The following is a 141153-nucleotide window of genomic DNA, read 5'->3' as shown; positions in this document are numbered from 1 at the left end:
ATTTAGGGCCGGCCCCGTGCTTGGGTGGGCGCGCGAGTGTATAGAGGTGGGCGAGAGCTCGTCGTGTGTGTGTGTGTCTGGCGAATATCGTTTGCTGCATGCAAGCCGCTCTACGAGGCGCGAAACGAGATTTACCGTGTGTACGTCGTACTGCACCTATGCACGTATATACCTAGCTAGGCGCGTGCATCCTCGTGAAATGGCATTACTGACACGTATACTCGCTCGCCCGCGCTCGAGCTTTGCGCCACAAGCACCTCGTACAGCTCACGCGACACTGTGCTCGTGTATAGTGTACAAAACCAGCCACTACTCTTACTATCCAGCTACTATGCTATAATACCTATTTACCCAAACCGACCTCGACTATCCACACTCTGGGCGCACTCGCTCTATCTCTCACTCTCTTTATATACGCTGCACATGGCCTATGTGTACCTGTCAAATTCTCCGCGTTTGTATAGACAACGTATGAGCTGGCACTGTTGCTTTGATTGCACGCCCATACGCGATTAACGCTCATAACTTCGTGATTTTACTCGCAGGCCCACTTGTGCCTTCTTGTTGCGAAGTAACGGCTTGCCGAATGAATAACAAACATCGGTTTGAACAGTAATTTCCGTAATTACGATTACAGTGCATGAGCAGCAAGCAAGAATTTTTTTCGTCGGGAAGCTTGCAGTACAATATCAAAAGTCTTTTTTTTTGTAACCAGCATTCATAATTTCTAAAAATTGGCATTTTAACCGTACAAATCGAATATTTTTGCTCTAGACATTTCGTAATGCAAAGAAACGTACATCTGCATCTGCACATGTGTCTCGAAAAAAAATTGTCCCAGTCGTTACTTTTACGCCGTACTTCAGACGCACTTGCTTCATTATTTTTTACTATTACTGATCGCAGATGGAGCTGGAGTTTTTAGAGCTCCTTTTTAATTATCGATCGCGATGGCTTAATTTTCCAAGCGAGCAAGCACAATAGCTTCGTCGTCTCCGGCCTTTCCCACGAACCCTTATCTTTTTATTAAGTACGAGGTAAGCCAGGCGCACTTTGCTCGATGACTAAACAAACTGCGCCGTCCTAAGTCCTATATAGGAAGCTAAGCCAAGGTGGAGGGTGAGAAAAAACCACAGTGTCGACCCGATGTGTCGACAATACACATAATATAGAACTACGTATGGCCTGTGTGTGTGTGTGCGTGTGTGTACATGCGACCTGTAGTCCCGCGAGACGCTCTACGCGTCTGGTCATCCATCAAACCCGCGCACAGCGCACACACAAACCCACACGCACACAGGCGCGCGCGCGCATATCTTATGGTTTCGAAGCTGTGGTGGCAGACTTCATGGCCCCGCGGGATGGTGATGCAGTGCGGGAGATTTTAGATTCGACGTGTGCACCAGACGATGATGGCTAATGCTGCGTAAGATATGCCTATAGAATTGAGCCTTGGGTTTAACGCGTCTGCGCGCTTTTCTCACCGCATTATGTGTACGTATATACATAGCGCCTGTACGGATCGTTATACACATACAACGACCTGTCAAATTTTTATGAGAAAATTTGATGCCGCTCTGAGCTTGACGAAAGCTTAATGCTTCGAAAAGAATATATGAGTTCCAATATTTACCTACCGTCACATCCTGATATTTTTTAATCAAAAGCCTAAATCAGATGGATGAACCTCGTGCTGGATGACACGTATAAGTGATATTTTAATACCATTTTAATTTATTGTTAAAATTAAAAATTCTTCGCTGATTTTTCAAGCCCTGTAAAACTTTTCCAATAATTAAATATCTTTTTTTTATTCAATACTTTCAACACGCATGATTAACATTGCTTATCTTTTTTTAGCTAGCCGTCAATAATTCAGAAATTATAATAATTTGAAAAGTTGAATAATAATTTATTATTCGATAACTATTAATCGAAAATACACTATAATAGTCGCGAGAAATAATAAAAACACGATTTACACGAATATATAGCCTACAACTAGCATATGCTGCGTGACTAACAAAATCAACTTCCATTTCAGCCGATAAGTCATTTGATTCGAGCTCTTTACGAAACCACCGCATACAACTATGTTTCCTTTATTTCATTAGCATCGGTAAACTCGTGTCGCAATGCCATTTGATGCACGATGCTAATCATATTTCAAAATACTGCAGAAATGTTGAAGCTTTCAGCTTCATAAATAACCGGACTGTTATTCATACTCCACGCTATCCCCGTTTTATCGCTGAGACTCTTTCGCGCTTCATATTCATAAGGTTACACTTTTAGCGTATCTTTTTTTCTTTTTTTAACCGAAATCAAAGCTTTGTTTCATATACTTTATTTTTTTTCTCAGGGTGTTCATCTATTCTTTCATAACAAAGAATAAACACGACGTGTGGTTCCATTCTTGATATGCTGTCGCATTTATTAATTATTTAAAAATCGTACAATTTGTATGGACTTGGAAACATATAATATGATCTCTCATCGCGTAATCAACATAATGGCTGCGCAATTTCTGTATCAGTTATATCGGGTACGTTATACTTTTTTCATGCACTCTAGGATATAAAATCAGCCGAGCAATTTTTCCATACATTAAAAATTCGTGTACACGTATATATTCATAAGACTGGTAAAACACTCGACACGCAACGTCGCGCCGGGCTCGCTTTTTTTTTTTTTAATATAATTCTCGCCGTAAATGAACATAATACCGGTTCGGTTTACTGCACTTTTTCCGCTAAAAAAGCTCGTGGAGAGAAAAAGAGAGAGAGAGTTGATGTTTACAAGCTTTGCGCAGCGCTTTTAATGTAATAAGCACTTGACTGTGATCGCTCGTATGTATCACCTAAAAGAGAAAAAAAGGAAAAAATGCATTCATATTAGTATAGCTTCTGTACTGTTGATTACCTTATAGAAATGTAGAAGCTTGTTTCTAAGTTGTCCGATGACTTACTTTTAATATCTGAGTTTTTTGATGGATTAACACACAAAACAATAAGGAAGATATACATTCGATGATATTTCATCCACGACATGCGTGATTTTTGAATGATTTATTCACTTCATAATTTTTTTGCAACTTTTGTCAAGGTGCATTTATATACAAAGTATATCTGTGGTGGAAAGGCCTAACGAGATAACTCTATTTTTCGTGTTTTCGAGAAAAACGCGTTTCAAGTTGCGCACGAGGGCCTAGCTAGACGCGGACGACTAAAGATCTGTACCTATGATATTTTTACCTATTATGAGGTATCTTTTGAACTATGTACTTGTGAAAGTGAAAGACGCATCATAGTGATGATACGGAGCAAAAAATATGGACTTATCTCGTTAGCCCTTTCGTTAGATTGATGTTTGAAAAAAAAAGTTAATGATAATAAAGGGGTATTAATAAAATGATGCTTGTTTATTAATATCAATAGTTTTTGCACACGATGTTTTTTTACACGAATTCAAATTATGCTTTCAATCTTTAGGGCATGCAAACTTTTTAATTAAAAATGAGAGCCTATGATTTCTGGATATCACAGGTATGCTTGAAAATTCTTCCCTTTTGTAATCTAAAATGTGCCTCAGAGTCCGATAACGAAATTATTTAAACTTAATCCAATATTTTACTGCAATAATTAATGACTGAGTTCAGTCCTCACTCTGATTCTTTCTACAGCAGTTTCTACCGCCTCTACGTTCATTAGAAGGGATCGAAATGATACTTTATGAAACGGATGTGAATATGCTTTTTCTGCAAAACCAGAGGTTACAGTAGGATCTCAAAGCGAGTGCTATAATGTGTTTTGAAGAATAAGCTTTCTACACGAGTTACATACTATATTTTTTAACACAAGAGTTTAAAGATAGTGTCAAAGTTGTGATTTTTGGATTAGAGTGCTATAGAAACAATTTTGCGTTGGATCGCCTTTTATAATAAAAAAATTAAACTTTATCGTCACTTCGGATAAATATTATACACTTCAGATTATAAATATTAATCGGCGCATGATACACGATACCTCTTTACAAATGTATACTTGCGCACAGATTGTACTTCCCTGGCTTAAATTGGAGCTTTTAATTTGCTGGTGTGAAAATTAAATTTTGCTTGGAGTACAGGCAAAAGTTTACGCGCTTCGAAGTTTTGAAATGTCCAGATGGCGTGTTATTTCCATTGTTAGCGGCCTGTACGCCGAGTTTCTGTGCTTCATTGCTTAAAAAAGAGACGCTATATATCGCGGTATGTGTTCTCGTGATTTATGTAATCCACGCAGCACAGGTACTTGAACAATTTTTCTCCAATTACTCAAAATTATTATTATTGTCTATGTATTCTCTTTGCCATAATTATTAAAAACTCTGATGTTCTCGTTGTGCGCGAGGCTACGGGAAAAGTTGCAAAAGCTAATCTTCGGCCGAGGCGTTGCATGAAATACTTAGTGTTACGATAACGCTTCTATTTAACTCCTGCTACTGCTACTGCCTTGGTTATGTACCCTATGTACCCTATTTGCTTTTTTCTCTTATTTTAGTTGATAAGCCGAGATTTCAAGCCGCAGCTTCGCGAATTTGCCGTATTAGCTGTATTAAAATTCCGTTTTTCCAATTTTCCCATCCCCTTGTGCGCTGAGCGAAATTCAAGCATCGCGTGCCTGTCGGCTTTTCTCTTGCTTTCTTTAGCTGATCTCGACTAACTATTACGCTTTATGTGTATACCTACATTCTGAGCGAACGTTAAACGATGCTTGAGGTTTGGAGATTCTCGATGCTGCAACACGTTCGCACGAAATTTTCACCTATATGCACTATCGCTGTGCATTTTAAAAAGTGCCGAGTCGAAGCAGAATATTGAAGAAAAAGTCTAATGAAAAAAAAAAAAAAAAGAAAAAATATATTATTTGAGAAGCCAATAATAAACTTTCGATGTTTCAAATTATGTAAAAAAGATGTATTGAAGTACATAAACATTTAAATGTTTATTTGAAAAATAGTAATTTTTTAACTGAAATGATCTGTTTATTGGCATTCTCATCATTTTGTGTAAATTTGATTAATAATATTAATTTCTTCCTACCTTGATTAACAATTAAAGATGTGAAATTGGAAGAGTACGCCACGAAAATGAACTTTACTAATAAACATCGAGTTTTCATTTTTTTACAATAGATTTACATCAATATTAGAAAAGCAAGTTCAATACTTATAGCTCACGTAACTTTCTTGAAAAACACATGCATAATTTGCCATGAATGAGCAAGAGCATCAAACTTGAAATTATAGTTACCAATATGTAAATTTGTGCAAAAGTTTTAGACACAATAACAAACTTTCACATATAGGTACATTAAAATTACCCAGTTAATATACTAAACTTCCCATTTTTTGGTAAAAATTCACCTGATTACAATAAGTATGGAGACATCCTACATAAAGAATCAAAGGGTCCGATGAAAAATCATACAGTTTAAATAATATTTTACAAATGAATTTAAATCGTTTACTTTATTTTATATACATCTTCTTCGTTAAGTGAGAGGATTTCTTTTATGCCCAACGACACATTAATGTATGATAGAAACTAGATGGTATAAAACATGTTTGCACTCTATAGCTGGAGAATATGTTCGATTTTTGCAAGAAAGCTAATAATGTCGTCTACAAGTTCGATGTAAGTATAAGTTTGCTGCCTTGAAAAATTTCCATAAACCCACTACAGCTAGCTTTGTGGCTTTCTATTTTATCCAAAGAATCCTATATGCATAGAAACACGAATTTGCCCGTAAAATACTTTTGCATTTTTTTAGTCATTTATTTACAGTTCATTTTTTGAAAAACAGTACTGAGAGTGAATAATCTACAATACTAACCATGAACACGTTTTAATGCAATAAAATAAACTAATAAATTTGAAGATCTCGTTTATGTTGTAATTTTCCATCTTGCGATGGTTTTTCGTGGGTCCATAGAAATTAAATTACCTAAAATTGTGAAATACATTACTGACGCACATTGGGGACAGCCTCAGTTCACAGGATTCATAAAATCCAGTATATTAATATATGATAGGCTGATAAGAATCTAAGATTAGGACGCTTTTATCAAAAAAACTATAAATATAATCTATCCTTTTATATAAATAATAGAAAACTATAAAAAAACTATAAATTTTATAAATAGTTGAATATCTTATCAATTTATATTATTTTTACTTAAAAACTAAGAATTTCCTTCGATAAAATAAAGAGGAAAAATCGTACGTTTTTCAAATTACACATTTTTAAATCGAATAAAGTAGTTGTTTATACGTGGAAGTTTAAGTCATAGCAGCAGTAGTAGTAGAATTCGTCTTAAGATCTTTGAAGCTAAAGCCTTATACGTCACGAGGGCAGTATGTTCGCGTACATATGACGAATATGAAATATACACTTAGGGCGCTATGTCAAGCTAATGCAGAACTACATATTTAATCCTAGTCAAAGTCTTGGGGTAAATAACAGAGAGTGTGAGTGAGAAAGAGAGAGAGAGAGAGAGAGAGAGAGATAGAGAGACAGAGAGAGGGGTAACGTTGGAGTTGACGCAGCAAACGAAAATGCAAATGCGACTCTAGTGATCGAGTCGAACATCGAGCAGTCTAGACTTGAAAGAGCGCTCAGTGGCAGTGGTTTTATGATTGGCATAAAGGAAAGTCGAGGGTTTAAATGGTCATAGAAACTTTTAGTTACTCATTCTTCGTCCTATTCAAGCTGCTTTTTTCGAGATTGTTCACAAAATCATAAAAGTGTATTTGAGTACTATTTTATTTTGAATTTTCAACAGTTCTGAATTGTATGTTCTGATGTTTCTAAATTTTTGAATGACGAAGATACGTAAATTTGATATAAACAGAAATCAGTGACAAAAAAAGAAATGTTTTGTTTTAACCACATTATAAAAAATTGAAGTAAACAAAAAAAATGTACACACTCGACTTCGTCAGACATTATTATTCTTTTTCGTTCTTTATATTATTGGAGTTAAATATTCTTATTAATTTTACAGGATTTGATTATAAATATAGTGATCTAAACCATGGGTATCTAATACTTCAAATTTAAATAACCCCGATGAAATTTTTTAAGCTATCGAATGGTTTTAAAGCTTTCAAAGAATATAATTAATATATATATATATATTAATCTACGTTGATTCAAAAATGTCCAGGTAAATTTGAAATAACTTTACTTCCTTGAATCATATTCATTTTGAATTATATAATTTCTAAATATAGAATAGATATTCATTCCAATAAAAATTATTTTCAATTCCTTTATGGAACTGGGAAAAACCTTCTCCATCGTATGAAAAAAAAAAATTTTATGACTTTTGTAAGACCTTTTTGAGATAAAAGTCAAATCTCTGAAAAGTTGTATATTTGTGTAACTTATGTGTTACATTAACAATAATTGGAGAAAATAGTACTCCCATACTTGCATGAAATCAAACATGTCAAACAAAACTTTGGAATGAGAATTAGTGATCATAGTGCATTAGACGAATACTTTTATCTGATTTTTACACATCAATTGTTTTCTAGATATTTTTACATTATTTTAAAAAAGCTATCAATAATCAGCTCTAACATGTATTACTAAAAGAAAAAAATGAAAGCTATTCACAAAGCAAGACGACAAAATAAAAATGTAACGTTATAATTGGGTTGCATAAATAAGCGCATTCAATAGTACAACACGACCTATGCATAGATAGAGTTGTGTAGGGTTGACTAAAGCTATTTGGTAGAAGATACAGCAGCAGGAGCTTGCTCAGGCATTAGAAATGGATGGCGAAGCCACGTCGATCCCTTCTGCGAAATTCTGCGTGAATTAAGTAGGATTACTGCAGGGATTAGAAAAGCGATCTAGCAATTCTGCGTGTCGATTGAGATTTAACGATAGAGATGTCTTACACGCACATGGCGACTCGGTCGCCCTCCCTGTGTATCATCTCTCTTGCTATACGTTTTACTACCTTTTACTCCAGTTCTTTAACATTACGTAAGTACACTTATTTCTTTATCATTTTTTAATTCAAAATTTTATTGCACTATAATCTTCATATTTTCATATCATTATACGCTGAAACCTCAAAAAAGTTACGAAATTTGACGAAGGGATGTTCGAAGATTAATAAAAAATGCTGACAACATAGAAAATATTGTTTTTTTTTTGTTTTATTGATTCGACGTTGATCGTTTGATTGAGAAGTGCCAAATTAACATTTTATTTTTATTTAAAATCATGGATAACTCCATAAATATCCTTTTTTCATAAAAACTTTTAAAAAGCATTGTTTTAAACTACAGTAACTCATTTTTCATTATTCGCAATAATTCTCAATGGATTCTTGCATAAATCGTATACTCTTGATTATTTGCATAATTTGCGAACTGTTTTTCTTTTCCATAAATTACTTGTTTATCTTTTAACTAATATTTATCAAAAAACAGGTGTAATCAGCGAAGATTTGAAATAAATAGCTGTTTTTAAGTATGGATTGTTATTCTACCGTCTACTCCTAATGGACTTCCAATCAAGTTCCCTTGAGCGTGATCAATGAAAAGTCTTTCAAGTTTTAGAATTGATAAGAAAGAAAAACTTTCAAGAAATCTTGAATGATTTATGATGTTATTATTGTGTATTGGGAAAACAATATTATAAAATGTAATGCTATGATGTCAAATGATGTTAATTTTATCATGGGAATATGTAAAAAGCACATGCAATAGATTTTAATTTTTGGTCACTGTCGAGTATATTTAAAAACGTGTATAATTATGAATACTATTTCAATATTTTTAATGCCTAGCTGCTGAAATTATTAAGGTGAACGATGGTTCAAGGTTCACCACGGTAACATCGATACAATAGCGCAGTACACGTTACCGTGCTGCTGCTCTACGGCAAATTTTATCCCTTATATGCCGTGCCACAATTACTCTGCGCAGATACATATAACCCCTACCCCTGGCCGTCGTTGGCATCGTCGCGCATTTTCAATCGACCCCCCGCGTCGACTTTGCCAGATGCGGCCGCGCCACGTGCCAAGGGATGAAAGATGACTTGGTCTTGTGCACGCTACGCTTCGCACTGTATTATACACGTTTAAGTTTACCCGTGAGTGTAAACGTACACGTGTGATACAGACATAATATAAGCAAGAAGAGAAAACGAGAGTGTAGCTTGCGGCGTCGGGGTCGAGGTTGCTGTTACAGGTTTGTTTTTTTTTTGTTTTGTTTTGTTCACTTGTTCCAAAGCCAGACGATTGTTTGGTCGCTCGACAAGTGCATCTTTTTTACTATTATAATTTTTTCATCATTATCGCAACATCTCCCTGTCTACTTTTTGGTGTTCATTCTCACGAGGGTATCTGTAACATGTGCATCGAGTAAGTACGCAGCTGTCATTATTTATAAACAACTGCAGCATTGGAAATCTTCTGAAAGACGAGTACTTTCTTCAAGTACTGCTTTAAAATTACAATCGTAAAACTTTAATACTTTAACTTGCGTTTCAAAACAATTCCATCCTAATATGACAGTAGATCGTACAAAATTTCATAAAAACAAAATCGAACTGTATAAACAGCTTCATATGAGTTAACGAGAGAGCACTAGGAGTAATCGAGAGAGCCCATCACGTAGATACGTTTACGAGGGTACGATAAGGCCGTATTTATTGGCTTGAGTCGAAGCCAAGTCACTGGGGATCGTTCGATCGACTATTCTTCGACTACATTTGATATTTTTCTTTTTCTCACTCAAAGAGAATGCACCAATAAGACGTTTCTCAAGGAATTACGACTCATAATATTAACGATTTTTCTGTTGGACACAGCTCTTTTTCGGTAAAACGATTTTTTAAAACAAGAATATTTACTAATAATATACTGACTTGCAATTTCGTCTCACTCCGTTTTATGAAATATTCATTTACGCAATGGTTAAATATTTAAGCTGCTCAAAGTGACCTAAAACATCACTAGTTCATAAAATTTCCCTGACTTCTTTTTCTATTGATTGAAAATAAGTCATATTGTTTGAAGTTGCTTTTTGCACCGTCGAAAGGTTGGAAATCAGTACTGAATCAGTGTAAATATTTGCTAACAGAACACACAATGAATATTCAGTTGCACCAATAGCCATACGTCTTGAATATGCAGAAGAAGGTGATCAGAGTTCGAATACAAGTAAGCCGACCCAGCGTTAGACTAGATACGCGCAAAGGATTTGCTTAGATTACGAGGATGCACGAATAGCATTTTAATGCTATAATTTTCGTTGATTACTGAATATAATATTGGGAATAATTTAACGAAATAATAAACGCGTTCGTCGAAAAAAGTTCGAATTTTAAGCTTATCGATAATTTTGATAAAAAAAATTGAAGCATTGCATTCGGTTTCTTGTGGCACGAGTACGGATCACAATTTGCTTAGAAATCAAATTGAAACGATTAGACATTATAATTTATGCATCCGCTAAAACGTCTAGGCGTGCGCAATCTGCGCGCCACACCGTGTTAGAGAGAAGCGTTGTATATATAAATCTAGGGCCGCGCGCTGTCTAATAAGCGTTCGAGCGTGAAGTGCTAGACTCACCAGAGAATGATCTCTCCCTCCTCTATCCCTCACTATCTCTCTCTCACTCTCACGGCCATTTGCCTGTACATTTTCTCCTCGGTGTTCCGCGCGAATCTTCTGCCGAATAATTGACGAAAGCTATTGGAGTGGCAACAGATGCCAGCGAGCTTTCACTAGCCATATTATATGTCGATGGTAACTGTTACTCGCTGTCTCGCTTTCTCGCTTCTCTTTTAGGTGGTAAAGTTACGTGGGGGAAATATTTGGTGTCGTTCCTATACGTCAATGAGTTAAAAGAAGCGAAGACAAGAGGAAGAGACAGACATTCTCGAGACAGCCGATAAAGCGCCGAAATCAAAGAGCCGATCGATGAGCTTTTTGACGTACTGTATTTCGTATATCCGTTTGTTCAAAATCCTGCAGCGTTATTTTGATTTATCAACTATCTTATAAGACGAGGGTATCTCGTCAATATCTCCAACAAATCTAGAATCATAATTGATGTACTTAATTTTATTGTTTCAGGTGTAAAGTTGCGACCACAAGCCATCAGCGAGCGCGAGATGGAAATTCGCGCGTTAAAGACAGTAACAGGACGCCGCACCCAACACGATCAACGCAGCTGTTCATTGAACCTTGCAATCCATCCTATCACACTTTGTTAAAGTGTAATTTTTGCACTATTAACTCAATAATAAAAAAAAAGATAAAAAAAGTATCCTAAATTTTAAAATGATGATGGATTGTAGTTTTACTTATTGATAAGTGTGAAACGACTCATGTTTTGATCTACTTATTATGAATGATTTGAAAAAGAAATCAAAATGCTTGATTCAATAAATCGATGCTTAATTACCTTATTAATGTCTCAAATGATAAGTCTTACTCCATAGTAAACGATTCGTTATTTTCGTAGACATGTATCATCATCGACAAATATTCGCATTTCACATCATCAATCACGTGTTGTAGCAGATTTATGACAGAATATTAAAAGACTATCGTGATTGTAAGTGATATTAGTAAACCAAAAAAAAATTGATTAATGGTTATCAAATAAATTTAAATATTAGAATTTCTTCATGTTAATACCCTGTTCAACGTTCCCTTTAGAGTCAATCTGTACTTAATGAATAACAAACGATGTTAATAAGCCCCATTAGCAACTTTTGTTTGTTAACAATTTTGTTTATTGGTCTTCAAAACAACTCCAAGGAAACCAAGATTTTAACTCCTCATCAGCAGATAACCTCAATCAACTGCTGAGGATAAGCCGATTGATACGTCTAAAAAAATAATTTAGATAAATTTATCTTTTTATCAAAATAAAAGTAATTTCAGTTCGTCACATAGGCCTTGTCAAATTATTTCAAATCAATAGCATGCATTATCTAAGTACTTTATACAATATGTTAAATACGCCTCGTCAGCTTTCTCGAATTCACGCAAACGTATAACATTATCAATGCGTAAGAGCTTAGTTCGCACCAGTGATCTGTTCGCAAAGCCTTTAGGTATTGAGAGAAGGAGATCGTGGGTATCCTTTCTCACCCGTCAGCCCTCCCCCTTCTACCATTTCTATCGCTATAGTCAGATAAAACATACAGATGTTGCGCTCTAGATCTCTCTACCTATGTCTATACCTTCGTGAGACAGAAACCAGAGCATGGCGTTACGAATTCACTATGCTAAGTATCTAAAGTGCTCGAACGAGCAAATCATCAGCTCGCAGATCATGTACATTCTAAAATAGGCTCAGATGCCATTGACACACTCAGCATTTAAAAAACGAATCCATACCTTACTTTAACTATGTCATACTAGTGAGGTAAAAACATTTTTTAATGTGTTATAAATATTAGTGACATACTCGCCAAGTAGAAATATCATTAACCGGTAATTCTATAAAGTACATTCATTAATTACATCAAATTTACTTTCAAAATGTTCACCAAATATATTAATATTATTTAACTCTGATATTCATGGAGTCAAACATAATCTTTCAAGAACTTAAAGAATCATCGCTTGAATAGACATGACAAAACATTGCATAACTTTATTGCCCATTTATGTTATATTTGCGGAAAATCTTTTACTCAAAGAAGTGGTCCCCAAATTCACATCGATTCGGTGCATAATGGGGAAACATGCTAAGTCGGTAAATATTGTTTGACAGAATAATCTTGAGAAAAATGAAGAAATGATATTAATTTGAATCAAAACAGTCTCGATAAACAGATTTCTCTAAAACAATTTTAGTTTTGATATCAATTTTTCTTTTATATTACTCTGTATGATGCATTTTTGACAATATATTTGATTTTTATGAACGTAACTGTCAATTTCCATAATCCCGGTTTTGATATTCGCGACACTATTCAGTAACGTAACCCCCGTATCAAGAGATTCCGTTTTACATTCGTAATTAATTCAGAATTTCTCCAGCGTTATCCAATTACGTAAAAACAGTTATTTTCAAAAAATAAATGAATTTTTGGAGGAAAATGCAGCACATGTGTCAAAGTCTACCAAAAATATATCATAATTTGTCTGTGACAGGTTATTTACACATCTTTCCTTGGCAATCCTACTGTTCTTTTCTTTGAAATTCTTTTTTGAATATTGCACAAGGCATTTAGACGCATAAGAGGATGGAAGAAATTAGCAACTATATTATCGTAGTAAAAGAAAATTATTTATCATTTTAATGCTCTTAAAACATTTTGTGAAGCAAATTTATACTGCTTTTATTTTTCTTTTGTGCCGCATGATGAAACAATTTTTAGTTTACAAGTTATTTTCATAATTAAAAAACTGTCATTAAGTACAAGAAAATACATAACATCTTCGTCGCTTATATTAATCATTATATTGTCAAAAGATGTACTTTTTCTGCCTAAAAATTTATTCTATCAAGCTCCTGCATTTTTTCTGTCTAATAAAATATGCACACGTCATGAAGTTGATATTTCAATACAGTATTTTAACACCATAGTTGCGCCGACTTTATCATACTTACAACTACCCTCTTTCTCCCTGAACTTACATTTGGGAGAGTCATTATATTCAGTTAAAGGGGTTGCTATAATTGTCGAGTAAATAGAGAAATTGAGATGAGGCACAAACATTTTCCTTGACATTGCCTTTTATCGCTTCTTGCAAGCTTAGCCATTTATCAGTCAGGCGACTCTCTTTCTCTCTCTTTCCAACACTTTAATTTGAGCTAAATAGATATCCATATTTTCATGAAGGTAGAACGCGCTATGGCAGCAATTCATAATGTGCAGGCTGTTCTGCCGAAGCTTGCTATCGCTATATGTCTTTTGTTATTATATATCTAGCAGAGTTTTAATTTAAAACGTGTCAGAAGATAAAATAAAAGTTCGAATTTGTTAAATAATTCAAACAATAGAGTTGCATGAGATTCTTTGTCATCTGATTAGAAATGGAAGCAATAAAAATTATTTGAGTAAGAACTAGAAATTATAATACAGTTAAATTAACTGAAAGCTTTACATCATAGTGAAGAATATAGCACTATTTTTTCAACGGGGCTCAATGAATTTTTTTACAAAAATCAGATTGGATTATTTTTAACTACTCTACTCACGTTTTCTAATTTTGACGTTTCTACGTAACAAAAGAGAGCTTTGTTAAGAAGAGATCAAAGCCTGTAGAGGAAGAGTTTAAGGGGACCTCCCTCCTCCAAATTAAAAAGAAAAAATGTTTCTTTTTAAGATTTATTTGTAATAGAATAAATCGACATATCTTAATGAAACTTTTTATACATACTTTATTGACCTTATACTATACAAAATTTTTTTGATAAGTTACGTCGTTTTATTATATTAAAAAAAAATCTTTGAAAAAACATGGGAGGTCCCCGTAAATGAAGAAAATGAAAATGACGTGATACATATTGAAAATAAAGTTTTAGAAAACTTGACAAAAAGAAAATATCAGAGAGCTTTAATAGACAATCAAAAAACAACTGAAATAAAAAAGTATAATAAGTTTGAATAATTCTATTGTTGTATTTTTTAATGTCATCATTCCTAAAATTATGAAAATCAAATTTGAAAATCGATAAACAACTATTTAAAAGCAGTAGTTAGAATAAACTCCAAAATTATTAGTCAAGCATGTCAATAATTAAATTGAAAAATTTATATGCAAGTACTAAATATTGCCCGTGGCTTTTTTCTCACCATGGTCTATCGTCGCCCAAGAGTATCATATTTCTTCACTTTTTTCGACATTATATCTTATTCTTGATAACTTTTACATCAACATTCAAAATTCTACGCATTAAGAAAATAAATAATTCTGAATATTTATCATTCCAAAATGTGAACATGGTTCGAAAGACTAATGTCCTTTCGAAACACTTTCACTATGCATACATACGTAGACATTACACACCCTGTCTCACTCTCCTGTTTGTTTGTGCCCATGGTCGCACTCGAGAAGTTATTGCTTCTCAAAATTGAATGCAAATATAAGCACACATACTATTATAAGCGTTGTACTTGCACATAATGCCATGAGGCAGGAGCATCGCAGTATGAGTCTATTCGTACATACATTTGCTATGTTGGGACATCGAGGAAATTCGCCTTGTTTATCTTACTTCGCGAAGTCAAATCTCTTCATCCTTTGTGTTGATACACTCGCTTGCAGCCATCGTGCCCACAGCAAATTAACGGATGATTTCTTGGCGAGAAAAAATTGATTGCCTTACATGTTGAATGCGTGTAAGCAGTCCTATTAAATTATTCCTCATATACAAACTTTCATTGTGAAAAAAAATTCTTACGTAGATGTTGCAATTGATATTTCATGGAAATTGCAATAAAAATGCATTGAAAAAACATTAATAAAAGATTTCAGAGTAAAATTAGAGGATCATTTATAAAAATGAAGTTGGTATTATCGAATACACAAATTGGGATTATTTTGTACCCAAATTACTAAAAAAATAAGTGCGTTGAAGTATTGAAATTCGAGGGAAAGGGAAGTTTATAAATAGCCTTCAAGATATTCGAGGCATCGATGCATGAGCTTTTTATGTAACTACCAACGCGTATATGATACCTCCTCTAAATCATGCGAATCAATCGTCAAGAATCCACGATGTATCGCAAGTGTCATTTATTATTAACGGCTTGCAAGTCCCTTTGAGCCGTTCAATTTAACAGTACGTACGCAGTCTGTATAGCGAACATTACGCAGACAAATACGACGAACAGGAGCGAGGAGAGCGAGAAACACACGCAACGAGGGCCTCGAACAAGACGTTGAATGTGACCTTATAAATCGTACAGAGAGAGAGAGAGAGAGAGAGAGAGAGAGAGTCCCGTAGGCGTCATCGTTCGTCCGCGCGAGGCTTACACTCGGCATGTATATGTTCATATTATGAGTTCACCCGGCGAAGGAGCTAGCGCGCGGGTGCTTACAAACGCATTGGAATCGCGCGCGGGGTTGCGCGCAAGACAAGGAACGTTCGCACACATATAGCACCAAGGGTCGTGCGCACCGCTGACTGTGCTCGAGTTCTCGCACACATTTCTGTATATGCCAACCCCTCTTGCTTATATACATTTGGTTTATATATCTATGTATCGACGCACACGTGGTGTAGGCACACTCCTCTATATGTATACATAGCGCCGAGTTTGTGACTCCTTATACTTGGCAGTGGCTGCCGCCGACGTGAGCAACGGATGTGGCCTCGCGCCATTTGTTTTGCACTCGCGTATACATAATACTCGCTCGTCTTAACTTTTTCCCATTTATATTTGCTTATATTGTTTACTCTTTCCATATATCTCTTTCTCTCTTTCATCGTTACCGCACCAGCTACAGGGTATGCGGACGCGCGCGCGCGCATGATAACTTATATATATTCCCCTTTGCCTGCGGCGATTGCACAGCAGCAGCAAAAAAAACCGCCCTTTCCGAGTAACCTACACCCTGGCTGAGTTTGAACAAGAGCGTGTGCGTGGCTTTGCTTTTGAGACTTGCGAGTGTGAATTCTCTCTTCCGAAGACATTGTCAGTTGATTATTTATAAGCTTGCAGCTTTTCTTTTATTCTTCTTGACTGGACCTACTATAAAGTTGGACCGACGTGAAATGCAATAATAATTCGTACAAACTTACAGAATCAAATAAGAGGCATTGAAATTGATAATGGATTGATGTCTTACATCCATACAGTTTAAAATACTCAGTATTAACTCTTAAACCACCAAGTCGTAAGCTCGTCTTTGAAACTTTGATAATTGACCGCAGAAATAGCGCCGGAGTACAAATCGGACCCACAAACTTGCCGATCGATTCACGGATGTATTAATAGAGAAGTCACTTGGTAGGAATATTATTCCCCGGTACAACTGCAAATCGTTCATAACCAGTACCCGACGTACCCCCGAAGAATACGAATCAGAACTACATCGATTCAAACGACAGTTGTGAATTTTGTCAAATGCAAAATCTCCTTGAAACAAGTTCAAAGAAACAAGAAAAATTCATTTAGTACTCGAACTCCAAAAATCACCCTCTGCGATGGCATCGAGCTCTTGAGCGAGCGTGTACAACTGGCCTAGAATAGGGTGGCGATTTCCCTGGTCCAGGCTCTTCAGAAATAACGACCTACGCGAGAGCTTTTTGCTACTCTCTCTCTCTCTCTATCTCTCTCGTATACACCCACTCACATATACACTTATACACATACATATACACAGTACTCGTTGCGCAGAGTACGTAGTGCACAGTACGAGCTAGCTGATGCGCAAAGGGACTCCTTCGTTGTGTGCTGCTTGGCTCAGATATGAGTCGAAAATATCGAGAGCGAGCGAGAGAGAGAGAAAGAGATAGAGAAGTGTGATGGTCCACGTACAGCAGCATCAAAAGCATCAGGGTAAAAATCTGGCGAAAAAAAAAAGAAATAAACGTAACGTGCAAAAAACGTGCAACATCCTAAATATATACGTACACACCCGCACATGAATACGCATATCCATCAGAGCAAAGAGTGAGGGAGAGGCCAAATATGGGAAAAGAAAGAGAGAGAGAGAGAGAAAGAGAAAAAGCTTCGAACACTTTGGACGAGCGCACTTTTGCGCCACTCTGTTTCTAGCGGCGGCTTTTCAATGAAAATTTTCAGTATATTCACTTGTTCCGGTAGCGGCCCAGCAGCCGGGATATATTCTCTTTTTTTGGCTACTCGCGTTTTATGTTTGGACGATTCGAAATGTATATATCAGCTAGCTCCTGTGTAAGCTAACCTTGCCGAGAGAGAGAGAGAGAGAGAGAGAGAGAGATAGAAAGAGGGAAAGATTTTCCCGTTCGTTACTTTTTCTCTTCGAGCTATCGTGTACGAGCTTCGAAAATGCACACTAGCAGCCGTGTAATGCTTTGAAATACTTGTTTATTGTTTATACCGTGAGGCCAAGTACTTAGCAATCGGTAATTCGTGAATGCAAGCTCGCAAGTGCAACTGCCTCTGTGAAGATAATCCTGAAAGGGCAATAACACGCGTTATCGTGCGTGCCGAAGACAAATTTGTGGGCTTCGGCGATTTCAATATAGGAATTCGCAGCTGCAAGTAAGAGCCAAGCATCGCTGCTACCTCGTCTCGTCCTCGCTCTCCCTCACTCTCTCTCTCTCTCTCTCTCTCTCCCACTGGCAGATGTATTAAACGATATCGAAATAAAGTATCGCTTCGGACAAATGGAATGGAATATGAGCTCTGTACGGGCAAAGGCATAGTCAGAAATCCATAGGCTGCTGCTACTGCATGGAGATGAACTATATCCGCTCATTGGGAGCAGATAAGCTTTGCGCGGGGTAGGTATATAGGAGGCGCCCCCTACCCCTTTCGTCCTTCGCTATACCCCCCTCAGTTGACCGCACATAGTGTCGTCGGCAGACTAATTGAAATCCAATCAAGACGATTAATCGCGACCGCATCGGCGAAAGCACGCCAGCTGCCGCTGCAACATCGAGCGTTGCTGCTTGCCATGCATATATACTGCATACATACATATAGCAGTGGCGCGCGAGCTCGCATCTACATATACGAATATATGCACTCACCTTCGCTGGCCCTGCACTGAGAGAGAATACAATGCCAACGCCGCCGACGCCGCATCATATTATATGTGCAGTGCGGGGCCACTCGAATAAAGGGCTACAAGCGAGAGAGCGAGCGAGTGCGCGCAAGAGAGAGAGAGAGAGAGACTCGCTATTTGGCTATTTGACTGCGAAGGGGTGTGTTCTCTGCCAGTCGTATTTTACGCTTATAGCCCTATATATACAATCTACTGCCGGCCGCAGACGACGACGACGACGACGACGACGACGACGGCTGCGAGACTACGATGACTACGGAGCAGCGCAGCCACTCGCTCGCGCACCAGCGAGTATATATTGCTATCGGCGCCGATATTGTTCTTCCCTTTGTCGAGTGCTATTGCTGCTACCGCTGCTGCTGCTCTACTAGCTGCGGCACAAAGTATTGCGAGGAGCCGCTTCTGCTGCTGTTGCGCATCCGGTTGGGCTCGTCTGCGAGAAAAAGTAGACAAAACATCGGAAAAGATGTTATTCGCCATTCCGCGTAGGGCCGCGCGCACCGCTCCTCGAGCGCATGTACATAGTCGCGTATAAATTTCCCATTCTTCACTCCGCTTGAATTCGCACGCGTCCCGTCGTCCCTTTGCCTCGTTCCCGTACAGGAGCGGCAGCATAGATATATTCGTGTGCGTTTGTGGAGGCGAAAAATCCACGCCAGCCAGAGATTTTGGCATTTTTAGGAAAATTTCGCCTTGCTTCCGAATAATTTAGTACAGTAGTAATACACACACATGCGGACACGCGATCGACTTCCGTGGCAGTCGCAGCGACGAACTCGACCGATTTTTCATCTCTCCCTGTTTTAAAGGATAATTCAGCTTTAGCTATGGTGCTGCACCGTCGAGGGAGCGCTGCAGATGCGACTGCTTATATTACACTTATCGTTAAAAGTCTCCAGGACGAGCTACGCGATAGAATACAAATCATTTGGACCTTACGTAAACTCGGCGCAGGCTGTGAGTCGAGTATGTAGTCAGGTCCAGAAAGTAACCTAATGGTTTTTTATGTTTTTTGGCGCGTTAAATCGATTGTTTTCTCATTATGTCGTGTTTAAATGAGGGCGAAGGAAGTTACGTGCACGTTTAAATGGCAATAATGCTTCAAACGGTCACAACTTGCCGTGAATCAAAATTTATGATTAAATTAATTCAAAAAAGTTGTTCTCGATGAAAAGGAGAAAAAATTCTATGTATATTTATCTTTTTACGAGCATTAATTCAAAATATAAAATTCTTACTAACCAATAGTACGCGAAGTACCACGACAGATCGCTAGATGGCCTTATTCTAGTTCCCGAAAGAGAATCAACAGATTTAAGTACCTTAAGCCACATTCAACGGTTTTACAATTAAAAAAAATAATTTCAAACTTATTTCAACCAGCAAATACATGATTATTTATGGGTTGAAACTCTAAATATAACGATGATTATTTATGGGTTAAAACTTTAAATATAACGATGATTATTTATGGGTTAAGACTCTAAATATAAAGTTGATTATTCATGGGTTAAAACTCTAAATATAAAGATGACTATTTATGGGTTAAAACTTTAAAAATTAATTTTGAGTCCGGGGAAATGGTTTTGCATGCGCTCCGCACTGGCCACATTTTCAGGCCATGCGATTTTTGATGAGGATAGAAGACGAGCAATGCGATGCAGATTCGGTCGTCTTCTTCGAGGACGTACCTGACGTTGGGGAAGTATTCAACAAGCGAGAGGTAGAGGAGGAAGGCTTCGAGATCATCGACTTAGACGACGCAGAAGATTCAGATGTTATATATCTCGCTTGCCAAATTTAACTTCGAAATATCGTAAACTCAAAATTTGACTTACTTATGTACCGGAACTAGCCTTACTTGTTTATGGGTACTTGTTTTTCGGGTTTGCGCCGCCTAGTGGCGAATCTCAGAATTTTACATCAATATCGTAAACTTCGTAATTTTTTGGAAAATGAAAATGAATAAAGAAATTCGACTAAAAGCTGTATTTCCTCTTTTCTTTTTAGTACTCAATCTCCTAAAAATTTTTCTTATCGCAATAATACAATTGTGCCGAATGATTCAAGTAAATGTCTTACAGATACGATTTTGATATTATTCAATACTCAAGTAAAATTGATTATCGATGCATATACTGTAGCTGTGAAGAATTGCAAAGATCAAAAATTTCGATAACCAAGCCTCGAACCGTTCGCACGTTAATTCATTCTTGTATTAAGTTTTAAAAGTAAATTCAATACCCATAACAATATTCGTATTATTCAAATTCTGTTGCAATTTTATGCCGTACGCAATGGTGCAGGTTGACTCGATTTGTTATTGTATTAATTTATATAAACTTTTCCTTGAGTTATTTTATTCAATATCGTACGTTTACGTGCAGTTTCACTGTAATTATTTTTCAAACGTTGGAGCAAAATTATCGAACAATTATTAATTCTATTATCTTGCAGCGATATTTTAAAGGTTTGATAAATGTTTCTGGTATTCTTTCTTTAAATTAAACATAAAGTCGAAATGAAATGCCCAGTCGGATATAATGGCAGGCTGAATCTTCCATTAAGAAAAGAGAAATCTAAAAAAAATATCTCGTGGACGATATTCGAGACCGCGAGATCTCGTTAGATTTTCGCGCGTTAAATATTAGCGCGCGGCCCGAAGTTCCCGAGAATAAGATCGCTGGGAAACGGATGATCTTCGAGAAGCTGAGGTAGGAGGAGAAGTCAAAGAGGATGTATCTGCATATAACCCGTTTTCTCACTCAGTTTTCAAATGGCGCGGGGGGTGCCGCACAGCCGAGCTATCGAGTGAACAGGGCAGATAAGAGGTCGGAGCCGATCCACTAAGCACTCCCGCGAGAGAGCGAGCAAGAGAGAGAGAGAGAGAGAGACGAGACCAGAGCTTTATAGTGCTTCTCAAACATCGAGAAGTGCGCGCGCCTGGCAGGCAAGCAGGCAGGCAGGCAGCACCGAGCCCTTTCTATACTTCATTATCCCGCAGCCCACGAGGTAGTGCATATATAGCACCGACTCTACTACCACCACTATACATACCAAAATGTTACTTATATACACGCACAGGTTGATAAATACACTATATCACGTCACTGTATGCGCTGCATAGGTACAGCATGCGCGCATGTGTGTATCGAAGAGCATCAATTCAGCCCTTTGTCAAGTGCGCTTCCTATACGCTCGAACTAACCTGCCACTGCGCGTATAGCATGCACATACAGAGAGAGAGAGAGCAACGAAATAGATGCCGGGTTCCGATTATTTTAATACATTTGCCGCGTATGCTAATGCATCTCGGGCGCATAGATAAGGCCCTAGACACAAGCCAGCGGCAGCGGCTGAAATTGCTTTTCAATGATCGCGCGTGCCTAGCAATATCGCTTTTTTGCACGCGTGCCCCCCTCGACGGTCCTTTCACCCGCACCCTTTTTGCGCCTTACGTTATACCTATACCTAGATATATTTACTTTGTGCGCGCTACCGGTTGTCGAGTGCTTTTTTTTCTCGGATAAATGGCATTGTTACCGAGGCTCGAGACCGCGATCGATCACATGTTTTATTTAAATTTATCTACTATTTATATACCAGAAGTATCGAATACAATAAATGTTTTATCGAGCTCTTCGTTGCAAATAATCCATGCATCGATAAAAGAATGCACTACAATAAGCTTTGTCGCGCGTTCTGCATACCGGTGCTCCTCCGACGCGTCCTTCAGCGAGAAATCGAAACAATTTTTCCACTCGTACCCGCAGCGCGCGCCTTTTATTTTCGTTACACGAGCTTGATTAAGAGTCGCGCGAAACGTTGCGTCGTTCGAAAGCTGAGCTGTGTGCAGCTGCGAACAAAAAAATTGAAGCGGCAGCAGCTCCTCGACGAGCGAGAGAGTCTGTCGTGTGCGAATTCCCGAGTAAATCTCGTGAATCTCACAAAGCGCCTCGAGAACGGAAAAACTCGATAAAATTGAGGAGTGAAAGATAGATAAATATATACATAGGTTGTAAGTGCAACGTCTGCCACAGGATATTCTAGACAGCGATAGATTGAAAATTCAGAGTGAGAGAGAGAGAGAAAAGTCGATCTCTCTCTCGGTCTCTTTCGTTGTCGTCGTCGTCGTCGTAGTCGTAGTCGCGTGTCTACAACATTCGAACAACTCACACGCGGCACACTGACGTACCAACGCACACACACGCAGAGCTTCGCGCGTCGATGAAGAGTTGATGCACACGCAACCCTGCGACGATTTCGTTTTTCTCTCTCGGGACATCAAATATACCATACTGCCGATGTCGTTTCACTTTCTCTCTATTTTTCCTCCTTTTTTTTTCATCGGGAATATAGGCAAATGCGAGTCTCGGTATCAACGAGCTCTTGTAAAATAGCCTCGTCGTTGTCGCGCTCGCGCGCGCATATTCGCACCAAATATCTATACGCGCAAAGCAAACATTCAAAGAAAAAACTCAAAAATAACTAAAAAAAAAGGATCTAACAACATTTTCACTCAAAGTATCGCAAAAGATCTGTGTCATATCGAACGACACACTATTCAAATCGAAATTTTTATATTCGATATTTACTCCGAAAATATTTTTTTATTTACTCTTTTCGTAAATGTTTTCTACCATTGACACTATCTCCATCGCGAGAGCATTTGCCCGAAAGAATCGTCAACAGGTCGCGTTTTGTGTACTCCCCGAATTTTACGTTCGCTCATATAATACTTTATTGTTTCGAAAAATTAACGTGACACTGATTACGCCTCTATCGGCTTAGCGAGATCGTAATACGAGAGCATGTGCACAAACACATAATATCTCGTCTGTAAAACATCAAAGATAAAATCCTAATTGAATGAACGCAGCCAAGTAAATGAAATGCGCATCATGGCTGCGTACAAGGACGAAACTCGATGACGACGAGGATCTGATTTCTGATACGGTGATGCGGTCATGCTCGATGCTGAGCTTACATCACGCGTATTCGTGGGTACGAGCATAAAAAAAAAACAGCAGCATCGGCGCAGAAAACATATCGAAAATATATATAGTGGTCTTTGGGCGCATGGACGCCGGGGAGTGTTATTGAAAGTGACTCTAGACGCGTGTAGGGCGCACTGGTATACATGTTATGTCTGTGTGCACATGAACGAGCTTGGACGATGAGCAGTGCACGCGCCAATGATGCTCTATTATAGACGCGCATCGCCCATAATGTATGCTGTAGCTATTTCGCACAAGCTTTTGTGCGAGTACGATGCAGGAAGCAATATCGAAATGAGTTATTATTTTTCCAAAATTGCGTTCTATACCTTATCCAAAAATAACGTAAGAAACAATTGATTTTCGAAAAATTGCTCGTTTGAATTACTTGAATATTTATGTTAGACCGATGCAACTAAAGGCAATGATACCTTTAAATTTTTTCTACTTCTTTTTTAAATTTATAGTACAGCCACGAGCTTAATGAAGCAGCTCACGTTCGGCTGCAATAAGATTCGTTTTAAATGGCGATCGTCTTCGGAATTATAGGTAGACCGACGTTCGTGCAACTCGCACGCAAACTCCCGGCGTCTAGTGCATCGGGGAGTACTACACTCCTGCAGCGCGCGGTGCATTAATGCACGCCGATGCGGTGCACATAAGGAGGATTTGCGGAAAAGAAAACGCAGCAGAGTATACACGCACACGTGTGTGTACATTATACACTCACACACGTATAAACGAGTGAAACTTGCTCAAGGGAGACGGACGTGGGAAATAGTCCCACTCGCTCCCACAACCAAAAGCAGCCAAGCGTGTACAGGTACTACTTGCACCGATATCGCCTTCTTGGCCGATTCAAAGATTACACGTAACAGGGCGATCGTACTATTCGCTCCTCCTCCTCCTTCGCTGTCTCGAATTATTTTTCCTCCCGACGCGAGAGTTTCTTTGCACGAGCGATGCTAACCGATGCCAAATTACTATTTACACCGTGTACGACGACGGATTTTTGCGCTGCATCTCGCCTAAAATATAAAAAGCTCGTTTAACTGTGATTAACGAGCTCGTCGATTTTTTTTCTTTCGATCCATGCATAAGCTCTGTACACTGTATCGACGATGAAAGGGACTCACTTCCTTTTGTTCCATCATTGGTCGTATACGCACGGATAAACCTCGCGAGGGGACTGATTTGATTTTTGATGAACTTGTACAAAAGCCTCGAGGAGTCAGAGACGCCGCTGAATCATGTTAATTATAACACTATACAGCTGATATCGCAGAAATTCTCTCGTTTTATTCCATTTCTTTTCTTTTGTTCTCGTCGTTCTCCTTAACTCTCTGTATTTATAACCAACCATTGTTTGACGTGCTGTCGTTGGCTGCACTACGAGTTCGCGACAAAAACCTTTTTTTGTTTAGGCATTCATTTTGTTTCGTGATATAAAGGATCATTATTTAGAATTAGCCCGCGTAGTTATTGTTCGATTAATTTTTTACCCTTTGAAATCCGAAAAGTATTTAATAGTGGTTACTCTAAAAAATTATGCATGAAGTTCTCTTAATAAATTATCTCTTTTTCCCATACCCTTTTCCTTTAGTTTTTATGGGACGTTTACATTGAGTAATGAGAGGCACTGTGTTACAGTATTATTCCCAATAACTAATGCTGAACTAATTAACTCCATTCTATGATTGATAATGCTTGCGCACATCATGTTTCTATGAAGGTATTACGATCAATTACAGGGCAATCAAAAAGATTTTACATCATTTTTTAAAGAAAGGAGCATTGAAAAAATCATGCATAGTTCAGAATATTGAAATAGAAAATTCGAATGAAAAAATATTACAGTAACCCTTGCTAGCTACTGCATGTCCTGGGTGCAAGTGAATAGAAAATAATTATCTCACGTGTTCGCGTTGAAGGTAAAAATGAAAGAAAATATCGTATGATTAGCGAGCCCATGAATGCAGTTGCGATAATTATGCGACGCAATGCGGATGTAATGACAATGACGATGTAGACGCGACGAAAAAAAAAAACATTATTCTCAGAAAATGTCGCTCGAAACCCATGACGTACACATTGTGAAGCGTGAAAGGATCACTCCTCCGCAAGCTGCGTTTCGATCCAATCTGCGATATATACATCGCCGAGGCGGACAAGAGACGGAAGTACACGAGCTTTCGCGCGCAGGAAGAGCCGATCGTTGCTTTATTCCCCGTTTCTCTGGCACCGCGATATGCTCTCTCTTTTTTTATCTCTTTCTCTCTTTGTGTGCGTGCGTGCCGGCAGTGATGAAGATGGCGGAAAAAAAGGGAAAGGACGTGACTTTTATGGAGATTCGGAGCTAACGAAAAAGTAATTGCAAATTTATACGCACGCGTCGTTGTAATTTTGTAATTTTTCAATATTTGCTGCGCCCCTGTAGTTTGACAAGTCCGCGCACTACGAAACTAAGTTATCGGAGCAAACTTGGACAGCTCGTTCGTTTTGAGATGAAATCCTTGCTTTTTCGTGCGGATTTTTGCAAAAGTGTATAAAACTGAACAAAAAAGATACATATTCTTTCCAAGACATTTGTTTGGTTAAAAATTGAATATCCATTCCACGATCAAATATCAGATTAAAAGTAACGAAAAAAAAAAAAGAAACGAAAAAAAAATTGTCATGCAGCTGTAGCTCGATAACTCTAACCGTTCAATTGATTCTTGGCATGAAACGTATTCTACGTGGCTCTATCAATAAATCCCCGGTGTATCGAGAGTAGCGAGGAGAAACAGTAAAATTGATATATTAAAGAGATGTCGCGAGAGGCATACATTACGACTTATCGCACGCGCTCACCTTATCTGGCAGTGCACATTCTGCGCGAAAAAGAAACATTTAAGAGGTACGCAAGTACGCAGGAAAATGATAATCCAGCCGAGTTCAGCAGAAAATTTGCTTACTGCTCTTGATCCTGTGAATATATCTATGTAATATGTATTGCAGATACAGGTCGTCTCTCGCGGAGCAATGCAGAAAAATGCGTGTACATCATGATTTTTCGGAGAGAGAATTTAAATCAAAGCGTTAATCGGATGGCTCGGGGATTTGGGATTTATTTATACGCCGCTAGCCGCATTTTAGAGGTTTACGTGTTTTGTGGGAAGCTTTTCGTCTACAACTACAGTCGTAATATTTACACAAACATGTAATAAGTATATCTGAACTCACTGCTACGCCAAAAACCCGCGAATATATATTTTCCAAAAGTTACGTGTATGTACGTAAGTATAATATATCCACGAATACATAGACGTTATAAAACTATGCGAAAATTGAACAAAAATTTTATTAGCATTCCTTCTGTTGCATAGTGGCAAAGAGGACAGTCGCGACAACTGCGCTCGAGCATCGCGTATAGTATTGTACATGCGGGCTGGCGCAGATCTCAGCTCTCGCTGTATATTTGCTTAATTTAACATAAAAGCATCATTAATCGTATCAAAACCTGCACGTATAGCGCAGAGAAATTCTCGACGTATATATATATATACACGCGACGATGTGATTCTCTAATTACAAAAGAGCAAATAGCACGAAATCGCAGCCCAAGCAGAAGAAGAAGGGTCCAAAGATGAAAAGTTTTTCGCCCTGAGTTCTTGGCTGCGTTATACTGTGTGTGTGTGTGTGTGCTTTGTACATGTGCGGGGGTGTACTTCTAAAAGGCACAAGTGCGCACGCGTAGCCGTCTGTGTAAAACCTCCGCATGGACCGATCGCGCGATAATGATCAAACAACAACTATAAACGTGAAAATTCGAGAGCCGACTAGGGGGACAGAAAGAGCTAGAGATGAGAGACAGAGTGAGAGAGTAGCTCTCGATACACAAAGCATCGAGTACCATTGCGTATTATAAATCGCTCCCCCTTTTATTTTACCCATATAAATAAACTTCAGGAGTCAGGACTTTAGTGTCTATTTGCAAATGGGTCTCTTTTGGTTGTTTGTCGTGCTCTCGAGGTACCTTCATTTAAATATTACTGCACGCGTGCGCGAGAGAGGACTTTTGGCCCATCATCTTTCGTCGCAATCCGCTGGGGCCGCGGCACGTTTGCCGATCTTCCGAATGCCGAAGTCTTCTTCCTCTCTGTTACACAAACACAAATTTATCAAGCGACCGCAACGTGTGGTCAACTCACTCGCTCTCTCGTATTATAGATACGGTTTATAAGGTAACGGCAATTGGGCAAAAGTTGGCAGTTTTCTTGTTCTTTATTTTTTAGTAGGCACCGATAATAAGATTCGCCCTGGAGACCGACGAACTTTTCGGGCGAATCAAAGTATTGAAAAAGTATATAGCGGAGAGAGGGAAGAAGAAAATTCAGTCAATATCGAGGACCATAGCGCGGCAATAGGGATAAAGTTATAATATTGAGGGTCGCGTGCGCGGCACAGCACGCAGTTACCAACTCTCTCTCAATCTCTCTCTCTCTCTCTCTCTCTCTCTCTCTCTCTCTCTCTCTCTATCTATGGTGGGTCCACGCTCGAGACTTTTCAATATACACACAGAAGGTTTTTGTTTTTCTTTCGATCCTAAATATTGCGTCGGATTAATGCCTTTCCAAAGAAAAGTATATAAAAATGTTAATATCCAAACATGTTTGCAACTTATTTCAACTAAATATTTAGTGGAAAACTTATTTATAAATTATATACTTTTTCAAACGTTTTCGAATGCAGAATTTCAATATGTAAACATTTCGTAAAATAATATTTAATAATAATTAAATCAATTTGAAATTAATATCTCTCGGATCCGAGAAAAATATTGACGCTCGGAGCCACGGCACTCTTGCTTGCATCAAACTGAATCTTCCTTTATATCCGTTTGTCGTGTTGCCTCGGCATTACTTCGGGATAAGTCTTGTGTATTTAAGTGAGGAGCAAAAGCTGAGCGGAGATAAAAAAGAGACCACACGTAAATTCGAAATGCAAGGAGCAGACTCCGCAGAGAAAGAAGGATGAAAAAAAAAATAAAGACCAAGACCGAAATGACCATAGTGGACGAGATGAAGCATCGCATGTGTGCGGCGCTGCTTCGCGGCACGAGCGCGTCTTGTACATTTAAGAAAGAGAAAAACACATCGTCGTTTGTGTGTATATGCAGTAGTGTATGCTGTGTATTGGAGCTGCTGATGCATGCGGAGACGGAGCCGCAGCGCAGGTGCAGGCTCTGCGCTTCTTTTTTCGCGGCAGCTGCAATCTCGACGAGCCCATCGACACGCGCCTTACATTTGCCGATGCAGCTGGCCACCAATTAACCGCTGCCAAAAACACGTGCCTCTACACGGATTCGAGGATGTTCCTTGATAAGTATAAGCTTACCCTTACACACACACACGCACGTATACAGCAGGTATGCCTCGAGCTCGTACGTCATTTTGATCTTGGTTTTTTTTTTATTTCTATTCGTCGGAAGGCGTTCGATTCCACGCACAAGCGAGTTTTGGACCCGGGCGAACCGATACTCCCGAGTACTCCGAGGAATGCGCGACTGGGCTATACGTACGCATTTTTTGTGTACAACATCTTGCTGTGGTCTTTGAGGTAATACGCAGGCTGTGTAATTTTCGTCAGCTTTCAAATCAAACTCGCGATCGATCTGGTAAGAAAAAGTATTCGAGGTATTTTTAACCAAAACGAAGTATTCGAGACGATGTTTGATCTTGTTTTGAAAATTATTCATATTTACGATTTCAAATAAATAATAATATTATTATTATGATAGATTACGCTCTGATTTAATGAAATTTAAAAAAATGTTTTATGATTCTATCAAATTTTTTCATGCGCTTGATATTTAACGTCTAGTAACAGAAAAAATATGTTGAAAAGATTATCCAAGTCATTTCGACACTTTTTTTTATGTTTGAAATGAAGTAATTAAAGATAATATATGTTAATGGAGGGTTGAAGAACTTCGGCTTTGGAATGATGGGCAAAATATTATTGAGTAGATAATATATGTATGGACTTTTATTTTTACATGCAAGGAAAATATATTTAACAATTGAATATAAAATAAAAACAATCATTAATTTGTTTTTCATTTTTTATATTAAATTTATACGAGCATTTTACTGGTAACCTTGTGGACAGGGGTTATAGCTTATTTTGTGACCTCACAACCAACTGAGCGAAGTGCGAAGATTTGTTTATTTCAAATTGTACAAAAGTTGATTCAAGTCTAAAGGTAGCCTTGATCGTAAATATACAATGGTACGTTCATCTCTCTTCTTTTTAATCGAAGAATATTCAAGAAATCAAATGTAAATTTAATACTAATCAGCTTGTTCAACATAACTAATTAAGAAATTCGAGCAACTTTTTGAGACTTAAATTAAAATAATAAAAATGATTTTAAAATTTAAATTTAAATGATAAATTTACATCAATGAACCATATGGAATTCTAAAAAAAGTACAAAATTTAATCATTTAAACGTATAAACTTCTAAAATTATTTAGTTTTGAATACGCCTATACAGTCTAATTTACTCACAGATTCCGAATACAAAAATCAGGTTCGAAACTTTTTACTTTGAATGAAAGCGTAGCAACGCCAAAAACTCACTAACGGCGGTTTCGTATACTGTTGTAGTATCGTATATGGTTCGCTGGTAACACAGAGTCCAGTTCTCGCTCAAAACTGATGGTCGGTAAATAGTTCTGTTGGAATTTTTTTCCGCGTATCATGCAATAGTAACAAAGTATTTGTTGTACTATAGTATAAATAATTCCTGTTTCAAAGTCAAAATATATAAAAATTTTCGTCAACTCGGGATTTTTTTTAATTTTTTTTATCACTAGTTGTATTATTTGATAGAATGAACACGAAAACATGTTTGATGAGCACGATACACACGAAACTTGTAAACGGGCATTTCTGTACACCAGCAAAATGTGTCCAATATTTGTACACATGATCGAGTGTTTTTTTAAATTTAAAAACTTACAATTACGATTATTTTTTAAAATTTTTTAAATTTTGATTACGTATAATAAACGCCCGTGAACAAGTTTCATGTGTACAATGTTCTCTTGCCCAATTATTTGACGAAAATGAAAAGAAAACAAATACATATATTTTCCGAACTCTAATTAAAACCCTAGTGCATGTAGAGTCCTCTAAATAATTCGTTCACAATTACAAGGTATTTCACTTCCACATGGAGATTGTATTCAAAAGATAAATACGTAAAAAATTACGGGTGACATTTTACAGTTGTAGTATGAATAACTGTATGAAAAAGTTATCTAGCAGTAATAATTATTTTTTGTGGAAAATGTTCGCATACCTGCAAACGTTGTCTTTATTATAGTTCTTGTTCATTTTACATCATCCTATTTTTACATTATTATCCTAAATTTCATTTTATAATTGGATTTTACACAAATACAATGATTCAAATTGTTAAATTCATTTATACTTCAGACTTTACTTGTATCTAATATCGTCCAGATCGACTGTCTCTACCCTTACGCCGATCCTTGGATCGAGATCGACGGTCACGAGAGCGCGATCGTCGTTTGCGATCCCGTTTGGGAGATCTTGAGCGGGAACGTGATCTGCCTCCTCCGCGACCACCACCACCACCACCCTTCTTACGACTGTAAAGATAACGCCGGAGATCTCGAGATATTGGTTTCAAGTGCATGAAGTTGCAAAATCCTGATCTTGTGCATTCACTGAAACAAACATTAAACCATTACATTAGCAATGAATGAAAATTACAGCTTCAAGTGTGTAATGCAAAGAATGAGAAATACAAAAGTTACCTATTCACAGTTAAACCCTTCAAAGCGCTAAGATATAAAAAATTTGAACACAATTATTATGATTTTCAAATGTGCATTTCAATAGAATTGCTACAAATATTTCTCTTACAGATACTTTTAAACCCTCATTTATGCACTTGTTATTAAATGCCAAAAATTGGAAACTTGTATTAAAATGCATAAAAATTATTGTGAAATATCTACAAAAAGCTTAATTGTTTCATGTTGTAAAATAGAGAGAGTCATAAAGTGAACGTATTTTGAAGGTTTAAAATGTGAACTCAAAAATTAAAGAAGGAATTGTTCATAAGCATAAATTAAAAAACAAATGGATCGTATTCTACTCTTGAATAGTAATAATAATATTTAGTAATAAATTGAAGAATAAATTATTCAAATAACTATTCAAGTATAGAACGTATGTTTCCATAGATTTTTCATTCTTTCATGTCTGTATGAAAAATATTGCAAATTAATAATATAGTTCTTACCCCATTTCATATTGACGACAGCAAGCTTCTCTAAAGTCTGTGACAGGTGAAAGCTCAGCATATACTGGTCTTCCACCAAACCATCTGTTGTTCAAATCATTTACAGCTTTTTCTGCATCTTCCTCTCGTCTAAATTTTATGTAAACATTTCCAACCAAATGATCTCCCAAGTTATCACAAACATTCATTTCTTCAATTTCACCATATTTATCTTCACATTCAACAAACACATCTTCAAAGAAGTTATCATAATGCTCTTGCATTTCTTCATCAGATACATTTGCAACCACTAAAACAAACAAGATCAGATAAAACAAAATAATTAAGTAGATATTTTAATTAGAAGCGTGGTTAAAGAACATTCACAAAATGAATACTTACAATGCGAGCCATCAGCACTTTTGGCTGAATTCTGTGGGTTTACGTATAAGTTCTGAAGTAAACATGTCTGAAAAAATAATAACATGATTATAGATTAGAAGTTTTTATCCCAAAAGTAAAAGCATATTCATAACTATAACAAAATTCAAAACCAAGTTTTTTCATTTATATCATGAAGATCTTACCTGGCTGAAAGTGGGTTTGTTGTGAATTCTAGAACATCTATCACCATGTCGGCATGCTCCAATTTTAAAGTAAAAAGAGCAATTTACTCTGAAAAAAAAACAAAAAAAACAATCGTTATATTCTCAGATCAGATGTGTATATTAAGAAAGTGTCTATTCGGCGGCCGTAGCGTACGCAAAAGGCGTGTTTGCGCACCACAAGACAATAATATTATGGGTTATTTCGTACGATGCAATACACGTTTTCGAGTATGCTACCGCCGCCAAAAAGACACACACGTATATCAAAGCACAATATATAATTTCACAACTTGAATAATTTAAAGTGCAATGCACGCTCTCGGCAAAAAAATCAATACCGAACCTCCAAGAAGCCGATGGACGCCTAAATCAAAAAACTTACTTGTCTTTTTCTGTGCCGAAGATGGACGCCAAGTACTCAGCCATCCTGTCAGATGAGCTTGGCTCTTAGCAATACGACTTTTTGAGTTGTAAAAGCAGAACTAAACAATGGATTGCAAAGCTGTCTAATCAAGGGTACAATGGCGGTGGCTTCACGCCTCGTCTACGAAAGCGTTAGTTGTTGGGATATTATTCAGTCAGATGCAGCGAGGCTCGAGCGCTGGTTATGTATCAAGCGGTAGATTTACCCGCAACACAAAGTAATTCGTTAATGCTCCGAGAGCGTCGAAATCAACGACAGCGCTGCATGCTAATCGCGGCAATTTTAAATACTACAGTAGAGGAAGATATTTTATGATGATTTTATACATCATTAATATAAACAATTGGTAATGGATTTTCTGTAATTTATATTTAATTATTTTTATTATTTATAAATTTAAATTATGCATTCTGCTAATTTGAATAAATTATATTGTTACCTATTTTCTGGTTTACAGAGTTCTAGTTCGACTATAAATTCTTAATTTTATATTTTTAAATAAAATGTATCAGTCAATTATTTAAATTTTATGCACGAAAATTACGCAATTTCATAAAATCAAACATTAATTATTAATTATGGAATATTAAAATTTGTCGAACTTCAATCTTGTTGAGTACTCAGCGATAAATAATATGAAGAAATGTAAAAGTTGAGAATGCAAATTATTGTTCACCCTACTTTAAAACAAGAATCCATTTGTATTTTCGTCTCTTTCTGGATTATCGAACGCACGTGAGAAATGTTTTTTGCGTGCAAAGAGGATGGCGGAGTATGTTTCAAGTCTGACAGCTGGTAAAAGCTCGCAGCTAGATTGAATTGTGAGCTTTTTTTATAAAAAAAGAATTGACGCGCAAGAAAATACTCGTGCGTGCCCAGGTTGAGCTTGACACAGATTCTATTCGGTTCGCACGTATACTTCACTAGTTCGCGTTTTTTTTTTAAGCGCCCTTAAATTTTTTTCTACATAGACCCGTGCATACGTATGCGTCATTGTCGCGCTATACTACAATACGACGATATAACCAATATTTAACGAAGTGACGCGCGCGAAAAAAGCTCCGTTGATTACATTGTGCATCTTTTTATTCTGCATCAGTGAACTTTGTCAATATAGATAAAAAAATTGTGTAGAATGCAACAAATATTCAAAATACGAAGCGCCATACTCGAGCTGCAAATCAACACGGACTATTCATAAAATATGTAAAACCGAGAGGGAAGGCGAATAAATATAAATAAAATAATTCTGGGCTACAAGCTGGTATTTTGATCACCCGCTGCCATGCACTCGAGTTTAATATTTTTCGACTATGCGCTCAAGACGTTTTTACTCGACTATACTCTCTGTACGCGCTGTAATTAGGTCAGGGTGAAACTGCAGTTTCCAGCCGAAAAAGTAAGCATCACCTTTTGCAGAGAGCTTAAAATTCTAACATGAGTAATTTTCTCACAAAAATCGCGCCCTACAAGTTGTATTCAAGTCGTGGCAATTCTAAAGTTTGTGTGCCTCAGTGTCTTCATTTACACGAGCCGCAAAATATCAATTATGAAACTGCTGTCAAATTTATACTCGGGGGAAAAGAAATTAATTCAGGCCAAACTTTAAACGACTGTAACTGTTTCAATGAATTTTCATTGACTCAGCAAATGGAGGAATGCAAAAATTTTGGTTTATTAATTTTAAAATCATGATCTAATAATAAATTAATTTAATAATTATATGCAATATAAATACTTACGGTAACGATCAATGTTGGAAGCGCGTGAAAAAGTTAATTATGACGCAATGCTGCATTTATAGTAGACACCACGAATCGTGTAAAAGTCAAAGGAGTATGACGCCAAGCTCGGGAAAGAAGAAATAAAAAATAAAATGCTCTTTAGAGCAAGAAGATAAATTGGAGACGGGACGCGTATGTGCGCGAGTGAGTATATCGTCATGACTGGCGCTCGTCGTCCTGCGCGCGCGATAAAAGCAGGCCACGACGACACGTCGCGCGAATTTTTTCCTGTTATTTATTTATTTTTTATTTTCTTTTTTTGTATATTAAGAGCCCGAGAACCCTCGAGGGACTCGAGACTTTTTTCTGTTTATATAAAGCGCGACGCAGCAGCAGCGGCAGCGGCGGCTCATCCCTCACATTTTTACGAGGCGTCGATATAGGAAGTTGGATCACGTCGCTCATGTGCAGTGGCTGCATTATACGAGAGACGGTTTATGTAGCGACAGACTCGCGTCGCAGTCTCCTCGGCTTCTATCCATCCTTATTCTTTCTCTCTTTTACTCACTGATGTAATATGTATAATGTAATTCTATATTATATTTGTGGTAGGAAGTCAAGAAGATATCACTCAATTTTTTCGAAATCGAGTTAACGATGGAAATCACCTACATTTAATGTTTACCTTGAGGTATAAGTGTCAAAATAAGCACATCTAACGTCTAGTACATAACTTCATTTTGCGAGAAACGCAGAAAGGCAAAACTGCACAAGTCCAACATGTGAGAGTTCCACAATACGATAGCTCAAGTCTACTCTGATTTGAAAATGAAAAAAAATATATTTAAACTACACGTGACTGACACACTCTTTGGATGTCATGAATTTGACTTTGACGTTTGGTACACTAATACTTAGGGTCCATGACTTTTAATTTTGTCTTTTCTCGTTGCAAGATTTGAGATCTGATATCATTGTAACGTTAAAAATTTCCTGTATAATTTTTTGTTTAAAATTTAAATTGCAGCTTTTCTTATCCCAATGATTTCAATCGTACATGCAAAAATTTATCATAAAACACTTCTTCTAAAATTTTTAACAAAACCTCCGAACGACCGAGCGCGAGGTATATAGTATAAAGTTTTGAGTAGTCCCGGTCGGCGTATACTCGAGACGCGTGGGAGTAAGGCGAAGCCCGATTGCCGGCGCACTTATATGTGCGTGTGCCTCGCAGCTGCATACACACAGCATCGTAATACACATATACATACGGACGTGCGAACCTCGAGGCCCGTACACAAGCCGTGATTTCCGTACTCTACTCGATGCAGTGCTCTCGGCCGCGTAAACTATCCAGAATATTTTTTGCATCTTGCGCGTCCGAGCGATGACACTTTGCAGATCAATCGACGATGGAATTCATGAAATATTTTTTTTTCTTCGAGGAATAAATTTTGAACGCGTTCGTGCAGGACTGTAATCTGTATATAATTCATGATGAGAATCGTATACAAGGCGAAGGAGTGACTCGGCGCAAGCACACGCGGCTGCAAGCATCGCGGTTAAAAGATAATCCGCATATTGGCCGAAAGACCCTCTGAAAAATGTAGCACATTGCTCTCGGTCGTTGTAGTCGGCCGATCGGAATTCGCACAGGAAGCAGCACGCCTGGCCGCAAAGCTTCTTTTTTGGACGCGCGATCGCATTTATAAGGCCCACGAGCGTAATTTAGCGGCGCCTCTCGCATGTTTGCTCCGTATTATATTCTATACCTGCTATATAGGCACGCTCCTCGGACACAGGTATATACCTACTTTGACTCTCGAGGCTCGCAGCGCAGCTTTTGTTCCGTGCATAATGATGTCGGGAATCGCGGTATCCTTTTTAGTTGCGCTCTTAGAGTCTCTTCGGTCTCGCACCTCTGCCTATGGACCCGCATAGCTTTGTATATTACGATGCATATCGTTGTATATATAGTCGCGTCCGCATTGACGTAGTCGCACATCGCCCGAGAGAGAGATGCCATGTATCCTATTCCGAGAAAAAACGTCCTGTGTAAGCGAAAGGGTATGCGCGTAGTGCTCGAGTGAGAGCTCGTCGACGAGCCATCTCTATATATATATAAATGTTTCGCTACACAACGCACTGCTCAAAGGCTGCCTCCTCCTCGCAAAGACGTGTTGGAGCTGCTGCCTTCACACTTTTGGCATGCTTAATAAATGGGCCCCCGCGCCTCGGCCCGTCCCAGAGAGCTTCTTTCATTTTATATATATATTCGCTGGCTTCATTCATGCGCGCATAAAACGCCATATCGCGAGCATGTATATCATTCATTCGCTCGCTCATTCATTCATTCGTTCTTTCATTATAATATTATACTCTTCTCTCTCTCTCTCTCTCTCTGTAGACTTTGCTTCGTCTTTTTTCATTCTTACTTATACCTACTCTCTGTCGCTTCGAGTCGAGCCGCGTGCCTCTCTCGCTAGAACTTTTTTTTCTTGTTTTCTGTAGCTCTTTTTTGCACCGTGCATATTCTCTTTTTCTCTGCGTGTCATCTGCTTGTAAGAAAAAAATACTTGGCATTATGAATTAAATAAGTGCAATTGTAACCGGATATAGTGAGCGGTAATATTCGAATTGTTTTCTCAAATATTAGAGTTAAACGTATAAACACGCGACCGGTTAACCAAAGATACAATGGTCGCTGACGAGTCATAAGTATAAATATTTTCTACTGGCTCATTATGCTCGATTAAGATTTTACGATTTGTTTCATAATTAACTCGCGCCTATATGCATCAAAACTGTTTCTCTTCCTCTCTCTTTCGATTTATCGATCGAATCCTCGTGGCCTGATTTATCCTCTTAAATATTTCATCGGAAAGAAAAAGCTTCGGCCTGTGTGTACGATGACACGTAGAAAACTGCGCGTGACATTTCAAAAAAAGAACGATATCTCGTCGTTCTCAGCTTGGCGGATCGCTGTTATCGTCGTGCATACATACATGAACGCGACGAGCCCGATGCGTTTCGCCGGGAAATGGCCTTGTTCTCGCTGAACGATTAGACTCGTGAGTTCGCGTATGTGCCAGCCTACATCGTGCAGATTTTTTAACGAGTCGACGCTGTACAACGTGCAGGGTAAAGTACAGCTTTTCTTCGTGCTTGACTTTTTTTCTCTCTCTCTCTCTCTCTCTCTCCTAGAGCAGCCAGGCGCAGAGATCTGTGCACCCACTCAGAGGTAAACGCGCGTGTGTCACCTCTTCGCCTAGCACAGCAGACAATGTACAATGTAGGCGAGCTATATAGTAATTGTACGTGCTACATTTCGCCTACCTAATCGCACTTCGTCGTCGTCGTTGTCATCGTGTGTGTACCTTACCGTCGTCGCATGCATGCATTTACACGAGCGATGCGAACCTATTCTTCCGTGAATAAATATGAATGAATATGCATCATGTGTACACGAAGTACGACGAATTCAAGATTCGTCTTGCGCACTATGCAAGTGAAGTCTGCTGCAGCGCGAAAAGTATACACAGACATACGTGCGAGAAAAGCTCGACGCGTATACGTGAAGTGACGATGACTTCGAGCTTCTTCGCGAGCTCTGCGAGCTTGGACTGACTTCTCAAGAACATGTCACGATGACTTGGTTGCAATCCGAGTTCGAGCTATACGCGCCTGCAAACCAAAAAGTTTCTTTACAAAGCTTTGCTTGATTTGTACTATATGTTTGATTGCAAGAAAGAGCTGCTGTCAAGAGAGATTTGTAGTAATATTTTTTTCTAACGTTAAGCCAAACCTCAAAAGTTCTAAAAGCAAATTCAAGTTTGAGAAACTCAACTATAAATCGTATTGTTTATGTGTAAACGCACAATGTGTATGAAATTATTTCAAGTTAAACACAGTAGTTTATACTTACTGATTGTTAATTTACTAACAAAGTATTGAGCATCCTGAAATATCTTTGCAACGTGTTGCTTACTAATCTTTCTTTTATTAACGTAACGACTTTTTGAAGTTAATTCAACCTCTCTCATCTTTTTTATCAAAACAAGTAATAATCATTCTTTGCTTTTATGAAGATCTTAAAATAGTTGCATAATATATTCGTATAAGCAGATAAACTATACGTGGATCATGCCGTCAAATTAAAACAATTTGAGGAAAAAAAAATTGAGATCCCAAAAAAATTACAAAGTATATTTTATTTACCATACATAAAAGATATGTGAAAGATATACAATTATCTACAAGCTATTTATACATGTGTATATCATCAATAAGACTTGAATAACGATCGAAGATAAATGTAATAATATCTTTAATTAATAAATTAAAAATAAAATTCAAATGGAAAAAAAAATTAAAAAGAAATGTGCCTAAATAACATATTCTTAAATAACTATCTGTACATACATGTATATGATCAATAAGACTCACCTGACTATTGTGAGTAAATATAATAACATGTTTAGATGAATAAATTAAAAATAAATGCTAAAATATAGATCAGAATTAATAGAAATTCTTAACTAATGAAAAAATTATGGCAGGTTGAGACAGTAATCAACGATGTAGAAAAACCATTTTTCACGTTATTTCATCCGTCACTATTTTGTTTAAAACAAAATCTGTTTAATTCAAAAGCCACGATATGAACAATTCTACAAACGCAATATTATCTTTGATATGTTCTTTGAGTTCGGCCATGTTCCTGCAGACTTCACAGCTAAGAATTTCGTGTGTTGACCTGTGATTATCGGTACATTGCATCTGAAAATCTTCTAAAAACCTCTGACACAAAGTCAGTGATTCCGTACTTGTCGAACTATCCACAAAATGTCTTATTCTATTATTTAGTGCTAGATTGTGATAACAAGCACTGCATCCCAAGTTTTTCTTTGCTGTATCAGTATCGTTAACAAACTGTCTCAATTTAGTAAGAAAACCACTATTACTATCATTTTTTATGTTTTCGCTATTATTGTTATTGGCATCTAAATTTAGTTTCTGCTGAACTCTTAATTGCAATGTTTGTTTCCATTGTTTTTCATTTATTTGCTTAGATCCGTTCAAATCATTGTTAACGATTTCTTGAATAATACCATGCTTGTCTTGACCATGTTGCTGAACTTGAAGAGCAGTTTCGAATGCCTTGAAGCAATTTTTACATTTGAATTTTTTTTCAGATATTTCCAATTTACAGTTGAATGTTTCCTTAGATGTTTCCAAATTATTTTTTTTCGATTTTTTATTAGGTCTGTAACAAAACCTTTTGCTTCGATCTCGTGATCTATCCCTCTCATTATCTGAATAGTCACGAAATTTGCGCTTTTGACTCGGTTTTACCCATCCAACTATACTACGTAATCGATTTCCAATACTCGAAGAATGTTCATTTTCAACTTTTACTTTGTGCACAAGATCTGGCCAGCAAGCCTGTTAGCATAATAAAACTGCCTTAAAAATCTATTCTATTATGGTTATGACTTATGAATTGAGATAAAATTACTTACAAATTGCTCTGAATCTTTGGGAGGCTCTGCCGGCTTCAAAGGCTCGCTTTTGATGACGACAGAAAAAGGAGCACCTTGCTCTGAATCTTCGGTAAGCTCGCCCTCTTCCAAAGGCTCCCTTTTGATGACGACAGGAACAGTCTTATCGGAAATTTCCATAGCGATTTGATGCAAAAAATAAATAGTAACGGGTCAGAAATCTCAGTGAAAAATCAGTAAAATAATTTAACTGTTTAATTATCAGTAAAATATTAAATTATATGTGTATCGAATACAGAAGATACGACTGATACACAAGTAAACACCAGACATTGCTAGAACTAAATGTTACATATGAAATTAAGTAGGATGCTTTGACTCGATTACGAAAACAAAGGCGAACGAGCGTACCAGTACTAATACAGTCACAATAGAAAACCCGATAAAGGCTCAACAATCGCGCCAAATTCAAAACGGAAAATTCATAACTATTCAATGAAAAATTATTTCTGATGTGTCGGGAAACTCCATTTTCGATGGATTTAGCGGTAACATTTTTTTCAATATAGATATAATAGCTTGCAAATTATTAAGTCCTCATTTTATTTTTAGATTCAGAGCGTAACTTCAGAATCGGGTATTACGTGTAAAATTTCAAAGAGCCTCTTTCGTAATTAAAAAAAGTGCAGAATAAATAACAGGATGCGCAGTTGCAGTGTCCAAGCTATCCTCGCACACGCTGAAGCTGATATACTATTTATTCAATTCACCAGATGAACTGAAATTTGGCACGATTTTTGATTCTCTATCTAACGACACCGGTTCGATAGGCCTTTGAGTACTAAAAGTATCTTGATTCAAACCCTTTTCTCTTTCAAACATTTTTGTATACTTTGCCGACTAGATACTACCGCATCTTTCAATACGCAAAACTCAATTGAAGTGTAGGATTACCACATGTACGCAGGTACAAATTAATATAATATCAATCTTTATCATTTATCAATAATTTTATATATAATTACGTAATTGTAAAATTCTTGCGGCACGAAGAGGAAAGAGCTCGCGCGACGATGCCAAGAACTGCACGAAATAAACAGCTCGCGTTTACCATAACGTACATGTAATTACAAGTTGCAAATGTGAAAAGCGATAATATATATCGGGAGATAGCGTAGATAAGTCGTCGGCAAATTGCAGTTTCCGATCTCGAGACCTGAAAGAAACTACGAACGTCTATATAATATACTTGACTACGGGTGTCATTATGTTGCTGTAAAGCGTGAAAATTAATTAGTGTTTGCTTGTATACACACCACGAGAGATCCCGATGCGGCAATTCTCGGAAGAGCTTGGAAAGAGAGAACGCAAGAGAAAACACGCTCGACAACGTGAAAAGTAATTACGGAACTGTCGAATTTTACTCGACTCTTTTTTCCTTTGATAAAAAAACCGCTGTTGATACATACGCGTTATATATATAATGCTCTTCTTCGTCGTGTGCGAGCGAAGAACATAATTAAGCCGCGCGCGGCCATCGGAAGAGCTACGCGAAAAAGAACTCGGAAGAATTTTCCATCGACTAAACGTTTCAATGCCGCTTTATGTCGGTCGCGTTGTCGATGGAAAAACTCTCCGATGCACAGGAACGCGTTACCAATAGCCATTTCATTCGGAAATAATATAACGACTAATAGAGAAAGAGGGAAAACGAGCTCCGCGTGCGCGACTGCAAGGAGCTGAATTTTACGCGCGCACACACGCGTGGCAAGTACTTTTCTCGGGAGGTAATATAACTCTGAAAATTGCGCCCTCGAAGTACTTCGTTTAGCAAGACTAATTGCACCGAGAGTGCCTGTACACACGACTATATTACGACGTTCGATATATGTGCATTAGTGACGACTGCGGGTCACGCGTAGCGCGTGTGCGTCGCGCGAGGCAATACCGTCCCGAGCTGCAAAATTCTACTGCGCGCGAGTGTATATATTTAAGCATCCGCGCGCGTTTGTAACATTATACGCCCTCCATCAAGGAGTCGTAAATGAGCTTGAGTACTGCACACTTATGCAGCGGCTCTTGGTATACGCGCTCATGCGCCAAGTAATACACGCGCTCCACTCGCGAAATTATCCTCGAATGTATAATAAATATAAGTCACGCGAGTATTTATAGAAAATCTTAGAGTACTGCACTGAGTTGCCGCGATTGTACAGCAGAGACAATTGCTTTGGCTCGAGATAGTTGGATTTTTTTCGAATTCGCTTGGCAATGAGTATACAGAATTTGACGTCGATACCCCGCGGCGCATCGATTGAAAAATTACACTCGCGCAAAGCGTTTGCCTCTGTATTGGAAAAACTTAAATCGATTGATCCGTCTTATTGTACTGCAACTTACGCAGCATCTAGAACTTTTATTACTTTCAACAAACGTTATGATATAACGAGATGTGATATTGTAAACTTACAACTACTGAGACACGTCGTGTTTTTGCAAATAAAAAGCTCGAAACGAATGTGTCGACGCGATGAGCATCGAAAGAGTCATTCCAAGTGTCATTTCTTCTATTCACGCTGGCTATTGATGAAAAAGTAAACTGATCGCTCGAAACGTCACTCGTTGAGTTGACGATATGGCAGAAGATACGCAAAGTGAAATAATGAACGTGACTAACCGTGGAATTACTGCGAATTTTATTAGTAATGAAACCCATTGCCGTAAAATTTTAGATTATTATCGGAATTATAATTCAATGAACTCGTAATAGTTCATATAATAAATCAAGTTTTAATCATCCTTTTCATACGACATACCTATGATATGTGCATAATGTTTGTCGTTAAGTTAGTGAATATATATGAGTGACGAGATCAATTATATCTATTAATAATTCGATTTGTGAAAACGAAACAATGAAATCAACTAATCGAATAACTGTTGTAAGTGCGATGTAGCGAACTAGTGTATCCAACGTCAGATTTATCAGACCTGAAAAACTTCATAAAATAATATATTTTAAAAACGAACAGAGGAGTGCAAATGCAAATAGAGCATAATATATTAAACGTTGAATTAAATATATCTATCATACTTTTGTATAAAATCTTCGTTGAAAATTAATTCACCAGAACTGATTATTTTTACATAAACCAGAAAAGTGCATATAATATAATATTTTACATTACTCTTGAAGAAAAAATCACCCAATAAGATCTAAGATACTCAAATTTAAAATATTAATTGAAAATTAATACTTCAATACAGCTTCCACCGGTAGATGGCCAATACCCCTATATCTATAAATCTGCAAGTAGCAAAGTAAAAATAATTGTATAAGGTTCTAATGAATTGGTCACACGTAACCAAGCTAATTGTGCCATTGACTATGTGACCCATTATTTTTCTTAAATAACGAGCGATTAATTTAACCCGTTACGCTTTGAAAAAATGCTCAAAAATATAATTTTGTATTTCAACCCGTTTAATATCATGCAATAATATGCTTCGCGATAGTTTACCATAAAAATTATTTTTTCCAATCTTGACACACACCTGAATTTTTCTGAATGAAATATATAAAAGTTAAAATTTTAGCGTACTTGTTTATTTCTTAATCCTCCATTCCGTGCATAAGATTTCAAAGTCAGTCGGGGATGAGCTAGAATTCGAAACAAAAATGAGCAAAAACCATGAATTATGCATACGCACAGGATGTGCATAGGTATTTAAACTCGGCTGGCGATTGTGTATGTGTGCATCATATATATACGTGCAAATGCAAGTTCCCGCGCCCAAGCGCCACTCCGATCCTCGAATGGTGTATTATATGCGGATGCGCGTCGTTGGTTCAGGTTCTCCCGCCAAGTTCGCGCGCGCAAATAGACATAGGAGGCACTGGTAGGCAGGGCAGGCACGGGCATCGGGCGCTGCAGTTTTTCGCGCGGCGACGGACGGCCGACTCTGCATGCGCCGCAGCAGCACAGACTCGCAGCAGCAAGCCAATAACGCGGAGCAGAGTCAGACGCTCTCGCAGACGGACAAGTCGCAGTTCACGCGCAGTAGCGTCGCGAACGTCGGCGAGCAAGTGTCTCAAGCTCGGCAGGCCGCGCGACATTGCTCAACCGACCGTGGCACGTGCTTCCTGCCAGCTCTCGGATATACTTGCGCGTATGACCCGTCGCGATCATACAACATCGCCGCCCCGCGCACTGGGTCTCTATGTTATAAATAAAGTCGTCCGTGTTTGATCCGTGTCTGGGTGAACTCTCGTTTCAAAATAATTATAACCGTTATACGTATAAGGCTGTGCAGTATATCTCACGTATGTGTCGAATTTCGCTGTGTGCCCCGATCGTCGCCGAGTGACTCGCGAGTGCTTGAGAGAATCGCGAGTGATTTATCATTGTCATCGTCGTCATTATCATCCGCGGCATTCGGCTCGACGCGGAGGAAAAAGCATATAATATATTTTGACAGTAAATCGTTGGCTTCGTCTACGTCGCACGATAACCATTCCATCGCGCAGTGTGTTTGAAATTTCGAACGTTACAAACAAATAGCAAGCGAATAACATTGGAGCATCGTCGTGATCGTGGCGGGCCGCGCGAGAAGTGCATCGCATATAATACCATTACATCATATAGGTATGTCGGTTCGCGAGTGAGCTGCTGTACATACATAAATACTCGTGCGCTAATGGCAATATAGCCGATACAAACCCTTATAAGAGAAGTCGGCAGCGGCTGTATGTGCAGTTGCGTCGAGAGCGTGGAATAAAGGAGTCGCGCTCGCGGATCGTCCGCTGCGGAGTGCATCGAGGAACGAGTCTTGCTCGTTCGCTATTACTCGTACTCGTAAGTCGCCGAGTTTAGTCCTATAAGCGAGTACAACACGGTGTGCACCTTATATATATTATATATATAGGAGGCAGCTTATAAGACTGCAGTCGTCGTCTCTTTCTCTTTCGATCTCGCTTTCTGCAGCTCTCTTCTTGCACATACTACATCGGGTATCTCTCTTTCTCTCTCTCTTCGTCTGCGACTCTCGCTCGTCGTCCCTCGGCTATATATACAGAAAATATCGCCGTCGCCGTGTTGTGCAGCACAGCCTGCACACATAAGAAAGAGAGAAAAGACTGCAACAGTACCGCAGGCGCGTCATATACAGAGTGCAGTGGCTCGTTCCTTAAACTCCGTGTGAGCAGTGCGCGCAAACCTTCGGGCAAACGAGTAAGCAGCAGCAGCAGCAGCAACGCATAATAGGAAGAGGTGGCCCTGCCGCAGGAACTGGACACTAAGACGCCGGCAGGAAGGTCGAGTACAATCGCAAAAAGGCCAACGAAACCAACCGACTTGCGATCGCGAGAGTCGATGAATTAATGGGGTAAGCATCGCCAACAAAACCATATTATTTATCGCTCCTTTTTGTCAACTCTCTCTCTCTCTCTCTCAATGTGTGCAGTGCACATGCATCGATGCTGCTGCCGGTGCGCGCACGCACACATTATAATAGATGCAGCCGTGTATTTATTGCGTGTGACACAGAGTGGCAATGTTTCGCGACGCGATGCGTTGAATATTTTGCATGCCGCGCATTTTTCTTCCGCCACTTCGTCCCTTCCAAAAGAGCATAGTCCATGTGCTCGAATAGAACACACACATACACACACATAGGGCCAGGCTTCGTTGTATCGTCTGCTCGTGTAGCAGCAACAGCAGGTCGTCTCGCCGCGAAACCCTGTTCGTGCACGAGGCAACGCTCCGCAATTTGTCCCCGCGCGCTCATTCGAGAATCTCTGCGTTTCGAGTTTATGGAGAAGAAACTCGATTGCGCGCCGGTGGCTGCAGCGTACATAATGGGCTTTTGCTGCTTAAATGCACGGGACTCTGTGGGACACACGCATATGCACACATGTGTATAGGGACTCGTGTGACTTACGCGAGCAACAAGGGTCTTTTTTCCAATTCTCCTTTTCTTTTTTTACTCACTTCTTAGGCGGCTGCATACCAACTTTCTTCGAATCTTTTTCTTGCCTGGCGATTCGGTCGGTCCTTCCCTGCTGGCGATGCAGCTCTGCTCGCCCCCCGTTACGTCCTCGTCTTCCTCGTCCTCGTCGTTCGTAGCTCAAATACACGCTTATAAAGATTTCAGTACTTTTATTGGCGGAGCAAATTCTCGCTCGGAAAATTGGACAAGTACTGCACAGCAGCGACTCGTCTAATGCATCACTTATGTATTTTACGTCGCAGATGCTTGCTCGAGCTTATATACAGTGAGAGTCGGAAGCAAAGGTATTAGCTGTTCTCATTCGCGACAGTAGCAGCAGCAGCACTAGTCCGTACTTAGTTGCGCTGTATTATGCATAAAGGCCCGCTTCGCGTCCTGTGGAGCAGCAGCAGCAGTACAGCATGAGACACGCTGTCGTCGATCTCTCGTCGCGCAGCAGCCCGAGAGTAGCTCCTATATATAGGTCTACATAGGAGCGCGGCGTACATTCATGAATTATGCAGTTCTATGCGAATCGAGCCTGTTTATACATATCGGGTGCAGCAAGTGCACGAGTTAGAGGAACCTGAATTAATATCATAAGGTTTGCATTGAGCCTTGCCCAGAACATACGCCTGCATGTAGATGTAGTGTTTGAGTCCTTGACGACGTCGCCCTTTTGCGATCTTTTGCGATCGTGGCGCGCGCGAGTAAGCCCGAAAAACAAAAAGTGCACACATCGTATATCGAGCTGCGGTTCTTTTCGCGCTGCGATTTTTTTCGAATAGACATCGGAGAAGGCGCGCCTCGGCAAAGACGTATATAATTGTATAGCCGCGCGCTCGGGCGCGGAATAACGCGTACGTCGCGGTTTTTTTCTGCCTCATATATATACGACAAACAAGCAAATGCGTTGTTGTTGACTCCGAGCGCGGCTTCGTCTGTGCACGTACACGTAGTGCTGCAGTCCGATTCCGTGTGTGTGACAGTGTGCGAGCGTATCCAATATAAGGCGGCTATGTGGTCTCTTCCACTATGCTCAGCTTATAATATACTTACTGCGATTAAATCTAGAACGCGCACGAGTTGTCATTGACGATTCAACGTAATAATAACGAGCGTCTTGTGCATTGCTGCTGCGGCGCGAGTATGTGTGTGACACAGCTTGCAAAGATTAAATTGTCACCTTTTATAATGCATTCAGCGTTGATAATCTATTCAACCGCAGTGAGCGCGCGGCATATAACGCGCTTGCGACCGCTGATATGTGTGCGCAGAGAGCAGCAGCATAGCACGCACAAAACCAGCTTCTCTCTCCTCGCACCTATTTACAAGCTTGGTATACGATTTAGACACGATAAGCCGCTGCGATTTTCACACTTTGACGTAACGATGCGGTGCGTGTCTCTATATATGTGTGCGCCGCCTCTGTGTATTAACATATGAGCTCTGTGCATACATACAAACGCAGACAAATAGCGAGACAAATACAAAAATGCAACGCCATCGAAATTATAAGGACTTATTTTCAGTGGAAAATTCTTTTTGTCGTGCTGACGGATGACGAATCCATCAAGCGCGCCTCTCGATTTGAATAGCCAAACGAGCCAGAGAAAAAACGAGAATAATACGCTTTCCGATCGAAACGCGGCGAATATGCGCGTGCACGAGTATAAAAACTAACGATTCGTTCAGAATAATATTTACTCTCCATTATAGACTTTTTTATGATCAACAGACCGTACTGTAGTCAATGATGTTTATTTTTTATTTTTGTGCAGAGTTTCATTTACAAATGCGATTATAGTGAAAATTAGAGCCTCCCCTACACGCTGCTTGATTTTCAATAGGACACCTGAACGATGAGAATGAGTGTTGCTTTCGACACTTTACTTATGCGGCAGCTTATACGCACTCATCTAGCGTATGAAATTTCAGCGACGAAATTTTCACACTATGCATGAAAAAAGTAACACGCACCGGTAGCCTCTCTAGCGTGTCCCTGCGTGGCTCGCCATCACCTCAGAGTTAGCATAAAGCTAGACAATTTTTCAGTATAGCTATACTGAACGTGTAGCGGCATGGCTATTTATACGCACGTATTATTTTACCAACATTTGTTCATGAAGATAGGAATAATCACATTTTCAGGAGGAATCTCTTTGTCCCTGTAGTGGCAGCAATTTTTTTTCTTTGCTCACACGTCGATCGCCCGTTCATCGTTCTCTCGTTCTTTTCAATGTTTGTATTCAAAAGTCCGATTGAGTACATTTTAAGAATTTCAAAACCAACACAGAGCTAGACGTAAAAGAAAACAATTTTATGGTTGTTCATTTTCAACAGTAAAGCTGTGAATTAAAATTTAGAGAAACTTGACCTTTTCTTAAGCTTCAACGTAGGTAAGCAACCGGAACTTGAAGTGTTGACTTTCAACTAAAATAATACAATATTAGTTACTAACAAAAGAAAACTTGAAGCGACTATCATTATCAATGTGGTCGATTATTTACGAAATAAAATGGTTTTGACATAAAAAACTTTTTTTTTCGAACTTTTATACGTGTCTACAAATTTTATTCGAATTTTAGGGATTGTTTTTCAATCTTTCTCTGGCTCCGCAAAGAACAAATCGTTGTTGTTTACAGAAATAATATTTTATAGATGAAAATTCAGGATGCTTATAATTAAAGGATCCCAAAAAATTAGAAAAAAACCATGAGTACTCGGGATATAATGTACACATTAGACATTATGCAAAATTTCAAAGTTCACATCCGCAGACACTTATAAATGGCTCGAGCGACCCGCATCAATGAGAAAAAGTCGGGCTTCTTCACACTGCATTCTCTCGCTTCCTGATTCAATTTTCGAAGAATCGATTCTGCAAATCTTCATCAAGAAGCGCGTGCAGCATGATCCTCACAATTTCGCAAAATTTGGCTAGTCCAATGTGTCCAGACGGATTCTCCGAATCTCGACATTAGCTACAATGCACATAGACTTTCCTTGAATGAAACCTGCTGATGGTTAGTTTTTACGACCTGTCGATTGTTCGTTGCTCTTTATTGTTTTGCACTGTTTCATCGGCGTTCAAATCGCTTGTCACATATATCACATGTTAATTCAAAATACAATTTTGTGAATTGACTCGTCAATCTTTAGATTTCGATGATTGGTTGTCTACGAGTGCTGTTGTCTGGCGCTTCTTATATGTATAAAGACCGGCGGTCACCGTCTTTTGTCTGTCTTGACTTTTTTCGCCTCGTTCGTGTGAATTTATTGACTCTCATTTTAAAGTCAAAGTCTCTATTAAGGGAGCCCTTGCTAGTACTTGTATATAGTGTGAGTCATGTTAACATTAGCGCACGTTTGCATGTTTGCTGTAGGCACTATGCGTCCCCCGTGTTTAATTGATTTTCCACAAAAACGTCATTTTTGATATAAAAAATTTCAATCTCGCACAAACCCTATTTTGTAATATACAAACTGAAAGACATTTATTCGTTTTTAAATGTCTTTTGAATTCATTCTAATCTATCCGCAATAAAATAAGTCTCTGATAATAACCTTTCGATAATAAATAGTTACGATTCTTTTCTGATGCCTCATGGTAGCAAATTTCATAATGGATACAAAAAATATTAATATCGTTTGATGATTGTTCGACATTCTTGTTAAAAGGGCTACTTGATACATGGAATTTACGCCAAGCCTTCTCGTTACTCGCTGCACACACTAGCTGAATGCTTCGCAAGCGCGGCAGCATATTAGCATGACGATGAAAATGAAAAGTCATTACGCCCCTCGTGTAATTCAGTCGCGTGCGTTACATGAATAAGAAAAAAAGCTGCAACTCGAGCATCGGCACAACGGGATACGCGCGTGCGGCACACTAGGGCGCGCTAATGCAAGCTCTACTCGGGCCGCGCGTATAATATAATACGAGAAAGAAAATTAAACTCGTTACGACTCTCACAGATGCCCTTACACCTAACTACAATTAAGCGTAATTGATAGCTGGATCGGAGGGCATTTATGTAGGGCGTGAGTAATGCTAATTATTCGCTCTAGCTGCACAGACACATAGACCCACCCGCACACCTGCGCACATACACACACAGACAAGCCCGTATATAGAGAAATTGACCTAACTTGCAAAGTGCAAACCGAATTACGGTCAGGACGGGGCTGAGGCCTGAAGGCAGTCGAGGCTTGTGATATGCGAGAGCTTTGCAACACGTGCTCACCTGAAACTGCTCTCGCGAACGACGTCACTAAATTATTTAAGCTCTCGAGGAATCCGATGAATTTTCAAGGAAATTCAGCCGAAAAGTTTTCAACGTTAACATTCGAGTAATCATTGATTCACCTCGCAAGTATTTGATCCAAAAATTGCAATAGCTAAATTGAATACACAATTGGAATGAGCGGATCAAAAATTTAATTAAAGTGAAATATTTCATAAAGGAAACGTTTATTACAAAAGAGAGACTCAAATTTCGCATATTAAATTTATAACGCTAAGCTACACGCACTCGGAGCTTTCAAAATAACTAAAAGTAGTCGCTAAAAAATTGAATAAAAAACAAGAAAGAAAGATGGAAACGAAGAAAAGGAAAAATACGACACCTTTGTGGCGAATAACTCGCTCAAATGTGCTGCGAAATTTTCTCTTTCTCTCGCTCGCACGCGCGCATATATTCGTTTGTTGAGTAAAAAATTCATACGTAAAATGTAGCTGCGTGAGTATGAAAAAAAAAGTCGCAACACGAAACACGCTCGAGCTCGGCAGCAGCTCTCGTGTGTGCAAAATTCGCAAAGAGGGTAGCTCGCGCGTTCGTGCGCGCACATTACTCCTACTCACACGTATTATGCTGCGTATGTAAGAGCGGTGCAAGATCGTTTGGAGTCGCAAAAGAAACAGTGGCACATAGGCCCAGACGACAAGTGCAGAGCTTATATATACATTATACATGTATATGTCCGAATGCAAACGCGCAGAGGCATTATAAATTTTTCAGCATACGAGCCCGTTTGAGGCTGATTTCGCGCTGAGCGTGCTCAGTGAGTAAGGCATTCGTATACAGTCGAGGAGAGCAGCGCGCTATGTGGCGACAATTCACACTTCTCCTCGTACTGAAATCAATTGAATACAGGTCGAGGAGCCCTGATTACAGTCGAGGAGCCCTGATTACAGTCGAGGAGAAGTGTGAATTGTCGCCACGTAGCGCGCTGCTCTCCTCGACTGTATGCGATCCCGCAGACTCGAGCCGAGACGACTCGCTCAGCTCGCGTGCGTGTAGCCTGTGCTGTCTGCTACATGTCAAAGTGGCAGGCCAACTCGCGCTGCCTTTAACCTCTCTTTCTTGAATACAAACATATCTACACGAGATAGAAATGTCATTTTTAATTCATGTTTGTGTTCGCACTAAACACGATGACTGTAAAAATGAAGCAGTAGAAACTGAATAATGGAAAGAAATGCAGCGTGACCGATGTTATACCGACTCTACTCATCAAGACACTAGGAAAATCAGTGTAATGAGATTCAAGTTGGCACAACCAGTGCTTTATGCAACCTCTCGTTTTTCAGAAAAAACATATCCACACAAGTTGCATGTACAGTATTTTACACGAGACATACGCATATACAGTATGTAGACGAGAGCCGAAAACTAGCGGCCAAGTTACAGTTTTTAGTTTAGAGTGCTATAAAGAAATTAAATGGAACATAACAATTATGCATGATATAGTTCTCAAAACGAGCTCTTATGCAGAAAAATTGTTAACACATCAATGGCTGTTAGCGGTGTGGATACGTCTCAGCGTGTTTGCAGCGTTGCGGACGCTGTAGTGCCTCGGCTGCTTCGCTTCGCTACGCAGCCTCGGCGACTACAGCGCCCCAACGCTGCAAACACACCTCGACTGTATCCACACCGCATACAGCCCTTGATGTGTAAATAACTAATATTCGCATACATTTGTCGTGCCAGTCGTCGGGCCGCTCGCGCGGGAGCAGTTATTCATCATTCAGTAATAAAAGCTCGGGCGCGCGCCCGCCGTCACCGCCGACTCGTGCAGTTGTATATACCACAATACGTACACACATGCGCGAATAAAGCCAATTAATATATGGGCACAATTAAGTATATCGTCCGAGAAACTTTTTAATATTCCACGGCAAGGTTAGACGCGAGCGTGCCTATATATACCAAAGTTAAATTATTGCAGCTCCGCGCGGCAAATTGTTACGATATTTAATGCGTTTGTTTTTGCTATAAAGTTTCCCAGTGTAAAGTGGATTTCAATGTTTTATTTTTGTGCCTCTCTTGCTTCTTTTTTTCTTTGCTTTGAAATAGAATCGATTAAATCGTATTTGCGCGCGAAAAATCAAAAAAGCATCATCAATTAGAGGAATGAAAAACGGTCACGTTGACACGTTCGAGAGCGTTCGATAATTTTTTCGAAAATACCAGTCTCTGACTCAGTGACGGCGTGAATAGAATCTTTTTTCTCTCTCGTCTTTTATGAATCCATCATTGGAGACATTTGTCGTACGAATGTGAAAGTAAAAACAGTTCGCAGCAACAATGAAATAAATGATTGGCTAATAATAATTCATCTCACTTTGTGTGTGTGTGTGTGTATATGATCGAGTGGCCAATGACATAAAGAAAAACTTTTAATATTTGTTCAATTGCTACATTATATTTTTATAAGCGACTTTCCTTTCACAAAATGCTCGAAAACTGTAAAAACAAAAAAGCATCGCGACGCGCACCACGTCTATCTTCGTTCTTCGCAGCACACATACGCTTTTGACTGGCTATATACTTCAGTTATTCTGTCCAAGTACAAATCTCGCTTTCAACCTGCTGCTCCATGGCAGTATGCGTATCTCCACAAGAACGCAGTAGAGCTGCAGCGAGCCTCCCAAGAGAGAACCTGGCATTACGCGTATGTGTGCATGCGTCTGTGTAGCGGAGCTGCATAAACCGGCGAATTTAAATCAAGTGACTCGAGACTTCCACTTCTTGAGAGGCAGCAAAAAGAACTTTTATATTATACATTGTGTGTGGAGCTTGGGCGCACCACGGCTCACATTGCACACAGGCTATATGTTAAATTCAATGCATACATACATAGCGAAATGTACGCGTGTTTCTACATTTATCGTATTGCTACTGTAGACTGCTCGTTTATGTATTATATATGTTCGTACGATATACCTGCTCACGAAACGTAGTAAATCTTTCGAATGTATGCATATAACACACATCTCGAAGCTGTCTTTTTTACGCTCTAACTCGCTTAGCTGCTACTATTCTCGCGGATATTACAGGCGTGTGCAAGAGCAGTTATGCCTTTGAAGCTTTCGACTTTCGTCGGATATGGCAGTCGTGTACTTTTCATAAGCCGCTGAAAATTTTCTTCTGCATTTAAAAGTAGACTTTTTTCATTTATTCTTTCGTTATTCATTGAATTTTTTTTTATAATTTTAAACATAATTTTATTTTGCCGTAATTCTAACTGTAATATTTTCTTAGACGTCGCGTGAAAGATATTTCTGAGCTCTTTAATCCAAGCAAAATTCAACATGGACTAAAGGAAATTTCTTCGAAAATACATATGGAGATGAAAAAAAAATCGATTAAAATCTTCTTTCTGAAAAAGAGCCAGGTGATACAAGCGGTGTAGGATAAGGTGTGTGTAAGTTATTAAATCGCCTCTCATCCACGCGGGTACAAGAGCATATACGCGGGTAAAAGTCGGGGTGGGCATTAAAGTTTCAGCAACTCATTAGTCGTGCACTCACTCGGTGCTGCTGCTTCAATCGTAAATTACGACCTTAACCTCGCAAGAAATAGCTCTTTATATACGATACGTACAAGTACGTACGATTTTCAGTCTCGACGCGCCTCTCTATATTTAGCTTTGCAAGAGCTTTATATATTTCGTATATATGCTCTCGCGTATACGCGCGTTTACTCGTTTCGCTCTCTCGAGTACTCTGCTACGGCTAATATAGAAAAGCTCGTAATATCGAGAACGCAGAAAAATTAAAAGTGAACTTGTAATAAAACGATAAGCCGTGAACGATCGCGCATGAACCTGTAGGTGATTGAAAAGTTTTTCAATCATAAGCGTTACTCGAGTAAAAGCAAAAAATAATATTTTCCGATGGTTACAGTTTCACATGTAAACATAAATAAAAACATTCACCAAAACGAAAATCGGAGTTTAATATAGAAAAATCTTTCATCAAAAACTTGTGGATATATTGAGAATTCCATTCACGCGTTTTGCTCTTTCTCTATTTAGGAAAAAGAAGAAGTGTAAGAGCTTATATAGTCGCGCAGTTAGCGAACGTCATTCTCGAAATATTCGGCCGCGCAGATCCGTCGGCAGTGCTTGGTGGTGGCGGCATTGACCGGAGCCGGCAAGCAACGCGTATGTAAGTATAGTTCGCATTATAGTAGTCGTATATAGGTAGTAGTAAGCTATATTGCAGCCAACTATACACGTACGCAGGGAATCCGCGCATATTTGCCCTGTTCAAGTCCTCCGTCGCCGAGGCATTTCGTCCGCGCAATGTGCACAATCGGTTTGCCCGGTGAGCCGCTCGTAGGGACAGTGCACAGCGTGCCGGCCTGTTTTGCTGCTCCGATGCTGCACGTCCAATACTATATATTATGTGCTTGTAAAGCCTCTCGAGTATATAATACGAAATGGGGCTTGCTGGTCGGATTTACGCGTTTGCGATACATCGAAGCGCTTGAATATCTCGCGTGGCTCGGCTCCAAGATAGGCGCGCGGCTCGCTCGCTCGAGCTTATTATGCCATGCTCGTATAGCCCGCTGCGAGATGGAGCCGCCAAAACTAATACACCACTGGTGAAAACTTGACTGCAGCAGCAGCAGCAGCAGCAGAACTCACGCTCGAACTCCGCTATATGGAAACTCTATTTCTGTCGCTCTCGCCTGGACGTGGTGAGCGATGCATTCCACTCGTGAATGGCTCGAGACTCGTGCACTGCACTGAACTGCGCGCTTCGAGGGCCGAGTCACAATCGCACTTCTACTTTCGAATGTGCTGTGGAGCTTCCTTGTCGCCATAATCGTCGTTCGCAAAAGCAGCCAACGACTTTTTCGGCGTGTCGTTGCACCTGATCAGAATCGTCGAGACCCCGAGAATATTTGAATTCCTGACGCTGAATATGTGCCTCGACTGGCATTATTCTCCTTCGACTCTTTCTTATATAGTCAAGGTATACATAACTATATAAAGCAGCGAGAGACGAGTGCAATAGTATGTAGGTTAAGTACTTATATAAGGTCCGCTGACTATGTTTATTCCAGCTCTCGCACCGAATGGTTACAGTCGCCGCTTCTGCTGCCGCTCCGACGGCCGACGACTTGCAGTTTGCAACTCATTATATACCTATATATACCTAATGCTGAATGTGAAGCGGCCTCCTTCAAGCACGTATAAGGGTATTTAGTTGGCATTTCTCCGCGTGGCTCGCTCGAGTCGAGCCTCGCGTATCTGCGCTCGTGGGCCCTCCAAAGTCACTGAGTAGAACGAAAAAGCAAAAAGCAAAGAAAAAAGAAAAAAGAAAAAAGAGAGGAAAAGGAAAAAAAGCAAAGCGAGAGAAAGGGAGAACCCTCACTGATTCTCTTGCTTCAAGTGCCTATAACCCCAAAAGCAAGCGAGAGATTCCGATGTAGGTCTTCTGTCTTATAATGCCCTGTGTAAGCTGATGAGAGCTATAGTTCGAGTTTATTCGCGCGTACGTAATAATCATAAGCATGCATAATTTTTGTCGACATGTGCAGGCATTGATTAATGCAAATTATCGGAGGGAAAAATCAGCATTGACATTTAATGCTCGTTTGCGCTTTTTGCTCAATCGCTAATATTTGCGGAGGCAATTTCGCAACGAGTCTCGCTCGATGACAAATGTATATCACATCTACCACCCCCGAGCGTCGTTCATGTACATGACCAACACAACGCATGTGCACACATGCAAGCGACTCGAGAAAGATTCATAAACGCACTCTTATAATAGGATTAGCCCCGATGGTACGGAAATAATATTCCGGCCGACGCTTCGAGCACGTATATAATATTTTTCGAGCGTATTATGAGTGGAATCGCTTACTATACGTGGTACGGTCGCACCGCAGTGCATCCATGAGAGCACTTGGAACGAACGTGGCTGATCGCGTTGCTCACGACTGCCAATTGAATATTTAATTATTGCAGCTGACGGCATTTTAACGCCGCGTTTAGGATGTAGGCGCAGTTCGATAGCAAAATCAATAACTCGCGCCGTCGCACGTCTGCTGTGTGTGCAGCAAGTGCCTAATTATCTCGAGAGTAATAGGTCTACATGTATCACGCATGTATAGTAGCAAGTCTGCGTCGGTTTTAAAAAAGTTACATACGGCCGTGTAGAATTTCGATGCGCGCGTTTTATGCTATCCATAATTGACGAGCAAATAAATAGTAAATACTTTTGCTCGCGATACGTCGGGCTAAATTTTGATTCATAATAGAGCTCTACACCTGACGCGAGTGTTGTACACGCCTCGCCACTTACGCGCACGACGTATCACACGCACACAGATGCAAAAGCGTATAGCTGCAGTGCGCAGCCATATGGCTTTTAGATTAGTAGCATATTTGATGTGCGCTCGCGCGTGTGTATGCAGGTGCGCGCGTATGTGCGTGTACAGGAAGGTATGAGTTTATATCAACACGGGTATTAAAACGATACACGCGTCGATTGATTGAAACGTCGTCGTCGTCTCTCTCTGCGCATACATATTATATATACGATACAGAGCTCGGAAAGCTATTTACTCGAGCTCGAACGAACCCAGAGCAGCCGAGATAAATATAACGTTTACGCGTATATACACGTTGGTGCAATGGAAAGAGAGAGAGAGAGAGAGAGGCAGAGAGAAAAGTTGGAAAAATACACAGAAACGCGCAAGATTTGCCAAGTGTTTGCGCGTAGTAAGACTTTGCCGTACGTTGCGCGTATATGTTTGCGCGACATAGACGTATATTTTTCGCAGTGCGAGCATAGAGCACAGCGTGAAAGAGAAACAATTTAGAAAACGTAAAGAGAAATATACATAAGCACGCAAGGTGGCTCGATAATATATCGTCGCATCCTTCGTTTCGGTAGCAATATATGTCTAACTCTTTAAAAAATCGAATGGCTAAAATTAATGTCAACGAGTCAGGGAGCATCGATATGTCATTGAGAACTCTCAAACACTCTTATATATCGGATTTTGCAACTTGTCTACTTTCTCTCTCATAGTCGTGCGACATAATTCAGTTTCGAATGTGTTTGTGCATATGCATCAAATCTCTCTCTCTCTCTCTCGCAATGTGCATAACGAGTGTGGAGTAGGCTCGACACTCGTTGAAATCATCGCCGCGTGCAGCAGCTGAGGCCAACGTTAAATGCACTTGCACGCGTACATATGTATACGCATTATGTTGTACGGGAGGCAGCTCTCTAGCGCACTAAGCGATATTGTGCGGCTTACCGAGTTACGCACCCGTATGTGTACACATATTCAGCGTGCATTCGAATGTTTGTTATAGCGCGGCAACAAGCGCGGCGCACATCATCGAGCGAGCTCCAAACAGTCGATCCACATATTATGCTGCTGCATGTGTGCTGTGCGGCTTGGATCGTCATTGTCACTCTTGCGGCTACGTTGAGGCGCGAATGGCTTTGTTATCGCTCGGTAATTGTCACATGGCTGCCAGTGCATAGCTAAGTGCGCGCGCCCGGACTGCGGCGTGCATATACATACTCGGACGCTCGTTTTAGCCACACACACACGCACACCGAGTCAGTCGTCCATACGACTGAATCCAACATATACATACGTATTATTTATGAGTATATATCGAGAATAGCACAAGCGAACCATTAACGCGCAGCCACTGCGTGTGTAGCCTCTCGTTGATCTCCTCATCACGTGTACGTGCTCAATAGATAACACGATTACTTGTGCGCGTCCACGGAATTACTGTACGTTATGTATAATACACCGGTAGTGCATATGTACAAAACTGACGCATCTATCAGCGGCTATTTAGCCCGAAGCTCTTTCCATGATCGTTTTCATGATCTGACGGTAAACGAGTGTGTGTGTGTGAGCATGCACCAATGAGACACTGCATGCACGATGATAAATTGAACGGAGCATCGTGGCTATATAACGAGCCGATGCCTTGATGTACGCAAGACTATGCCTATATGCACACGGAATATGTATCGGAAGAGCAGCGCGGATCGATGCGGATCGTGCGAGCGACCGAGCAAGCGAGCGCCCGCGTGTGTGTAAGTATCGTCTATAATATGCGGTCGCCATGCAGCAGCAGCAGCAGCAGCTCTCATGACCGATACTCGCTTGCAGCTGCTCATCATAAATACCAAGCTCGGGGCCAAGATTCGTGAGCCGAGAAGGAGACTACACACATAAGATCGTATAATGTATGGAAACGTGTCTGCGTGATATTGCCGCCGCCTCTGCCTGCCGTGCACAGCCTCCAGGATTGATCTTAATTACGACGACCGTTTCCGATGTTTGTGTGCGATCTTTATACTCCGCTGCACAAACGAGTCGTGTGAATTGAATCGGTTATTTACGCGGAGGAAAAAAAAACAACAACTTGAGAGCTCAAATACGCAGCTCGTACAATGCAAGTCTGCCTTACTTATTCTTTCATACGCGTGCATTAACAAGCATCTGGTCCTGAAATAAAGGAAACTGTCTCGACAATGCAACAAAGGTCAAATAAATTTCGCTATTTTAAGCTTACCATTTTGCAAATGTAAAATCGTTCAATTTTACGTGACGTAGTAGCTCAGGTTTATTCGATCGATTGTAAAATCTCAGAATGCTATATACTTTATGAACGTTTTTAAAATGATAATGTGAAAAACTTCTGATGGTACGTTAAAAAATGAATGATATTTAATTTCAATGCATTTCAGAGGAAAAGACAAAAGTTGTGATAAGACACTTAGCAATTAATTTGGCAAGTTACTGTCTACGTATAGACTGTTACAAATCATCCTCGATTTTGTTTCTGTTCAATTTTCGAGATCACTTCGATGTCCATATCTATAATAATTAAAAGAAATAAAATTTCTTATGATAGTAAAATTCGTTAATCGAGGATTTGATCGAATTAGATCAATAATGTGATAAAAATAAAATTCAAACCTTGGTTAAATGAAAATTCACAGAGCATCGAAGTCGTCGATACGTATAATTGAACTCTAAATTGATTTCTTCGCTCAAAGTCTCTCTCTCTCTCTCTGTTTCAAGTTCAATGCGACTCACTCGAAGTTTCGCATGATTGCCATCGTCTTACAAAGTATACGCAGAAGGATAAAGCTCAAAATGACTTTGAAAAGAGAGAGGGAGGGAGAGAGAGAGATGCTCAGAGCAGTCAATATGTGTGTATGTAGCATATGCACGAGAGCGGCCTTCATAATTGAGCTCATGCATAGGTGCTTCTTCTCTACTCATACCATTATTCAGAGAAGGCAATAATTTTTCTGCGAACAATTTCCTGCCTTTTTTATAATATGTAAGCCAAACTTGAAAATTCAGTCAAAGCGAGCGTTTGGAATGCTAATAACCGACGCAGTGCCAATAATAACAAGCAAGCGATGGCAAAACTGAAACGCAAAAAGAAAAGCTATCAGTGCTCGAGTCGAACATTATTGCGTGTTATGCAAGTATTAATCGAAAGGACGAAGAATAATAATATTTATATTTAAGTATGGGTATGTAGCAAGAGCGGCTCCACCAAGTACTACCTACCTACTCCAAGTAAATACGTGCATATAGAAGAAACGTAAATGAATAAGTTAGCTTATTTTAAAGAAAATCACTCTGACACGAAAGTACTTAATGTGGAAAATAAATATAGTTGAGAAGAGATTAAGAGTGATTTTCTTACTACAGAAAGCTGTTAAAAAATTTTCACTGGACAAAAATACATAACAATGTTAGGGATGCGATCATCATTATAGTTATATTATACTAGCTTGGAAAAAACAAATCGTGAATTAAGATATTATGAAAATCACTTTGTGTCAAGAACACATCGGCACCGAATGTTTATCTGTGTAGCCTTAAAATATATAAAACATAAGAACAAGTATAGCCATGTAAGCCATATTTCCAATAACAATTTAACACAATCCATAAAAAACTATTAATTTCGTACAATTAAATGTCGATATTCTGAGATCTTAACACAAGATTTACAAAATATTTTCACTTGATACGACGATTATATATGACTTTTGATTTGTTGTTGGTAATAAATAGCTTTATCAAGTTGCAGAATTATTACACACTATAAAAGCTTATTAATAATTTTAAGCTTATAAACGATAGCGAGAAAATCAATTTCTTAAATAAAAAGTAACTAGTTTACGCTAACTGTAAATTATTTTCTTCGCGAGAGCTCGTGTTTTTATCCACTCTCTGCTTTATTGTTTGTCAGGATATCCCGTTAATTTTTCTTGGTCGTGATAAATATCCGCAGCAAGTAGTGCACAGGTTAGAGAAATTATCATCGTTCATCGGAGGCATGTGTGGGCGTGAATCGAACTCAATAAACTCTACGGCATCAGAACCGCGTTCCTCTAAAATTAGCATGCACACAGATGATTTCTGGTAAAATAGGACTTTCAAGACTCAAATAGTATAGTTCACAACTGTAGCTGAAATTACTATAAGCTGAATCACAATCAGCTGAAATTAATGAAATGATGTACATTGTACATGGGAAGAATAGTATATTACGTAACAAGGGACGAAAGTTGAACTTCCGTCGCTGTGAGGATGCACCCGAGCGAACGACGGAATTAATTTGTATCGATTTTTCTGTTAACATTACAACTTTGCATCAAGATGTCCCTTAGTTTCATAAATTAGACAATCTTATTTTTTGTTCAGATATCATCATGTTTCGGATATAGACTTCTCTGTAACAGATAGGGTTTAAAGGCATTACACTCATTCACGTACTTTAGGTGCAAAACTAGAGAAACTTTTGAGTGCCTATTGATATCTGGACAAGGGAATGGAAATTTCTAATTTTGAGACCTAAGGGATATCTCATATACTTACGCAAACAGAATGATTTTCGTGAAAGCTTACAAAGAAGCTTCCCAGTCTACGGGAAGCATGCAATGAGAGCTCTCACAGAGCTTTCTGCAAGTTTTCTGAAATCTTTAAAGAAAATTTTACAGATTATGTTTTGAAAATTCTTTTGGAATTTTTCAGTAGCTTGCCTAGACTTTTCTGGAAAGCTTACTTTGAACCATTATGAAAGAATGATGAAAACTTACGGCCAGCTTTTTAAAACTTACTAAAATTTTTCAAAAGGCGTTCTTGAATGATTTGATTAAAGCTTCTTTATAAATCAACTTTATAAAGTTCTTAGAACTTTTTTTTAAACATTTCGACTTTATTCAAAGTTGGATGCATCTCTGATCATTGATATTCACTTATACGATTACTTGATAGCTGCTGGAATGCATTCCTTTTGGCGAATGATTTTTTATTATAAATGAAAGTGATTAATTGATTTCCAGTAAAAAATAATCTAAATTAAAATCTAGATTTTTTACTTCTCGTACTTCATAGCTCGGATTAATTCTTAAAAATCAAATCTTTTAGCAAAGTAAGAAATGGTATTGCTACGCGAGAGTATTTTTGGTATTTAACTTATTCATGGTTCACACATACAACCCAAAGCATGATGTTTTGTGTGAGCATGTTTTCGAACGTGGGAAAAGCTGAAAGCCTTAGCAAAGATATATTCGACATATATTTCTTGGCTAAATATATCAGATAAAAATCCTTGCTTTATTATACATCTTTTGAATATCTCATAACAATTTAGTTTCAACAAAAATTTAAAAAGAGCAGAAATATTATATAATATCTCAAGATTCTCGATCTAGTGTCAAAAAGACGACTGATTTGCGCGTGAAAGTAAAGAAGAAAGTTTAAAAAAACGAAAATGGAAAGCAGGAAAATATCCGAGAGCTTGTGCACGCGTCGCTAAATCTGAGACAGAGGGAATAGTCTGTTAAATCTTATAGATGCTGCATCTGAAACTTCGTTTGACTTGGTAAGAGTAGCTGTGCTGAGCCTTTGCTGTACCTTTGCCTGGATAAGTGTCTTACAGAGGGACGGAGGAAGGAAAAGTGCGCCATTTAAGTGATCTCCTCGACGGATGCGGACGAGCGGAGGCATAACGAGTGCGTTAGATGCTGCTGCTATATGCTTGTAAGTCACAGAGCTTGATCCTTGAGCGCGAGTCTCCGAGAGGTAGAAAAAAAAACTTGTCGTCGTCGTCACTGCTGCTATTGCTTGGTCTGTCATCCGACCAGCCGTATGAGATATTGCGATCTTTTTTCTTCTTGTGCTCACTGTTTATTTAATTCCTCTTTCTTCATGTGCGCTAGAACGAGGCACATCATACAAAACAAGCGATCATCTTCATGCTCTCGAGATGGCATTTGATTCCTTAAGCCTTGGGCAAAATTTATCCTTTTCTTTTTCGCTTTTCTTGTGATTTGCTTTTTAACAATGAATCAAGTTCACATTGATAGCTTTTTTTGTAACTTCCATGTAATTTAGTTATAAAAATTATTCAAAATCAACGTTATCATATATTTCATATAATCAACAACAAAGAATTTGCCTCAGTTATACACGTCATTCTCATTGAACTCATGTAATTATTATTAAAAAAAAGTAGCATTAACTATAGAAACATTTCAGGACAAAACCAGCTTATCACTACAGGTTCTTGTCAAAATGCCTTTATTACATGATACTCCAAGAAAAATGTAGAGTCGACAAGTTTTATTGCCCCAAGTTCGGGGCAAGATGATCAGGGACGCAAGAAAAACGTAAGGAAGGAAGCTCGTCATTTAGCAACTCCGAGGATTTAGTTTTTTTTTCCTCATTGCTGCCTGCATTCACGTATTTAATTGGAAAAGCGACTTTAAGCTCACCCTTACGCGGCTACGCACTCGCTCACACTTACATACGTGTATGTAACGCGAAGTAGCTTCGTCCGAGGGGGTTCTTGGCGCCTCATTCAGAAGGCCGCGTAGCGTCGGGTATACATATAAGTACTATATACAGTCAAGTCACAGCTCTCGGAGCTCGCGTGGGTCGATTAACAAGGCGACGTGGATGCACGCGTCTCAACAATGTATCCTTCGCCTCTTTTATACAGACTTCGTCAGACGACGGCAGACAGCTCGAGTCGAACATATTGTGTACGCAAGATCGAGACAGCCGAGCAGCGTATCGTGCGATTCGATGGCGTTGCACTTTTTTTCACGCACCTGCGCGGATAATGCGGGGAATAGCATGGGCGAGCGTGAGTACGCCCGCTATTATAACGATCTGTGCGGCGCATAATAGCCGCGACCGAGGTACAACCGGCGCGGGCTTCTTTCTCGAGGACTGTTGCCGCGCTGCATTGGTGGGTGCACACACGCATACACATGCATACTCGCGACAGCCGTGTATGTGTTTGACCGCACGTACATTTATACGTGAAAGCAAGCAGCGAGAAAAAGGTGTCTTCGTAATCTGCTGTTGGCTCCGGACTTTTTGCTTCTTCAACGCTATTTTCTGTTTCATCCTATGCAACCGGAAATGTTGGATTTGCCACGCCTGTGTCTATGCAATTACCCCCACAATGTATATAAAGTGTTTTATAGAAAATTTCATGTGGACTTTATGACTGATTAATAATATATCTCCGGGCTATTTTTGTCTTCTGAGCCCAATTGAAGAAGAAAAATTATTTCACAGGATTTGCATAAGTAATCTTTGAAGAGCGTGAGTCACTCTGGGATGCAAGTTTTGGAAATCACCAAGAGTCTCACACGCCATTTCTGCGTTGAATAGCCCCTAGAGCGTGTCCTGCTTAATGCCAAAACTTAAATATAAAACTTGAATATCATCGAAGGATCGTATTTTTTCATCATTTGATTCAGCGAACCTGTTCAATATTTTTATGTAGCCAAGTGTCAAGCTGATAAATCATAAAAGAGGATGAAATATTACAAGCGCCAAGCGAGCGCGATATATACCTACTCACGGCATCTGGAATCTCGAATCAACTCTTGATAAATCGCACACCACGCATACTTCCTATACGGATACTTGAAATACGCTTTTGAACAAACAACGATTATAGTGCACAACAACAACAACAACAACAACAACAAAAATTTGTTTTTATCTAAATCGAGTCGCGTTGGGACTGCAACTGAACGCCTCCGAGAAAAAAACTCGAGAGATTCTTCGTACATGAGCTATTGAAACGAAGTTCCGAAGCAATTAAACGGACTGCTTATGTATATCGCGAGACACATGGCTCGTATATGAACGCTGATTTCTTCGGTGAAAAATACTCACGTGGCACAAATCAGCTATAGTTTGTTGGCAAATATAGTTGCTCGGTAATAAATAGCGTCGTGATCGGCAAAAATGCACCACATAAGATTAGTACGACTGTGATATATCAATCAGAACGCGCCGATCCAAAAAGCTTGAAAGTCTATACATGTATATATAGGCGTCGATCTAAATGCTGTGCGTGAAATTCGCGCTTATAGGTCGGCTTAGCGGCGAGGATTAAATCGCGCTCGCATGAGATATATAACACGAGATTCGTAACGACTCGCGGAGAGAGCTACCACGACGCACTGCTCACTCACACACATACACCACTCAGTATATAAGAGTCGGCGCGCGAGCGAGCGACTGTGATGCTCGAGCCCTCATGACATTGCAAACGGCTCGCAACTCGACTCTCGGGTATTAAGACATCAATGTGATGAGCATTAATGAGCCGTAATGTATACTCAGGACTTTTTTCTGCACCCGGCGCATAAAAAAAATTTATTAAAATATCTTACCGTTTACCCTAACGGGATATATGTTCGGAGATTAGTATATGTATGCGCACGCGGCGTATAAGTACGCAGAAGTATTAAAAAAGGCGCGACACACTTTTTCGCTTCGCGCGAGCTGACTTTTATTCACTTATGTGCGCGCGTCTCGAAAATGGAAATTTGCGCTTGCATTTAAAATTAGTCTTCGATACGCCGGCTTACATATAGACTCAGCTGCTGCTGCGCGACTTTCGCGAATGAAAAATCTATTTAGCGCACTCTCATTTTTTTTTCTCGCAAATCTCGTGTATAGCAGATCCGACATAAGATGAAAACGCGTGCTCGTGACATGCGTTTTCGTCGTCGTCATTGTATGTAGCTCTCTCGCTTTGGCGCTTATAGCACACAACGAAAAAGTCGCCAACGCGTTTATATATTGAAAAAGTTGAAGCTCGGTAATATATATCGCGGCTTTAGACCGGACGGCGCATGGGATATAGCCTCGAGGGAGTCGTATAATGCTTTAATCGCCGAGGCTGGAAACGCAGCGTACGCTGCGGCAGCGGCGATCGGACGACGACGACGAGCTGCTATTCGACATTGCAAAGTACTCCACGCACACACGTGCACATTTATATAGAATCGAAAGTACGCAGTCGTCGCGCGCTGTACAACGAGCCACCCCGCGGAGTTTTTGCGCTCGCGACCTTATCTCTCCTTATGGACGATAGAGCCGCCCAGAGAGAGAGAGAGAGAGAGAGAGGAATGAAACATCGCTTCTCGAGTCGCGGGCCAGCGCGTTAAACGATTCAATTTACGCGCAACTCAGCTTTATGGACCGTCGCTCGTTGCTATTATCATTATTATTAAATATATATCGTTGCCGGGCAGCTCGCGTCATTCGAGAGAAAGAACCTGGATTATTACGTCACTGCGCTGATATAGTCAAGTGCGCTCGACTGCCATCATCCTCCTCATCATGCGTACGTATCATACTGAGTGCAAAACATTGACGATCTTATTTATGGCCTTTTGATGAGACTACGACGACGACAGCGAAATTTGCTAATAACTTCGGAGCAATGTATAGCTATAGCCTACATTATACATATTTACTGTACATTAAAAATAAAATACATTAGCCGGTTATTTGGCACTCGAGTGCATGGGTGTACGCGATAATTGTGCCTTACGCCGTGATATGCGAGAGGAAGAGGGAGTAAAATTTTCTCCGGTCAGATCGCAATCGCATCCACGTCGCGATAACTATGCCACCGCTGCAGTGCTACTTGGCATACACGTGCGGGCCACGCCGCTATATTATGCATTATATAGTTTACGTACGGCACGTCCGGAGCAACAGCAGTGCACGAGACTCACGAGGCTTAAGATTCGCGCCTATCGTCCGTCGAGATCTCGCTCTCTCGCTCTCTCTCTCTCTCTCTCTCTCTCTATCTGACCGCGCGCACAAACGAACGCGAGTAGTAGCTCCGCATGCGTGAAGTCGGCAGTACGACTAATGCTCTCCGCTCTCGCACTAACTGCCAGTGTCTTATGGCACTGTTATATTATGGCGTGCGTGGGTGGGCCGGACGTGCGCGCGCGTAAAGTCAAGAAAAAGCTCGGATTAAGCGCGCGCGCGTAGGCCGTGCCGTCTAAAGCCTGCAGCTCGTGCGACTCGTGCGGAAGGGCTCGTCGTCGTCGTCGTCGTCGTAGTAGTCTCGTCAATTTCCATGCGCGAACGTAGCCACCACCGGTTTATCGAGAGCCTTACCTATTATACCGGCCGGCATCACTGCTGCTGCCTTTCATATAGGCAACGACGAAGCGAGATTAGAGAAATGACCGAGCGCGCGATTATATAGTACTCGAGCTTGTATAAGTATTGCACTCGAGAGTCCAGAGAGAGAGAGAGAGAAAGGGAGACTAATAGCCGTGCGCTAAACGGCTAATGAATCCAAAGATGAATTACCGATTAGCGCGCGAGTCGAGTGCGCGCGTTAACCTATAGATTAACCGATAAGCCGCGGCGGCCTGATGCCTCTCTATATAAATGCAGGCGCGCAAGAGCTTTTAAATGCTCGCTTGAGTCTTGGATTTATGGTTTCGTCGCCGTCGTCGTCGGCGATTCTCGAGGCTATTATTTATACGCGTATGGCTCTACGCGTACGGATATGCCCTAGCGTGTGGAGGATAACGACTCTTATGCCATTGCTTGCTGCCAACATTATCGTGTCAATTAAGATCTGTGACGTGAATTTTAACCTCTGGAGGAATTCGTTAAACTTGCCACGTAATTATCTTTTGTAATTTTGTTGTGGCTCGTTTGTTAAGTTATCCCGTGATGTATCGATTTACACTCGAGGACTGATAGCGCATACCGCTACTTAGCACTGATACAACCGAAGCACTTTTTATATAGCAGAAAAGAACTAAGCAATTGAAAATACATCTTCAAATGTTCATGTTTATTCCATTTATTAAAACGATAAGAAAAGGTGATGGGTAGAGCAAAATCATCAAAATACCGGAAATAATCATAATGATAGCATCTGAACATTTTTCACTTTTTATCTTTGACTTCTGCCGAAAGCGGGCCAAACGCATATCGTAAATATTATTAATACTAACTTCAAATTCAATCTGTAAAAAGTTTCTTTTCAACTCTTTTTTCACTCACAAAAAACTATTGGATAAATTTTGTATGACTACATCATCTTTGCGTTATATTCAAGCTTATTTAAATAACAAATTTAGTTATAAAAGTAGCAAAAACACCTATTTTTGTATTACAGCATAAAATCATAATTTATATAGAGAAACTAAAAATAAGGTATGGGCTCTCAAGATTTTTCTACTATTCGTTTTTTAGTTACTAAATAGAATAAAAAGAGAAATGTGTCTACGATCATAAGTGCATGCTCTATTGATACATAGTCCAAAGAATGAAAAGTCACTGTAAACCATGTATCCAAAAAATATTTATTTTACTACGTAATGCTTTTTCCTCCCAAATACCATAATATTTTGAAAAGATATTAATATTAATTATAAAATTAACTTATGAACTTTAATTTTCTGTTTTCATTTACATTATTATGTCTTTACAAAAAGTATGATGGTGTTAAATTTATATTATTATTTTCTAGTACAAAATCGAAACACTTTGAAAAATAAAATTATTTTAAATGACATTTAACCACATTACAGTGAAAAAAAATCACTCTATTTTCGAAGTGACAATTGATCTATGACATTAATTATCAATGTATACAATGCATAACATGTGTGCATAATTATTATGTCGTCCAAACGCCATAAATTGCAATACTCTCCATTTACAGCGAGTATAATAAAAAAAAATATGTCGAATTCATTAACGTTTAATCAGTTTCTTATGTTAGGCGCTGCTTAATTGCTGCTATTAACTTCTCCATGTAAATGCCTTTGTATGTAATTCGTGTAACGCATACTTATTCCTTTTTATACTTACAGTGACATGTTTTTAAAAGAGAACATGTACTTACAGGACATAAATCTGGTACGGCGCACAAGATCTAAGAATTAATAGCAAAATTTTTCCCTAATTTGGAGTTCCCTGGGTATTATTAAAATTCTATATTTATCTATAAAATCCATGTTTTAAACGCATTTACGAATAAATAATATCACGTTGACAAACGTTTTTTTCTTACCTATTCGTATAACACCGATTTCGTAACTTTTTTTTATAATTGTTATCATTCTTGATTCAAACCTAACATTATTGTTGTGTTGTGACCTTTTTTATAACGATTTCTGACAAATTTTACATTCAAAGGGTTTGTTGCGTTTATGTACTGTATTCAAGTGACTTTTGAGGTTACTTTTTTGTCCAAATGATTTGTAACAAATATCACAATCGAAGGGTTTGCTACGAACATGTACTGTATTTAAGTGAAAATTGAGGTGACTCTTGTATCCAAATGATTTGTAACAAATCTCACATTCAAAAGGTTTGCTACGTTTATGTACTGCATTTACATGAACTTTAAGGTACTTTTTTTATCCAAATGATTTGTGACAAATTTCACATTCAAAGGGTTTGCTCCGATTATGTACTCCATTGATGTGAGCTTCCAGGGAACTTTTTCGTCCAAATGCTATGTGGCAAATATCACACTCGAAGGGTTTTCTCTGATAATGAACTTCACTCATATGAGTATTGAGGCTCTTCTTGTATCCAAATGATTTGTGACAAGTATCACATTCAAAGGTTTTAATGCGATTATGCACTGCATTTATGTGAAACTTAAGACGACAATTGTATCCAAACGATTTGAGACAAATCTCACATTTGAAGAGTTTGTTGCTATCATGTACTATATTTATGTGGCAATTGAGATAACTTTTTCGTTTAAACGTTTTCTGACAATTTTTACATTTAAAACGTTTGTTGAGATTATGTACTGCATTTAAGTTATTTTTTAAGGTTTTCTGATATGAAAATGATTTCACACGATCATCAACTGCATCTGTATGATTCTTGAGATGATCTTTGCTGATACATGATTTTTGGCAAATGTCACCTTTATATGTTTTAATAATATTTTGTATCGAATTGTTATTTGTACTTAAACTCACTTTTCCTTGCGTTTTTTGAATTACACTTATGAAATAATTTAGTTCTTTGTTCAAACATTTTTTTCTTTCCGAATTCGTCAAGCTTGGAATAAGGCTGTTGTTGAAATGGACTGTTGATTTCGTAATCGAATCCTTTTCTTTAAAATTATCAGTTTTTTTTATTGAAGTAACCAATCTGATTTTCGTTTTCATTTTTCACAATTGGTGGATAATTCTGAAACTCAGTTTTGCACATGGATGTCGATAAAAACTTGAGTTGAGGTTTAACATTTTTGCACTCAAAATCAACGTATACTTTTTCAACTAACTTTTCGGATAAAATAGTAGCCCCATTAACGTGGTTCGCCTAAAATTAAAATTTTCTGACAATTTTTTGATATAGTAAAATTAGGATATAATTTAAATCATTAGACTTACTGATGATTGATAAAACTTGAATTTTGCAAAGTTTTTGGCTACATAAGAGTCCACCGAATCGAAAATGTTATCGTCGCCTGAATATAGCCAAGTATCATCCGGTTCTTTCTTGATCCTAAAGAATAATTAAGTTTGATAAGGTGACTGCTTCAAAAAAATGTCTTGTATGCGCGATAAATTTCGTACCTAACTGTGTCCTCTCTGTTTTCCATGGCTCGCTCTATTGTAGTTGAATTTTCACGATATACACTGAGGAAATATTTGAGGTTAATCTCTTTGAATAGCCAACACCGTACCCCGGTTTTAAGCGCACGACCTATAATCTTTTACAGATATTATTATTTGTAAACACTTGCCCACCGAAGAATTCCCCGCGACTATACTTATGAATTAGCGAGTAGCTCCTTAGCGATGCTTTCTCCTACTACCGTTGACTAGACACACGCTGTAGTGAACTGCGATACCTACATATATTCGTATGTCATTGAACCTATACCTAAATTTTAATGAATTTTTATTCATTATAAATAGAAAAACATTCACACAAAAGAAAATATAATCTGTACCGATACAGTAAATACAGATATTACACTGTGATATTACTGAAGTTCAATTAGTTATTAAAGCTTTATCTTTTTTTACTCTTAAAAAAAGCATGCTCGAAATAAACGTCATATTTAGGTAGATGACGCGCGATGCAATCAGCGCTGGTCGCGAAATTTCTGACAACGTGACCGAGCTCGGTTACAGTTTGGCCTGAAAAGTGCTAGCAGTTTAACATAATTGAAACAGACTAACATAAGTTGAAGAAATTATGCCATGATCTAAAAACTATTATTGATGAAAATCGTATAATTTGATTTCAGTGCTTCATCAAAGATGATACGATCAGAGATCTGAAAGCGAGGAAGGGTGCGATAAGTAAAAGCTCACCGTAACGCAAGCATGGGTCGAGCCTATGCGACGCTGTGGTCCCTGCTTCTCTTGGCGCTGTGCTGCTTCGAGTCCGGCGGCGCGAAGCGACCGGGCGATTCCATCGAGCCGTCGATCGAGGACGTTTTCGGGGCCCAGCGCCGTTCGCCCGCGGGCCACCATGGCAAACAGCAACAACAGCAGCATTCCAGCGGCGGCATCGGCAGCCTCGGCGCGGGCTTATCCAGCGCCGGTCAGGCCAACTCGCCGTACCTGCCCTACATCACGAAAGAACGCAAGCCCAACATCGTGCTGATCCTCACCGACGATCAGGACGTCGAGCTCGGTAAGGAATTTGCAATTTTGTCTCCGCGTGTTCCCGCGATATCCTCCGCAATTTTCTTCTCTCCCTTAAATTAATCCGTCGTGGGTGGATTGCGCAACGTTGATTTACGCATGCGAAAAGTCGAACCGCATCTTACACCTACGCGGATTTATAATACCGCTCCGGGCGTCAAAGTGATTGAAGTGCGATGTTATCTTTGACATACTGCGGATCCGGACTATATGCGTGTTTTATATGAAGCACGCGCGCGTAAATATTTTACGCTCATTGGTCAACACGCGCGCGGCTGTACAAAAACAAGCAACAAAATATGCATTAGCATTAAAGACAGCTCTCCGTCGGGAGGAAAAGAAGATTACACTCAAAGCTGGATCAGAATCGCGCGTAAAAAATCCCATACGGCCGCGACGCGCGTTGTACCGGCGTAAGGTGTACACGCGGAGAGTACACATATACCAGTAGGCGCACACGCTCCACAGGTTTTGCAATCGCACGTATACATAAATATGTAAATACTCGGATAAGCTCTTCCTTTATACGTGCACACATACACACATACACATACGTACGAGAAAAAAATTCATATGAATTTATATACTGACGTTATACGCATAATAAAACGGCTTCAAATATACTGAGAGAGCTGCAATAGCGGGAAAAGGTTGAGTAAAAAAGAATTATTTTTCATAGCAAAACAAGACGAGCTTCTACGTTTATGGCGTATACCTTGGCCTACGCCTCGTATTTGTGAGCGCGGCCGTCGGGAAAAGTATACGAAAAATAATTGCATTTACGAGGAGTAATGCAAAAACGAAATGGCAATAAAAATTTGTACCTCGAGAATCAATTTGAATTTTTCAATGTTTACGAGACTACATAATCGTTAAAATTACTTTCAAAGGAAAAGCTTTTCAAAAATGTGTAATGATCTTACCTGCTATGTAAAAACACTTCTAGAATATTGACACCTAAAACAGTTTTCGATTTTTCATACAGAATAAGTGAATTTTTTATAGTCATAGAAAATATTAAATTATATCTCTTGAAAAGCTCTCTTTTATATCAATTTATTCGCACGGAACTCGTATGCTCCATAATAAAAAAAAGTTCCACCCACGAGTAATCCCATTATACGCACACAGACACGAGAAATTAAATTTTATATACTCTCAAGTTAGAGACGAGATGAAAGTTTTTTTTTCCTATTCCTCAAGGCTCGCTGAACTACATGCCGCAGACCTTGAGACGCATCAGGGACGAGGGTGCAGAATTGCGCCACGCTTACGTCACGACGCCGATGTGTTGTCCCAGCAGGAGCTCGCTCCTCACCGGACGTTACATGCACAATCACGAGGTGTTTACCAACAACGACAACTGCAGCAGCCCTCAGTGGCAGAGGGAGCACGAGCCGCACAGCTTCGCCACTTACCTCAGCAACGCCGGCTACCGTACTGGTTAGTATATCGAGCTTAGCTCGTAATTCATTTTATTCTTACATGTTAATCAGTTGGAGTTATTTTTATATTATCTTTTACTTTTTTAAATATATTTTAAAGGTGCATTTCTGGAGCACCAGCATTTGGTATACTTTGCTTTCTAAAATTTGATTTTTGGGGTCAAAATTTTTCGGATTATCATTATAAACGTATCACTTTTATAATATTTTATGCATTTAAATCTTGTCATAACTTTAGAGGCTACAGCATATATGTAATTTCATTTTTAAGCGCCCATTCATTTACATAATTTAAATTAAAAGATTAACCTTTCCGCTTAGTAAAATAACTTTAAAAAATTAGGTAATGAATCAACATAAACTGTGAGAAAATGCCTAGTAAATATAATTTTATAACTTTTGTTTATCTTTATTCGTTCTTGTTTATGGATTTTTCATTCTGAAAAATATTATTCACGACAGAATTTTTGAAAAATGTGAGATGTTCGAGTAAAATACACCGGTTTTGATAGATCGAAAAAGCTTTTTTGATAGTAGTACTCTATCAAATTATAAGTTCGATTAATCTGTTTGAAACGGGCAAACCAATCTTTCAAAAAAATAAAAATTTTTCGATATCAATATAGTCGTGATCGAATCACGTATTTCGTTGCTTTTTTCCATTAAAAGAAAATTAACATTTTGAATAAGATCAAGCATCGAAACCGCACCGCATCGATTTCCAAGACTTGTCTGCTCCCACGAGGCTGCACCACTCGCTGGCCAAATATTTGCCGCACTCTAGAGCTGTCATACACGATTCTTCTAACAAATCACATACGAGTTTATCTTTGAAACGTGAACATTGGATTTTATATCCCGCTGCTCTCAACTTGTTTCAAAACTATATTTATCGGCGTTTCAACATATTGTATATTTATACGCAGTATGCACGCGTATATCTATATCGAAGTGCATAAACACGATTGCCCTTACATCCATTTGCAGCTGGCGTAAGTTCACGCTTCTCCACGCGAGCCGTAGCGAGCGATGAAAGTGCGTCACTTAGACTCACTTTTAGTGCAATTCATCGTGATGCATTCACGCGCAGCTCCGTTATCGTTTATCCGTAGACTTTTGACAAGTTTTCAAATCGTCCGTTCGAGAAGGCGAGCTTTGCAAAAAGACGCACAAAGAAACGTCTCGTGGCATACGTTAATAAAAGCCAGTTAGAGTTGCTTTTTGCTCTTGTATCATTGATTGTAGTACTTTTTTCACACATTTAAAAGTTTTACAATGTTCATTCGAAGCATAACTCGATAATGTAACGTATTAGAGGTTTATTTAGCAGCTGTACAATTATTATTATTTTTCTTTACTTTCCTTGTGTAAAGACAATGACAATTCATAATACCATTGTGAAAACATGATGATATAGATGCGGGAATGAAAAGTAAAATCGAGAGTGGAAAAATAACAAGTCGAATAGGCACGTCGTATTTCGCTGGAACGGCGAGCAACAAACTTATCTTAACACGCTGAAACAACAAACTTTTTTGGCAGAGTCAGAGAACAGACAGAACAATGCATATAGGCGGTATTGCAAGGGCTTCCGCTAGTACAGAAATTATACTCGACGCTACTGATTCTACTTTCCACCTATAGATATAGAAAATAATCTACGCTGTTTCTCTCTCATAAAAAGCAAGTACACATGCATCGTTCATTGTGCGCTGCGTTCAAATCAAAGCTCACGAAACTGCGCGGCGCAGATCGCGTCAATGTATAGACGAGAGAGAGAGAAAGAGTCGAGCAAAGTAGGGAGCCGTGTTATAAAGCCAAGTTAATAAGCTGCGGCGTAGCGTGCACGAAACGACTTCCTTTAAGACAGCTCGCACGGATCACGAAGCAGCAGGAGCAGCAGCAGAGGCAGCAGACAGACAGACAGACGCGCATGGGGTCATACTGCTACGCGGCCTGCTTATAACAGCTTGTCCGACCGTCGATTTCGGTTCGCTGCTCGACTGACTTGTGGTTTTATTGCGTGCCTGGAAATCCGGCCCAAATGAAGCTGCTACTGATGCTGCTGCTGCTTATACTACTATAATACTGCAAGGGAGTAAGTGGGTATACATAATCCGGAAGTCTGTGCGAATACGTAAGGAATATTACGCGCTGCTTTATAATATGTAGCGCAATATGTACTGTATAACGTGCGTCGTCGTCTTCGTCGCGCGCGCGAGGGCGGAAAGCCGCCTTTTATGAGAAAACCGCGTCTACGGTGCGTTATTATTTATACATGAAAGTTTTGGACGCACCCGGGGAGTTCTTTGCATGCTAATTCTAGTTTCAACCCGAGCCCACGACGGCGAGCGTAATGTACGACGACGCGCGCCTCCGCACGTGCTTGCACCAATGAATTTTGCGCCAAGCGTTTCGATCTCAATTAATTATTATATATATCATGCTCGCCGCGTACAGCGCGATTTGCTCGATTAGATCGTTATTAATAGTTCGCTACACCGTAAATATTGCGCCCGCAATTACGTAAGGATCGCGGAGCTCGCCCTAGAGGCTTTCTCTCTCCTCTCTCTCGCTCTCTGCGTGACCGGCTCATAATCAACTAACCGATCATAATTTCTATATACTCGCCGGGTACATGAACACGAGGCGCGTCGGCGACGGTGGCCGGCTAATGTGCGGCGTACCTATACTAATTGCTTACCGCATCCGACCACAATTGAGTCTCGTGCGCGCAGCTCTCGTATCCGAGCCAGCAAGAAGCTTTTTTTTCCCAGACCAGGATTTAGAGTGAATTTCGCTGATCGAACGACCGTTAAAGAAAATGGCTCCTATACACTGTACCCCCAAGATTCGAGTCAGAACGAGGCGTTATTGCCTACTAGAGGGAGAGCCTTAATAGAGATAGACCGACGGCAAGTTTGGTGCACCGCACAGAAACGCATGCGAGGCAGCCGGTATGTGTGTGCACGCTCGAGTTGCCGCAACAATGCCATAAAGCCAGGCCAGTCCGTGCGCAATGTTTACGATGATAATAACCTCCACGGTCACCTACATAAATATCAATCAAATCTTTATTGTTGCGCTGCAATTTCTTTTGCGTATCGTCGAGTAATCAACTCAAGTACTAGATAGAATAAGAATATGCAATAAATGGCTCCATCGCTAGTTAAGGTTTAAATCATATATTTGCAAAGTATTGAAAATTCGTATTCAGAAATTTGTGTAGAAACTATCGCGAATCGTTTTTTAAGATATTTTCATTCTCCATTAAATTTTAGCCTATTCCATTATCGATTAATTATGTATGTTTATGCAATCGCAAGTATCGTATTCAACCGATATTTCAACAATTTCCACGAGAATCAAAATATTTCTGTTTAAACAATTATATTTATTGCATCCTATTTTGTTTGTCGGTATTTCACGGTGGGCCTGAAGCCGCGATAGGTTTCATCAAAATGGCCACCAAAACTGATTGCACCACTGTTTAGTCGGTCAATCACAGATGAAAACCCCGTTCGAACCAAAATCCTAGCTGATCCTGTTCAAAAGTTATACGTATTTTTCTATTTTTATCCAAAAACCTCTATTTATACTCCGGACGCTGGCTCGGTTTTCGTAAAAATTTCCGACTAAACGGCATTTTTACCCGTTTCTAGACGTATTTTGATGCGCTGAATCGATTTTTCGAGGTTGATTTTCTCGAATCAGGTGCGTTTAAAAGTTATAAACATATTAATTGTTTAAACGGCCATATCTTGTAAAATATTGAAGATAGATTGAAGCAATTTTTTTTTAATTTTATTTGTCTTTAAAAGACGAAGAATTTCCATGAAATTAATTGAAAATCCGTCCACTAGAAAAAAAGTTATGCAATATTTAGTGCAAAATTACTAGAAATACGTCCTTTTTTATCTTTCAACCCCCGTAACTTGGCTCGTATTAGTGCGATCGAGCTCATCGACGTCTCATTTTAAAGGTAATAACCTACACAACAATTCGGTATAGCTTTTAACCCAGTATGATTGTTTATAAAGCAATTATTAGCTATTTTGAGACGTAATTTAATGACTGTCACGTACTTTTCATTTGTTTATACGCGTTTTTCGATGGGATAAATTATTATAATAACGTAGCAACTTAATACAAATGAAAGTACGTCGAAAAACGAAAATTTTAAGACGTTCCAAAAGGTAATCGATCAAGTAGACGCCAATTGTTTTAATCTATCTTCAATATTTTACAAGATATGGCCGTTTAAACAATTAATTTGTTTATAACTTTTAAACGCACCTGATTCGAGAAAATCAACCTCGAAAAATCGATTCAGCGCATCAAAATACGTCTAGAAACGTGTAAAAATGCCGTTGAGTCGGAAATTTTTACGAAAACCGAGCCAGCGTCCGGAGTATAAATAGAGGTTTTTGGATAAAAATAGAAAAATACGTATAACTTTTGAACAGGATCAGCTAGGATTTTGGTTCGAACGGGGTTTTCATCTGTGATTGACCGACTAAACAGTGGTGCAATCAGTTTTGGTGGCCATTTTGATGAAACCTATCGCGGCTTCAGGCCCACCGTGATTTCAATTCGTTGACTCACTCCAAGCGAATATTCAGAGTGAATTCATCGATACTTAATCAAATTTTAACTTAATTTTCTTAAATAGAACATCCATATAAATATATTATAAGATATATTATAAGAGAGAACCTCAGTGTCAGATATGCAAGTTAAAATTAAAATTTACAAATGCAATACAGTAAATGTGGAAAAGCACTTACACGAAAAGTTAATCTGCAAAACGTAAAACTTGTGCGTAATTCTTTGGAGCTTTACAAACATAGTATAAGCATTCAGATTTTTACATATCCTACTGTATTAAATCACATAATTTTGTAACATTACTCTTTCTGCTTTTTTATAGTAAATTCATTCCTCTTTTAAAAAATTGATGTCCTGATCGCATAATTGAAATAAGTTTGTTGTTATAGATTGCTATAATTCGGTAGGTGACATACTATGCATTAAGCGCAAGTTTTTAAATTCATAATAAATAATAATTGCATATTGAAATATTGTTTTATATGAATTGTATATTTTTTGTACGAATGAAAAAAGTGACTATGGAATGATGAGTTAAACCGGTGATTTGTCTCAATATCGTATTAATTTTTGAAGGAAACTAAATATAATGCGTACGATAAATAAAATCACGTTTCATTCTATGTCGACTATTCTCTAGTTAACCCTTTAACGCCTGAAATGACCATTTTCAGACAAAATTTATAGCGATGAATTACACCGACTAAAAATTGTTTGAAAAACTTTTCAGACATCATTTTTTACGTGAAATTTAATGTACTTTTCGAATCCAGTGTCAGAATTTAAAAAAAATTATTTAACTAAAAGTTATAAACAATTTTGTAAAAAAAAACATGAAATTTCGAGAAAAAAATCTCGTTCAACTTAAATTTCACCACGGAAAGAAGGTTTGCTGGTGGGTCTCTCGCATATAAATTTGGTCAATGGCATGTATACTTTATTGTAAAATGGTTATAATGACGAAATTCAAAATGGCGATCATAAATTCGGCTCTCAAAGACCTGTATGTCATAAAATGATTTCGACAATTTTTAACTCGATCTAACCACTTTTTGTGGTTAGACTCACTCAATTCCCACTCAATTCTAAACACTTTTTGTTCTATAACTTGTTTCATTGGAAAAGACAACATTAAAACTAATTTGACATTTACTATGTCAAAATCGTTTATATGATCATATTGTTTACAATTAAGGTACATGCTTATCTGTTTACACATTCTCCTAACAATATTTGAACCAATTTAAAATTCCAACCTGTAATCTAAGCACTTCCTAAAAAACTTCCGATAGACAACATTGAGTTCACACAAAAAAACATCAAGTAAATAGATCCTTATACAAATGTATAAAACATTATATGTTTTAACTGGTGCAGTTATACTTTTTTTTAGTAAAACGTCGTATTACAGAAGAACCGGAGACAAACGCTGTAACGATTTTTGTTAAAAAAACACATCTTCACCAGTTGATAATACTATTTATTCACACGAAAGCCTAAAATTAGCCGCAATGTTGCGTATTTTAGGTTTCTATAAATCAAAAGAATTTCCACATTCATTCCTGACCCATAACCCGCCACTGGTTGTAATCGAGAGAAAAGCAAGCATCATAGATTGAAACGAAGATCGTTTTTGCAATGATTTCAGGCTACTTCGGCAAGTATCTGAACAAGTACAACGGCTCGTACATACCGCCGGGCTGGCGAGAATGGGGCGGTCTCATCATGAACTCGCGCTACTACAACTACAGCGTCAACATGAACGGCAAGAAGATCAAGCACGGCTTCGACTACGCCAAGGACTACTACCCGGACCTCATTGCCAACGACAGCGTGGCCTTTCTGCGCCAGAGCAAGCACAACTTCGCCCGCAAGCCGCTGATGCTGGTGGCGAGCTTTCCGGCGCCCCACGGCCCCGAGGACTCGGCGCCGCAATTTTCCGATCTTTTTTTCAATGTCACCACGCATCAGTACGTATATACACATTTTATGTATCTAATTCACTGCGTAAAGCACCACACGATATCTGACATACCGAAAGCGCACAAAAGATCAGTAGCAAGCGTCAATATTGTATTGTATCCCCGATCGAATTCGATCAAGCTCTTCGAGCACGAACGAAAGCTCGGCTTACGATGAATCATCGCGTGTGCTCCGCTCTGCTCTATGGATATAACAGATATCCCGTGCATAATGTGAATCAGTATAAAGAAGCAAAGCATGAGTCATATTCGAGTGGCTTGTGTTTCACTTTTTGTTTTTACTTTTTTCCTCGTCTATAACGCTCAACGACGGACATGCATCTTTGCGATATTATCGTGAAATTGACTGATTTTTATTCGAAAGTTTTTTTCAAAGTTTGTTCTATGACTTCTTTAATTAATTGCCAATTATATATATATACAATAATTCTAAAGGCTAAAGGCGTTATCGAATTTTGACAATTGTTGCAACGTGAATAATCTTTCGATCGTTTCGAGATAACTCTTCGGTTAAGCTTCCAGCTTTTTCGTAAATTATAGGCATTATTATGCGCGTCACGCAGCTTATTGACTTTACTACAATAGGATTAATGTAATTACTTATCTCGAAGCAATATGGACTCTCTCGGGATTCGCGAGACTATTATAACGTAGTGTACGTCACGGATTCGTGCCAATTTCTTGGCCAGCAAGAGCTTCGCGCGCAGTTGGCTTTTTTATTTGCTCGCTCTATATATAATACACCCGGTATATACATATTTTATAACGAAGGCGCGACGACGATAGGGTATCGCAGCGGTGGCGACGCGTTGATTATGACTCATGCTCGTGCCACTCGGGTTCGGGCCACCATTGTCGCCGTCACCACCACCCGCGATGCACGGAAGTTTTCGTGCATCGCCTCTTGCATACCAAATGAGCAGTCCCATATTCCACATTATATACGTAAATTTAGGTATTATAAGCTTTTTTTGAACACCCATACAACCCGCGTGTGATAAGCGTAAATTTACGCCCGACGTGTGTCAGCTCTCTCGAGTCTATTCGGTTCTCGTGTTCGCGGCAGCCTCGTCGTTGTCGACCTTAAATGTGTGCGATTATATCCGCGCTGACGACAACATCGAGGCTCATTCCAAGAATCTGAATTCAGAGTGGTCCACGCGGTATATAATGCGAGACGCGCCTCGAGCCGAGAGAAAATCTCGGCGATCGCGCGCACAAGCACATCTTATTCTCCCGAAAAAATGCAACGAGCTCGTTTATCGGGGTCAAGGATCTTCGAATACCATTCGATATTATTATACGGCTTGGAAGACCCGTGCGCGCGTTTACGGCTCGAGCGCCTTCAACAACTCTTTGGTATACTTTTCTCGATGCATCAAATTTTATATGTATAAAAATACTGTCGATCGACTTGATACGCGTACATCAAGACGAAATGTAGGTTGTTGAAAAAATCCCCGAAAATTGTTTTCTTCTTGCCGGGATACATCTTTTTTTTCGTAATTATTTTAATTAAGGAAACAACGAAAAATCTACAGCTAGCGATGCAGGCGAAACTCCAGAGAAAGAGCCCGCATGATGTCTACACACCTGCCCTCAACGTCGCATTTACCTCGTCGCATTTCAACAAATTTCCTAAATTTTACCCCTTTGCTCTCATTTTTGGGTGTAGAAGCACGAACATTATTAAAATTAACAAAGATTTCGTGCTGCGCGTGGCGTGCAGCGACGTAAAATCATACAATAGCACGTGAAAAAGTTAATGCGTTAAAAAAAAGAACAATTTAAAAGAGTTATATAACTTACATATTTTCTTGATATTTAAAACTCTGCTTTCCATACTTTCGTCGTCGATCTTTCCTTAGCACATTTTAATTATTGTCAGGCTTTTGAATTGAAGCCAAAAAACTGCATAAAAGCATTTCGAAAGACTCCGCGTATATATACCATCCAAAGAAAATAATATTGTTTAACCCTCGTAATCAATTCGACTTACATCGTACCACCTACATCTTCAATATTATATCATGCAAATGACGCAAACGAACGAGAGATTCATTATCAGTGAAGAATTCGAGATGCATAATGTACGTATAAAGCTCGGAGAACGATCGATGTTCAACAATGACAAGACTCACGAGGAGATAACATTTATCATAGGAGCATCGAGGGAGAAATGTTTGAGCATTAATGCAATTCTCTACATATAATTATATAAAGAAGAAAGATCGACAACTTAGTCACGAATTTCCAGGTCAGCGAGTTTTTCCACTCGTCGTCATCTTTGTCTTCGCTGTCATTGAAATTAAAAAATGCATCTCTAGCTTTGTGGTACTGTGTAGTGTACAAGTGAGCTCGGCCTCTGTACACACGGGTATACAAATGAAATGTTTTACCTATATATAAACCTAGACCTCTGCAATGAAGTGTGCGAGCGAAAAAGTCCCGCGAGGCTCTCTCTCTCTCTCTCTCTCTCTCTCCGGTAAACCGAACAAATAATTTTTGGTTTTTCTCTTATTTTTTGCCCTCGGCTCTCCCTCGAGAGCGAATAGTTACATTTTTTGCATTTCATCGTTTTTCTTTATAAATTTGTACATGCGCGCACACACAAACACACGAGGAGCTACAATGTGTTTATGTATTCGCTCACTTTTCCTACGAGGCTCGTTGCTATACGTAGATGGATAGAGAGCGGGCGAATTTTTCGCGTGTCCGAGCATTGTTTGGCTCCTTTCCAAAGATGCTTTTCATTCCGTCTTTCTTTCTCTCTTCTCTTGTGTATTTATCGGCCAAGAGCACAATTTATGTCTTACTCGTTCATTTCCTTTTACTTATTTTACTTTCGTTTCAGTTATACGAGTCCGCGCGTTTCGTATATATCCTACGTATGCAATATGAAATTGCGCCGTTGTCTTTTCCTCCTTGTTTGTTATTCAATAGTTGCTAAACGACTTTTCACGAAAAAAAAGAAAAAAGCGAAAAAAATACCCTTCGATTATCTAGATTTGCCTGGGTGGATAGATTGAGCAAGAGCCCCGCGCGACGAATAGCATATACGCACGCGGCAAAGGGTTAGACCCCGTGGTCCCGGTTATCATGGCCACGAGATAAGCTATTATACGCTTATTTATGCATACGTAGTGCGAGAAAAGTCGTAAAGTCGGCGAGCGCGGCTCACGTCGCGCTCGGCGCATAGCAGCATGCCGCGCGCCCAATACGTGTGAAGTGTTGCCGCCTCTCTTGCTGCGCCGCGAACCACCATGTTATAATCCACCTTCCACATCGTTAAATCCTTAATGCACACTACTTACGTATTGCCGCATGGTATGCGAACTGCATACACACGCACACATACGCAAACACACACGCACTAAAATGAAAGTCAATTAGTCGTGTAAGGTTGTATATAGCCGTTGCCGAGGGGTGTTGCGCAACACCTTCTCGTCTCGATGGAAAAACGTCTGAATTATTTTTGCGTCTCGACAAAACATACGTATATAGAGGGAGGAGAGAGAGTGCGTTAGCTCTCATAATAATCATATTTTGAGTAGATTAATGGACGCAAAAGTTTTGGACGTTTTACGAGGTCTGGGCGCACTGCACTTATAGTCAAACGATTTACGAGCGGCGCGCGACGACATCTCGCGCGCCGCGGAGGCTCTTTTTTCTTTGCCGCGCTCGCGCGCTTATTGAACGCGCCTGCACGTGTGCGTCTATGTAGGTACTGCCAGCCACCCCTCATCTTCTTTCTTCGCTGCATTATTACGAATTCGTTATTAAACGAGCTATATCCTCGCGCGAGCGCAAAAATATATTATTACTCTGCGCGTAAACTGAAGTTAATCCGAAACGACGCGGGGATCTTATAACGTAGGTGTATATGCAAAATCGCGAGGCAGGATTTCGTCGTCGCGCGACTCTTTAGTGCGGATTCTCGCGACGAAATCAAGCCGAGTTGACTGTTTTTCCTCTGCCAGCGCGAATGTAAAGTTCTCCACGCAACTGCGTATGATAGTACCATTCGCGCGAAAGATAAAGACGCGTGTCTCTCGAGAGACTCACGAGACGAGGCTCGAGATAAGGCGTATATAATTTAATTTTCTTAGCTCTAAGCAACGAGGAAGGATAAGCTCCTGCGTAGCAACTGTTGTACCTTATGTACACACTTTCTCGCTTCCGAGCGCGTGTAATTATTTGAGACAGCTGTGCGTATGCACGTATCCTATACACTCTTCTCAGTGCACCCATTTCCTACGGCGAACTTTTGACACTTCGCTCCCTACCTTTTATGCATACATTTGAATGCGAGTTCGTCGTGTATACGTTTGAATAAGCGCAAGACAAGAATACAAATAATAAATATTCATAGGAGATCAGTTTATCTCGTTTTATTAATGTTCTAAAAATAATGGTAATCCGTAAAAATAGATTAAAATAATTTAATTGTTTAATTATTAAATTGTGTTACAGTACGCCAGCGTATGATTACGCTCCGAATCCTGACAAACAATGGATTCTGCAGGTGACCCAGAAGATGCAACCGATACACAAACAATTTACCAATTTGTTGATGACGAAGCGCTTACAGACGCTTCAGAGCGTCGACTCGGCCGTCGAAAGGGTGAGTACTGAGTGGTAACAGAGGATAAGTCTGGATCTGTCAAAAAAAACCTCGTCTATCTCAATTCTCACAATGCTGCATGTGCCATTTTTCAGATCTATCAAGAGTTGAAAAATCTGGGTGAGCTCGACAACACATACATTATTTACACTTCGGATCACGGCTACCATCTCGGTCAGTTCGGTCTTATCAAGGGCAAAAGTTTCCCGTTCGAGTTCGACGTGCGGGTGCCGTTCCTCGTGCGCGGCCCCGGCATCGAGCCAGGATCCGTGTAAGTCTCTATAACGTCTAGCCAGCATATAATACGAGATATATTTGAATTCATCGAAGCTTCCCTGCTCCCTGCCTCTACCCCGAATTCTATATGATTCTTCTTTTTCACATTATTCCTGCACTTTTACCGCCCCTATATAATGATATAATACAGATGTCTCGTGTAGACACTGCGAGAAAGAACTGGGCCGTTATATATTTAGACGCCTTTTGCAGAGTAGACGACATCGTGCTGAACATCGACCTGGCGCCGACTTTTCTGGACATAGCGGGCGTCGAGACACCCCCGAGAATGGACGGGCGCTCCTTCAAGAAGCTCTTCTTCAAGTGAGTTGCTGCGACTTTTTGTACTTTTTACGCCGGCGCGACAAGCCTTAAAGCAGAGCGCGCAAGGTCATCAATTATTTGACTAGCTTTTATGTGTATCCTATATACTATATACACATACACGCATGCACGACTCATACATAATGCAATCGCAGACGAGATGTCGAGCAAACACTGCATGTATACCTATCGAATCGTGCATAGTTTGAATTCATACGACAAAGTTTTGCGTACTGCACTGCACTGTCGCGCGCCTGCAGCATCGAAATGGCTCAAACTTCTTATATGCGCTTTGTGCGAGAACGCGCTTGTGTAGGCAGAAAAAAATAAACGGGTTTTCGAGCTTTACATTATGTGACTTTTGCTGCAGCAACAAACAAGGTCGCCGCTCCAAATTCAAATGGCCCGATACGTTCCTAATCGAGTCGTCGGGCCGACGAGAGACTCCGGAATCGATTGCCGAAGCTAGGGCCCGCGAGGCAAGGAAACAAGCCAAATTGGCATTCAATCTGAATGGTCCAGCGTCGTCAGCCAGCGGCTCAGCCGACGATACCACCGACGCGAACAACGAATCGTCATCGTTGAGGAAAATTGGCGAAACTGAGTCTAGCGCTAGTGACCTCGATTTCGATAGCGACGACGATGACGTCGAAGAATCTCTCATGGACGACAATGGTAGTTACTATATTTAATGGAATTATACTACGTCAATACTCTGAGAGATGAATAATCGATTCTCTAATTTCATTCGGTCCAGCTCAAATCGACCCGCTGAGCGAGACTCTGCGCCTGGAGGAATTCACGCCCGGCAGTCCGCGTTACGCGCGCCTCGCCATCGAGTGCATGAGGGCCTCCGCCCAGGCGAATTGCCTACCTGGACAGAAGTGGCGATGCGAACGCGACGGTCAGCAGCGTTGGAGGCGGCACAAGTGTGGCGGCGACGACAAGAATGACGAGGCCTTCGGGCCGCTCATACCGATGCCGCGCAACGCCTGGAAAAAATGCGCCTGCTTCACGCCCAACGGCGTCGTCTACACGCGCCTCGAGGCCGACGACTTCGACGGTCAGCGCTTCGTTTTCGGCAGGGAGAGCAAATTCGTCGGTCCATACGGACAAGTGCAGGCCATAGCACCCCGACGAGGTAAATTTTTCCGCAACTAGTGCATATGAAATTCATCCAAATAATGCGCTTCCATTTTATACGATATCTTGCTCAACTTTCCACGGGTGAAACGAAACTTGACGTACAACATTGAAAGCTAAACAAATAATACGGAATTTATATATGCCATATCTGTTTCAGGTAAAAGAGAAACTGTCGATAACGATAGTTTCAGCAAGTTAAATAACGATTGGCAGCTAGAAACTTCTCAGTACACCTCCAAGGATTTCGAGATGCAAACTTTTGACAATCCCGATGATGTGCACTTGGACGTCGAGGACATAATCTCGAGGCACCAGAGAGTGCGAAGGAGCACACTCAAGGGTGACAGCATCGAACATGTGACCAAAATAATGGAAAGCATCGAAGAGGAGCTCGACGATCTGAAGGTAAGAAAAGTCAACGTGGTAATCGTTTTTTGTAAGATTTAGACCTTGAAAATGTATATGTAATATTTCAGGCAAAGCATTCGAATCCTGACAAGCAGTTTCAACCAAAATGTTCAAAGTTACCTCGTGGTGACGTAAATTGTAGCCAGTCTGTGTATAAGGATCCAACCGAGTGGCGACTATCAAGAAAAGAAATTGAACAACAAATTCGCAGCATGAGAAATCATTTAGAAACTCTCAAGGTATTTTTAAAATAATTCTAGCTATTCTTTGAATTACTTGGTATAGTAATTGATGTGAAACATCTATATTTTATGCAAATGAATTAATCATCAATAATTGTTTAGGAAATTCGACGCCACTTAATGCTCAAAAGACCGAATCAGCACCAATTCAACAGTAGCGAACTAGATCCAGCTCAAGAAAACGCGCACCGAGGTCACTCTTCCAGGCATCCGAAACCCCATAATTCGGCGGACACCACTCATCACGTAGCTAGGCACCATCGACATTACGAGCGAGAGGAATCATCTAGTCTAAGACCTGCCTCGAGCACGCCAATCATTGGGTCGGCAACCCATTTGCCGGAATTGAGCAAGGGTAAAAACGCACCGGCCATCGATTCTATACCCTTAGGGACTTCGAAGCCAAAGAAAAATGGACGTCGTCACAAAGTTCGCGACAGCCCGGGAAGCAACACACCGCTCGTCGTCGAGGCTAGCGGTGTCGGTGAGGACGGACAACAGCGACGCCGAAAAAATCATCATAAACGCAGGAACAATACCTTGCTAACCAACAGCGTACACTTTGAGCTCGGAGGAGCTGTGCCCGATCAGAGCTCGACCGATGTCCCATCCACCACGTCGTCTACGATAATTCATAGGATTGATTTGAACTCGGGAGAATCTTCTGTCAACTCGTTGCTGAATCGAAATTCGACCAACGAGAAAAACAATTTCTCAACTAACTCGAGTTCTGTTAATGACAATAGTAGTCTACCCACTGAGTCTACGATAGGGCTGGACACGACGACGTCAATGTCTACTAAAATTCCCCACCCAAGTCAATCTGCATCGGATGCTGTTGAAACGACATCACCTGCTCCTGAACGTCAACACAAGTGTTTTTGTGAACCAGATCAATATGTCAAGTAAGCATCTGAACGAATTTATAAATATTTTTTTTAGTAAAAGTTAACATTCTCAATGTATTTTTTTTTATTTCAGAGAAGAAAAGGATTCAGCCAAAGAAGAGAAAAGAAGACTGAAAGAAGAACGAAATCGAAAGAAAGAACGTAAACAGCGCAAAAAAGCTAAACTCGAAAAAGAGTGTCTTACCGAAAAGATGAACTGTTTTGAGCACGACAACGATCACTGGCGAACCGAGCCCCGTTGGACTGCCGGACCCTTTTGCTTCTGCATGAATGCCAACAACAATACATACTCTTGTTTGCGCACAATTAACGCCACGCACAACTTCCTCTATTGCGAGTTTACAACCGGTCTTGTGACTTTTTACAACTTGAGAATCGGTAATGCATTCTTCATTGATCCTTTCTGAATTTTCAACGAGATTCTCATTTCGATTTTTATTATAACTATTTCAGATCCATTTGAGCAATGGAATAGAGCCTCGTCACTAAACCCATCCGAAAAATCCTATCTCCACAATCAATTAGAACATTTGAAAGGATGTCGAGGTACGCACGATTGTACAGTTGGCAGTGCAAAAGACAGCATTAAAGAAGTATTAGGACAACAGCAGCAAAGATCCATGCTGAAACGAAAGTATTCGGATACATTTGGTATGTCATTTATTCCTGAATCAATTTTCAGTGGTTTTTTGCGTTTCTTTACATTTAGTAATTTTATATGCTCTCAAATTTCAGATGAAACTTTCGTTCCATCGGCTTTACAAATCATTGGAGATAGTGAATTGCTGCACTCTCAACATCGAAGACGTAGCAAAAAATGGCCCAAGTAAATTTGTTTATATGCTATTGAAAAATTCTAACATAGAAACAACATTTATCTTAATGAACATAATATTTACAGCCCTTGGAATAGACATAATCGAAGTGGCCAAAGTGGTAGAAGATCTCATGATGATGTAATGATCCAAAGAAGACATCGGCATCACACGTAGGACTTTTTTTTATTGGATTACCGTTGATATAGTTTTTTTCTGTAAGCGTTAAAACGGAAATTGATATTACATTTACGTTGCTTCATTTGAAAAAAGCTTTGCAAGTAGCTTATAACAGTCAAGTATCAAAGATAAAGCTTTGATTTTAGCAAGTATTAGGTAGATTGTATAGAATTCAAAAGTTCATAATGCAGAGATGAACAATTTTTTATTTATTAGAATAAATTTCTTTGGAAAACGTTGATATTTTTTTACTTGAACGTGAATACTCATTATTGATACACCAAGGAATTGCAGACTGTTTTGACAATCAAAAATTCAATTCGGCATAATCAAATATCTAATCAAAGCAACTATGTAGAAATTATTAGTAGTATGATTCAAATAATCTAAAATACAATATACATGTTTTCACGTACATACAAAGTATAATGTACATATATTCATGGTCAATACAACAAACTTTATGACAGCACTTCCTTTTATTGTAAATCAATATTCAAAATTTATAATTTATTGGATTTAATTTTTTTCACTGCCGTTTGTTCTCTCTGTAACTTTTTCGATGAATTGTATAATAAATTTAATCATCACAATTTTATCGATTTAAAGTGTGTAAAATTAAAAAGAAGGATGTAAAAAGTATGAAATTCAATGTCGTGCAATACGAATACATATTATAAATACATATTAGTTTGAATTTTTAGTTAAATTAATTGTACTAATACCGCATTGTGTATAGGAAGTCTTCATCCAATAGTTTATTAGTTATATTTTCTAATCTAATAGAATAATGTTCAAGTCTCAATTACTGAAAACTGGTTTTATTCAATTTAACTTGAAAATATACGTGTAGATTTTACCGCTTAAGTGCAAAACTAATTGTATTATTAATATTATTTATATTTTTCCAAACTATGTACAAGTTAAGGATTAGAAAAAATGCTTTAACAGTTACAAAAAAGGATTTTTTCTATTTTTTGTGCTTCAAGCTATAAAGGTATTGTTTTTTATTTTATCGAATAAAAATATTTGGAACATTAACAACAGAATAATAAAATTTAATTCAATTAAACCCATAATAAAAACTTATAATAAAAAAAAAATCAAAAATCGAGATACTCGTCAATGTCTTCGTGAGGGTTTCCGAACATAGTTTCCGCGTCAAGTTCTAGGAACCTGATCTCATCTTCTTCTGCAGCCTTTTGCATTTCATAATCAGCGCTTTCAATCTGATCCTTGACTTCAAATCGATCATTATCTAAATTTCGAGAAAATTCATCGTCAAATTCTAACAACCTAATCTTTTCTTCTTCTGATGCCTTTTGCATTTCATAATCAGCACTTTCGATCTGATCTCTGAGCTCAAACTGATCATTATCTAAATTTCGAGAAAATTCATCGTCAAATTCGGCCAATGATTGGCATGGTTCCGCTAAGGCTTCCGTTGCGTTATATTCATTTTCATATCCGTCGTCTTCAGTAAAATTGTCTTTGTGGACATCATCATAATAATCAACATCGTTAAAGTCGTCTTCATTGAAATATTCGTCCAAAGCTTCGTTTTCGTGCGCAATTTTTGCCAGTAATTTTTCGTTTTTTTCCCCTTCTGCGGCATTCAAATTTTGAACGTTTACGCGGCAGTCGCATGGCTGACCCGTAAAAAAAATCTAGAAATTTTAAAGTCAATCATTATTTTTTCCACGATGAATTTTCAAAAACTGATGATAAATTATTCTTACCGTCATTAAATCTTGCTTTGATCCACAAACCACACACTTCCATTTCTTAGCCTTTTTCTTCAATTGAACCTGAAAAAATAAATGACATGTAAGTTTCTAGTTCGTTTTTTATTGTTTTGAAAGAGCTAATTAACTTTCAACTATTCTATGACAGTCATTTTTATTTTCGAATTTTCTCTTCGTTAAAAAAGAAACAATTAATTAAATTCAATCTCTCATAATTCATCTCTATTAAAAAATTTAAATAACTTTAGTAATTGAAAAAATTTCGGATAAATTATCATGATTATTGTTAGTAAAATATCTGTTTCGGTTCACGAACTAAGCGTCGAGGTTATATAGGATTCAGCTCATAGCTTTCTTTGTATTAATATATCTTTGAATTAAGATTTATTATGTTTAATACTTGAATCAAATTTACCTGAAATTTTTTGCATGAATAGCACTTCACAACCCAAGCTTCTTGTGGCATTTTCTTCTAATTTATTATTAATCGTTATCGAACGAAAAACACCAACTTGGTTTCTGAACACAAAAATGGTAAACAAGCGAATGAAATATACCCGCTCAATTTGAGAACACTGAACAGCTGCTTTGCGTTGCGCACGCATCTAACCGGTCGTGCTGACAATTGACAACTGACAAGTGTTTTTGTTTACGTATCATAGCTGGTTTGCATTTAATAAGAAAATAAAAATTAATTTCATGCGGTCAGAGAAAAAAATTTTCTAATACAGTATAGTAATCATCCTTTCAACAGAAACAATAATGAATATTACAGATGATTTAAGGCGTAACCTTGCTTTTCTTATAGAACAATCTCATGGTATTGTCACTAACTCAATATAATATTAACTATTATCACTGTTTCTGCATAAATTCATTTATTCCATAATATTTCACAGTTTTACCAGATTTCTGTAAACTAGCAATTGATTATCTGCAAAAAGGACCCAATCTAAAAATATATAGCGCTGCAGCTCGTATGTATTAACATTGCTGATTATTATATTTTCTTCATATTAATACTAACTTAACCTTGTATAATATTGCATTTTTACAGAAAAACTACAAGTAGAACCCAAGATTATAAGGAGTTCCGTAGAAGCTCTGCTAAATTTTTTATTTGAATGTTGTAAGAATAAAGTGAGTTAAAATTGTATTAATAGACTTTTGTTCATCCAAAAGTAAAATAATTAAGTAAAAAGTTGTATTAAGAGTTTTTTTTTATCCAAATATTATATTTCTTTCTTAGCTGAGCATAGAGGATTTAAAGGAAACTATTTCAAGCCTAGGATTTCCAGAAGAACATGGAACAGTACTATGTGATTTGTATACTCTAAAAAGTCAAGAGATTTCAGATGCTTTGAGTAACTTAGATTTGAAATTACCTGAATATCATAATCTAGAATGGAGATTTGAAGCACAGGTTTGTTGTATAAAATCATTAGCAGTATAGTTTTTATGAAATATAAACTTGAGCTCAATTATATATTTGATTTATAAATTTAGATAAATTTTTGAAATTTCCTTATTTTAAATTAAAGTATTGAATGCATACTATGTTTTATAGCACCAGTTTTGAGTATTTTATTTAATTAAAAAATTTAATTGTACCAGTAATTGGGTATTTTGGTTAAAAAAAATAGAAGGTAAAACAAATCAATTCAACCATAAATTTATGCAATGAATTATGGTGTAAGGATGCATTTTTTAAAAAGTTTAAAAGTTTAATTGTTATGTTGCAGTCTTGAAACTTAAGTAAAATCAAATAATCTTGAAAGTTTAATAAAGGGTTTTCTATGATTTGTAAATTCTGAAAAAATTGTTTACCAAAAATGTCAAAATAATTTATTTGCAGATTGCTTCCAGATCATTACTTCACCAAGTAATTCCTTTAATAACAATGGATCTAGCTTTAGCAAATACATCAGATTCATCAAAACTGGAACATGTGTATCTACAAACCGATCCAAATAATTTACTGCATCTTGCTCAAGAACTTGAAATAGCCTTACGCGAAGGTCGGAGTAGGCACGTTCAAAGTATCGCAAGAATCGTCGAGAGTAAAGATCCTTCGTAATTGTTTTTAGATGAAATTTATAAAAGTTTATTTCTAAGTTAATTAATTTTCAACATTGACCAAATCAAAGTTGAAGAATCATTTAATTGTAAATAATATTGGAGTAAGATTTCATAAGTTGTATTTATTTTTATATGCAAAGTAGCCAAACGAATAAATCGATAGTTTTCACGTCAACGAAGAGCTTCATTTATTTCAAGTACATGCAAATGTGTATGAAGTATTAAGTCTCTGAGACAAATGGCTCGTGACAGGTAGTTGCCGAGCGATAGAAAAAACGCATCAAGTCGCGAAGACGTCACACCTTGAACTCGAAACGTGTAATATCACATCGCTAGGTACTCATTTGAATATTTGATCGAATTAACAATTTCTGGGCATTTGGCTTACACCCTAGTGCTTCGTATAAATTGCCACTTAAAAAAGTCGCGGCTTCGTCGCGCGAATCGCTATTTGCTCGGTAGGCACGTTACATTGATGATCCGTTACAAGCGAGCTTTTCTCCGGCCACATCCGCAGCGCGAAGTCCACCGAATTCATCGTCACTGAGTACTCAAGTACGCTGATCGATAAAAAGTCCAAAAAAAAAAAGCCAAGAATGAAGTTTTCTCAACGAGTGTAGATGTGGCCCTAGTGTTGTTTTTTTCTCTCGTAAAAGAATCGGACTAAAACGAAGATTAAAAAAAGTGAATTTTGGCAATGTGCGTTTGCCCGCAGGACATGGATAGCAGCTCGCATCACGAGGCAGTTTTCGGAGCCGTCAACGCTACCAGCGGTGCGCTAGCCGTGGTGGCGGCGGCGGCCCAGCAACAACTGGCCGGTGCCTCGTCGGCAGCCTCGTCCTTACACAACAGCGTGCCCGCCGCCGTCGCCTTTCAGACCTCGTCCATCATAGTGAACACAATTGCCCACGCGACGACGACCATGGGCCCGCATTTCGCTCGGCAAATGATGAAGTTCAACAACTACACGGTCGTGGACAAGGTACCGCCGGACATGCTCGATCGCGTCGGAGCGCATTGGTACATACAGACACAATTGGTTTACTCATTTCTAATCGCAAGCTAATTCGCTGTAGTTAAATTTGACTCATTGAAACATCATCTCTGAGGCACTTTAGTGCTTGAAAAGTCAAAAGCGTAATTTATTTTGAACAGGTATCAATATCCACCGCTGTGGCCGATATGGCATAAAATATTGGGCCTCGTGATGGTCTTCATCGGTATGATTGGCTGGAGCGGCAACTTCATGGTCGTGTATATATTTTTAGTAACGCCGAATCTCAGGACACCCAGCAACGTGCTCGTGATAAATTTAGCTTTTTCGGACTTTTTCATGATGATAGCCATGTCACCTCCGATGGTTATTAATTGCTGGTTCGAGACGTGGATTCTGGGTGAGACCCCAGACTTTGATGAATTAGACTCGATCGTTTTTTTAATATCGTTATTCACGTGGTAATTATTTTTTCGATTGAAGGTCCTCTGATGTGCGACATTGAGGCGCTCATTGGATCGGTGTGCGGGGGAACCTCCATTTGGACTATGACAGCTATAGCTTACGATCGTTACAATGTCATCGTCAAAGTAAATAATAGATCGTTCGATTTTTTTCCTTTGCAGTGAACTAGTCGATTCGTGATTTAATACGGCAGTCTTTTTGCAGGGAATGTCAGGAACTCCGTTGACATTTATGAGAGCCATCATACAAGTCGTCTTAATTTGGACTCATGGATTTATTTGGGCGTCGCTTCCTCTTTTTGGCTGGAACAGGTAAGTCAATCGTAAATAACAGGTGCCCCGTTTACACGATGCGCTTGAATTTCGTTCCTTTAACAGATACGTCCCCGAAGGCAACATGACATCCTGTGGCACGGATTACGTCTCGGACGACTGGTTCGGAAAATCCTACATTCTCGTCTACTCGATTTTCGTTTATTACATACCTCTCTTTTCCATCATCATTTGCTATTATCACATCGTGTCGGTGAGCACACTTATAAATTTCTATTTAATTACAGTTCAAATTTCAAGTATCGCCTATCGATATTTTTATGACCTCGTATCCGAATTTCACAGGCTGTCGCGGCCCACGAGAGAGGAATGCGCGAGCAAGCTAAAAAGATGAACGTCGCCTCGTTGCGCTCCGGGGAACAGGGCGGCGAGAGGGCAGAAGCCAAACTGGCCAAGGTCAATAGCTCGATCAATTTATCAAATAGTTCAACCTGATCCTTATATTGTATTAATTTTAATATGCTCAAAGCTCTGAGATCGTAATAAGCTCTCGATATTACAATTCACAGGTAGCGCTGACGACGATTTCCCTCTGGTTCCTGGCTTGGACTCCGTACTTGGTGACGAATTACATGGGCATATTTAACAAGCAGTACGTGACTCCGTTGTTCACGATTTGGGCATCGTTATTTGCCAAGACCAACGCCTGTTACAATCCAGTCGTTTACGCCTTCAGGTAAATGATACACATACACAAATTGTATACCAAACCATACCGATTGAAATAACAATCAAAAACTAATATCATGATTTTTCCACAATTTTTAAAGCCACCCCAAGTACAGGGCGGGTTTGAAAGTGAAATGTCCTTGTCTGGTGTTCGGCGACGACGAGGAGAAAAAGCCAGCTCCGGCCGCAGCTGCGTCGAAACCCGCTGCCGACGCTGGTTCGACCCATACCAATGATGGCAAGGCCTAAATGTATACTTTGTCAATCGACCATGGTTGTTATAAATTTGTTTTGAAAAAAAAAAATTATTATTACCAACTAATATAGGATTATTGTCTTTTTTTTAATGTTTACGATTGTTAACATTGTAGGATATCTTATCTTGTATCATTTTCATTTAATAATTAAAATTTAATCAGTTCTGTTAAGAAAAACAAAACAATGTACGTAAACATAAAACCTTTTTTACGAAATAAAGTATTAATTTCTCCTTATTCAGCCTTTAAGAAAGATTAGATAAGTAAATTATGTGGTTTAGATAGTATTGTATTGAACGGGCATTGAAACTGGGATAAGATGCCGAACTTTCACGAAGATTACCGAATCGATAAAGATGTGTGAAATCAAATAGCTCAAAGTCAAGCAGAGGCAGAAAATAAGCGTTTCGATGTTTTTTCACTCTACCATCATCATCATATGATAAAAAGTGCATGTACATATTTCATATTTTATTTCATCGTGCATAATTGTCTCATTTGGTAGTAATTTATAATAATCATTCCCCAAATATTAGTATAATTTAATTCGTCATAACGCTCGCTTATAATTCGGATAGAATACATGAAATATTCATATAAAATACTTTCTATTAGAGTTTTAAAGCTCTATAAATGTCTCTTCAGTTCCCTGCAATGTATCATCCCGTTTATTATGTGTATATTTCATGACTTTTCTACGAAATCGGAGAATGGGAGAAATCTCTCAAAGTAAGCAGAAACAGTTACATGGTTGGGGAAATACGACACCCGATTGGCTGCAATCACTTGCAATATACGTGCACGTGTTGAACACACACACCATTTGTCCTTTGTTTCACTCTAGATCGTAAAAGCCGACGGTGGCGCGAGCATCTCGCGCGTAGCGATCGACGATTTGAGTTCTGCTATATACTTACATACACTTCACGAGTCGATACATTACGATAAAAACACTCCTTCCGCACGCACGCGGCCGGCACGGACGATCCATACATTATAGGAAGACAAATTTTTTCCTTTGCCTTGTTTAGTATAAAAATTTAATAAAATCTCTATCTTTTGGTTTTATTAATTTTCATGGTAAGATCTGAAAATGAATTACATTAATTGAAAATGTAGTTTTAATAATTTTAACACAATTTAGATCTTGAAACGTTATTTTGAAAAACACAACGATTTACGCTCCTTTTATTCTTCCGTTCTTTAGAATTTTTGAATCTTTTTGAATTGTAACCTATGAAAAAAGATCGCGTTCGATGATAAATAACTTTTTAATTTTAGCATTTGAAATTGATTATAGTCGAAACGTAATTTTTACTAATTGATATTTTATTAATCTCAGTAAGTAATTTTTTAACTTTGAGGTTATTTTTCAAGACCATACATTTTCGCCTGAACCATTAAATGTGACAAGCAAAAAGAATCTGATAAAGTTTATGATTTTATTTATTTACAGGTATTAAAGTTTGAGAGGCATTGTTAAAAATGTTTTCTATCATTCAACGTATTGCTTCAAAAGTGTTATGGACAGAGTCTCCGAGTATCAATGAAGAAGATGATGCTGAGAGTTCTGAAAATGAAGAAATTATTACTGAAAAAAGTTCAGATAATAAAGTTATACTAAGCAGAGAAGTTTTGGATTTTGTGAATGAATTAAGTCAAATTCAACCAGAAGAAAGTGAAGTAACTGAAGAACCACAACTGAATGTGATTGATCGTGATAAAGGATGTTTTTATAAAACAGGCGTTGTTAGTAGAGTTACTGAACAATTAATTTTGATTGAAAACAAGTATACTTGTGAAGCAAAGTATGTTGTTCCAACAAACTTAAAAGTTGGTGATGAAGTTTATTATTTGGCCTACAAAGTTAATGAAAATGAAGAATTGAAAGTGCGTAGAGTAGAACGTAGAGTAGATAAGCTTTGGGATGAAAGTGATCATAATGACGATGATGAAAATAACCAAAACTTTAGTACTCAGATGTCATCATTAAAACGACAACCAAATTGTTATGATGATGATGATGTCAATGAGATTTTACCATTGAAATCACATACTGACCAAGTTATAGAATCAAGAGATATTCATCAAAGAACAGTTGTTACTAAAGTTATTGGAAGAAAAGCTCGAGAAGTATTTTTAGAAAATGTAAATATTTCCGTTAATTTAAATAATGCTCATTGTGATTTTATACCCTATATTGGAGATTGGGTGAAATTAGATTGTGTAGTTGAAGTGGATGAATCTAATCCAAATTTGGAAGGTGAAATTATGGAAATAACTTCAATGAAGCCCCAGAGACAAATTAATAAAGTAGGAAAAATCACTGAATATGATGAATTCAAAGAAGTTGGAAGCGTTAATAAAGATATTGTGTTTAATAAATCTAGTTGTGCTTCTGGGTATTTACCATTTAAAGATGATACAGTAATTGTTCAAGCTATTGAAAGTGATCAAAGTATTGGAAAACGCTGGAGAGCTTTGAAAGTAGTTCCCATAGAAGAGGTAATTACTTTTGTATTATAATGACGTATTAAATTAAAGTTGTTATTTAAATTAATTTTTTATTATTATTTTTAGCAATCATCAAAACATATTGTTCTGGATGTTCATCCACAAGTTCAAATGCCAGAAGAACAACTTTTAGAGTTGATCAAAGATAAAGAAAGTGTTGAAATTACCAATGACATAAACATTACTTTAGAAGCCAAAGAAGAAAAGGATTTTGAAGTTGTCATAAGAAATGATTCAAACATAAAATTAATGTTGCAATCATGTTCATTTTCAAGAAAGAAGTATCAATCTCAAATAATGGTACTTTTTCCAAAAAAAGAAGAATCACGCATTCCCATACATCCAGGTACTCAATTAACTTGTACATTTCGCTGCAGAGGAAAATTAGTTGGGGATTCAGAAGAGATTATTATTTTCAAATTTCGTAAATCTAGTCTATACTTTCAAGTTGGACGAATTGTAAAAATCACAGTTAAGAGCATTACTTCAGCTACTCAACAAGCTAATAGTAATGGACCAACTAATCAACGAGAAGCACCCAAACATTTATCAATTTTAGAGCTAGAAGATAATGGTGAATATATCAAAGGAGTTAAACCATACGCACCTGCAAAATTTATTACTAATAAAACAATTGTACCTAGAATACCAAAAACTTTGTGGACATTGATAAATACAATAGATATTGAGAATAAGTCACGTGTTGAAGCTCAAGGCTTTTTGGAAGAAGGTGTTCCAGTACTAAGCCAACCATTGAGTTTTAATAATTATAAATTGCGCTTTGGCTATTTATTGTTTTTAGAACAAATAGCAATGGTGCAAGATTTACGACGATATGATATGGCCTCAGCTATTTTAATAAGGAGTGGTGAATATTTATCTTTGAATGTTCCTGGTTTAGTTGAAAAACGACCTTCTCTTATAGTTGGTGACAGAATTATAGTTTCATTCAAATGGTCTAGAAAAACTGATAACCAATACGAAGGTTACATTCATAAAATACGTTCTTCTGACATTTTTGTGAAATTTGATGAAAGTTTTCATCAAACTTATGGTGGTGAAGATTGTGCTGTACACTTTAAGGGTTCAACTTCTGTTATAAATAGATGCCATACAGCACTTGGTGAAGTTGTTAAAAAACTTGGAGAACAATTTTTATTTCCTACAAGAGTAATTGAAAAAGAACCACAGTATAATATTATTGATGAACATGATAACAAAGAAAACATAGAGCATAATACAAACGAAAAAGATGAAGATGAAATTACAACTGAAAATGCTAATGAAAAAATACTTGATCTTATGAAAAATAAACGCATTGAGTGGTTTAATAAAAGTTTGAATATTTACCAAAAAGAAGCAGTTAAAAATGTTTTGAAAGGAGTGGCTAGGCCTTTACCTTATGTGATTTTCGGACCACCAGGAACTGGGAAAACAATTACACTTTGTGAAACTATTTTACAAATAACATCTCTACTACCTGATAGTCGAATACTTATTGCAACTCCTTCTAACAGTTCTGCCAATTTAATTGCTGAAAGATTATTAGATAGTAATGTTCTTAAACCAGGAGATTTGGTGAGTACTTTTAAAATACCAATCTAATAGTTAATGTTTTAAAAATTTTTATTCTAATACAATTTTTCACAGGTACGATTGATAGCTTTTTCTTACTTAAATAGTGATTCAGTACCAGAAAAACTCTTACCTTATTGTGTAACAGCTGATATAGCTGCTGAAGGTAGCCGAATTCATGTGAACATTGATGATCCACGTGGTTGTAAGACGAATGTCACCTTGAGTGTACTTGTTCGCTATCAAATTATAATAGGAACATGTTCAGCATTGGGCATTATATATAATATGGGTGTCAGTCCAGGGCATTTTACTCATGTTTTGATAGATGAAGCTGGTCAAGCAAGTGAGCCTGAAATTATGATTCCATTGAGTCTGGTTCATGCTGAATCTACGCAGGTGATTTTAGCAGGTGATCCCAAACAATTGGGTCCTGTCAATCAGAGTCGTTTAGCATCATATTTTGGTCTCAGTGAGAGTTTCCTTGTTAGATTATTACAACAATTCCCTTACAAACGAGATGAACAGGGTTTTGAATTCGGATATGATCCTCGATTGATAACCAAATTGAGAATGAATTACAGAAGTCTTCCAGGCTTATTAGAACTACCTAATAGACTATTTTATGAAGCTGAGTTGATCCCAATGGTATTTGAATTTTTTTTTAAATAAACAAAATATTTTTTATAACATGATAATTTAGTAATCATGTTTTATAGGTTCATCCTGAGGAGAGCGAAGAAGCCTTGCTATTGGAGTCCTTATCAGACATGTTACCCCAAGGCAGACTTGGAAGTCCTCCTGCTATAGTATTTCATGGCATTGATGGGAAAAATGAACAAGATACTGAAAGTCCTAGCTGGTATAACCCACAAGAAGCAACACAAGTATATATTTATTTAATGGAATTATATAATAAGGGTATAAAACCTGAAGACATTGGTATAATTACACCCTACACTAAGCAGGTAATTCAAAATTGACACTTGATATAGTTGGCTACTTAAGTTTAATTGACAATTTATCAATTTTATCAAATATTTCAGGTTCATCATATTAGGTCTCTTCTATCAGAACTAGATACTGAAATTCCAAAAGTTGGAAGCGTTGAAGAATTTCAAGGACAAGAAAGAAAGATTATTATATTGTCTGTTGTTAGGACTTCTGATGCTGAAGTGGGAGTAGATGTACGTCATGCTCTAGGATTTATTTCATCAACTGAACGACTCAATGTCGCTATTACAAGAGCTCGGAGTTTACTGATAATTGTTGGATGTCCTAGACTTTTGAAAAAAGACATTCATTGGAGAAGTGTTCTGGAGTACTGCATTACTTCAAGGGCTTACATAGGAGTAGACTATTAGAGAAAAAACTAAACGCGCTTGCAGAAGTTTCACTTCAAAATTGCAATAATTGCAATATTTGCAATATATTTTAGATTATTTGAAAAATATTTGTCGAAATGTTGAATCTTCAAATAATTTATATATTATGAAACTGTATTATTGATAAACTTGATATTTTTATATTTAATGACCTAGATTTTTTAAATAAAGAAATAAGTTTCTTCTAAAAGTCGCATTCAATGATCATTTGTTGTTTTTTTTTTTTTTTTTCTTTTGTTTATATTTATGACTTTTATAAACCATTGTGAATTAGTTAAAATAAAATTGTTGCGGACTGTAGCGGAAATGGAAGTAAAAATCATCAATTCTCCGAAACCTTTTTTAAAACTCTGAGAATAAATATAAAAAACATCGAAACAAAATTTACCCCGACATCAACAAATATTTAGCAGGAGTTTTGAATGATAGGAGATTTAATTGTCGGTTTTATTCAAACTTTGGCATCCCCTCTATATTAATAACAATTTAAAAAAAAAACATTTAAATATTAATGTATTGATTAAAGCTATAATCTTGACGAATGAAGAAAATTGGTCGTTGTTGACTGTTTAGCATTATGAGATGCTGTTTATAAGACTGCATTTATAAATAATTCCAAATTCGATTAAAGTCCTATTGCATTGCATCCGTAACAATACTTATAAGGTAACACGCAAAAATTCAAAACGAATCTGCGAGCGCTACTAAAGGCATGAGATAGCGATCGCAGTATAGATACAGTCAGGGGCGAAAGACGTGTTTGTATATACTTGCCAGAGCGCGCGCGAGAGAGACAGTTTCGCGAATGGGAAACAGCTGAGACGGGCGCAAATTATTTGCTCGCAGTCCGCTGACGCCAACTCTTCTATCGCGTGAGTGACAAAAGTGTGCTCGACATTATTCCAAATATACCGGTAATACATTAGTGCCGTCGACTTCGTGATCGCGAGAGAACTGCGAGGATGGCCGAGCAAAATATTGATCTCAACTTCCCCGTATGGGGGTTGCTCCCGAAGAAGGAAACCGGAGTCACTCAGTTCATCAACAAATATCCTCAATACGACGGCAGAGGTACTATCATCGCCATCTTTGACTCTGGAGTTGATCCTGGAGCACCCGGTCTACAGGTGAGTTTGCTATAATCCCCTCGTATTTATGTTTACGTTCGAGTGGCTTATTTACATTAATTTTTCGAAATCTGGTAGTCGGTTAAATGTCGACTTTGCTAGACAGATATTTTACTTTTTCAAAATCTGCTAGTCATCTTTCAAAACGGAAATACACGATTGTTTGTATTATAAATTTTGTTTGGTTCAGGTGACATCCGATGGTAAACCCAAAGTTATTGAAAGATTTGACTGCAGTGGCCTTGGCGATGTTGATACAAGCAAAGTTGTCAAAACCATTGATGGATACGTGACAGGTATAACTGGACGAAGACTGAAGGTAATATATGTTATTATTATTGTATCAAATTTTAAGCTTTACCTATATGTTTACCTAAATGATTTTCACTGATCTAATTGTTATATAACTTTTTTTATTTTTAAATGATTGAATAGTGACAAGATCAATTTATTTATTGATAATGTATAAACTTATTTATTTGTTTTTTTTTTTTTTTTTTTTGAGAATAAGAATAAGATTGAACATTATCTCAATTGTAAATTAAATTAGATATCATTCAATTCTTATCTTTTATTTGTAGTCAGAAATAATAAATTTAAAAATAACTTTTTTCTTTACTGATAAATTAGATTCCAGAGAGTTGGAATAATCCAAGTGGAAAATATCATCTTGGTGTAAAAGGTGCATATAGTTTATATCCAAGTAAGTTACGTGAAAGAATTGAACAGTCTAGAAAGAAAAAAAGCTGGGATGAAGGACATAAAACTGCATTGGTTGAAGCTACCAGATTATTACAAGTAAGAATTAAAATTTACTTCAAACTTAGTTTTAAATGATTTGCAGAGTAATCAATGAAAAATTTCTGTGATAACTTTTGAACAGTCTAATAGCGAACTTGATACTAATAAATTAGAACATATTTCGAAACTGTTTGTGTTTAGCCATATAACTGTAACTATATTTATATTTGGCAATTTAATTGAGCTAAGATATTGACCTCATTGCCCATTGAGCCACTTAGATTTTTCTTCATCTATAACTAATGATGTTCTACAACATATCAATCAGTAAACATGTATATATATGACTTTAGGAATTTGAAGCAAGTCATCCACAGCTCTCAACGGCACAAGAAAAATTGGAGAAAGAAGAACTTGAGTCTCGGATAGAATATTTGAATGGTCTTGAAAAAAAATATGAAGATGTTGGACCAACTTATGATTGTGTCGTTTTTCACGATGGACAGATATGGAGGTGAATAAAATTTATTGTATAATTTTTTTAGCTGCAAAGTTAACTCTTTTTTTTAAATTGACTGTAACAGAGCATGTATTGATACATCAGAAGAAGGAAATTTAGCAGCTGGAGTATTTCTCGGAGAATACTCCATCACAAAAGAATATGCTCCTCTTACTCAAGAAGATCAGCTTAATATTTCTATTAACGTTTATGAGGAAGGAAATGTATTGGAAATCGTCAGTCTTTGTTGTAAGTAATCGATCGAATAATCAAAAAAATTGTAAAATATAATTTCAAAAGTTCACTAATCTACCATGAAAATTCGTTTTCAGCACAACACGGGACACATGTAGCGTCAATTGCCGCTGGCAATTTTCCAGACGCCAAAGAATTAAATGGAGTTGCCCCAGGTGCACAAATTATATCTTTGACGATCGGTGATGCACGGCTAAATACCATGGAGACAGGAAGTGCCATCGTTAGAGCAATGATTCGCGTCATGACATATAAGGATAAAATTCATGTTATCAACATGAGCTATGGAGAGCGTGCTCACTGGGCCAATACCGGACGAATCGGTGAACTGATGAACGAAGTTATTGACAAATATGGTGTTTCTTGGGTGAGCTCGGCTGGAAACATGGGTCCTGCATTGTGCACAATAAGTAAATATTTTTCGGGACTCAAATTTGAAACTCTTCATGATTTTACGATTTTAAATAATTTTGTGTAAACTATTTAGATACTCCACCTGATATCAATTCGAATAGTGTCATTGGTGTGGGAGCATACGTTTCACCCGATATGATGATGGCAGAGTACTCACTGAGAGAAAAAATGCCAGGTATGCCGTTTACATGGTCTTCCAGAGGCCCTATGCCTGATGGCGGTTCTGGCGTTTCTGTATGTGCACCTGGTGGTGCCATTACGAGCGTTCCAAACTTCACCCTTCGTAAATGCCAATTGCTCAATGGAACAAGTATGGCAGCTCCTCATGTTGCTGGTGCCGTCGGTAATTTTTATATTGCCTAAATTTAAAAAAAAAAGTTTAATGATTTCGAATGGAATAACTATGTTTCCTATCTAATGATCTACAGCTATACTCATATCTGGACTTCTGGCGAGGAATTTGAAATTTTCACCGTATAGTATCAAACGTGCATTAGAAAACTCTGCACATTTCGTCGATTCTCTAGATCCGTTTGCTCAAGGTTCTGGATTATTGCAAGTAGAGAAATCCTTTGAAAATCTTGTTGCAAATGCCGATGCTCCCGAGCGTGACGTTAGGTTTAACATTAATTGTGGTACCAGTAACGCCAAAGGTATTCACTTGAGAACGGGTGTTATTGACCGTCCAAAGGATTATGCTATTACGGTAGAACCAACATTTTTAGACAGTGAAAATACTGGTAATGATTTATGGCTTATCTTGCAGATAAATATTTAAATGTACACAACTAAATATGAATTTTCGTGGTATTATAGATCCCGCGAGGAAAATTAATTTCAATGTCAGAATTACAATGGTCTGTGACGCACCATGGGTTCATTATCCGACTCATTTCGATCTAATGCATATGCCTAGAGCTTTTGCCATTCGTATTGATGGTACTTCACTGCCAGAAGGTGTTCATTTTACAAGGTAAAAAGATAAATTGCAATTTTTATAGTCATAACAGAACTTAATTAAATTTACATTGTAGTATTCGAGCGTATGATGTATCGAATGTAGACAAGGGTCCACTTTTCCGCATACCCATCACGGTTGTACAACCATCAACAATCCCGAAAACTGCAACTCTTCCGGATCTGGTATTCACGAATGTTGCTTTCAAACCAAATACTATTCAGAGACATTTTATTCTTGTTCCTGAGGATGCCACTTGGGCAGGTAATTCATTATTTATTAATCAGCGTCTTTTTTAATTGATTAAATAATGAAACATTTTTCATTTCAAAAAAATAAAACAAAATACTTATAGTTATTTATTCATGAATCCATATATTTTCACAGTTTTAAAACTCAAGAGTGCAGATAAAGATAAAACTGGACGATTTGTTATGCATACAATGCAGTTGAAGCCTCGTTTAGCCACAAAAACTTTAGAGCTCAATAAGATGCTAAATATTACTTCCCAATCTGAAACGATTCAAGGTTTCACCGTACAAGGAGGCTTAATTTTAGAAGTAGCCATTGCTAAATATTGGGCTAACTTAGGCGATATTCTAATCGATTATACTATCGAATTTCATGGTGTACGTTTATTGAATGGAGATCTAACAATGCAATCTGGCGATGGTATACATCGTTTGGAGCTTCGCAGTTCTCTGCGAAGTGAAGAAGTTGTACCAGTCATATCGCTTAAACACTCTGTTCAAGTTTTGAGGTAATTCATGTATAAATTAGTGGTATCATTAATTAATTAATTGCTTATCATCAAAACAGCTTAAATCTTCGACTTTTATTTTTCCATTTTTTAACTACGATGATCATTATTTTCTATGTTCATGCAGACCTATTGATGCTAAAATCGCACCTTTACGGGCACGCGACATCATCCCGCCCGCCCGCCAAATATTTGAGTTGCAATTGACGTATACATTTCATATAGCAAAGGCTACTGAAATAACGCCCAATGCTGCACTACTTAGCGATTTGTTATACGAAAGTGAATATGAACACCAAATGTGGATGATCTATAACGTCAACAAACAACTCATTTATTGTGGAGATGCTTACCCCAGCAAAGTTAGTATAGTAGAAAACCTATATTATTTTTTCGTTGATCAAGAGCTTTTCCTATATGAGCAACTTTCATCTTAATTCAATAAAATTCTTTCTTGCCATATAATCATGCTTTTTCTATAGAAATGACATAATACTTCCACAGTTTAAGTTTGAAAATAAAATTAACTCAACGTGAATTTTTTGCAGTACACAATTTCGAAAATTGAAAAGGGTGATTATACCTTAAAAATGCAAATACGTCACGAGAAAAAGGAATTATTGGAAAAATTGACAGATATGCCTATGCTTCTAAACCAAAAATTGAGTTCTCAAGTCAATTTAGACGTTTATGCAAGTCAATCACAAGCGATGATTAGTGGTAAAAAAATGGCAGCAGCTTCTATTCCTCCAGGACATATTTTACCATTGTATATTGCACCTTTATCCAACGAAAGCAAGTTAGTATCACGATTAAAATATATTCATTAGTTAACAGAAAAATAGTTGATTTTTACAAAGTAGATTAGATATTATATTTAAAAAAAATAAACTTTTACCATTTACTTTAATTCAATTTCTATTACTTCACAAAAAAAATGCACCCATTTTAATTGTAGAGGTAAATTCTAATCTTATTTTAAATTATTGGTATTGATAATAATACATTTTTACTTAATTTCAATTATAGCACTGACATCATGTGAGTGAAAAACGAATTTTATTGTTTTCCAGTGAAAGCTTTGCTTTGCAAAATCAATCACTCAATACTACTTTTTCAAATTTTCAGTTGTTAGTTGCTTTTGCAGAATCTGTGTTACTTATTTCAGTTACTACTATTGTTTTTAATAGTATAATGATTTAATTTTATCTTTTATTATCTTTAATTGATTTTACTAACATTCAAACAATTAAATATAAGTATTAACCGAAGGTTTTAGAAATGTTGTAAAATTGGCTTATTTATTAGCAATTTATATTATTAAGTTAAAAAATTCATTTTTTTTTTAGAATTTCTAAAGGTGCAACTTTAGGCTCTTATCTCCAAGGAACAATAACTTTCTGCAAGGACGAAATTGGAAAAAAAGTAGATGTTCATCCATTTAAATTTGTCTTGTCGGATTCAGCTAGAAAGCCGATAACCCAGAATAATAAGAGTGAAAAAGAAAAGTTGACTAAATGGGAGGAATATAACGAAGCCATGCGCGATCTAAAATGCAATTGGCTTGCAAAACTTGGTAAATTATTATTTTTATTATCCAATCACTTTTTTAAGTACTGCTTTTACTGTTCAATGATAATTTTTATTGCTTTTTAATTTCGCTTTTAGCACCGTCTATTGGTAGTAAGTTTCTTTTTAATTGAATCATTTCATGTGTAGATAGAAAACCTTTTTTCTGCGTGATTTCCCGTAGTTTATTAATATTCAGTTCTTTAAAATAATTTTTCTGTGTTACCTTCATTCTTTATTAATTGACAAGTCTATTGTTTGATATATTTTTAATGAAAAAACCTTTTAAAGATAGATAATGTAACTAATCAATTAAAAACCCTCAATAATACGAATTTTTATGAAAAGTTCAGTCAATTGACAAATAACATTATATTTTTCCGCAGAACCTGGTGAGCACGCGCACGAACTGTTCAATGAATTGAAATCAACATATCCGGATCATCTGCAAGTTTATACGTCAATGTTAACGTCGCTCGACTCGTCAGATGCTCCTCGTCATGTACCTTATGACGATATTTCAGATCAAACGATTCACTTTGCAAGTCAAATCATTTCTACGGCCGATGATATTATAAAAACGATTGATCAAGAAAAGTTGCTCGCGTACTACGGACTCAAATCAGATCAAAGAGCAGATGCTTTAAAAATAAAATCAAACATGGATAAGCAGAAAGTTTGTCTCATCGATGCTCTTGTTAAAAAAGGTTGTGCTCTCGCACGACTCTGTGTTCATGGAAAGAGAAAAGGTGACACTCAAGAGCATACTAAGGCACTCGCCGATTCTGTTAACAACATTTGGCGAGATGTTCAAAAGTTTGCTGAAGCAACAGATCCAAAAGTACATGAATTTTTCTATTACTATATATATATACCTAAATTTGAACACTTTAAACATTACTTATGGTATTTATATAGGTAATCAGTCTCTCCCTGTGGCATGCACATGTCCACAATCATTATGGCAGATATTTGAAACTACTGGCGCGGGCTTACGAAGATAAACCGGTTAAGGAAATCGACGAGAAATACATTGATATCGCAACAACTTTAGGCTGGAAACATTTAGCACGACATATTTCATCCAGTATACCGTTTAAATATCCAACGGCCTACTTCTAATTATAAAAATATCTCTTAATTTGTAGAAAATGAATTATTTATTCATACGTTTATCATCTTATTAACGTTGATGATATTATTTTTTGGATATTTTTAGATTTTGAATTGAGTACGGCCATCTTCATAACGACATTAAGCTTTTTCGTTTGTGCATTATTATCATTGAGTTAAAAAATTATCTTATACTGTTGAGCACTTTGTGCAAAACCTCTCTATACAGCAATAAATTACCTTATGCGATTGATTAAAGCTATATAAGTATCAGTCTAAGAGTTTTAAGTTAATCATCGTAATTACAAATTTCCGATTTTATTTAAGAAATACTTCGATAAATTAAATGTCTTCATCAAGTACAAAATAGTAAAATCATACGACAAGAACAGTTTTGTTTGCGTTCTGACTCGTCCTTTTTTTGAGATTTAAAACTCTACTAAATAGAGTTTTGTAAAATAACTATTTTTCAATTAAAGCAATCAAATCGAGTTCAAGCAAAGAAGTAATTGAGGCGTAAAAATTAAATAATTGTATCATTTAGAAATAAAATGACTGATTCTATTTCAAATATAATAAATTTGAATTAAAAACTTAAGATTAAAAATCTTTATTCAACCTTTACATCATATTTTTAATCATTTAAACTTTTTACCAATTATACCAGAGGCGGGTTTAAGTAAAAACTAATCTTAAATAAAATATTTTTATTTTTTAATTCTTTTCCCAAGACATTTTTAAATGCATAGTATACAAAGTAACAGATTACTGTTCATCTGGCTTTTTTACATTTTAAATACTCTATATTAATAAATTTGGATTTGTACTAAATCTCTTGTCATTAATGGATGTGCTTTACGTTATAACCTTTTTTTTAATAATTGTCAAAGTTGAAGTCACACCACAACTTCCTTAAGAATTGTATTTTTCATGAAAAGTACCTTAACAATTTCAGCTGCAAAATATATTCTGAGAGTCTCCAGTTACTTGATATATCATATATTTTCGATAAAATACGTTTTATCTTTTAAAAAGATATTTACAAAATTTACGAATATTTGATACAAATTCATCAATTTTAATATCACTATAATTTTAAAAGATCCATTTCAGTAATCATACATGACTACTGAATTACATTTAAATTTAAATAATAAATAAAAAAGTAAAGTATACGTAAAGATTTTGATTTTAAAACTTGATTAAAAAATTCCCTTGAAATGTTGTGAATTTTTGATCTTTTAATTTTTTAAGTTAATGTTCATTGATTTATGAAAATGTAAAAATCATTTTTGATTTGATGTAATAAATGTAGGATTACTATCAAAATATATTTAATGATTTATTATAAAACAAGGCTCTAATGTAGGTATAGGGGTACTGGTCCATAAATTTTTTTACTTACGTAAGAATGGTTCTGTTATTCTCTAAATAATAAATTTGACTAACTTACAGTGCCTTGAAATTCGACTATACAATTACTACAAGCTTATAATAAGCATATTAAAATTCAGTTCTTGAAGGCTCGTAAAAAAATTAGGTCAGAATATTCCGAATTTCATGCAAATGAATATATTTACAAAGTATCTATAGAAATCAAGCTAACTACTCCTAAGAAAAAAAATAAATGATTTTTATGAGTCATGATGAAAATTGTCAATTTCAAAAAGAAAAAACATTTAAACATTAAACATGAATTAAGCACACTTCTGCTTGGCCTCACAACTTTTCTGTTTTGTGTAAAAGACTTTACTTGTTCTTATCTAATACTTCTTTTCTGATGAAATATACCTAACTTTATATGTACAAATTCTTATAACTATAGAACTTATTAGTTTTGTATGTGTATTCACTGTCAAAAACTTTAATACACATTTTAAAAGTTTATTTTTAGTAAGTAAGTTGGAAATGCATTCAGAGTGCATTTAAAGCCTTTGTCATACATCAATTTGTATGTCACTATCATCAGCTTCACTACCTGTACTAGGTAATGCATCATCCCCAACTAAAAGGGCAGTAGGAAGATCTTGAGATATTTCTAGTCTTGGACCTGAAAAGACATTCAAAACTTGAATGGTAGGTGGAGATATTGAAAGACACTGTTGCACTGTACTAAGAGGGTCTGTTGATAAACCATCACAATCTAATGGACTTGTCAATTGCAATTGTAAGTTTTGGAGTTCTGGTATGTGAGGTCGAATCTAAAAATTATTTTTCATAATTAGTCAAACCCAGAATCAATCATAGTAAAATTCAATTTAAAAATTATATTTAATACCTTGAAACCCTCTCTTGTGTGAGGATTCCGACATCCTCTACATCTACACTCAAGACAAGGTTTACTTTCAACATAGCAAGGACACCTTTGCCCACAACATGTTAATTTTCCTGGAATAGCTGTAGCATTTCCACAACGACATCCTTTTCTTTTACTTCGGGATGAACTTGATCTTGACTGGTAAAAACAAAATTAAAATGTAATTGTAAATAACAAATAGACAATAGCAAATTAATTTAACAATAAACGTACCTTATTGTTTTTAACAATTTTTTTAGGTTCGCATTGGGCATAAGTTAACTGAGAAGCAGGAATACATTTCACAAGGCCAAGAGAAGGTTGTGATAATGTTTGTGGCACCTGAGATGGCTGCACAGTAGCAGACACTTGTGGCTCTATTTTTGGTTGCAATAAATTTACAGAATCTTCTGTTGTGGCAGCTTTTCTTCTAATGGTTATCTTATTACCAGTACCAGCATACATCACAGAATAAATAGAAGAACCATTGGAAACAGTCTTTATAGTAGGCGGCTCTTGAGTTGTACTAGCAGTCAGTTGATCTGCATGACTAACTGGTTGGGTATTCGTACTAACATTAGTTTGAGTAGAGGTAGTACTAGTAGTATAAACACAAGGTAAAATACTGTAAGCAGATCTTGAGAGACCTGCATTACTTTTGTAATCATCTTTGAATCCAGCTCCTTCATTGATCAGTTCTGCAAGACAGCTAGCACCCAAACAGGGTATACCATTAGCAGAATTGCTGTTAGTCACAGCAAGTAGAAGACACCTGTAGATGGGTGTGCTTGTGAGATATTCGCAGAGCTTTTTGTAGCACTGCAAAAGTATCCTGAGCTGTACATTCTCAACATACTTATCATAATCTTTGCACCAACCACAGGAGGGCTTGAGCTTTTTTCGTCCACCACGACAGTTTCGACACACATGATGCTGACAGTTAGTCTCTGTGGGAGTGTGTGGCTCAATGAGCAAATTCGAGCAGACAGTGCAGCTGAGGCTCTGGCGCAAATAGGGCACAAGTCGGTAAAGATCCTGCCAGGAGTTAGGCTCCTCGCTGTCAGCTTGAAGCACTAGACGGCAGGTTGACACGTAGAGGCTCGTCGCGTTCATGTTGACGAAGCAGAGGGGTACCGGCCGGTGCTTCGATAGTCTGGTGCAGTCTCTCACGAAGTCGCAAGTAGATCGGAGTTGGACATTAACTGTCGGCCACCGACGCCGGAGTCATTGACACGCGATATTTGTCATTATGCCTGCTCGGAGGCACCGTGACCACGAGAATCAAGAACATCGCTACCGCTCTATCAGAAGTGAAACTGCTGCCATGCTAAGGTTCAACCCGAGCTCCGATCTCACACCGCGCACAATTCAGCCTTGACTTTACTCCGAACTGACACAACCTGCCAATTGAGTATACGTGCGATAGCCAACGATCAGCAGGATATACGCTGTTTGGAGGCCGACGAATGAAGCCTGCCTCGTATTGTGCGAGCGCAGCAGTGCACTGCAGTTCTGCAGTCAGTCGGGGCTATACTTGATACGAGCTCAGCTTGATCGAGTATATTATATAGCCCTAATGCACGAATTCACAACAACACTACAGTTAGGTCGGGCTCTCAAAACGAACGAACTACAGAGAGCACACCGTGTCGACGAGGGCATTTGTGCTTGTATGGAGCAGATAAAAAAGCGAATCTATTTGTCTGCAGTGCAGAGTGCTCTCGTCGCGCGCAGCGAGAAACAAACGTAAACTACCGGTCGCGAACTGTAAACAATCAAGACATTCTGGAGTTTTTATAATACGAAATAGTTTACGCGGAGCAATGCTGCACGGACCGATGCAGAACTGACACTTTATAAGCAATTGGAATCAGCAGTTGTAAGGCCTACTCAAATGTCTTGCTGCACAGTGCATGCGTACGGGCGCGCGCAAGGCAGTCGAGTGCTTACCTATGGTTGGTTACCGGTTCCGGTGATGCTCTTTTTTTATTATTTATATCGAGTCTCGTGTTTCTAAAAAAAAGGCAACTGATAAGAAGATATTATTAGTTGAATCTTGAGCTCGACATCGAAGTCAAAAACAGAAATATTCAATTCAATACCAAAGGAATGCCTGGAATAATGAAGCAGAATTAAATATTGCCGTTTTGTGACGATTCATTTTTAAAAATTATTTGAAAATCATTTCGAAAAGTCAAATAAAAATACTTATAAAATCTGGGAAAAGGTAGTCTTACTAGAGAAATTTGACGTTATCTAATTTAATTTTATCTAAAATCCACACCTAATAATTCAAGTGTTTTTTAAATCATTTACCGAAATTTTATCATTAGTCTCCATGATTAGACTCTACAAAAATGTATCAGAGGATAAAAAATTTCTCCTCTATTATAAAAATGTTTCCTATATCAATAGCATATTAATGAAATTAATGGATTATTTAAAAAAATCATTTTAAAACTAATTTTAATGAGCGTGAATTTAGTGAATTCGTCAAATCTACACATCAAAGATAAGACATTTAAATTGCACTTACGATGAATTCGTTTGAACTTTAGTCATATTGTATTATTCAAAAAAAGTAAAAGTGATGTTGATAATATTGATTTTACGTTTATTCGTAAAAAGCCGGTTATGCATGCGCCGATGAAGTGTGTACATGGTATGCAGGTATAGTACCCATTACATCCAGATAACATCATGTTGCAACTTTACCATCTTATTATTGTACGGCCGAAGTGCCAAAAACGATAACATCATGTTTTTGTGTACAGATGGGGTCGTTGCTCTTACATAGCAGTTAGCACTATAATGACTTTTAAAAATGATTTTCTTTTTAATCAAAGAACTGCAATGAAAAATCGAAAGCTATCTTTGCGTTAATAGGGAAGCACATAGAACTTATATAGTTTTACTTTTAATAATGGTACAATAAAGAATCGAATCGAATTATTATCAAATTCATTGTAAGATTTCAATGTTGTTTGTAGCAATCTAAAGGGTTTCTTCGAAACTGTATACATTGTATGTAGATGTGGTTCTCAACATCTTTGATGATCCTCGTCTTGAAATTGCACTGGATTAATGGCATGTTTGTCACGCAAGACATTTAAATCAAGATTTTTAATTAGCATCCGTAACGTACCTTCGTAATCTGTATTCTATAATGACAGCAACGTGGCGGGTAGCCATGGCTATACGCAATGTTATCTGGGCGCGTGTAGTGCGTCTGGAGCGAGCATCATAATGTTTACCCATCGTAAACACACGTTACTATTCGGTCGGGCAGCGTCTTTGAAAGTGTATCTTTCTTGTTTGTTTTGAATTTGTAATAAAAAATTGTAGAAAGAAAGGATTGTTATGGTGTATTGAAGTGTCAAGAATCTGTTCTTAATACAAAAAACACAAAGTAATTAATTATTACATTTATTTTATGGAAAAATTTAATTCATTTCCAACCGTTATCATATGTGTCATTAAATAATGTCTGAATTAAATTGAATTTAATGCACATACATGTGCCGTTATTAATTTCACACGTTTCACGCGTTAATTCTTGGAATAATTTTATATTTAAACTATCATTTTTGCAAAGTGCATAAAGCTTATCTTTAAAAAGTTTTTTATTTACTGTTAGGTTTTCGATATGGAATTTGACAACTCGCCAAGGACGCCTAAATTAACAAGCGTAACCGACGAGCTGAAAGAAGTTTTATCAAAACGAAAATTGTTAACTACACAAACTCGAATGAAAGGTAATAAAAATTTTTATGTGATTTGAATCTAGACATTTTTTTGAAAATTGAATTTCATTAGAAAAAAATTAATTTATAACTTTTTTTTTTAGTATTGAGTACCTTAGATGAATTTAATGATGAACAAGATGCAAGTAAAGAAGAAAATCTCAGATCTCAAGCAATACAAGAAATTTTGACATCAGAAATCAGCTACATTAATCAGCTTGAAATTATTAGAAATGTATGTTCCAAGTTGAAATAATTTCTTGTAATCTTATAGCTGTAAAAATAATTTAATATATTTTTTTTCTCAAGTTTTTTATGGGACCTATACTAGACAAAAAACTCTTGAGTCGAGCTTCATATTCTACTCTGTTTGAAAATATAGATACAATATATAATGTTAATAATGAACTAGTACAACAGCTGAAACAAAATCCAGAAAATATTGCTCAAGCCTTTCACACATTGGCACCATTTTTTAAATTATACTCTGTTTATGCCTACAATTATAAACAAGCGTTGGATTTATTACAGGTATAAACAGGTTTTTCAGTAGTTTGTTTTACATGTGTTATTTTAAATAATGTCAAATTGTAAGATAAAATAACTGATTTTCATATGATGCAGCAAATTTTAGAAAATAGTCCAGAAGTTTCAAAATTTATAGCAAATCAAGAATCTAGGCCAGAAGTGAGCCAAAAACTTTCTTCTTTGCTAATAGCTCCAATTCAACGAGTACCCAGATATAAATTACTTCTGCAGCAGGTCATTCGTCACACTTCTCCTCGAACAAAAGCATATAATGAATTACAAGGTATGTAAGTTAGTTAGTATTGTTTGGATAAAGGAAATAACTATTAATTATTCTGTTTAGCTTCTTTGGTTGAAATAGAAAAAGTAGCATCTCATATCAATTCAATGGTAGAAGAATATGAAAATACCCAACAATTGCTTGAACTGCAAAAAGTAATAACTAATTTAATTACTCTGGTAAAACCCGGCCGAAAACTCGTCCGACATGGCAAGTTGATGCGCGTCGGACGAGGGGCAAGATCTGCATTTCGCCGATATTTTATTCTGTGCAGCGATATGATACTATATTGTAAGGGTGATCCAGAGTCAACCATGGAATGTTCCTGTGTATTTCCTCTTAACAAAACTACTATCAAAAGAGTATTTAGCACTGAAGTTTTTAGTCTGACATGCAAGGAGGAATATTTATTACTTTATTCAGAAATGGGAGATAGCGAACAGTGGATTACAGCCATAGAAGAAGCCATTGAAAAGGTAATCAAAAGGTGTGGTAGCACCTAGCCGGCAAAGTATAAAAATAAAATTATAAAAAAATTATTTAAAAGAAAAATATATTCATTACCTTGAATTATCTTGGAATTATTTTTAACCAAAGTAATTCTACTATTAAAAATTTATATTTCAGTACCAAGAAAATAGACAATCATTGAGAAAAGATAGTAGCTCTAGAATTCCTGTGCGAAAATTTATTCCTATCAATAAGGATGGTGAGATTGACAATAGACTACGGCGCAAAAGACCTTTAACTTCAATAAAAGAAAATAATGACAATTCCCTGAAAGTAAATCATCGTCTATTTTTGTATTTCGATTAACAAGAATTACGTTAATTTTCAAAAAATATTTGTTTTCTTTTTTTATAGTCAAATAATTCAAATGTTCATATGGATCAAAGCGCTGGAGTTGAAAAAACAACATCGAAAAGTAATTCTCCATTTTCTTTGCCATTTAAACGTTTAAAAAAATCGCCTACAGAAGAAGTGACCGCTAAAAAACATAATGGAATTTTGCGGAATGATAATTCAAATGACAAAATACATGAAACAGTAAGTAGAAAAAACGAAAAAATAATGAATGTGAGATCTATATATATTTTGAAATTTTCAGATATTTTCATCGAAAATATTTTCTCGTTCTTGCCTTTCAATGGACGTCACAGATGAGAATAATACTGATAATGAAGAAAATTTTAGACTCTTGTCATTTAAAACAGTTGGTACAATAATTTCAAAAGTTAGCAACGGTTTAAAAAGTTTATTTTATAAAAATTAACTCTGAAGCTGTTTAGTGTATGTAGAAAGAACGAAATTTTTTTTATACTAACTAAAAAATTGTATATAATAAATAGATATATAGTAAATAGCATTTTTAAAAAATGTATATCGTAATAAATGCTATTTCAAAAGTAACACAATGTGCTGAAAAATATGATGTGAGTTATTTTCTTGAATAAAGATAATTCATATTCGTGTTTATAATATCCGTATTATAGATACCCTATAATTATGTTTAAATGTTGTATGATTGATAACAATTGAAAAATACGTTGTATGTATATAAATGAGAAATTGAACTGTAAAGAATAAATTGAAAATGATTAAGATTTTATAATTATGACTTTATCAATAACCTTTAGTTGAAAATTGTATTAAAAAAAAAAAAAAAATTCTATTAAAAAAAAAAAGTTTTTTTTCGATCCAAGATGATGGCCAACATGAATATTACGACCTTCCTTTTAAGTGATGTGATAAATTTGAAAATTGATAATTACATAAACGAAGTAATATCAATTCATCAATTATAAGTAGTTCGGTCTAAAAAAATTGTTGTAGTTTTGGATGATTGCACGTGAGAAAATTTAATTTTTGTTGAAACTGAAAATCCATGGTCAAATGTATGAATGGATTTCTATTTTCAATCAGCTAGTTTGGCTCTTTTTTCATTTAATTGACATATCCATACATTTGGAAAATTAGGATAATACGACGGTAAGGAGTTGAGGTAAAAAAAATTAATAAATTTGATGTAATATGTTCATTGGATTTTTTATTGCATTCAACTATTTTCAATGCATTTAACTTTGTGTTTTCTTTATGACATATTGCTTAATTAAAGATTATTATAGGAAATGGTCGTGTCATTCACTACACTTTGTTGATGGGCATACGTTAAAAATAATTCACATTACTATGTACAAATTTATGCATCAATTATTTTATATTAAAACAGATAATCATTTTTTCTTAAATACGTTTGTACAATTTAAAATGGGATCTAAATAACTGCTGTAAAATTGTATCAATTTTACAACAGAAGTTATTATTACCACTTCATAAAAGTTCATATAATTCATTATGGCATCCAGTTATTTTTACTGTGGTTGACAATCTTGACAATTTTACAAGATACTTGAAATTTCAAAGAAATCAAAATAATTTGTCAAATCAACATTATTTGAGTAAATTATTTTAGCAATTTTCTTAACAAACTAATAATTTTGTAAAAAAATCATCGATTTAAGGTGTTATTTTTTTAAATGACGCCTATACAGACTTTTTTATTACATTGTTATCATTGAATACATTGGATATTTATTTACAGATATTTTAATATATACACCCAATACATATTGTTCACTCTTCAAAGTTAATTTTAAAATGTATTTCCTTTGTATGTATAATAAATTACATTTTTAAACTAGTACTTGAATTAATTAATATAAAGCAACTTGCTTACGTAATCCTAATAATACCAATATTAGATTGTTATTAAAGATGGAACAACTAATATTAAACAATTTGTTTGCAGTCTCTGTAGAAACTTGTAATTTTATGCTTTGAATTCATTTTTTTGCATATCACAGTTTATTTCAGCATTGATATACATTACTATGTATAAATAAGAATTTTAAAAAATGTTAAAATTGATTGATTAATAAATCTTTTGTTATAATAATATACAAATATGAATTCGTGTAAATTGAAATGTTTGCAATATATTAAAATTATTGCTTGTAATAACGTAGAAAAAGATTAAAATTCAATGGGATTCTATTTTCTCTACTTTGATCATTTCCATATGTTTTAGCTAACAACAATACTTCATAAATAATCAGAAGCCCAAGATTAAAAATTATAGTTTTTAGAAATGATTGGTCAAAACATTAGGTTGACCCAGTTTCTTAATCAAATTCGCTATTTTTAGTTCAGAAGTGAATTTTTTTAAACAGTCATTAAAAAATGCAAGTCTAATAAATTGCTAATTATATACTCAGTGAACATTTTTTTAATGATAAAATTATGATCAAAATATGAAGTTTCATCAGTACTAATATAAAAGCTCTCTAAGATGTTATATCTATATATTCTCAAATGAACCTATAAATGAACATATGAAAGCAAAAAAATATTTGATGAGAATTTAAAATTTTTATCTTCTCAAACCGATACTCATACTTTTATTAATTTCATATAGGAGTTAGGAACAATTTTTAAAAATATTTTTCAAGTTTAAAATATACTCAAGGACTATAGGCGTTTGAAATAGTGATCTTTTAGAGATTATTACACAGCAACTTGTCTTGAACTTGAAATGAATAAATGCATTAAAAGACATTTATTAAAATTATTGATATTTGTCCTACAAATTTGAATTTAGTAAAAAGTTCTTTCCACGTTCTTTAATTATAAATGCACCAAAATAAGAACAATTGATATTCGAGAAATTCAATTAAAGCCCTTTATCAAATAGCAAACTGGAATTTTGGATGAAACTTTTAAAATTTGTTTTATATAAACTATACTACTTGATAAATTATGTAAATAATAAACAATTGAACTCACATAGAATATTAAATTTTTCACATGCATTCATACTATAAGAAGCAAGTACTAAAATCATATAGATACTTGCTTTAATATATCTTTTATATCATTAACATCACAGGTGCACCACTCAATGAATTAATTTAATATACCGACTAGGTTTTATAAGCATTTTGGAGATGCTCGATAACTTGATTTTGGAAATAGATAGATGATGGGTTAAATTTACAAACAGGATTCATAAAACCTTTACAAACTGCAGAGATGAGTATTCACCTAATATCAGCGTCACATGTATTTTCTTGACTGCTTGGTATTGTTTCAGCTTCCATGGCTTTTACTTGTTGAATACCATTGCTATTGCTATCTGACATACTAGTATCATCACTTTGCATACGTCCAGATGCAGGGCTACTTTCTTCAGCAAGCTGATTAGAAAAATTCGGCGAATCTACGCTTGATATTGACTCTGGTGTCCCTACCGAACCAGTACTATTTAAAGTAAGAGTTGAAAACGGACTAGTTGATGTTTCGGCTCTGTAAAATTAAGCATAAATTTGAATGGTTACTATTATTTTATTTTTACATTTTTATAATAATTGTCAAAGTGAAAAATTGAATTATACTTTGAATCTATTGAATTATTTAGTCTAATGTTTCATTGGAGGTTAAAAAAAAAAATTGATAATGTATTATGTATTAATTTTGATTATGTAGTGATTAAGTAAGTGGGTAATAAATTTACCGTGATGGGTTGACTAAACTAAAGGCTCTTTTAATAGGAGGTTGTATCAACCGATCAGAATTTTCATCTAGTTCAAATTTTCTTTTCATTGCTGCTCCTCCAAGACAGCTTGGGCGAATTGAAATAGGACTTAAACTTCTTCTGAAAAAATAAATTATTTTTATTAAGCATTCGTTTTTGAAATTTTATACTTATAAAGTTTATCATTGCATTACCTGGTAGCAAAAGCTTTCCTAGTTGGACTTGGTGATAATGATCCATTTTTCCAAGCTACTGAGCAAGCATGCAAACTCGGTGAAAAACATTGCCTTTGGCCTAATCCAGATCTTGTAGGCGAAGGTGAAGAACACGATGGAGAACCAGGAGATAAACTCAAACTTAAAGTATCAAAGACCTTTTTGTGCTTTTTATCTGGCTTAACTTGTGATGATGTCCCTAATGGAGGTGATTCTGTAGAAGAATCTTTGAAAGTTAAACTTTCAGTTTCAAATGTCAAATCTTCCCAAGATTGGGAAATTTGTATAGCACTATGAATTTCTTTTTCATGAGCTGCTTCACGACCAGCAACTACGTCAATACACTCCTCTCTTCTTAACTGATTTACTCTTGGTGCTAATCTTGGTCCAATGGCCATCACAGCTGCTGCAGTTGGACTCTAAAAATTGAAAGTAATTAAAGATTAAAATTTTATGATTACAGAGTTTTTGCATGGTTATGCAAGTGGTTATGCATAATGAAGCTATGGCATGTTAATTTAAATATTATTGTAAAAAAATATTATGATTATTAGGAATTGCAAAATTCAAAATATAGTCAAAAGTTTATATATTAGTACTTACGCTTGTGCTGAATCTCCTTGACCGGGATATATTGGAAAAATTAGTAAACGGGGATACAGCATCTCTGGAAAATTAAGAATTTTTTAAATAAAATGAATATTTTGTCAGTAAATTTATAAAAATATGATACTGGAATAATTGTAAGGAAAAAAATTACAGTTGCTCAATGTTTTACCTTGGAGGAGCAGGAGTGGTGGTTGCTGTAACAGACATAGTGGCAGCAATTTCGTTGATCATGGGTGCACTATTAGATCTTTTGAGACTAGTTTCTCCTGAACAATCAATGTTCATGGGAGTCACACCGTCGTTGCTTTTGTTGTTTACAAGAATATTTTTGTCCAACATTATCGAGCTGGTAAATTGTTATAGCCTGAGCTGAGCTGCTCGTTGCACCGGTCATAGAGTCGCTACGACCCATCGACGCTCTTTTCGAGAGACCAAGCACTAGATGAGTTGAAATTTTGAAATGATTCAATTGTCAAATGGAATGGACTAGGACTTGGAGGAGCTTGGTGAGAAACACGATGTTACATAGACGGAGCACGATGAGCCTTACGATATGTCGCACAGAATGGACGTCTCGTCGGAAAAGAGAGAACATACACTGAGGCGCACGTATATAAACTAGTATTACACAATCGCGAGTAGCGTGCCGTGCTTCCACGCTATCGAGTGCAGCAACAAAATCGTCCCGTCTCCGTCGACGTATCAAAGCTGTGTTTCTCCTGAAACGTGAACTGCTCGCAACGAGCGAAGCACAAGACGCACCAAAAAATTCCGCCTCTCGAGAGCTATGCTCTTCTCAAACGCTGCCCACTTTGGAATCGGAATCCTAGAAAAGTGACGCTGCACAGCTGCACTCGCGTTTGGTTCGCATGCAGCACGTATATAGTGTATATAACAACAGCATATATACGAGAGGAAAGCGAGACGCGCGCCGGCACTGCGTATAGGCTTTGCAAGCGAGGCGCATGCACGCTTTTATGAGCCTGCAATGCTCGATACTACTACTGCGGGTTGCAGCCTGCAGCTCTGACCTGGCTCGAGACCCCGATGTTGTTGCGCGATGCGCCAACTTTTTTTATTGGATTATTTCGTGAAAAATTCAATATTATGCCGCTCGTAGGTTGTAGGACGTCCGGAGATTGATTCTCGCGCTTGGAAATTGTTTTTTCCGATTCGACGATGACGAGCCACAGCCTGACCACTTTATCTCGGAGATTGGCGACAAATGAATTGACAGACGTGAAAAAGATTCAACGTGCACTTTTCAATTCGGTTGAATAATCTTTACTCCGTTTACCCAGTGAACTTATCTCTCTCTCTGGCTTTTGTTTTTACTCGGAGCTCACGAATTTAAAAAAAAAAGAGGAAATGCGCCTTATGTAGCTAGTCGTTGAGGAGCTCGAGCAAGTAGATTCAGCAAAAGAGCAGAGAGTAAAAAGAAGGTACCAAGATGAAGAAAAGCAGTCTCGTACGAGGAAAAACTCAGATTACTTGGCACAGACACTACACTCGCGATTTTTGCACTTTTTTGCGTCGGCTCACCGATGTTATTCAGTTGATAGAGCGAGTATCGTCTCGACCCATTTTCATTGGAGTCACACTATAAACAACACCGCGATCGCTTCGTTGCTCTCGCTCAAGCTCGCTTATACTACATGTAATATGCCACACTTGCCGTATTATAGCATGCACACACACACCGACGCGTCCTATCACGTACGTACCAGAGAGACAGACTCGTGGTGTACATTTAACTATGAGATGCATGCACGGAACGTAGCAGTCAACTCTGCTCGGCCAAGCTGACTATACTGATCGCGCAAAAGCAAGGCAAAAGTCTCGGGAGCTTGCCTGGGCACACTACTGTGTTTCTGCGCAGACGGGGTTCAGTCAGTCAGCACAATAATTCAGCATAGCAGCTCAGAGTAGCACTATAGCTAGCCGCAGCGCCAGCCAGCCAGTCAGAGCAGGTAATTAACCGAGCTGACACGCAGTGCTGCCACTCTCGGTTCATGCAAGTCGCGTATTTCGAATGTTATCCTTTGTGTATAATAATACCTATTCTATATGTTATAGCTGCGAATGTTGCTGTAAGCGGTGTAAAAAAAAAGTTCGGTTTTTTTCTTTTGTTCTTAATCCGATGCTTCAACGACGTTATCAATTTCTTTGTGGAAATTAAAGTCAAATATTTGTTCGATTTCAATAGCAAAGATAGTAATTTGAAAATAATTAGGTGGCTCAAATTCCTAACAATATTTTTCATCGATATTCGAGGGAATGCATAATTTTTGTGCCCGAAGTTTCAATTGTAAGAGTAACACGATGCACGAACTGTCAAAGAGAATTTTCGAGAATACATACTCAATAGTTCTCAATATTTATTTCATTTCTCTCTTTTTTTTTAACTTTCTACAATATACAATCAGAAATCTCTCACCACTCTGTTCTTTTTTTAATTTATAGCATTTATTATGAAAATTCTTTCAAGTGCATCAACTTCGGAGCAGAGAAACGGAGTGATCAACGAGAAAAACGTGTTTCGTCGCGCAAGGCGCGAGAAATCAAACTTCAGCTGAGCACAATTTTTATTACACGTAATGTAGACATATTAAAGTGCTGTTGCACAATCGCCAGCGCGGAAAAATGCAACAAAGCGATCGTTTATACATGTAACAATGTGCAAAGTAACGCGATATTTTCGATGCGAAAGGAAAATAATTCGTGTCAAGAGCCTCATTAGAAGCGGTGTGAATCAAGTTTTTATCGTTGATGAGTCGCGACTAACAATAATGCAATTTGCACTCCACCGTGCACCATCCATGACCAATGCAAAATACGATAAGTGGAGAGGAGCAATCGATGCAGCATGCAAAAGTGCACCATATCAATTATTCCACAGACACAATTGGCATTGGAAATTTGCCATCGTGTTTTTCAAAAACTCCATTTTCTTCGTCCTTCGTTCTAAAATAAAAACTCGCAATGAGATTTCATCAAAGGAAAAAGAACGATAATATTGATCGTTAATGCCTTTCACGCTTCCACACTTATACCATACTTGTTTTCATCAAGATTACATTATATGCGTTACATTTCCCAATACATAATGCAGCGATAAAAGAAACACATGGCGCCTCTCTCAACGGTAGACATTCCGAATATGTAATCTTGACGATAAAGTTAGACCGAAGCCAGATGAAAATTTTTCGTATTATCATCAAAGGAGGGTCTCTCTCACGCTGCACACGCGTAGCCCCTCACATTTACGTATCGTTCGTGTTAAAATGTTCCGCGACTGAGTGGATTGAATTTCGTGTCGTAGCTTTACAAAACTCGTCAAACTCGACGTACTCGATAAAACTTACATGAGTTTTTTTTGCTTTGTAATCTATATAGGTAATTTCGTGTATTGTGAAGTGACTGGTAGTATATCGGTGTAATTGAGATATTTTTTAAATTCGGGATATCAGACACGAAGATCAAGGGAGAAGCTATATAAATATTTTTATTGTTGAGTAAATTGAATGAAAATGATAACTACTAAAGGCTCTTAAAGCACTGTAAAAAAATTATGAATATTTTCAAAACAATAGCATTGAAAATCAGGTCTAAGGAAGAGTGGATTTTTAATATACTTCTGGTAGTTCTCCTTTTATAAAATATGTTTCTAGAATCCTTGAACTTATTACTGAGGTATTTTCTATCTCTATTCTTAAGAAATGTAAAGAAAACATGCTTCTTCTAATAATAATGAAAACTTCGTTTAGTGAATGACTTGAAAAAATGAATATTTTGTTTATTGTACAATGAAAGACATCGATTTACTACAATACGAAAGATTTGTCTCGCGCGTCATGAAAACTGTAAAAAATTTAATTAATTAAGTTTAATAAATTATTTCATTCTGGTTTACACAGCTGATTTCAAATAAGTACCATGAATTTTCAGTTTTCATGACACACGATTCCAATTTCACATGAAGTGATAAATCGACCACTTTCAGAGTCATATTTAAAAAGTTTCCCGGCCTTACTTATAATATTTAAAATATTATTTAAATTGTACATGAAACCCAAATTGAATAATGAAGTCAATGATCTTATCAGTTATATTTAATACACTTACTCCGCCTAAACTTTTATAACAATAATCACATATATTGATCTTTATCGGCATTACTATAATTTTAGTTAATTTCGAGCAAGTTTCATTAGCTAGTCTCTGCAAATGAACTGAAAAAATGAGTTTTTCAGTATCGAAATAGGATACGTATAACAGTTCTTGAATTATCTATCGCTACTTATTAAACGATATAACGTATTTTTAATGAGAACGACGAGCGAGAGTCCTCGATAAGGTAGATGAAGGCGTTATCTTCGAAGTTGGCTTGCTCAACAGTTGAGAGTGTAATGCCTCTTAAAATTAGCGTCACTCGTCTAAATATACGTACGAGATTAATCTCGTGAATGAAAAGTGAAAATGTGACATACGCAGTCGGAAACTACCGTTCCAAGGCAAATGGCCAAAAATGTGTTGGACCGAGCGACGAAGAACAAGAAACGCGGAATGTGCACAAGTTCGTGCACATGTCCGTAGTTTTTAATGCTACATAATCGAAACTGGACCTAGGCCAAAGTGACGTCCTCTTCTCGATCACATTCACCCGTGATTACTTCGAGTTTATATTTGTTGCGATACAGGACTCGCAGCGTCGTACAATTAGGAAGAGATGCGAGAGGAGTGTCGTATTTAATAAGAATGTCGAAACCCGCACTGATGTATAACCATTTGCGCGATGGGATGATTTCAAAGTGCTTAGAAAAAGAGGAAAGAAAAGAAAATAAAAGAGAAAACGCATATGCGAGAAACTATGGAGGCAGGAGCGTCCACATTAGATACAAAAGCTTATTATGCATAATGTTGTGTGTGTCCCTCGCGAGGGGTTAGTCGCGTATAAGATATGTGTGTCTGTGTGTCGGACTTTTAAAGGAGAAGAGCTCCGAAGTCTCTGACAAGTCGACACCTTTACAAATGGAATGTATCTGTACGGCAAATGCTTGTATGTGTGTGCGTATTTAAATACGCAGGAGAATCAGTGAGAGGCAAATTCGGGACGGACCCTAATATACGCGCACCGATGGTCGTTTCCGCGTGTGGAAGACCTATACACAAATCTCGTCGGTCAGTCCCTGCAGTATACATAAGTATAATACAGTGCCAAGGCAGTGCTCCGCTTACGTATCGCGACGAGACAAACAACAAAGATGTGTGCTATATCTCTCTGGTAGTGGCCACTTTTTTTTTATAACACGCACGCATATTTATACTCGGAGCATCGGTCATACTACTCTACTCTGGCCGCGCGCGCACTTGGCTAGTAGATCTGCTCCGTTAATTTCTAACGCTCACCTTTTACATATTACGGGTAGGATGGCACGTAGGCTTACTTATATAAACATTGTATCTATTCTTGTGCAAATGATGCGTGCACCTCTCGCTCCGCACGCATCTATATAGGTATAGGTCCTATATATGTAGGCTTCTTCCGTCAGTAATAATAATATATACACATATAAAACTCGCATGGGATTTCTTCTCAGAGATACGAGGACTGCCTGGGCTTCGCTCGTTCATTCATCCATGTATATATATGTAGGTCCTATATAGGCATATATGTTACAAGCTAGGCGCGCGTTCACTTTTAAGATTTATGAAGCGAGCCATTGAGATTTTAGATTCCTCGAAATGAATTACGCTTCGGGCCACATTTACTATAACCATATATACGTATACCAGGGCCCATATTTTCATCCCAACTTTTGATCGTTTTATTTTCGTTCCGATCAAAAACGCGTTACCTTTATGTCATTTCGATTTTATAATATACACTCGGCAACAAAATTATCGCAACAAAAAAATTCATCGAAATTTTGTCGATTTTCAAATGTTTCTATCTTGGGCTAGATTTATCGTATCGACACGCTTTTTTTTTTAAATTTCTTGGAAATTTTGTCCTCTTTAAATCCATATAAATTAAGATAAGATTTGAGTCAATGTTGAGTTACCAGTAGTATTTGAGCGTGACCCTAAAAATTACTGAAAAAAAATGACTGTTTGAACGTGTACCAGTACCACAGTGATTTTTTTATCGAAATCTAACATACACCATCGCAAAGTGCTCTTTTTAACGAGTAATTTAAAAAAAAAAAGACCTCTCTACGATTTTTTTAACGCCCTGTAGGTCGATTTGAAGGTACGGTTTATGTACGCATAATGCCCAGAAAATCGTCTTGATTTCAGGTAAACGGGGGATTTTACGTACTTTAAATGGTATCTTCAAATCGACCTACATGGCGTTAAAAAAATCGTAGAGAGGTCTTTTTTTTTTTAAATTACTCGTTAAAAAGAGCACTTTGCGATGGTGTATGTTAGATTTCGATAAAAAAATCACTGTGGTACTGGTACACGTTCAAACAGTCATTTTTTTTCAGTAATTTTTAGGGTCACGCTCAAATACTACTGGTAACTCAACATTGACTCAAATCTTATCTTAATTTATATGGATTTAAAGAGGACAAAATTTCCAAGAAATTAAAAAAAAAAGCGTGTCGATACGATAAATCTAGCCCAAGATAGAAGCATTTGAAAATCGAAAAAATTTCGATGAATTTTTTTGTTGCGATAATTTTGTTGCCGAGTGTACAAAGTGCAACTTGACAGTCGCCGCGCGATATATGTTCCATCATATTCGAGCTCACTGATGTAAATAAAAAGAAAAAAAAACATTCGAGCATAATTAAAAGGTTTTGGGAGATACGATTATACGTGACTCATATCTCGCCATGAGGCCGCAAAATAGACGAACGATATGTATTGTATAAATATACGTGCGGTTTTGAAAATTCCTTCATCTCACACTCGAGTGTCAATAACTTTCTATACGTCCATCGAGAGTTCCGCACGAATACAATTGTTACTTCGCTCGAGGACTTGTGTTCTAAACCGATTCTCTTTGTACCTTCTTGTGTATAACTGTTGGATATCTGTAATAGTCTATACAGGCACCTTGCCACTGTGTAGGCTGAAAAAGTTTCCGGACTTTACACAAGCGCGCAGGCTCACACATACACACAATACAATGAATGTATAAATGAAGGATCTCAATTCACGATAATCACGAGCAGTTACTCTGTATATGACGTACATGTGTACGTATCTTCCGTGTAATAGCTTCGAGAAATATGAGAAACGAAAGCATCAAATATAACTAAAACTTTGGTCTCTTGCTGTGGCAGCTGCTGCTTCTTTCTTTCTCTCTCTCTCACTCTCACTCTCAAATTGGGATCGAAACAAGAATGCACCGCATACCAAGAGAGCCTGAACCCCTCCTAAAATCTCCTCAAATGTGATTAAAGTTATCCACGAGTGATTCTGTAAACTTAAAGAAAAATAAAAGTAACATCAAAAATAATATTTAGACAGTTTTTTGAATTGATTATAAATTGAATAAATAGTTGATTTTTAAGTCTGTCCCGAATAATTCAGGTATTTATTAGTAGATTATTCAAATAGTAAATTTTACGGTTTTTTATAAATTTAGTTATTTAGAATATATTAAGTATAATTAAAGCAATAATATCTTTAATTATATTTATTTTTCCCCACATTCGATGATGTAAATTTACATGCCTAAGGTTGGAAAAGGAACATTGTATACGTTAAAGTTAGTTTTGAACTAATAAAATTTTATGTCTAAAAAGATATAATTATTTTTTTTAAATACATACAATTTGTGGACAAATCACACAATACTTTTTCTTTGGCAAAGAAATCTCATTTCTCCTGAAAATTTTAATTGATTGTGTGCGCATTAAAAAAAACGAGTTCAGTTCAGCTGAGAGAAAAAATGTGTTCATGCGCACTTGTTAACGCGTACGAAGGAGCAAGTAATACGTTTTTGTTATGTGCATACGTATTTTTTTAAAGTCCTTGCCTTTCAATAGCGATAGTATCGATAAAATTTTTCTGGTAATTTTTTCATTTTGGTAAATTTAATTACTAGACCTGAACAGACCTGTGGCATGTGTCGCGCAATTATGTGTCTCTATTATTCAAAGAATCCTGTTTGATGTGATTTTTTTAAACAATCCATGAATTCGACATCAAGCGTTAAAATGATAAGTCAAACTATCAACATCGACTGTGACTTTTACCATCTATACTGAGAAAAAATTCTACTGAATCGATGAAAACTTCGTTGGTTCAACAAAACCCACATAATATTCTTTATCAAATATTTGGTTGAAACAATGAAGTTAGTCATGGAATCAAAAAAAAACTTTTGTAAAATTGTTCAAATATTTGATTGAATCAATATTTTTAATTAATCCTCTTTTAGTATTATTAGATTAGATAGTAAAAAAAAGGAAAACTTGAGATGTTGGATGTTCGGCCCTCTTTTCATTCTGATCCGCCTTTTTTTAAATACTCGTGAATTGTTGCACGTCACTTAATTAATTTATTTATTAATTTTAATAAGATAGAGAAATATTTTGCCTGAAATCTTGGCATATACTCAGTTGTGCACAATCGAGCACAATACGTTTAATTGCGACCGTATGATGAAATAGATTATATATTAACGAGTAAACGTGTTTTTGATATTTTGTTGATTGTTTATGACACATTCGATTATTTACTTCATCGACGTTCGCAACCGAGTGAAACCACGAGACCAAGTGCAACCGCACGTACATAGGTGCGCTATTATCCGTTCAGTAGATACACCGACGAAGCGTCTCCGTGTTTATTTACTGTCGAGCGCGAGTCTCGCATTTCGCGTGGTGTGCGGTGTTTGTCTACTACTATTTAAATCGGAGTCGAGCAGACGACACGCTCGCAGCAGCCGTCGCGCGAACTGCAAAGTGTCGTAAACGCGTCGCGCTGCATATGTGCTGCGGCCGCGACTGCATGCGGGCCAGAGGGAGGGAGATGTGCGCGAGCACATGGCACGCCTGGCGTCTGGCGCTCGCGTAACATATATAGACAGACAAATACTGGGTATAGAAGTGCAATTTCATATTGTATATCTGCGCGATGTCGAGAGTAAACATCCGAATGTTTTTAATGACATGTGCCTCGCCAGACATTGTTGTCTACCAATAGCGAGGCGCATCGCAATTCGGGCACGAGCTATTTATTGCCAGCTCGGAGCAAAAACACGACGCAACCCGCCAGCAAGTAGACCAAGTGCACGAATCGACGCATACGGGTTAGTGGCTGGCGATACCTCGTTCTGATACACTTACTCGGAGACAGCCTTACGCTTCAAGCGTCTTCTGCTAGGCCTCCCGTAGTGCTTTTTTTTGCGAGTCTTCTGGCCATTGAGTCAACAAGTTTCAAGCTTCGTGATTTCGACGAGGACATTTCTAAAGCTTCGTTTTTTCCTGCCCCGGTGCCGTTGTGATCGATCAAATTATTAAGAATAATCATTTGGTGAGAAATAAGTGCATAGCATTATGACATAACCTCTTGGGACGAAATTAAATTAGAAAGTTTAAGCCTGTAAGCAGAAAAGACAGTGACATTTTTAATAGTGCGCTGCAAGTGAATCTCGTCGTTCTTAGTAAACTTGAATCTCAAAAAAATTGCGTGACATGTTAAGAGTAGCAGCTAGAGTTTTATGCCAAAGAAGCAGCCCTTCGACGTCCTTGTCAAGCTGCGCGCTGTCAGTTATTCATCGACGTTATACCGAGAATGACAACAAAACCGATAATTTGTCGATTGCGAATAGCAGTGACAGACGAAAAAATACCGACAATGTATCGGAAGGCAGCAAAGTCAAGTCGCCGTCTCGCGTAACAGTGATGAAGAAATACTGGATCTTCCGTTATGTAGATTATGTGAAAAATTACGAGCAGGTGATGGAAAAAAATTTCCCGACCACCATGCACGTTTACAGAGTATTTAGCGTTGGTACCAAAGTCTTTTATCAGGATCTCAAACGATTTTTAAAAGTGAGCAAAAAGATTCGCAAGCAAGGCATCGATACGCTTTCGACAGACGAATTACAGCTTGCCTTTACAATGCCCAAGGATTTGATTAGGATATCTCCTGTGCTTCTCATTTCTGCTATACCGTTTACCTTTTATATTATTTTTCCACTAGCTTTGTACTTTCCACATGTTGTACTGACCTCGCATTATTGGTCGATTCAGGATAAACTGAATTTTATGTTAAAAGAGCACAAGCAGCGACTGAAACACAACAAGCCTCTATTCCGTTGTTTTCAAAGTCAAATAAACAAAATTAAAGATCAAAAGTTGCAGGAATCTGTTGGAAATATTGTTGCTTGTCTTGGAAGTGGAACTCATCCAACAGTAGAAGATATACTTCAATGCAAATCATTATTTTCTGGACTTCCATACTCGTTAAAACATATAAAAAGAAAGCATGTTGTGAGTTCTCTTTGTTTTTTAAATATGAATTATCTATTATACATAATAGTAATGATTGAATTAATTTTACAGAAAGAATTATTAAAAGTTCATGGTATGAGCACATACACTTTGAGAAAAAGGAAGAAACTTTTAGAAAGAGGATTATTAATAAAAAGAATGGATGCAGCTATTCAACGAGAAGGAGGACCTTCTATGTTATCATATGATGCTATTCGCTGGGTAATTCACTGAACTTTATTATTTAAAATTATTCACCGTTTAAAATGCAATATTGATTTAAAAATTATCTTTCAGGCACTGTCTTTTCGAGGGTTAAATCCGGTTAATATGTCATTAGACAGTATGCAATCCTGGCTAGATCAGTGGTTATTAATATCGTCAAAAGTTGATGCAGACAGTATTTCATTACTTTTACATTGCCCAATTTTACTTGCTTACAATCATGAGACCAATTGGACTCTTTTATATCACAGTCAACAAAAGTAATAGATTTTTTTTTAAATTATCCTATAGTTCAGTTTTCATGAACATATGTACAAAAATTCATCAAGTCATACCCTGTGGAAGCATTGTGATAAAAAAATAACAGTGTATATATTTGAATAAAAAATTGTTTATTTCTGAAAACGATTTCTTTTTTTTTTGTACATATATTTTTATATACATTGAAATTTATAAATTTATTGCATATTTTTTTTTCTTTTTGCAAAAAACCCATCTAAAATATACTCTAAGTACTAAAAATAGACAATGAAAAAATATCACAGTTGTAAAGCAAAATTAATAGAATATTAAGTTGCCAAAGTAATTTTACCATGATGCTAAAAATCACTATAAAACAAGGAGCACAATTCACTAAATGTCAATCAATAGGTATATAAGAAGGAAGATCACCAATAGGTGGTCTTTGCGCTCTTTCGCTTGAGGTATTTACATCAGAATCAGGTGACAAATCTTCTGCGTCGTTTAATTTAGATTGATCAATTGTTGAATTTTCACTATCAGCATCTGCACTCATTGTTGCTAAGTGTGCATCCTTTATGATTTGTACTTGTTTCATAATTTTATTTTTTTTCTCTTCCAAGTCTTCACTAGCTTCTTCATAATAGCGTTTTTTTGACTCGCTCTCGAGAGCGTTTACATTGTTAGATTTAATAGGAGTTTTACATTTTTTCCGCGCAACTTTTTTAGACCCGGAAACTTTTGATTTGTGAGGATATGGACACTTACCTTTAGTACAGCTTCCGCTCTTATCAAACTCTGGGCATAAGAACTCATGACGCTTCTGGCACTGTATGAGAAAAGAATTTATGTTTGGATTATTGGCAAAAAGTTGAAACTTGGACTTTTTTCACTTGGACACAAAATATCTAGGATTAACCTTGCACGGATAGTTTAAAAACATAACAAGTATATTATTCACAAATCATTGAAGTATGAATGTTACAAACATTATGTGTACACGTGGAATTTAATTATTAATCCTTTAAAAGTGAATTTAAAAGTTTTCAAATGCATTATTTAATTCAATAATACTGATGAGAAAACTATCACAATAAACTGATTTTTAATTTCAACAAAATTGAATTTAATATGGAGCTTTAATTTGTTAAATGTAGTAATGCAAAGTGGATTATTGTTTATTTCAGAAGAAAAAAGCATAATACTTGTAAAAAACCAAATTATCTTTTCTTACCTCATTACCCAGTGAACAAAATCCTTGTAAAAAATCAACACATATGGCACTTTTGGATGATTGTTTAACATGTGAATATGGACATGAATCTCTATTGCAGCAACCTTCTAGGAAGAATCTGCATGTAGGCATTTTTTCAGGACCAACATCATGTGAAAGTAAACAGTCACTTTTTAAACATTTTCCTTGAAGAAAACTATATAATACAATTATTTTAATAATATTATCTCATAAGCAACTAAATATTTAAGACTAAGAGTTACATTAATAATTACTTTTGACAAACTGCAACTTGTTTTTTATTATGCACCTTAGTACATGAACCTGTTACTTGTTTCTTGCAATATCCAAACCTTTGAAAAAATAAGCAAGGCTGATTGTTTTTGCGCATTTTATTTCGCAAAATCAGAAGGCTTCTTTGTTTGACCTTGTTACTAAAAAAAATTACATTTTTGATTTATTATTATCATTATTATTATAGATAGGAGTTTTTATGACTTACCTTGCATAATTTTTACTGATTTTATTTGGAGAAATAAAGCTGGATGACACATTCAATTTGACTGGAGAAGCTTTCATTTTTTTTGCATTAGAATCTAATTTTAATAATTTTTTGCCATTTTTAGCTATATAATACTGTCCAGTTAAGCTACGTTTTCCTGAATTTAATGAGATTATTTTCATACACTGTTCATTGAAATAATAATTTTTTTTAAATAAGAGGATATGATTTTAACTTACGTTTAGGTGTACAGACAGATGAATTGCTACGTACTAATTTATTCCTACTTTTTTTGTACATGACTCCATCAATTGAAACCAATCCATGCAAATTGCTCCTAAATAAAATTGAATAAAATTGCAGTTGAGTTTAATTCAAATTACTAAATAATGTAACATTTTGTAATGTAATTTTACTTACAAGTTTCTTTTCATGTTAATGCTCTTAGGAAATGGAGTAATTTTTTTAATATAACTTTTGTTAACACTTGGATGAACTTTTTCTGAAACCAGAGTTATCGAAGAAGTTCTAGGTTTCTTTTTGATTCTCACTATTTTTTGCTTTGATAGAGTTATAAAACTAGAATTAGCACTTTTTTCTACTGATGCATTGTTTTTAATAATTTTTGTTTTAGATTTAACTATATAACTTGAAGAATCGGATAATTTTGGTTCTACAACCAAAGATGGACTTGAAGTTGGAATTTTTTCAGTTGTGTCAGCTTCAGATGAAGTTATATTTTCTTCAGATTTGATTTCTTCTTTGGGTGTAGATGAAACTTCAGGAACACTTGTACTATTTTCAGGCTTATTAGATGGTAACATTGTTAACAGTTTTAATTGAATTTCTTTTGAAATATTTTTAGAGACTTCTTGTTGATTTGGATAACCACCAGTATTTTGTAATACTTTTGGATTTATATGAATAGGAGTCTTCACTTGAACATGTGGGTTAACATGAATTGTAGCTTTTCTTTGGGTATAATAAGGATTAACATAAACTTTATTACTTGTTGGTTGAGTCAATGCTATCTGAGATGTAGAGCTACTGGCCAAATGACTATTAGAATTCAATATCTGTTGATGTATGTTTTGAACAAGATTATTTGTAGATGTGTATGGCACCTGATGATAAACTTGATTATTAGCAATATGTCCACTTGGAACAATGACTTGTTGAGGTATTTGATTTGACATTAATAACTGTTGAGCCATAAGATTTGCAGAAGATTGTTGTTGTTGTTGTTGTTGAATATGATGCAACATTTGATTATTAATTACTTGTCCAGTACTTGAGTGTATCATCTGTGGAGTCATATATGCACTCATTGGATGCCCATTCGGAATATAATAATTTGGCATGTAACCATTAGCTGCTGCACTATTCATTAGGAGCATGTTTCGATATGTATTCTGCATAACTAGATTATTAGCAACTGTTGTATTTAATGTATCATTAATATTGTAGCCAGTAGAAAGGAACCCATTGGGATAGTAAGTATTTGGTATTAAACCAGTATGCATATAATTAGAAGAATTCTGACCATTCTGAACAAACCCTGTCACATGACCATTGATACTATATGCATTGGGATTTATTCCATAAGGATTATAGTTACCATTATTATATAAATGAGTATTTATATTAGAAACATTAATTTGTGGATTAGATACTGGTACTGATGCTTTCAAGGCTGATCTTTCTTGCATTTGCTGATGTTTTGCCAATAAATCTGTAAAAAGAAGTTATCAATAATTTTTTTAATACTTTTCATAATAATTTTTATTTTTAAAAACTGGTCTGGAAGTTATTAATGAGATATTGGAGATTTAGAATAGTATAAACAAAACAGACAAATGTTTATGTCTGCTATTAAAATTGTAAAAAATGAATGTTTCAAATTATTCAAAACTATTACAAAAACAGGGTAAAAACTGAACGTTTATGCCAAAATTTACGATAAAAATTTTCAAGGAAATTCTTTAGGTTAATTTCTAGTACTGCAAGGACGGAACAGTAAATAGGCATGGATAAAGCATAGTGGTGACGAGGGGGTAAAATTGATAAATCTTACGGTCTAATTGCGACATCCCTGGATTATTGGGATCCATTATTTTCGTGTTTTGGATATCACGGTCAATAAAAGCTATAACAGAATATTGATAGAATTCAAGGATATCTCGTAAAAGTATACATTTACATGTACGTCAAATGTTCATGTAACGTTAAATAATACAACTTTTAATAATAGAACATATTTTCTAGAACAAACGATGCAATATAAAAATCTATGTAACAGAGAGAAGCTCTTCAGCTCTGCTTTAAAGTGCGCAATATCGGAAATAACGTGCTGAATTTAATGTAGGCTACGCAGAATTCATCGTTCGCCTTTCGTACGAAGTTAGCATAAGCTCATAAAGTGTGATCGCATTTTTTATGAGCGGTACACGAGAGTCACAAATCTATCACCTGTTAACTTGATGTTTAAATACTGAAAAAATGCTGTCTACAGTCGATTTGATATTGAATTTGAACAAATTTTTGAACTTATACTTCTTATCCTTATCTTCTTTTTAATCGATGAAAAAAATGTCAGAGAAATACTTTTTTCTGGTCACAAGTGTGTCATAAAACCTGACGTTCCGTATATTTGGTCCTCGAACGATCCCACCAAGCCAGATGTATTTTTGACCACGCGAACTCACTAGTTCTTTTTTAACGGTGATCGCAAAAGCCGAAAATGGTGAGTTTTACACTTCTGCTTTTTAATAGTAATTATGCATTGTAATTAATTGATGTAATGTGTAAAACTTTTCTATGATAAATTAGTTCTAATTGATTTTCTACTGGGTTATTAAAAAGTCAAGTCGAAGTCATTTTCACTTGGAAATTTTTTTGTTTATTCAAAGCTAACCTCTTTAATTGAATATCTAATGTCAATGTTTATTTATAAATGAACTTAAACTGTATTAAATTTATTCTTTCTCAGTTGATCCAAAAACTTTTAATTCATCATCTTTATGTATCATTGGATTCATTATATTTTCTGTATTTGAACTTTAGTTTACCACATTTTAAAGTACCACATGTAGTACTTCATTACGTTTAATAGTATCTTGATGAACACAATATAGTTGTCACTGTAATAAAATGTTGGACTGAAAATTATTCTAATTTTAATGATTATTTATTTTTGTCTTAACAGCCTTTCGAAAGGTTTGTACAAAGTGGCAGAGTTGCCTACGTGAGCCATGGCCCTCACAAAAACAAGCTTGTGGCCATTGTTGATGTCATCGACCAGAACAGAGTGAGTTGAAGTTTGTTATAATGTTTTTTATAATTGATAGTAAATTATCATAGTAATTAACTCAAAACAGTATTATGATGATCCTAATTTTTTGATAGGAATTGCCGGCTGATATTTAATGAAGCCATTTTTTTTCTGAAATTCAGTTTTAGAATTTATAGTTTTCTTTTTTTCCTGCATGAATTAAATGAATTTTTTTTATAGGTTTTGGTTGATGGACCAGCATCCAAAATTCCAAGGGGTCAGATGAGTTTATCTAATTTACATCTTACGAAATTCCGCCTGAAGTTCCCATTTACTGGATCTACCAGAGTTGTAAGAAAAGCTTGGGCTGCTGAAAAAATCGATGAACAGTGGAAAGCTACTGTGTGGGCCCAAAAAGTAGCTGCTAAAGAAAAGGTTTGTTGAATATTTAAATCTTTAGGATTACAGTTCTTGAGTTGACGTATCAATACCTAATTTTTGCATTGATAATTTCAGCGAGCTGCCCTTAGTGATTACGATCGCTTCAAATTGAGGAGAGCCAAACGCGTAAGGAATGCAATTCGTACAGAAGCCTTCTACAGATTGAAGAAAGCTGCCAAAAAAGCAAAAGCAAACAAAGCAGCAGCCAAGAAGTAATTGTTTTTTAAAAAATTTTGAATAAAAAACTCGTTTTCAATTCATATATGTTCGTTTCTTTTTAATCCCTGATTTACAAACATAATTTCATGAATTTTGATTATAAGCTCATCTAAATCATTTTCATCCGAACAAAGTAAAAAAATAATTATAAACCAGTGACTCTAACAATGGTAATCTGAGAAGGTGCTTCATAAGACTTGCTTTCATTATTTTCTTATGTGAAAGCTAAGCTAAAATTTAATGTAGAGACTGTAGCTATTGAATTCTTACAAAAAAAGAATAAAATATTCTGTAGCTAAAATTTTCGGTATTGATTGTAGGAGCTAAGTTTTAAGTATTGAAACCAAGTAGTTTTTTCATTGCATTATATATATCATTAAATTATTATTAAAACACTGTTGATATTCACAGTGATTCCTGATATATTTTTTAAAATTTTGTATACTAGTCTACTACTGCAAGAATTTAGGCTCATGACCTAATAAAAATGAGTTGAAAGCAATAACATCAATACAGCATAATAACAGCAATAACAGCCATGTTTTTTTTGAGTAAGTATGATAAAATAAATTTTTTACTTTTTTTCATGGAATAGGATTCACTTATAAATAAAACAAATATTGTTAAATTTTAAAATTTTTATTTTAAAGTAATAACTTAAACTCGGCTTGGGTACAGCATCTGCAACAAGAAAATAAGAAATGTCATGTTATAATTCATAGTGAAAAACTTGAAATAGTATCATAAAAATTTATGAAAAAATATTAAGAAATAGTTTTCAATTTCATGTTGTTACAAATCAAAATAAACAAAAATAAAATAAAAATTGAAACATTACTTTTTGCATATTCTATGCAACAATAGACCGGTTTAAAACAGTATTAATAAACATAAAATGAACTTACGATTCTGATGCGGTGTCCCATGGCCTTGGCTGGCAAATTCGTCTTGAATTTGGCTCGCACTGAACCACTTGTACCATGTGGGCGGGTGATTTTACCCCAGATAGCCCTCACCTTAGTTTTTTTGGAGGTCTTGCCGGGAACTGACGTCCTGTTCTTGGCCTATAATTAATGATATAACTGTTAAAGTTTTGCTTCATAAAAGTAGACTAAATAAAGGAATGCAAGATTTACAAACCTTGTACACGTATACGCATTTTTTGCCAACATAGAACTCGGAGTCGGTCTTGGCACGAGCTCCTTCGATCTTCAGCAGAGCGGTATTCTCGTGCTGATTTCTGAGACCACGTTTGTAACCGGTAAAGATGGCTTTGGCGTAAAGACGTCCATGCCTCTTCATAGGCCTCCGCTGAAGTTTAACTTCAGCGGCAGCCTCCTTGGGCTGCTTGGCAACCTTAGGCTTGTCAACTTTGTCGGCCATTGCTAAAAAATATCAACAAATTATTAGTCTTCTAGAATAATACCAACTAAGTTGTATCAGCAGCAATGTGTACTAGTGAAAGGTTAGACACATGTGTGTACTGAAGAGTTGTAGGTTAGAAAGTACAATGCAATCGCAGAATTAACATGTGCTAAAATCATCGCTGTTTTACAGTCGATTATTAACAATTGTGAGCTTAAAAAACAGCAAGTATCACGATATCACGAATTTTCACACATTATTCACTCTTATAAACGAACAAGTAGCATGGAAAGTTCCGAACCACATGAGCTAGTGGATTAAAATCTAACAATATCTTATACCAACAAACGGAAATTAGAGATGATTTAAGCACAAATTTCATGAATAACGCATAATTGGTAGATTTTCAAAAATATTTAACGCCGATACCACTAATAATAGTTTTATTTTAAATTAAAAAACACGAGGAACACTAACCGTATCTCGGGTGAAACACGTAAAGAAGAAAGAATTTTACTCGTCGTGACTCGCTAGCGGCGTTCTTTGCAGTCTGGGCAATCGAAATGCCATGCGCATTGCGCGCGCTCCAATTTTTGGATTCGTGGCGGTAGATTTGAACTTTTGCGGCACGCGAGAAAAAAATTAGACGTCAGAGTTAAAGGAAACTGCAAAAATGAAATTGTCCAGAAAAGTTCAAATAAATAGAAAGTATCGGTTGATGAAAATTGTTTTTTCACTAAATTTTCACATCGTGATGAAAGGTTGTTATTGATATTGCAATAACTGTAGATATTGTAGAGTGTGAACTCGATTTAAACAAATTTTACACACATATATTGAATTAAAACTCCAACTCGTACTGTGGCGCAGCATTTATTTGTGACATTGATTGTGCGAAAAATAAAAACATCGAAGCCATACAGCGTCAATCAGCGAAAATTCCACAGCAGCCGAATGTAAATATGCAAAACAAATTTCTTTGCCTTATTCCTTTCTATATACAATTGGTTCAAAACCTGACGAATGCGTACAATTTTTGCTTTGTCCGGGTGTACCATTAATAGAAAAAAGGGGAAGAAAAAAAAAGGTAGAAAAAGAGCGAGTGGGGGCAAGCTTACGCGTCGCCGCCTGTACCGCCGCCGTCGCACGAAAAGTCGTTTTTTCATTATGGCATATACCTATATACACTAGCTTTGCTCGCTTCCGAACTCGTTACATCGTACCCTCGTGACTGCATTCTCTTTGTTGTTTTTTTTCTCACTGTTGTTGTTGCCCTGCTGCTGCGTTTGAGTGTTGTCTCGTCTTGTATACATGCATTGATATAGGCAGCTTTCGTTCTCTTGCGGACAGCGCACGTAGTTGGCAGGCTCGACTGGCCTGGCATTCTGCATGAACAACCTAAACGAAGAAGTTATATTTTCCTCGGAAAATTGATTCTTTTTTGCCCATTGTTGGATGCGTTTAGCTATATAATCGATCGTAAGAGCATTGCGTTACGGACGGCGAAACGAGCTGGCGCACCAAAAAAAAATTTCACGAAAAAAAATTATTTATAAAAAATAAAACGCTAATAGATTTTTTTCATATGTTTATAAAATTCATATTAATAATAATATAATTGTTAAAATAAACTCAAATTACGAGCTCCCCTTATACAGACATCGTCGTAATAGCATCATTTATTTTACCCTAAGAAAACATTTCAAGTGACAAAATTACACTTTCCATTCATCGTTTGTTGTTGAGAAAATGAACTCCTCTTCCACGTTCCATAAATTGGCTATGGAAACTACCTACTTACGTAAAAAAAACTCTTGCCTATTACCCGTATCCAGCGGCCCTACTTTTTTATTTTTACAACGAAAATAACATAAAAAATGCATCGACATCCAACACTGATTAATGCGAAAAATTAGAAAAAAAAAGATCAAGTACGGTAATTGTTTCGTTCGTGAATCACTTATGTAATCTAACATACGGTTTTTTTTGCGTTGCTACGAATATAAAATCAAAGAAAAAATTAAGTAAGAGCTCAGTACCGTTGTTACCAGCAGCAAGCTGAGAGCAGCGCCCATAATATCAAAAATGGTGTCGATATTCGCGACGTTTAGCGCAATCGTGATGGCTCTAAATGGCCTAATTTTGCCGATAATACTCGACTCAGTTTGGCCCGCGAGAACCGATCGGAATCGGAGTTTTACGTACGAACCGGAAATTGGTTTCAAGTTCTTAAACTTCCGTGCCAATTCCATCGAAAATTCCACCATATATTACAGCCTGTGCGAAAATCAGTTCAGCGAGCAGAATACATGTACTATGCGTCGAGTTCATGCAAATTTCTGGGGAGTCAGCCCGAGAGTGGATGAGTGTAACGTCACGCTGCGCTCCGACCCCGGCGACTACGTCGTTCCGAATGATGTTCGTATTGCTCCTCTGAGCAAGGATCGAGCGATCGTGACATGGTTTCACAGCAGTCATATACGATTCAGTATCATCAATTTTTCCAATTGTAAAGTCAAAACGTCCAAACTTTCGGAAGATCTTGATCGACTATACAAATCGACTATTCTAGTATCGTTTGATTGGTGGCTCACAAAAATTGATTATTTTCTTACAAATCTCAGCTACGATTCTCTCAAAGGAGAAGAATATTTCGATGTTTTTACATTAGACGAGAAGAACTTTAACAAGTCTTCGGTCAATACTGAAGGAATTGTTTTGAAGGTCGATACGTGGCTTTACCCAACTTACTTAGGCCACCCAGCGGCTATCATTCCATTGTCAAAGGACAAAGGTTTTTTGTTTTTGGAAGCATTGTACAAAAAGCCGTGGTCACTCATAAGGGGCTCTTCCATTCATTCCATGGATAAATTGATAGTATCTCATATTCAGCCCAACGGTAATTGATAAGGAAACATGTTT

At 37.2% G+C, this 141153-nt stretch overlaps 16 protein-coding genes across 21 annotated transcripts; 8 read left to right on the top strand and 8 right to left on the bottom strand.

Moving 5' to 3' along the window:
- Positions 1 to 31079: 31079 nt before the first annotated feature.
- Positions 31080 to 33283, bottom strand: LOC106648273 (splicing factor U2af 38 kDa subunit). Its single transcript, XM_014365028.2, has 5 exons — positions 33049 to 33283; positions 32646 to 32733; positions 32461 to 32527; positions 32080 to 32368; positions 31080 to 31498 (listed from the first exon to the last, which is right to left on the bottom strand). The coding sequence occupies exons 1-5, from the start codon at positions 33090 to 33092 to the stop codon at positions 31258 to 31260; spliced, it is 729 nt and encodes a 242-aa protein (XP_014220514.1). The 5' UTR covers positions 33093 to 33283; the 3' UTR covers positions 31080 to 31257.
- A 5783-nt stretch (positions 33284 to 39066) lies between these two features.
- LOC106648289 lies at positions 39067 to 40679 on the bottom strand. Its single transcript, XM_014365050.2, has 2 exons — positions 40337 to 40679; positions 39067 to 40259 (listed from the first exon to the last, which is right to left on the bottom strand). Exons 1-2 carry the CDS (start codon positions 40493 to 40495, stop codon positions 39456 to 39458), a joined length of 963 nt encoding a protein of 320 aa, XP_014220536.1. The 5' UTR covers positions 40496 to 40679; the 3' UTR covers positions 39067 to 39455.
- A 3657-nt stretch (positions 40680 to 44336) lies between these two features.
- LOC106648317 (extracellular sulfatase SULF-1 homolog) lies at positions 44337 to 89592 on the top strand. The gene is made up of 16 exons (XM_014365088.2): positions 44337 to 45700; positions 71204 to 71595; positions 72810 to 73049; positions 79308 to 79629; positions 84115 to 84265; positions 84361 to 84536; positions 84755 to 84865; positions 85236 to 85540; positions 85623 to 86006; positions 86169 to 86416; positions 86488 to 86658; positions 86764 to 87566; positions 87643 to 87947; positions 88023 to 88220; positions 88305 to 88395; positions 88471 to 89592. Exons 2-16 carry the CDS (start codon positions 71283 to 71285, stop codon positions 88559 to 88561), a joined length of 3909 nt encoding a protein of 1302 aa, XP_014220574.1. The 5' UTR covers positions 44337 to 45700; positions 71204 to 71282; the 3' UTR covers positions 88562 to 89592.
- LOC106648321 lies at positions 69749 to 70681 on the bottom strand. 2 transcript variants are annotated; one of them, XM_023460857.1, is made up of 3 exons: positions 70524 to 70681; positions 70338 to 70452; positions 69749 to 70282 (listed from the first exon to the last, which is right to left on the bottom strand). In XM_023460857.1, the coding sequence occupies exons 1-3, from the start codon at positions 70547 to 70549 to the stop codon at positions 70253 to 70255; spliced, it is 171 nt and encodes a 56-aa protein (XP_023316625.1). In that variant the 5' UTR covers positions 70550 to 70681; the 3' UTR covers positions 69749 to 70252. The 2 variants fall into 2 exon arrangements, with proteins under 2 accessions (XP_023316625.1, XP_014220580.1); XM_014365094.2 differs by having other exon boundaries at positions 69749 to 70266.
- On the top strand, positions 88539 to 95312 carry LOC106648318 (rhodopsin-like). Of its 3 annotated transcripts, none has more exons than XM_014365090.2 (9): positions 88539 to 88557; positions 93104 to 93408; positions 93544 to 93782; positions 93866 to 93972; positions 94052 to 94158; positions 94225 to 94372; positions 94465 to 94575; positions 94689 to 94855; positions 94950 to 95097. In XM_014365090.2, the coding sequence occupies exons 2-9, from the start codon at positions 93107 to 93109 to the stop codon at positions 95095 to 95097; spliced, it is 1329 nt and encodes a 442-aa protein (XP_014220576.1). In that variant the 5' UTR covers positions 88539 to 88557; positions 93104 to 93106. The 3 variants fall into 3 exon arrangements, with proteins under 3 accessions (XP_014220576.1, XP_023316623.1, XP_014220575.1); XM_023460855.1 differs by lacking the exon at positions 88539 to 88557 and adding an exon at positions 92844 to 92943; XM_014365089.2 differs by lacking the exon at positions 88539 to 88557 and having other exon boundaries at positions 92844 to 93408; positions 94950 to 95312.
- On the bottom strand, positions 89616 to 90884 carry LOC106648319 (MRN complex-interacting protein). Its single transcript, XM_014365091.2, has 3 exons — positions 90725 to 90884; positions 90304 to 90372; positions 89616 to 90231 (listed from the first exon to the last, which is right to left on the bottom strand). The coding sequence occupies exons 1-3, from the start codon at positions 90773 to 90775 to the stop codon at positions 89668 to 89670; spliced, it is 684 nt and encodes a 227-aa protein (XP_014220577.1). The 5' UTR covers positions 90776 to 90884; the 3' UTR covers positions 89616 to 89667.
- Positions 90917 to 92553, top strand: LOC106648320 (COMM domain-containing protein 2). The gene is made up of 5 exons (XM_014365093.2): positions 90917 to 91129; positions 91209 to 91286; positions 91367 to 91449; positions 91559 to 91732; positions 92165 to 92553. Exons 1-5 carry the CDS (start codon positions 91072 to 91074, stop codon positions 92384 to 92386), a joined length of 615 nt encoding a protein of 204 aa, XP_014220579.1. The 5' UTR covers positions 90917 to 91071; the 3' UTR covers positions 92387 to 92553.
- A 1239-nt stretch (positions 95313 to 96551) lies between the features above and the next one.
- On the top strand, positions 96552 to 100652 carry LOC106648227 (probable RNA helicase armi). The gene is made up of 5 exons (XM_014364946.2): positions 96552 to 97610; positions 97686 to 99197; positions 99270 to 99842; positions 99914 to 100162; positions 100241 to 100652. The coding sequence occupies exons 1-5, from the start codon at positions 96591 to 96593 to the stop codon at positions 100556 to 100558; spliced, it is 3672 nt and encodes a 1223-aa protein (XP_014220432.1). The 5' UTR covers positions 96552 to 96590; the 3' UTR covers positions 100559 to 100652.
- A 718-nt stretch (positions 100653 to 101370) lies between these two features.
- On the top strand, positions 101371 to 108279 carry LOC106648189 (tripeptidyl-peptidase 2). 2 transcript variants are annotated; one of them, XM_014364880.2, is made up of 17 exons: positions 101371 to 101706; positions 101897 to 102025; positions 102337 to 102504; positions 102801 to 102961; positions 103032 to 103195; positions 103279 to 103611; positions 103689 to 103958; positions 104044 to 104355; positions 104432 to 104588; positions 104650 to 104837; positions 104961 to 105333; positions 105461 to 105695; positions 105882 to 106132; positions 106683 to 106909; positions 107002 to 107016; positions 107289 to 107743; positions 107821 to 108279. In XM_014364880.2, the coding sequence occupies exons 1-17, from the start codon at positions 101542 to 101544 to the stop codon at positions 108022 to 108024; spliced, it is 3807 nt and encodes a 1268-aa protein (XP_014220366.1). In that variant the 5' UTR covers positions 101371 to 101541; the 3' UTR covers positions 108025 to 108279. The 2 variants fall into 2 exon arrangements, with proteins under 2 accessions (XP_014220366.1, XP_014220367.1); XM_014364881.2 differs by lacking the exon at positions 107002 to 107016 and having other exon boundaries at positions 101542 to 101706.
- Positions 108280 to 109793: 1514 nt separating this feature from the next.
- On the bottom strand, positions 109794 to 112137 carry LOC106648261 (E3 ubiquitin-protein ligase MSL2). The gene is made up of 3 exons (XM_014365007.2): positions 110546 to 112137; positions 110294 to 110470; positions 109794 to 110216 (listed from the first exon to the last, which is right to left on the bottom strand). Exons 1-3 carry the CDS (start codon positions 111422 to 111424, stop codon positions 109953 to 109955), a joined length of 1320 nt encoding a protein of 439 aa, XP_014220493.1. The 5' UTR covers positions 111425 to 112137; the 3' UTR covers positions 109794 to 109952.
- Positions 112138 to 113592: 1455 nt separating this feature from the next.
- On the top strand, positions 113593 to 116301 carry LOC106648284 (FYVE, RhoGEF and PH domain-containing protein 4). 2 transcript variants are annotated; one of them, XM_014365041.2, is made up of 9 exons: positions 113593 to 113720; positions 113949 to 114066; positions 114159 to 114289; positions 114364 to 114585; positions 114679 to 114865; positions 114926 to 115338; positions 115490 to 115645; positions 115727 to 115909; positions 115971 to 116301. In XM_014365041.2, the coding sequence occupies exons 2-9, from the start codon at positions 113958 to 113960 to the stop codon at positions 116133 to 116135; spliced, it is 1566 nt and encodes a 521-aa protein (XP_014220527.1). In that variant the 5' UTR covers positions 113593 to 113720; positions 113949 to 113957; the 3' UTR covers positions 116136 to 116301. The 2 variants fall into 2 exon arrangements, with proteins under 2 accessions (XP_014220527.1, XP_014220528.1); XM_014365042.2 differs by having other exon boundaries at positions 113931 to 114066.
- A 1061-nt stretch (positions 116302 to 117362) lies between these two features.
- On the bottom strand, positions 117363 to 122071 carry LOC106648222 (protein FAM122A). The gene is made up of 5 exons (XM_014364937.2): positions 120447 to 122071; positions 120272 to 120335; positions 119648 to 120087; positions 119433 to 119573; positions 117363 to 119224 (listed from the first exon to the last, which is right to left on the bottom strand). The coding sequence occupies exons 1-5, from the start codon at positions 120614 to 120616 to the stop codon at positions 118960 to 118962; spliced, it is 1080 nt and encodes a 359-aa protein (XP_014220423.1). The 5' UTR covers positions 120617 to 122071; the 3' UTR covers positions 117363 to 118959.
- A 7184-nt stretch (positions 122072 to 129255) lies between these two features.
- On the top strand, positions 129256 to 131352 carry LOC106648274 (LETM1 domain-containing protein 1). Its single transcript, XM_014365029.2, has 3 exons — positions 129256 to 130734; positions 130807 to 130956; positions 131032 to 131352. Exons 1-3 carry the CDS (start codon positions 129934 to 129936, stop codon positions 131221 to 131223), a joined length of 1143 nt encoding a protein of 380 aa, XP_014220515.1. The 5' UTR covers positions 129256 to 129933; the 3' UTR covers positions 131224 to 131352.
- Positions 131353 to 131388: 36 nt separating this feature from the next.
- On the bottom strand, positions 131389 to 135312 carry LOC106648192 (zinc finger CCCH domain-containing protein 3). Its single transcript, XM_014364883.2, has 7 exons — positions 135010 to 135312; positions 133356 to 134667; positions 133175 to 133272; positions 132936 to 133092; positions 132709 to 132867; positions 132434 to 132629; positions 131389 to 132028 (listed from the first exon to the last, which is right to left on the bottom strand). The coding sequence occupies exons 1-7, from the start codon at positions 135044 to 135046 to the stop codon at positions 131600 to 131602; spliced, it is 2388 nt and encodes a 795-aa protein (XP_014220369.1). The 5' UTR covers positions 135047 to 135312; the 3' UTR covers positions 131389 to 131599.
- Positions 135313 to 135579: 267 nt separating this feature from the next.
- On the top strand, positions 135580 to 136880 carry LOC106648193 (60S ribosomal protein L14). Its single transcript, XM_014364885.2, has 4 exons — positions 135580 to 135678; positions 136141 to 136242; positions 136447 to 136641; positions 136723 to 136880. Exons 1-4 carry the CDS (start codon positions 135676 to 135678, stop codon positions 136861 to 136863), a joined length of 441 nt encoding a protein of 146 aa, XP_014220371.1. The 5' UTR covers positions 135580 to 135675; the 3' UTR covers positions 136864 to 136880.
- Positions 136881 to 137489: 609 nt separating this feature from the next.
- On the bottom strand, positions 137490 to 138779 carry LOC106648269 (60S ribosomal protein L35a-like). The gene is made up of 4 exons (XM_014365022.1): positions 138709 to 138779; positions 138007 to 138251; positions 137772 to 137930; positions 137490 to 137547 (listed from the first exon to the last, which is right to left on the bottom strand). The coding sequence occupies exons 2-4, from the start codon at positions 138247 to 138249 to the stop codon at positions 137524 to 137526; spliced, it is 426 nt and encodes a 141-aa protein (XP_014220508.1). The 5' UTR covers positions 138250 to 138251; positions 138709 to 138779; the 3' UTR covers positions 137490 to 137523.
- Positions 138780 to 141153: the final 2374 nt, after the last annotated feature.

This window comes from Trichogramma pretiosum, unplaced genomic scaffold, assembly GCF_000599845.2.
Source record: "Trichogramma pretiosum strain Unisexual culture from Peru unplaced genomic scaffold, Tpre_2.0 scaffold6, whole genome shotgun sequence".
NCBI lineage: Eukaryota > Metazoa > Arthropoda > Insecta > Hymenoptera > Trichogrammatidae > Trichogramma > Trichogramma pretiosum.
The sequence above is the reverse complement of the archived record's forward strand: the minus strand, read 5'-3'. Positions and strand labels throughout refer to the sequence as shown.

Coding starts and splice junctions, on each gene's coding strand:
- LOC106648273 (XM_014365028.2), bottom strand. CDS start 33,092: ATGGCTGAGTACTTGGCGTCCATCTTCGGCACAGAAAAAGACAA. Junction 32,528..32,645: donor ACAAACCCACTTTCAGCCAG/GTAAGATCTTCA, acceptor TTATTTTTTCAG/ACATGTTTACTTCAGAACTT. Junction 32,369..32,460: donor AAGTGCTGATGGCTCGCATT/GTAAGTATTCAT, acceptor TGTTTGTTTTAG/TGGTTGCAAATGTATCTGAT.
- LOC106648289 (XM_014365050.2), bottom strand. CDS start 40,495: ATGGAAATTTCCGATAAGACTGTTCCTGTCGTCATCAAAAGGGAGCCT. Junction 40,260..40,336: donor CCAAAGATTCAGAGCAATTT/GTAAGTAATTTT, acceptor TTATGCTAACAG/GCTTGCTGGCCAGATCTTGT.
- LOC106648321 (XM_014365094.2), bottom strand. CDS start 70,549: ATGGAAAACAGAGAGGACACAGTTAG. Junction 70,453..70,523: donor AACAGAGAGGACACAGTTAG/GTACGAAATTTA, acceptor ATTATTCTTTAG/GATCAAGAAAGAACCGGATG. Junction 70,267..70,337: donor TCAAGTTTTATCAATCATCA/GTAAGTCTAATG, acceptor TTTTAATTTTAG/GCGAACCACGTTAATGGGGC.
- LOC106648317 (XM_014365088.2), top strand. CDS start 71,283: ATGGGTCGAGCCTATGCGACGCTGTGGTCCCTGCTTCTCTTGGCGCTG. Junction 71,596..72,809: donor CGATCAGGACGTCGAGCTCG/GTAAGGAATTTG, acceptor CTATTCCTCAAG/GCTCGCTGAACTACATGCCG. Junction 79,630..84,114: donor TTCAATGTCACCACGCATCA/GTACGTATATAC, acceptor ATTGTGTTACAG/TACGCCAGCGTATGATTACG.
- LOC106648319 (XM_014365091.2), bottom strand. CDS start 90,775: ATGCCACAAGAAGCTTGGGTTGTGAAGTGCTATTCATGCAAAAAATTT. Junction 90,373..90,724: donor ATTCATGCAAAAAATTTCAG/GTAAATTTGATT, acceptor TTATTTTTTCAG/GTTCAATTGAAGAAAAAGGC. Junction 90,232..90,303: donor CAAAGCAAGATTTAATGACG/GTAAGAATAATT, acceptor TAAAATTTCTAG/ATTTTTTTTACGGGTCAGCC.
- LOC106648320 (XM_014365093.2), top strand. CDS start 91,072: ATGAATATTACAGATGATTTAAGGCGTAACCTTGCTTTTCTTATAGAA. Junction 91,130..91,208: donor TCTTATAGAACAATCTCATG/GTATTGTCACTA, acceptor AATATTTCACAG/TTTTACCAGATTTCTGTAAA. Junction 91,287..91,366: donor AATATATAGCGCTGCAGCTC/GTATGTATTAAC, acceptor GCATTTTTACAG/AAAAACTACAAGTAGAACCC.
- LOC106648318 (XM_014365089.2), top strand. CDS start 93,086: ATGTGCGTTTGCCCGCAGGACATGGATAGCAGCTCGCATCACGAGGCA. Junction 93,973..94,051: donor GTTACAATGTCATCGTCAAA/GTAAATAATAGA, acceptor GTCTTTTTGCAG/GGAATGTCAGGAACTCCGTT. Junction 94,159..94,224: donor CCTCTTTTTGGCTGGAACAG/GTAAGTCAATCG, acceptor TTCCTTTAACAG/ATACGTCCCCGAAGGCAACA.
- LOC106648227 (XM_014364946.2), top strand. CDS start 96,591: ATGTTTTCTATCATTCAACGTATTGCTTCAAAAGTGTTATGGACAGAG. Junction 99,843..99,913: donor AAGCTGAGTTGATCCCAATG/GTATTTGAATTT, acceptor CATGTTTTATAG/GTTCATCCTGAGGAGAGCGA. Junction 100,163..100,240: donor TTACACCCTACACTAAGCAG/GTAATTCAAAAT, acceptor CAAATATTTCAG/GTTCATCATATTAGGTCTCT.
- LOC106648189 (XM_014364880.2), top strand. CDS start 101,542: ATGGCCGAGCAAAATATTGATCTCAACTTCCCCGTATGGGGGTTGCTC. Junction 102,026..102,336: donor TAACTGGACGAAGACTGAAG/GTAATATATGTT, acceptor CTGATAAATTAG/ATTCCAGAGAGTTGGAATAA. Junction 105,696..105,881: donor GAGATGCTTACCCCAGCAAA/GTTAGTATAGTA, acceptor AATTTTTTGCAG/TACACAATTTCGAAAATTGA.
- LOC106648261 (XM_014365007.2), bottom strand. CDS start 111,424: ATGAACGCGACGAGCCTCTACGTGTCAACCTGCCGTCTAGTGCTTCAA. Junction 110,471..110,545: donor AAATTGTTAAAAACAATAAG/GTACGTTTATTG, acceptor TGTTTTTACCAG/TCAAGATCAAGTTCATCCCG. Junction 110,217..110,293: donor ACACAAGAGAGGGTTTCAAG/GTATTAAATATA, acceptor AATAATTTTTAG/ATTCGACCTCACATACCAGA.
- LOC106648284 (XM_014365041.2), top strand. CDS start 113,958: ATGGAATTTGACAACTCGCCAAGGACGCCTAAATTAACAAGCGTAACC. Junction 114,586..114,678: donor AAGCGTTGGATTTATTACAG/GTATAAACAGGT, acceptor CATATGATGCAG/CAAATTTTAGAAAATAGTCC. Junction 115,910..115,970: donor ATGACAAAATACATGAAACA/GTAAGTAGAAAA, acceptor TGAAATTTTCAG/ATATTTTCATCGAAAATATT.
- LOC106648222 (XM_014364937.2), bottom strand. CDS start 120,616: ATGTTGGACAAAAATATTCTTGTAAACAACAAAAGCAACGACGGTGTG. Junction 119,574..119,647: donor AGGAAAGCTTTTGCTACCAG/GTAATGCAATGA, acceptor TTATTTTTTCAG/AAGAAGTTTAAGTCCTATTT. Junction 119,225..119,432: donor AGTTTAGTCAACCCATCACG/GTAAATTTATTA, acceptor TTAATTTTACAG/AGCCGAAACATCAACTAGTC.
- LOC106648274 (XM_014365029.2), top strand. CDS start 129,934: ATGTTAAGAGTAGCAGCTAGAGTTTTATGCCAAAGAAGCAGCCCTTCG. Junction 130,735..130,806: donor ATATAAAAAGAAAGCATGTT/GTGAGTTCTCTT, acceptor TTAATTTTACAG/AAAGAATTATTAAAAGTTCA. Junction 130,957..131,031: donor CATATGATGCTATTCGCTGG/GTAATTCACTGA, acceptor ATTATCTTTCAG/GCACTGTCTTTTCGAGGGTT.
- LOC106648192 (XM_014364883.2), bottom strand. CDS start 135,046: ATGGATCCCAATAATCCAGGGATGTCGCAATTAGACC. Junction 133,093..133,174: donor ATCTGTCTGTACACCTAAAC/GTAAGTTAAAAT, acceptor CATTAAATTCAG/GAAAACGTAGCTTAACTGGA. Junction 132,868..132,935: donor ATCAGTAAAAATTATGCAAG/GTAAGTCATAAA, acceptor AATTTTTTTTAG/TAACAAGGTCAAACAAAGAA.
- LOC106648193 (XM_014364885.2), top strand. Junction 136,243..136,446: donor ATGTCATCGACCAGAACAGA/GTGAGTTGAAGT, acceptor TTTTTTTTATAG/GTTTTGGTTGATGGACCAGC. Junction 136,642..136,722: donor AAGTAGCTGCTAAAGAAAAG/GTTTGTTGAATA, acceptor TGATAATTTCAG/CGAGCTGCCCTTAGTGATTA.
- LOC106648269 (XM_014365022.1), bottom strand. CDS start 138,249: ATGGCCGACAAAGTTGACAAGCCTAAGGTTGCCAAGCAGCCCAAGGAG. Junction 137,931..138,006: donor AATGCGTATACGTGTACAAG/GTTTGTAAATCT, acceptor CATTAATTATAG/GCCAAGAACAGGACGTCAGT. Junction 137,548..137,771: donor TGGGACACCGCATCAGAATC/GTAAGTTCATTT, acceptor TTCTTGTTGCAG/ATGCTGTACCCAAGCCGAGT.